Genomic DNA, 116,354 nt, shown 5'->3' with positions numbered 1-116,354 from the left:
TTATCTATTTTAGTATTTAATTATGGATTTCCGCAAAGTAACGCCTGATATTATAACTAATTATATGAAATGAAAGTACCTTATTGAAATAATAATTTTACTGTCTGATATTATTGTATCAATTTAAATATGTTTTTAAGATTAAACTATATTGAACCATGACGTAGTTGTGCCATAACATTTTATTTAATATAAGAAAATAATTTAAAATTTGATAACTCAAATTAGTTTAACATTCCGTACTGGACTACAAAACGCATTTATTTTGTGATATGAATGAAGCACATTCTTTTCAAGACTGACGTGATTAGAAAAAAAAATTAGTTTGATTGGCACATTTTTAAAATCACTTGATAAATAAAGATAATTAACGAAAAGTTCTATAACTAATAAAATAACTTTCTCCTTTTTAAATTTTTCGGACGGTAAATAATAGTACATACATTAAATTTAAGTTATGTAACATAAACACCAAGTGCGCCGCTAGATAATAATAAACACATACAGCATATTTCGGTTTATTTTGGAGTAATTCGATTGCAAATGAGAGAGTAACAGGCACAAAATAACAGGCCCCTTAATATTTCATATTTACTTATGTCGCGTTTTATTTTTATGTTATTGAAAAGTTTATATTTGCCGGAATCAATACTAACTAAAATTTATTAGTTTGTAACTTTGTACCTATGCATAAATGTTTACAAATACACAAATTATACATATGATTGTATTAAAAATAGGCTAAGATAGAAACGTAACCAAATGTGTGTTAGAAGTTGTAAGCTTATAATTCTATTCATTTATCAAAAAATATTATATATTTTTTTATAACAAGCAAGTTGGTGTCGAGCTTCCACAGTGCCACTATTTACTGGATCTAAATACGTTCATCAACAGTGATCCTTATAATGATATCAAAGAGTTACCTTCTTGTTCATTCACTTTCTACATAATCATTTCATATCTACGTGTTGAATGTTATTATTGATTGAAAATGTTATTGCCACTGTTAGCTTTATGATGATGTAATAATTTAGTAGTCTGATATCTTGTTGAATAGACTTACTGTAGGTAGGTAGTTACCAGTACATAAATTAATATTAAATTATTTATTACAAACATGTATTAATTTGGTTTCAAACTGGACTAAATTCTAACATACTAACATTATAGTGTAAACTCTATAACATATAACGACACTTAAGGAACTGAGAATTTTTCGACGTTATAGAGTATAGGGTGATAGTTAAATCTTGTAACCTTATAAAGATTTATTGTCAACTTTAAAGAAAGGAAAACGAATTTATTGAGTACCTATTCTTCCTCCGAGTCGCCAGTTGAGTATAAGTACTAGTACTAGGTACGTACATAATTACGTGTTCTACTAATTTAAAAAATATATGTATAGCTGTACCTACCTGTAATTCCTGTAAATAAATATCTCACACTTAAGGGGGTCCTGCACAGAATCCTTAAAATTGTCATATTTTTAAATCACGAGTGCTCTGCGATTAGTGACTTAAATACATCAAAGTAACTTGTGTAGGGTAGCCCAATCCTTGATCTAGGTCGCCGCCTTTTCGAAATTTTGAATAAATACGTAAAAAATTGATAAACAACATTTAAAATGCAGACATATGGAAAATTTATTTCTTCGAGAACTTTGTTAATTTAACGTATGAAGCAATAATTTTTATATGGAAATGTTTAAATTAATGTTTTGAAGGTCGCCCCCTTTTTCGTTTTTGGTATTAATGCATTAATATTGAGAATTTTTGATTTTCCCAAAAAAACTTTGCCGTGAAGAAATCATCAGGCGTTTTGCTTTATCGTAGCTGTCAAGTGTCAAATGTGTGTTTGTCAATCCTTTACAGAGTAGTGTAGAGCGCAGAGCATGCAAATAGTCTTTTGTTATGACTTCGATTGTTACGAAAAAATATTTTACTTATTTTATAGTTAATAATATGGCTAGAAAACCCTTGCAACCTTTCTTTGCCGTTCGTTCGTTTCAGCCGAAAGACGTTCACTGCTGGACAAAGGCCTCCCCCAAGGATTTCCACAAAGACCGGTACCACGCCGCTCGCATCCAGGTACCACCCGCGACCTTCACCAGATCGTCGGTCCACTTAGTAAGAGGCCTGCCCACGCTACGTCTTCCGGCTCGTGGTCGCCGCTCAAGAACATTCCTGCGCCAGCGGCCATCAGCTGTACGAGCTATGTGCCACGCCCGCTTTGGTTCTCCTACGGATCTCCTCATTTCTCCTCAAACGATCATAGCAAATGTTGTGATAGGGATAGAGACATGCGATTTTTGGTTTTACAAAGGTAATACGATAGAAAATAACATCCCAACTAATATCCCAATCCCAACTAATATTATAAATGCGAAAGTAACTCTGTCTGTCTGTCTGTCTGTTACGCTTTCCCGCTTAAACCTCGCAACCGATTTTGATGAAATTTGGCATAGAGATAGTTTGAGTCCCGGGAAAGAACATAGGATAGTTTTTATCCCGGTTTTTGAAACAGGGACGCGCGCGATAAAGTTTTTCTGTGACAGACAAAATTCCACGCGGGCGAAGCCGCGGGCGGAAAGCTAGTAAAGTAATAAAAACTACCTGTTATAGGGGCATTTTTTGGAGAAATTTATCAAATAACCAAAAGTACATGAATTTAAAAGCAGATTTTTTTCAAAAAGTATCATTTTTTTATTATTATTTTGTTGTCTTTTCCTGTAGGCCTAAGATGCGCGCCGCGATAAGCGGTTATCACGCCGTTTTATCGATTTTGCCCATACATTTTAACGACGATAAAAGTTATCACGGCGCGCATCTTAGGCCTGCCGAGTATTTTATGTATTTTTTTAGTATCGCCTGTTATTTAGCATTATTACTGTTTTTATTTTATCAGGATATACCTCTTAGTGTAAAAGTTATTACGTTTTCTTTACAATAAGTAATCGGAAGGAAAAAAATTCTATAAAAAAAAACCTTCTAAACATATTTGACCTCTTTTTTGTCGATAAAAATATGTTTAGTTTCACCTATTTTCATATGTGTACTTTATCGTGACTGACACACTGTATAAAGAAAGTATGCTAAATGAGTAACGCAAAACAATAAGCGAAGTGAGAAAAGAAAAGAGACTTTTGAACGAGGTTCTTAAGTAATAAAGTAATAAGTTAAAATTTTATTTATATTTTTCTTGTAATAAACTTTCATGTGTACTATCACTCCAGAGATGGGCGTTGTTTTACAAAACCACACCCTGTATACATGGGTAGAACGCAGCCGTAGGAAACTGCTCGTGTATATTTTGTAATACTCTTCGTAAATCTGCGACTACAGTACAAAGTAGACACGAATTTTGCGTACTGAATACAGTCGTGTTTAATTTTTATTGTGGATGCTCGCTTCTCCGTTTCAAACTATACCTACTACACCACTTACACTTGACAAGAGTGTGAAAAAGATAGTTTGATACTTATTCAGTAAAATATGGAATTAGATTTAAGAGTATTTTTATTTCTTATTACTTAAATATATTTTATCGAATCAATATAAAACTAGATTTTTAACACTCTTGCGGGTAAGTGGTTTTTCAAAATAAACTGATTAGGTAGGATTAAATAAATAAATCGATAACATTTTTATTTAGAGTAGTAGGTACGCAGTATTTGCGTAACTGCTCATATAGTTTGGAAGAGTTTAGTAAAAAAAGGTTATTTCCAAACTATACTCGATTAGTTTCACACCCTTGCATTCTGGCCATGTATAGAATGGAAAGACGCTACGTTAACAGCCTATTTGAATTGAACGTCTAGGAAAAATACTCTTTTACGAAACTTTTTTAACGCCTTTGTTCATCAGAAGAATCAATATTAGTTAGGATTTTTATTGTGTAAGAATTTTCGCAGCAATACCAACAAAAAATCAAATCCTTCCTTTTTCCTAATTAAAGTATTATAAACTCACGTTTTGTTTAGCAAAATTAGTGAAATACGTGTTTTTACTCTGTATTGAGTCTCTTTTGTCTCTACTCTGTAAAGTAGTTCGTGTGCGATCGTGTTAGTTCGTTGCGCCACCGCTATCTCGGCTAGCAAATCGTAATTTTTCGTCGGCGCTGCACCCCCTTAAGAATTTATACAAAATGTCCAATCATAAATTTCGTTCTCCTTTTATCTGTAAAGTTTGCTTTGAGTATTATGTAATACTCTTCTACTATAATCGGAAACGAAAGGTTACAAAACCTTTCGTTTCCTCCCAAACTAATAATGAATTTCTATTTACTGTCATGAATTAAAATATGCGTTCATATTAAAGGTAACGAAATTATTAGATGCTGGTGTGTCATCTAAAAAACAATTATGAAACACTCAAACTTGCTTGTTACTAGTGTAATTAGTCGTAAGTTTTATATTTTGGTACTCTTGTATTGTTTTGTTTCTAAAGTTTTCTTTTATGGAATGCTGTGTGTTGGTGTTTTCTGTAACCAAAGAGCTGTTCTCTGATTTGACTAAAAGACTGTATTCGTACTTATGTACTTACTAGTATCTACTACGTAATAATACTTACTAATACTCTGAGCTATTGTGAGGCTACATAGCTGGGTCGCGTTGCGCAGTGGTTATGTGATACCAAAACTATTTTTTTAGGTCTACAAGACACGCCCAAACAAACAAGAAACTCCCATAATTTATTTATCTTTGCTTTCATAATTCACGATTTTGGCACGGTACCGAATAGTACAATAGCTTAGTAGGTGTAATGAAATATGCCGCCGTTACACTGTTTATTTATTTGGAAAGACAGCTTGGTCGACAATTTACATGTTACAGTACTCTGTAATGTGTGTGTATAACATAACTCTAGCCATTTACAGAGTCTCACAGCTGAACAACTGAATAAAATCTTCTATTTTGTAATTTTAGGTTCGAAGAAACCATAGTAAAAAGAAATAGATTTAAATACCCACACTTGAACTTGACTGAATCAGTGTAAAGTTTACATTGTACAATTTTATTGCGTTTGTTCAATTTCGCGCATAGTGTTGTAGGTACGGTGGCATTAGAATAATGGTAAAAATCAAAGTGATGACTAAATATGTACCTACATACGTACTCTAATGATCTTGTATGGCAATTAGTAGTAAGTGTTGTATCCCGAAGCACAAGACCACGCGCAACTCGCGCCCTCGAGCCGCACTGCCACTGCCATACGCGTACAACATTAATAGGCTTTAATTTAAGACTGATTTAATTTACTCTTTATTTCTTGTTATTACATTCATAACTAACACGTAATTAATTTACGGTTCAGTACAAATATTTAAAGCTTAGTTTCTAAGTTTGTCAAAATTTACATTTTGGTGTAGTGTGTTATTTTTATACTTGATTGATGAAACTAAAAGGGTTGTTTCTAATGCTCGAATGCAAAAACGAAAACGAAAGTGCTATTCAATACTATTATTAGTATACATAGATTTTTAAAAATACCTTTCCATAAAAATTTACATCAGTACAGCAATTAGTCATATAATATGGGGTGTAAATTTTTTTGAGAATTTATTATTGATCATGTAGGGAAAGTTGTTGCATTTGAGCAGTAGAATCAACCCTTTTCATTTGATCAATTTATGTATGTATAAATATAACATCCTTTAATGTTGCATTGGTGTTTTCCTTAGGTTTCTTAGGTTTAGAAGTCTCGCGCCGGCCACACTGCAATTAGCTATGATGCATTTAATATGGTTAGGTATTTGCGGTAGAAACAAATAATATAAGATAAAAATAATGTTGCAATTTTAGCACGAACAAAATATTTATGTTTTGAATTTAATAAAATGGACTGTTGAGAGCGACAGTGAAAGAAGCTACAACGCTAAAACTCAAGGTACATTTACCACGAAAGAAGAGAGAGAAATAGTGGTAGAGCTGTTTAATAATTTTAGTATTTTACTTACGACAACTCCGGAATAGATTTTGTAATGGTGGCCGGCCGTAATCGTGTTGATGTGCTTTTAGTTGTAAGCTCACTAACGTTTGCATGGCAGCACCGCGGTTATCTTATATTGTGCATGAATATTCCTTTGTACATCGGACTAAATTATACGATGAGGTCAGTAAAGTAATAATTTCACTTTTATAAATCTTTACAGACTTCCAACGCGCTAACGTCAGCTATATCTACATACTTGGATTCTTTTCTGATTGTTGCTACAAGTGATTTGTATCTTTATTATTGCGGTCGTTTAGGTAATAATCAGTGGCGTAGCGTGCTATCTCGGCGCCTGGGGCGGGAGACCCACTTTGCCGCCCCCATAATTAAATTTCGCAGGCAATGAGGTATCTTTTATTTATTGAAGGTAAAATAGGATGAGCGGTTTTACAAGCGGATTCTACGGGCCTTATGAGCAGCGATGTCGGAAATAACTTTGTCAAAATCAATATTAGCAGCCAATTCTTGTTCAATCGATAATATAGCCAAGTTTGACAGTCTAGCGGAGCTTAGAGCTAGATCTGAGGTAATTTTTTATTAGCTTCAACTTCGAAAAACTTCTCTCACAACTTGCAACACTAATCGCCAAAGTCAATTAGATACGAATCAAGATGACTATATTTGGAACCGAAATTCCGAGATTTAGTTTTTGAATGAACTGGAGGAGCTCCAGTGGTCCTTTACCACTTGTATCTTCCTCTGATTCAGAACAGGCAACAAACTGCTGGAGACGCTTCCGCTCCATCTGAAACTCGTCCTTGTCGATGTCTTCTAATACATGGGAAAGATCACACTCGAACTTGCTGTCCAAAAGTTTCGCTGGCATCAAAAATCCGAACTTGTCCGATATTTCTTGAATTTGCTGGAATCGAGTCGTCATTTCTTGAATGATCTTGTCGAATGATGCGAACACCTCTCGACGGATTTCCTGCTCGTGAGACAAAGCTGCATCTTCAGAAGATTCATCGCCATGCATGCGTTTTTTTCTGCGAATTCTTCTCGTTTTGAGTTCGATTCCGAGTTTTTCGCAGAGAGTCTTAGCAAAGTCAATTGCTTCTTGCACGAAACGGTCTCTACTTTCCACTAAGAGGGTTTTCAAAGCGTAGAGTTTCTGAGCACACTTATCCACACTTAGTCCTCGTTGCTGCAGGTAAATCTGTGCGTCATCTACTTCAGGTAGCACTGCAGCCCAAAAGCCAAGAAAAGTTAGTTTGTTAAATGACTGCATGGCTGTCAGGAGAAGACTGGCTCCCGATCTTGTTTCGGAAGTTTGAGATGAATCTGTTAATTGTTCCAGTACCTCAAGAACTACCTCAAACTTATTTTTAAGCATCTTGACAGCTACATGTCTAGCGCTTCAGCGCGTTTCAGTGACTCGTTTCACTGCTTGGCCTGTCATGTGACGGCAATCAAAGCGTTCCATCGAACAGTTGATGCAGAAAAGAAGGCAAATAGCTTCCAAAAAACGTCACGGAATCCACTGATTCAGAAGCAGCGTGTACCCCAGCCAAGTTTAGCGAGTGTTTTGTGCATGCAACGAATAGAGCTTCCGGATTCAGTGCTTTAATCCTGGCTTGAACTCCATTGTGAATCCCTGACATTGTGGCAGCATTGTCATAAGCCTGTCCTCTCAGATTCTGTATGTCCAGTCCGTCTGATGTTATCTTCGCGATTATATCATTGCTGAGATCTTTTGCATTTTTTCCTTTTGGTTCGAAGAAGTCAATGAAAGATTCTACCACGGCGACTTTTTCTCCTTCGATATGTACGTATCGCAGAACTTGGCTCATTTGGTCATTGTGGGAGATGTCTGGTGTACTGTCGAAGATTACGCAATAATATTTAGCTTTTTAAATACGACGGATGATGGTGGATCGAACTTGCTGTCCCAGTAAGTTTATAAATTCATTCTGGGTTTCTGGAGATAGATACGAAACTGAGATATTTTGCCGCCCCCGCGGGCTGGCCGCCCGGGGCGGGCCGCCCCCTCCGCCCTACCCACGCTACGCCACTGGTAATAATGCCCGAAAATGATAATAATATGATGCATTAAATTGATTATTCATTTCAGTTTTATAAGATTGTGTTAAATGATTGTAATGGTATCTGATTGTTGTAGGTTACTTACTTAAGAAACTTAAAATAACCGCGGTGCGTGTCCGAGAATGCCCGAGAGGTGCCAGTGCCAAAGTGTAGGCACAATTTGTGGCTTAGGCACATGACATGAGTAAAGAAAGTCCTTTACTCGTGTAGCGGGCTCGTTATTGTCTGTCACAAATAATTATTTATCGTTTTCACACTAATAAATGTATTGTAATATTTTTGTTTTTTATTTATTTAAGTACTTATTTAAACTTTAAATTCTTCAAATCCGGAAGAAAACTGCCTCTACTACCTACAAATAGTCCAGTCAATGAATGCCTTAACGACGGTGTAGAGAGAAATCCGTGGAACACAATTTCTGACCTCGGGACTTTATTTAGCCTAGTTAGGAGGTGAACATAGCAAAAGTCCCCGCCCTTAGCCCTTGAGCCGGCGGGGAGAGGGGGGTTTAAAGGTACCACTTTTCGGTTTTTCGCTTAATCCTCGGAAACTATGCGTCCTAGTGACATGACTACTATGAACCAAAAAAAGCTTATTCAATTTGCTACAGGTGAAACTGTCAAGTTTTTCTATATCTTGTATAGTGTTTGCGGCATCTGCTCTAGAAGGTCTGTAAAATTGGAAATTTTATTGTTGTCTTACATGTTCCTTTCAGGAGAAAATCGACTAAATCAACATTGAGCAAACACTATAGACATGCGGGAGCATGTTAAGCCTAGTTCCATGGAGGGGACTGCACCGTGCGTATATTTAGACGAACCAATTAGAGCCACTTTTAACTCCTCATCATTCAAAAACTACTGTGCATTAACACTTCAAATTTGGCTCATGTATTGAGACTTGCAAGATGTACATCAGCTTCAAATTTCATAAATATACCTCAAACGGTTATTTAGGTATTGACGTTCAAAAATCGATATTTAGAGCACTACTATCTATCTATCACATGTGAAATGTTAAAATTTACTGGTTTTTTATTTGTTCCCTTGTATTTACATAACTACCTTTCTGGATGCCAAATTTGAACCTTCGAGGTCATCTGGAAGTGGTTAGAATTTGGTCTATAGGTCAGACATGTAGATTTTTGGACGTCAATATCTAAAGAACCGTTTGAGGTATATTTATGAAATTTGAAACTGATGTATATCTTGTAAGTCTCAACACATGAGCCAAATTTGAAGTGTTAATGCCCAGTAGTTTTTGAGTGATGAGGATTCAAAAGTGGCTCAAAGTGATTCGTCTAAATATACGCACAGTGTAGTCCCCTCGCTGGAACTAGGCTTAACATGCTCCCGCATGTCTAGAATGATTGCTCAATGTTGATTTAGTCGATTTTTTTCTGATGGGAACATGTAAGACAAAAATAAAATTTCCAATATTACAGACCTTCTAGAGCACATGCCGCGAAAACTATACAATTTATAGAAAAACTTGTCTATCTCTCTGTAGCAAATTGAATATGCTTTTTTTGGTTCAAAGTAGTCATGTCACTAGGACGCATAGTTTCCGAGGATTAAGCGAAAAACCGAAAAGTGGCACCTTTAAACCCCCCTCTCCCCGCCGGCTCAAGGGCTAAGGGCGGGGACTTTTGCTATGTTCACCTCCTAACTAGTCTAAATAAAGTCCTGAAGTCAGAAATTGTGTTCTACAGTTTTCCATCTATAATGCTTTATTGACTGGACTAAAACAGTTTTAATTCTATTTCAATTATTAATATTGTTCTCTAAGGATCAAGCACGACATTAATTGGAATATTCCACTTTGTTCACTGTCCTCATAAATCACCTCGGAGCTGTTTCACCCAGGTGATAATCACCAGGTGAATTGATTCGACTAATGCGGTGAAATGGTTCTGAGATGATATTATAAGCACACTAAACCTTCACCCAGGTGAATAAAGTGGAATAATACATGAAATTGACTCGTAGATTAAGTTAACTCAATCTAATTTCCAGTATTTGCAAAAAAAATATTTCTTAATTTTTACAATAATAACTACCTACTTAATATTAGGATTAGTTTCTAATGAGACATAGAAATGAAGTAAGAAGCCAGTCAGGAAGACTAGTTTTGGTAAATATATTTAAAAGGGGGCTCCCATTCCATATAACAAGGGTGATTCTTTTTATTCGCATTGCGCGAATTCGACTCGCCACGTGGCCGGTTTCTATAAGATATTACCTATTATATTATCAAAGACGACATCGACTTGGCTTTATTCGTCGTTGACATGGACTGGCTGGAGGTACACGTTCAGGCACAGCTTTCACAGTTAGAAATACTAATACCTATTACCTACTGTTGAGGTTGCAGTCTGTTGTAGTGTAGACGAGTAATATTGTATTTTGACTAGGTTATAGGACTAGGATCTGCGCTCAAAAATGCCCAAATTGAGTCCATACTGTTAACGTCAATTGTTCGAATGAGAGGACGTGGGTATTTAAAATACCGATGTTCGTCTCGAGTGGGTCACGCCAGTCGCCAGTAATTTACGTTTATTGGAACCTCGGAGTTGGCAATTGACTGACGACACCGCCGCGCCCGGCGCATCATCGATCTACAATCAGCAATAGAACATCGGCCGCCGAATTGAGGCAAGGCCGGCATCATCTAATAAAGGAATCCATAAGTAGACTAATTTGATTAGTATACTCACCTATAGACATTTATTGTTCTTCAAGGCATTCAGCTCAGGAGTAGGTATGTAGGTAGGTACCTACCTACCAGCGTGTGTGGCCTTTGGAGTCTAAAGTTAAAGGTATTATATTATCTGTGGTTAAAGTATTGTTTATCCCAACTCCCAACTAATATTATAAATGCGAAAGTAACTCTGTCTGTCTGTCTGTCTGTCTGTCTGTCTGTCTGTTACGCTTTCCCGCTTAAACCTCGCAACCGATTTTGATGAAATTTGGCATAGAGATAGTTTGAGTCCCGGGAAAGAACATAGGATAGTTTTTATCCCGGTTTTTGAAACAGGGACGCGCGCGATAAAGTTTTTCTGTGACAGACAAAATTCCACGCGGGCGAAGCCGCGGGCGGAAAGCTAGTAAGAAATAATAATGTTAAAAAGATACATAGACGACGACAAACTAGGTCGCGAATAGTTTACCAAGTTTGTATTACAGCTTAATCTACTAGTAGATATTTCACACATTTCCTAAGTAGGAGGTAGGCCTAGGTTGTATGTTCGGAATTTCCGGTAGCTTAACGTAAATGTCTACATTATTTGTACCTACTTACTCTTAAAAATCTTTGAAAAGAGGCTGACTAAGTACCTACCTAGTACCTACCTACCTACTTACGCAAAAAAGATAATTAAATTCAAATGTTTTTAAAAAAAATGATGCAGATTCTATCAGGTAGGTAGTTATGTATGGATCAACAGTACGAATAGCCGGCCTAGATATTAACCAATTTAACTTGCATGTTCGAGGTTCATTGTTAGTTCACACCCCCACCTTACTTAGGTGCCTAGATGTTTCTTTATTTAATATTCTTTTTCTTTCTATAACTAAGATAAAAAAAAAATGTTGTTAATCGCAAAACTCGAGCTTAACCAATTATTCTGGTATTTTTTTTTCGTAAGTTCCATAGAAGGACCACGGAAATAAGCATGTTCACAATTTAGTAATAATAGGTCCTAGTTAGTGATGTGTTGGTAGTAATAATACTTACCTACCTACTTATTTATTTGTTTGTTATGTTGTGTTAACGCGTACATTTATGTTGCGTTGCGTTGCGTCCTGGCTGAAGCGTAGAGCTTTGTTTGTTTGGGCTTTGGGCCAGCCAAGGGTCGGCGAGCTTAGGAGGGGGCGCGCAGGACGCGGGGCGCGTTACCGATCAGCCAGCCAGTGCCACTCGCTTGCTCTCGCTCACGCCAGTCAGTGCCACAGATTAGAGAGTATGTCTAAAGACAGATAGGAAACGGCCCTAGTATTGGTTAAACGATAAACAAACTGGTACCGAGCTAGATTGTCCAGTAGGTGGCGCTGAATACAATATGGCGTCTGCCGCCCACAGATTAAATATACCTGTCATACTTTTTTATGATCCGTTCCTTTTCATGTATTGCGGTTAAAAATAAAACTATTGAAGTATCAAATGAAACTTTATTGATGAAATATAACATGAAATATTTTGTTTACGAAAATCAATAAGCATTAAAACTATTGGATTTTAAAAGATTACAGTTACTGTTGTGATTACAGTAGGTACATTGTTTTAGTTTTTACATAATGTACTCACGGCTTGACATTTGTATGTAACTCATACAAAATAAGTTGCGTTATGACTTATAGTAAAATAGTTTTTAATGTTCTCCATAAATTCACACGTTCACTCTCACTTTGGTTCTGTCCAATCCAATAGCCACTGTAAGCAGGCCAGATCTACACGTTTCTCACCACCTGTAAAATATATGAAATATTTGTAAATTAAGAGCAAAAAGATGCGCGAGTTCTTTTTGGGCAGCGTTCGAGAGTGGACGTGCACAACACGTGCGCTCCAGACGGTCCGACCCGAAAAGACCCTTGCAACTTGCAAAGCCATATCGCGTATAATACAAACGGTCGTAAACTCAGAGTGCATTTTAAGCCGTGCAACGTAAACCAACAAACAAAGTGATCAAAAATAACATAACTACAAATCAAATTAATTAAGATAATTCGTACAGTGCTGCAATCGTGATAATCAAGCGAAAACTAACCAAAATTAAGTAATATGTAAAAATTAAATAATATAACATAAAACAAATTCAATACAGTGTTACAATAGTGAGAATCCCACGAAAACAAATCAAAATTCAATAATATAATAGGTAACAGTGTTACAAGAGTGATAACCCAAATTTAAAACTAAAATCGCAAATAATCTGATATACTTTTATCAGAACTAGCATCCAGTGTTAAATTTAGTATTAAAAAAAAATCGCAGCATATGTACTTATCATAATATAATTACATATTTTTACTGTATATTCAATCTTCTTCCAAAAAAAAAAAAAATTAAACTAAATTAAATAAATTAATACATGGTATAGGGAAAAAAAAATCCGCCAACACAGTGAGTGGGAAAAGCCTCCAGGTACCAGAGCAACACCTAAGTCAAAGGAGTACAAAATCAGCAAAATCGGCGAAGCCTGGTGAGATCTTTCCTTATTTTTCTATATTGACATAACCAATATCTACTGTTTACTCAAAAACTTAAAAAAAAAAAAAACAATATTTAGGTATATTACATTGTTTATACCAAAATTAACGCGCATACGAGCGCACAACTTATTGTCAATATAAATCCCAGTCGCAAAAAACAAAAGCAGTGTGTTTAAATCCTAGCTAAATCTGAGGCGCATCTCTTATAAATAGTACCTAGGTAGATTCAGTATTTACTTTGCTAACTAAAGATAACAACTAGTAGCCCTTATTTACTTCTCATTTTACATACCAATTTAATATCAAGGAAACGGACCTTTGTGCCGTAAAACAATAAATAGTCAGGGGAAAAAAATCACTGTATCCCTACAGATGTAAAGTCTTCAAATACATTCAAACAAAAAAAAAAAAAAAAAAGAGACCCCAAAAAAAACCCATTGCACCAACTTTCCAAAGGCATATCCAGGAAAGGTCAACCAAACAAACATCTTGTCACCATAAAAAGTTTCCAAAAAGCAATAACTAATTCTAATATTGCACTAACAACAGAAGATACACATTTAAAACAAATTTCTCACGAAACGCACACAAATTATCCCACAGAAACAAAAGCGAAACCTTGCGTAATATAAACAAAAGAAACCCAAGGGTCAGCAACATCTGCACACAGCTGTAATCCATTCAAAAGTATAATTACAAAAAAGAGGCGTCCTCACATAAAACTTTTGCCAAGGAAAAAAAAAAAACACAAAAGACACTGAATAGTTACTTTCACAATACAAAGTTAGTTGATTCACTTTAGTCTTAAGATACTAACTCTTTAGTTATAAGCCCTTTTCCACAGCTCAAAGAACCAAAGTTAAAAGAATGGAGGCTTCTATTTTCAAAATACCGGGCGACGGAAATTGCCTGTACCGGGCAATAGCTCACCAAATCAATGAGCTAATGTATCTCACACTTGATCACAAGGCAGTCAGGCAGGATCTCGCACGCTATGTCGAAGAAAACCAAGCAGATGAAACAATGAGGTTAGCGATTGCCAGCAATTTCTATGCGACGGATACTATTCCTACAGACTTACAATATCGCGATTATATAGCCAAGCAATACAACGTCGGAGAATGGGCCGGTACTGACATAATAATAGCAGCAGCTAATCTCTACCTAGTGAACGTCAATATCCATCAAGCTCTTACCAACTCCAAAATAGTTTTCAAGCCAAAAATCCCGGAGGATTCAGTAGGAAATATCAATCTTATATACGACGGCAGCCATTATGACAGTCTCATTGACTTAAATCCAGAATTATCAGTCTCATCACCAGCCACAGACCTTACTCAGACTGAAAATAGCCAAAAATCTGATAACCAATCAAGCAGCTCGATCTACACACCCGCGAGCATCGAAGAATGCCCAGACGACACAGGCTATCGCCTTATCAACGCATATACTAACCCAACAACTAATGAGACGATCATCGAACCGAAAAACCTAAGATTTGGTACCTGGAATGTCAGAGGCGCAGCGAACCCCAAAAAACGACACGACATAGATAATTTTCTATACAAGCATAACGTTCATATTGCTTGTCTACAAGAGACCAACATGCGCAACGGCAATTACAAGTCAAAAAATTACCATTGGATATTATCAGGGTCAAACAAAAACCGCGGCTTGGCAATTGCAATAAGGAGAAATACTCAGCTCAAAATAACAGACAGTATAAACCTCCCCAACATCATGGCCGCCACCATAACTAGTAACGAGAAAAAGTTATTTGTTGTAACAACTCACATTCCGAACAGAACATCAGCTGCGACGGGAACTGTTTCCAGTCTCCTACAAACAATTAAACGAAAGCCAAATGAGGCCACCCTTATAATTTTAGGAGACTTCAACGCACATATAGGTTCACTTGACGTACGCGACCTTCTACAAACTGGCCAAGTAGGAAATAACCTGTTGCACAAAGAGTCTAATGACACAGGAAATATCATCATAGATATCGTCAGAAGAGAGAGACTCTGCATAGAAACTTCATTCGGTAGACAAAGCTGCAAGAAAACATGGAAATCCGGAAATAAAATCTCACAAATTGACCATATAATAACGAAAGCCAATAAGAAAAAATTCAAATCGATTATAGGCACAACACATCCCAATAAGAAAATTTCAGATCACAAATTGATAGTGGGCGAACTTATGCATACAACACACAACCCTAAGGCTATCGCCGGACAGTTAGAGTCGAAAGGTAAGGGAAAATTGGAATCTGATAAGAATGCTACTACTCAATCTGAGCCAATCAAGACCAGCAACCGATCTTTTAACTACAGGCACCTGAACTATGAACTTCTACAGCAAGAACATACCTGTGACAAATACCAAAATGAAATCATTAACATTATGAAAACACAAACCCAATATAGTAACAACTGTCGCCTATTACCCTGGGATATCATAATGGATATCATGAAGACAGCCGCAAATAACATACTCAAAAATAAATTAAATATATCGAGGGAACACAGAATAGCTTTAGCCAAGCTGCTAAAAGCCAAATTTCGTCACAAACTGTCCCCAAACCCATCAACACAGGCAAATCTAAAAACATGTCGCAAAAACATTGAAGTTATTATGCGGAAAAACGAGGAACGCGAATTTGAAAATTTCTTCAAGGACCTTAATAAACAACACCCATCACAACGTATGAAAATAACGTACAGATATTACAAGAGGTTTAAAACGACAGAGAAGTTTAAAAAAAAGAACAGATATATACCTATATGCCATTGGGAAAACGAACTAACGAAATCAGAAGGAGCCCCCATAAAAACTTACGAAAACGAAAACCTCAATGACCTGTCTGATGGGCCAACGAACGACGAAGTCAGAGAAATCATTATAAAAATGCGAAATGGCACTGCGCCAGGAACGGACCAAGTAGTAACTGAGCTGTTCAAAGCAATACCTATTCAACTGCTTGAAGCCCTAACCGAACATCTATATAACGCCTGGAAATATAACATAGTCCCGGAAGCTTGGACTCGGACCGTACAAGTCCCAATACCGAAAAAACAGAATCCACAGTGCATCGGTGACTACAGACGTATCTCGGTATGTAATACCGGATACAGAATATACGCGAACTTCCTCCTTAATCGCTTAGATAAGGAGATGGAAAGCCTTGGTAACTACCAAGCTGCATTTCTTGAGCATAGATCCACAGACGACCACATCTTTACGCTTCGAAGAATTCTTGATGAAAAATGGAGAGAGGGCACAAAAACTTACGTCATGGCAATTGACATAGAAAAAGCCTTCGACAATGTAGACCTAAATGCCCTTAAAGATATCCTGGTGTCCAGAACCAATAAGACCCTGACCAATAGGATCATTAAAGCCTGCATGAATGAATCCACATGCATCAAATGGTACGGGCAGCAAACCAGGTTCGTCACCAAAGGAAAAGGAGTAAAGCAAGGCTGCCCACTGTCACCCCGTTTATTCACTATAGTAATAGATGACGTCCTTCAAACCCTTCAAGAAGAAATAGAAATACTCCGGCTAAATCAAGATTCGCATATTAAGCTTCCCATTTGCCTATCGTTCGCCGACGACCTAATTATATTAGGGACGAAACTAAGTCATCTGAAAACAATTTTTACGAGTCTCAAAGATCTTCTACTAACAGTGGGACTCAAAATCAACGACACAAAAACAAAAATCCTCATCCGGGACCCAATCAACCCACCAAACCTCACGCAGTTCATTAGAATAGCGGAGGGAACAAGTATACAACCCGTGAAAGAGATGAAATATCTGGGAATCTGGATAACATCAGGACACAGTAGGAAAGACACAATAAGGGCCCGCTGCAAGCAAGGGGTAAGAAACTCCAAAGCACTTATTCCCTTCATTAAAAAAACCAAAATGCAGTGGGAAACAACCAGGTTGCTATACAAAATGATCATCGAACCAACAATGACATATGGTATAAAGGCCGCATCCATCACCAAAGCAAACCGCTCAATGTTAAGGAAATATGAACGTGTCATTCTGAAAGAAATGTTGGGCTATAGTAAAAATCCACCTAAAAACAGAAAAGTGCGCCAACTTCTGCAAGGCAAGACAATAACCAAGAGAATTAAGTTCCTAAGGATTTGCTATTACGGCCACATTCTACGACGATCCGAACCACATGTGCTTCACAGCGCTATGCGATATAAAGCAGGAAGATTGAAGATCGGCAGACCCATATACACCTGGAAGGACACACTAAAGCAAGACTTAAAATACTACCGAAGAACGCGAAACGAGTGGATTCAATTAGCACTAGATAAAAAAGAAATAAGAAAAGCAGCTCAAGAAATATTCGATCTTGAAGAAACAGACAGCGAAGAAGACCCAAACCCAGAACCGCAGCCATCGACGGAACAATGAAGCTAGACAAGCAGCTGTACAAATTAAGAATAAGCAAGCAGTCACACCAAAGGCCGGACCGCCCAACTCATCGCACCAACGCTCAGTCCTATCAACGATAACCCGTCTTTACCTATTTTCCTAGACCAGGCTCAGGATGCATATCTACTTGGTTGTGGTCGACCGGTCGCGGTTTAAAAGACGCAGCGGCTAGTCGGCCGTCCTCTCCATCCCAGAGCGTGTCCTTCCTTAAAATCGTGCCCCCTGGTATACCGGTTTGACCGGGACAGGCCTCGTCCTGGCTGGGTCGGCACTATCGTATCGTATCGTATTAAGAGCAAAAAGATGCGCATGTCACCGTAAGACTGTAATCTCCTACATCATCTACATTCTACACTAATATTATAAAGAGTACAGCAGATGAACAAGTGATCTGTCTTATCTACCATACCTATCTTACTGTCTGTTTTGTTTCTAGATTTGCACTACTTTGTTAAATAAAATTAATTTACCTTGTCAAATGTGTACTTGTCAATCAATTACATGTACATTCACAGAATCTGGATTCCACCAATCTGTAATTAAATAATTAACTTTTATTTGATCCTAGTCGAAAAGCGTCAGAGGATAGTGTTAGAATCATTTTGAGGGTGTTTTAAATTTTAAAGGTACTTACCAAATGTTCTTATCAACAGAAGTTAATATTCATCTAATACAAATCTTCCTAATTTAATGCATTTATGTCATGGCATAACTTGCAAATGATATGAGTTCATCGTTTGTAATCAAGCATTCTTGGTCTGGTTTTATTACTTATATAGGTTTCTTCTAAACTTATTTGAATAGGAAGTAAAGGTTGGTTCATCTGGATTTTAAGTAACAGTTGACAATAATGATCAGCACCGGTGATTCCATAGCAAGCACTTTTATTGTAATTGCAGCTTAACACCTTATAAGTTTGATATTAACCTGAAACAAATAGGTACTTAGATTCACTGTATAAAACACGTATCATCATTCACTGTGTCCTGCAATCTATGCCTGCAATGTACCTACGTGTATTGTATTTTGGGTCCAAACTCCAAAGTATGTTGTTACTCCATGAAACGATCCATATTTAGTTTCCATTGATTTAAATGGAGTTATGAATGATATTGTAATGAAGATTTAATCCTTTGTGTGGTTCAATACTTGATAAAACATGATGTTGCTGCAAGCTGCAATAACCTTTCTCGAGTGGATATCTTACTTGAGAGAAATTTCTTCTTAAAACAAACATCAATCCAACTGGCAATCCATGCACATGTAGTTCTTATTAATATTGATTGAGAAATTATTGATTTTAGATAAAATTTGTTTAAAGAAAAACACGTTTTTTCGATGAAAATTTTTGACGTTTTTTTTTTTTAATAATGTCACAGTTGCAGACTTGAGACGGAACTAAATTGATTAAAGTGAAAATTACGACTTTGAATTAATATACTTTTAAATAAACATTTCATTTATAGAATGCAAATAGATTCAATAAAATAATTTATAAATAAAAGTTGAAGTTGTAATTCGAAAATGTTTACTAACTTGATTCCAGACACGCAAAAGACCATTGCCATTGTCGCATAAAGGACAACTATAAAAAAAGTCACTTCCTCTCGGAACTGTCAAAAAAATTCACTCTCTATAGAGCTGTCAAACTCTATGGCGTTTCCACCCCGTGGTCAGTGCCAGTGTCATAACAGTCCATACATTTTTTTTTTATATGGGACTTGAGTTTTTGTCACTTTGCAGTAGATGTCGCTAAAAATTAAGTCATGATAATTTTATTAATTTTATTTTGTACGTGTTTATATATTAATTGTTATATTTCTTTCTATAATCAATACGTTTTATATCAATAAATAAACCTATATAAATCTATCTGTGAACTTGAAAATAGCGTTCTGATTCTGTTAAACACAGAACAGCGGTGTAAGGGAATTAATAAATTGATAAGAATATAAAGAAACAGAAGAGCCGTTTTATTGTTAAAAATGATAATCTTTATTTATGTATGTATTTTTTCATCCATTTAAGTAAAGTTAAGTGTTACTTTTTCTTTGTTGAAGAAGCGTAAAAGTAAGATCAAAACGCAAAGCCGCCATGTTGTCAGTCAAAACTTTATCTGTCAAAAGTGTCACAAACAAAACAAATGTCATTCCGTTTCCGTTTGTGATCCGTGAATGTGCCTCGTTTGTATTTTTGTGTTTATTTCGACGACTTTGCTTTATCCCCGGACTTCGAAGACTTCGCCTATCACGTTGGACGTACGCATGAAACCCTGGACCCTGATTTGCCTCACGACTTGTATACTGTTGACCCGAATTATGGCTGCTTCAGAAAGAGGTTGTTGTGTACCAGGATGCGGTAAAACTCGTAAGTCAAACAAAATTACGTAATAAATAACTCTAGTCCACCTAATTTGACCGCGCCAGCAACGATAAGCGTTAAAGGTACCTTCTCATAGTCCTAGTTTAACTGGTACAGTACAGTACAAGTGGAATAGCCGGCCCGGTTGGCTTTTGTGACCTGCAAGGCTAGGTATACATTATGTTTTACAGATATGGCCAACCTAACAGATAGCCCTATCATCCCCAGCCACGCAGCCTTATAAGAATGTGTATTCTTATCTTACTATGTTCTATTCTGTTTTAGGCCAAGATGATACAATTCTGCATTCGTTTCCTAATCCTGATAAGGATATGGATCGATATCTCGAATGGACTCGTGCAGTTGGAAGCAATGTATCATCATTGGATCCCCAATATGTATACAAACATCGTAGAGTGTGCCATAGCCATTTTGATACAAAATATTTGACATGGACTAGAAGACTGAGCCCTAATGCAATTCCCACTATAAGGATAGCAGGCAAGTATAAGATTTATTTTCTAGTCTTTGTAAGTATGTTTATTTTTATTTATGTATGTTCAAGTATTAATACGAGGAATTTATTATGTCATAAATTAATGATATTTTTATGGTGGAAAAGTTGGACTTCTAATAGAAATAAACTTCTTTGAAAGCAGTTTCTGTTTCATCTAGAGCAGTATTGCATTTTGTGTTCAAGCAAGGTACATCTAGGCCATGGGGCAGTCCATCGATTTTTCGTCGGTGATAGTTTTTGTTAAGTTTAAGTAAAGTTAATTTAAAAATTTTAGGTTAAGTTGTTTTTTTACTAAAAACCATTTGTTCACTGAGATTTTTATTTTCCTACAGAAATACAAATGGCCCGAGTTCCACTTACTGACATATCAAACAGGAGTCATACAGCTCCATTGGATGATGCCTTGCCATCCACTTCTAGAGGATCTGCAATGGCTTTAGATCCACTAGTTGACATGTCAAACAGGAATGAAAATGCTATAATAGATGCTGAATTGCCATCCACTTCTGGAGGTAACTATCCTAGCTTAATTAATCTATACATATAATATTATACTAGCTTTTGCACGCGGCTTCACCCAGGTGAAGTTTAGGTTGTCACAGATCGTCATAACTTATAACCTATATGTTATTGTGGGTTACAAACAATAATACTGTAAAGTTTCATCAAAATCCGTTCAATAGTTTGTGCGTGAAACAGAAACAAACGATTATTATTGAGATAAAAGCGAAAGGTCTGACTCTGACTGACTCATCACGAAATCTCAGAAACTACAAGGGCTAGGAGTCTCAAATTTTGCATGGGGATTCCTTTTAGAACATCATTGCTGCTCACTAATTTAGCTTTTACGAAACTCCACCCCTAAGGGGGTAAAACAGAATCCACGCGTACGAAGTCGCGGGCGGTCGCTAGTAATATTATGAATGCAATAGAGAGATAGAGATTGTTTATTTTCTAGTGTATGAACTGTAGTATTGCATACTTACTATGTTTTGTATAATATTACAGGTAAACTTTTGCATCAACTGCGTAGGAAAACACCAATGTCAGACCAAAAGGCATTGATTAAGGCTGTCAATAAACTACAAATAAAAAAAGACAGTTATGCTAGAAGACTGAAAAAGGCTTTGAATTTGTCTGAAAACAAAACATTTCAAAACACTTTGAAAAAATTCACTGCCTTGGCTGCTTTGTTCACCATAATGCAGTTTCGTGAGTCAGGAAAAAACAAAATGGGGAGGAGATTCACAGAGCCTGAAAAAATAATGGCACTGAGCCTTTATAAAAGGAGCCCTAGGACTTATAGGTGGCTACAAAAAATTTTTGTCTTGCCGTCAGCCATGACGCTTAATAGATTAATAGGACGAGCGAATTTAAAACCAGGATATAATGAAAATATTTTTGCCCAGCTAAAAAAAAGAGTTGATAAAATGAAAGCAGATGAGAAACTTTGTATTCTGTTATTTGATGAGATGGCTATTGCACCACATTTTGATTATAATCAAAGAAAGGATAACATTTCTGGGTTTGTAAATAATGGCCAAACCCGACAAAACAAATTAGCTGACCATGCTCTAGTTTTTATGATAAGGGGTGTTCAAAAGAACTATAAACAACCAATATCATACACCTTTTGTTCTGGCAGCACAAACTCTGCTGAGCTTGCCAGACAGATCAAATATATAATAAGAAAACTACACGCTGTGGGACTACACGTTTTGGCAACAGTGTGTGACCAAGGAGCATCTAATGTGAGTGCTATAAATTTGTTAATACAAGACACAAAATCCATATATTTGAAAGAAAATAAAGAACTGCGAAGAGACATCTTTGAAGTAGATGGTAAGGAAGTCATCCCAATTTATGACCCACCTCACTTGATAAAGGGTATTAGAAACAATTTAATTACTAAAAATTTAAAATGCTCCATAAATGGATGTACAAAAATAGCAAAATGGGAGCATATTGTCAATTTATATCAGGAAGATCCCGCCTATAAAGGAATACGGTTAGTAAAAAAATTGAGTGAACAACACATCAATCCCGATAAATTTCAGAAAATGAAAGTAAAATATGCTACGCAAGTGTTAAGCCAAAAAGTTGCTGTCACCATGGGATTTTTAGCAGGTAATTTACTATCGTAAAATTATTTATACCATGTATACCAGTATTCGATTTTTTTTATGAATATTCACAGATTTAAGAGCTGTTTTGGATTTTTATTCCTGTTATTGCAATGATATCTATTTATTTTTCAGAAAGAAATATACTTCCAGCAGAATGTATGCAGACTGCTGACGTTATATTATTCTTTGATGAATTGTTCGACTCTGTGAATGGGAGCTACGACAACTCCAAGAAAAGGTCGGGGAAAAATTTACTTACGGCTGTAACTACAAAATCGGACCATCGCGCCATTTGGTCAAAAGCCAAAACAGTATTGAGTACAATGAAATTTATTAATAAAGATGAAAAAACACAAGGCAAGCAGACCACAGTTCCAACAATAAATAACTGGTTACGTACTATTAATAATGTGGAATATTTAATTGAAAAACTTTCTTCAGAATTTAACATAAAATCTGTGTATATGAGGCATTTTAACCAAGATCCCTTAGAAAATTTCTTTGGGTTGATTCGAAGCCATGGCTGCAGAAATACTAATCCTACTGCAGCTGGCTTCGAATCCTCCTTTGCAGCATTATTAATTAATAATTTAAGTGGCCAGCACTCACCTGGATCTAACTGTGAGGATGATGGTTGCCAAACAATTTTTAAATCAATGGAATGTTTGTTTGCAAACACAGAAAACCCCTCTATACCCACAGATGAAATAGATTTTAACTTTGAAGGGGATTATGTAAATTTTGAAGAAAAAAAGCAAAACCCCAGAATTTTAGCTGCTTTGCAGTACGTAACTGGTTATTTATTAAAAAAAACAAGAATAAATATATTTAAAAATTGTAAAAAATGTAAAGAATGTTATTACGACGAAAACAATGTCAGCGATTTTTTAAAAATACGGGAGTATAAAAAAGGAAAGACATATTTAACTTATCCAAAAACGGAATTAGTAATATTGTTTTCAAAAATGCAGGACTTGGTAACATATGTATTGAAAAAAAAACCTCTTAGTAACAATATAAAAACTTATTTAAAAACTTTATTGTATTCACAACTGGATTTTGAATTATTTGATTGTGATAAGCACAAAATGCAAACTATAGAATTTATGTTAGAACTGTCTTGCAAATTTTTTATTTGTAACTGGTGCAGAGATGTTAATAAAATAATTAATGGAACTAGAATTGATTTAGATCATGATGATGTAATAAAAATGTTCGCATATAATTATTATACTAAAAGAAAACATTGTAAAAAATAACTAACCATTATTAGGTTAGTTATTTTTTACAATGTTTTCTTAATCAATTCTAGTTCCATTAATTATTTTATTAACATCCCTGTTACAATCAAATAATTCAAAATCCAGTTTTTATATTAATTTACTAATAACCAAAATACCTATACAAATAAGAATAGTAACAGAGTTCATTACAGTCAATGGTTAGTTGTTTTTTACAATGTTTTATTTTGTGTGTGTGCCATGTGTCATGACTATTCTTTAATTGTTTTAAATAATCCTCCGTAGTGTAGTAAATATGTTTGTTTAAGTACCGCATTTGTCGCAATAAATACATGTGATTTAATTTTGTTGTTTTATTACATTTGCCTCCGTCTATTGTATTATATTACCCAAAGTAATTTCTTAAAGGTAAATCAATAATCTCATAATTCTCTGTGATTGTTGATTTAGCTATAAGAAATTACTATGGGTAATAAAAAAATAGTATTTCTAATTAGAACTGCTGGGCGGAGGGTTGGTTATGGCGTCACATACCACTAGATGGCGCTAGTGGCATCATTCTTAGTGTTGACTCTATGTCCTATATATAATATACTCTATGGTCAGTGCCTTACGAGGCGTGCCGCTCGACGCACGACATGCCGCCGCTCGCGCCCGTGCGTACCGTGACGACCGCGCGACTGTGATCAACTAGTGACTGACTGAAAAACACGATGGCCTGTTCCCGCGGGCTCTGTACGGCCGATAAGGTCTTCATCTTTATCAACATCGCCTTTGCCGTGAGTACCGACACAAAATTCAGATGCACGAGCAGACTTTTGACAACTTCACTGTATAAGAGCCACTGCGAGATACGTACATGGACTTTATCATTTCGTCTGTCGATCCTTTGTTATACCTAATTAATATTTGAATAATTAATCTGAATCGTTTATTTACATAAAGTTATGAAAGATAAGACTGAAGGAGTAATGATACAACAAGCATCATTAACTAAAGTTAATAGAGATATAGTAGGATCGTAGTTCGGTAAAAGCGTGCAAGTAAACAAACGAGTGCTGCTGTCTGCTATAGTCAAGCGCATTCCGACGGAACAACAATAGTAGCTCTGACTCTGAGTTTCTGTGGACGCATTGCGTTCCGAACGGGCGGCCGCGGCCGGGCTCCTGTCCGTCGAGCCTGGGACGCAAAAAACCGAGGGTGATGTCGATGGGCGCCACCTGCCTGCCGGGGCTACAGTGCCTACGGGGATGGTGATAATAATACATAAATAATCGTCTGAATAAATGTGTCTCCTTAGTCCTCCTTACGTTACTATAACAACAAAATTAAGAAATTGTTGCATATAGGTAGGTAGAATTTTAACACGTCATATTCAATAAAGCACTTAAACCTTATCACGGCGACTAAGCTGCGTTTCCAATAAATTGACAGGACCGGTTTCATTCTGAGCGTAAACAGAGGCTCAATGATGTCTGCTATCCGACCGGAATGTATTCCCCGAACCGAGTTCACAACTGAATACCTAACTCGTTTCTCCGCCCACTCCATACGATATTCTGGCGGTCTCCTACTGCAACCAACTATTAGGTAGGTATAATCATCAGTTAACAAACATTGTTTAGGATTACTTAATACCAACTCCTCTCAAGGTTAAAGTCTTTAGTTAGGTCGATTGAACCTTGTTCGTAATCAATCACGTGTGTGCCAGTTTGTGGTTTATCCTCAAAAAAAATCTAAGGGAGATTCATCTTAAAAATCTTATTAAAGATAATCATAATGTGAACAAACCAAAGGTAGGGCTTATTAATGTCATAATAAATTATAAGGTTGCAATATTATGATTTTATCGAAAAGAGCAAATCCTCCCAAGGATGCACAAACCGCGGCCTGCCTGCTACCTAATAAAAGTAGCGTAATTATAGTTAGCAACCTGAACATATTTTATTCAGTTGATATTATTTTCTGCGGCCCGCTTTTAGTCTTCCCCTGGTTACATTACAGTAAGGCATCCCTGCCCTAAAGCTTTCTCTATGGGTATAGGTCAGGTATGAATATTAACTTAGGCTGGGTTGCACCATCTTACATAACTATAACCAGTCAAAAGTCAGTCAAACTCCATACAAAAATACCGATTATATTTACGGTATTTTTAAAGTAATGTGCAACTCGGCTTGTAAAGCCTAAATTATTGATGAAGTGTCCGATTCGAATACCTAAATTACCTAATTCAAAAAATCTCGTAGGTAGGTACCTACCTACCTACTTACAACGTACAAATTCTGTATGTAGGTAGGTACCTACTAGATTTTTAACCCCCGACGGAAAAAGAGGAGTGTTATAAGTTTGGCGTGTCAGTTATCAGTTTGTCTAACAAAACAAATCAAATAGTTTATTCAGTAGGTACCTAGTACCTACATAGGCCCTTTGCAGCCTTTGCAGGGTACTAATACACGTCCCAACCAAATACATAAAGGCCCTAACACCACTTTGGTATAAAATGTGGGCTGGTGCTGAGAAAAAGTGAACTGTCTGTGGCATCATAGCTCCTGAACGACTGAAGTTATTTTGATTTGTTTTTGTATAAAAGGTTCTTACTCTTAGCTCGGCGACGGTCGTCGTCGCGTCCGTCGCCATAGCCTATGCCACCAGCACCATAGCCGTCGCTAGAAAGAAAAACTCGTAAAACTCATTATTTTTTGTAAGTAGGCTTTTAAAAAGCACTTTTATTACACGTCCCAGTAATTATATTAATCCTATCCTATCACTGCTTCGGGACAATAAATGGGCCAGCAGTGCTGAGAAGGAGGCAAAGAGGTTTCATTGATAATCGTATAGTGGGTAAAAAATACCCAAGTACCTACCTATAAAATCTGAGTTTCGAAAACTAATTGCACTTATACCTAGTTGCTGTACGTAGGCAACCAGATTAAAAAAAATATTTTGAAAATCACGTTATTATAATCCGGTCGTGACTCTGTTCTATGTAATTAACCTAATATTATTACCACAGAATATGTATGATATTACCTACTCAATATTATTATTAGGGCTAAGTAGTAAAGATAATATTCGGCATCAATAAAACGTCTAAGACATTACATTTCTCCAAACTAAGTAAGGTAAATCTTGTAGGCGTTATGGTTTCGCAGAGAAATTAAGGAACCTATGTTATCTACCAGGAATTTAGCAAAATCCTTAAGAAACGAAGACGTTTTTATTATTAAAATATGAAATCACTTCTTAGTGATAGGCACATGACACAACACTGTGTATAGTGTGGTATAGTGCGGAGGAGATCGAATTGCACCTGCGATCTGTACTTAGTCCGGTACGCGAATCACTTGTAATTATCAGAAGCAGCAGTCGTACTAATTAGGCAGCCCAGCGCGCTCCGTAAGCTGCACCTCATGGCCACTTAGAATTCAGTCGGGGACAATAGCACCGCGATACAAAGGCTAATGACTGATGAGATGTTACGAGATTAAATTGTAATCAAGTCGGTATTGTTGTGATTTCTTCTGAATTTCAGTGAATAGCCACAGTGATAATTCAATTTAGCACAATTTTGGTTACAAACCATGGTTTAATTGGCTGCACGCCCATACCGCCCATTAGACGTCGCGTCGCGTTTCATTTCGATTTTTTGTTCTCGGAATAAGACATGAAAACTGATTTGCATATTATGTATTGTATACTGTATAGTTAGCCTAGTAGTATGTGACCTGGGGTGCGATGGTGAACGACCTCCTCGTGGTGCACCCTGGGCAACGTCCGCGTGGTCTGTTCACGCGGGCGGCTAACTTCAGTTCTCACCTGCGCGGCAGGTCTCGTCAACTCGGGCGGGCCTGTCAGGCAACCCGTAACCACAGAATAAATAATATAACCCACAATGGACAAGTTTCCAATTTTTTTCTTTTAATAAAACTTGAAAATATAAGTAAAACTAATAATAATTGTGAAAGAATCAAGAAAATATCTCTACAAATACAAAAGTTACAGAGCCCTAAAGTTCGCATAACAAATATTTGCGCCATTTTGATCGGTGTAGTCACGACAGTCATTCGAAGTACAAACAGTAAATCATCCCTGGTCCAGTGCTGTTGACAGATCCATTTTTTTTTAAATCTAGTAGTTTTTGTTTTTTCAGCCAGGGTCACTCGACAATGCGTTAGGGTTAGTAGAGTCTCATCCCACATAACCCACTGGCCGTCCCCCATCCACCAGTGGGTATGCACAAAGCATTTCCCGACGTAAAAAGAAAAGTGGTAGGTTTGTGACCTGGTCAGGTTGACTCTGTCAAAGAGGCTTTTAAATGGCCCACGGGTTCCACATTGCACGAATATGTTATGGCGGATTTACACCGCGCGGAAATTAGCCGAGTCAAGTCAAAAAAACAGTGGGGTGGGGATGAAATTAATTCATTTTTCATCCCCACCCACCCCACTGTTTTTTTGACTTGACTAATTTCCGCGCAGTGTAAAAGTGCCTTTATGTTAAACGATTGCAAATGCGTCGCAAATCATTAGCTTATAATTGCATGAGTGACTTTAAGTGTTGCAGCCAGCCTCGGTGACGTCCTCGTTCTGTTCGAAACTCAGGCCACTCAGGCTTACAACACGGTCAACAACGAACAAACACTGAAGAAGCTTTATTTCATACACCATAGGTAACAATGTAGGTATGTAATCTTCTAGGTGTACCAAATTGTGTTATTTTGACATCACATGTATTATTTTAATGAGTCCCTTCCCAAAAGAGGAACGCTCCACAAACAATTACTGATTTATAATACTGAACCAGAACCTGTAACAAGCAAGTTATAAAACAATATGTTGGATATTGCGTATTAATACTTTACATATCACAGTTAATAATTTCCGTATTAGTGACATCATGAATGAATGACATGCCGATTGAGTGAAACACATACGAGTATAGCTCTGAACAAAAGAATTGCATTATTTCTTGCATTTTTAACGCTGTATTACACTGGTAATTTTATGTGGATACTATCTTCTTGACCTCAACTTTTTATTCTTTTGCGATACTTAGGTATTGATTTATGTATTTATTTAAGGACAACCTACAAAATATATTGTATACACCATACATTCACAGTTTACTTATAAATAAATTGAACCTAATCTAAGACAACACGTCTTAAAATAATAAAGGTTGCCACGACGTGCACAGAAAACATTTTACTAATATGTTGGATAACTATAAAGTTGCCAAAGTAACAGAATGCGAAACAGTTGCTTACAATCTACGAGTAGGTACCTACCTATCGGAAATACCGACAATTCAGATTGTTTTTTGAATTTACGTAGTGAAGATGACACATCAACGCTGATCCCGAAAGAAAGTGGCAGGTTGCTAAATAAATTGTGACTGAATCCTGTATCATTACTAATGAAACTAAGGTTCCTACCGTCATGATACTTATGTATTCTGTGATGGTACTAGTGAAATCATTCATCTTTTTGGTTCAATATCAGTAACCCGTGTCTTGACATTGACCTAAGAACTGAGGAGCTACATAAACTGAAGTAAAAATTAAATAAGTAAAAACTAAATCAATAAAGTAACTTGAAAAAAATCAATTGGTTTGGCAAGGTGATTTTTTGAGAGCCTAAATAAATGATGGATGGATGAATCCTAATAATGATAATGAGTTTTAGATTATTGTGTAATTTTAAATACGGAAGGAAGAGTGTGTGCTGTAGTTAATTAATTATAAATAAATCGTTACGATAACATTGTTTAAATCATAAGTAGTTAGGTAACCTTATCGTAGAGCGAGTGGACGCTACGCTACACAGTTTGTTTATGAGGTCATAATTGGTTGTTGACCATAAAAAATCCCTTTTAACCATTGGAGTAATTTTAACATGCATGACAGTTTGAGTCACTCAAGTGCCTGTTTTTTTAATGCATCTATACTTATAATAAACATGTAGAGAGGTCAATTCTGTACATGAAATGTATTTTCAAAATAACTATCAGGGGGTGATTAGTGATCGATACTGATGCCAAAAATGCAGTCAGTAAAATTTTTGTCTGTCTGTCTGTATGTTCCTTATAGAAACAAAAACTACTCGACGGATTTTAACGAAACTTGGTACAATTATTCTTCATACTCCTGGGCAGGTTATAGTATACTTAGGAATTCCCACGGGAACGGGAATTAGCGGAAAAAAACATTTGTATGAAAAAATCTAAACCGCGTAAGATGAATGAAGGGGGTAAAACAGGATCCACGCGTACGAAGTCGCGCATAATAAATGCATTTACAAACATCATAGAATGCGATTAATTATACGAATAGACTTAGATACACGCTCTACATTTACTAATATGAGAATAATACCAGCATCGGTAGGATACTTGCAAGTCACTGCAAGAATCTTGTGATATTTTATATTTTACCTTTTATGTTATTAATTATGAGCACTGCATGTTATAATTAAGGGGCGTTCGCCTTATACGCGTCTGATTTTATGCCTCATGCATCGTTGTTGGCATGTGTGCATGTAGGCTGATGTAGGCAAGGTGCGCGTGGTGTGCACGTGTGGAATGCCTGATGACTGACATTTACTACACTACCACTACCACTACCTAACGCAGTAGCACGTAGTCAAGTGCATTATTCAAAGCAAATCTAATTGCTTACGATTTTCTGATAAAAAGTCATCTGATTGATTGAGGACTTCTCAAAAGTCCCATAGTTACTTTATTTTTAATCAAATGTAATCCCAACTTCCCAACTAATATTATAAATGCGAAAGTAACTCTGTCTGTCTGTCTGTCTGTCTGTCTGTCTGTCTGTCTGTCTGTTACGCTTTCCCGCTTAAACCTCGCAACCGATTTTAATGAAATTTGGCATAGAGATAGTTTGAGTCCCGGGAAAGAACATAGGATAGTTTTTATCCCGGTTTTTGAAACAGGGACGCGCGCGATAAAGTTTTTCTGTGACAGACAAAATTCCACGCGGGCGAAGCCGCGGGCGGAAAGCTAGTAATAGCATATTATCCAAAATATAAACTTTTTGCACCGCCTTACTCTCTCTGCATGACCCGTGGTTGACTCGCAGAGAATGCCATCCGGCATTAAGTCCGCCACAGTGCATTGTATGTATGTGCAGAAGCTTAAATTAATAGTAACAATAGCACAGTATTTATATGAGATTTATCTACTGTGGCAATAGCTTCCGAAAAATCTGTTCCTATTTTTTGAACGCTCATAAAAAAGAAAGACGTAAGCGTCATCAAAAAAAAATAATGATGCACATCCGTTCAGGTTCGGTCATATAGCAGTACATTTAATCAGATTTAATCCAAATATGAACAAAATCCAAAAACTGACTTGATTTTCGCTGTCCGCTTTGCGTGTAATGCCCCACCCGTGTCTTTCTATTTGAGTCTTTTTCATTTTTTTTTTCACTTCAATAGACGCACCTTGTTTGGTTTAGCATTCTGGTTACGTTCGATTGACTCTCTTTCATACAAAAATTTGCTTTTTAGCGGTTTTTAGGTAGGTAGACAGGGGTCGACTTCTCCGAGTCGAGTTGTCCCGAGGTTGAGTTGCCGTAGTATCCATCAGACTATAATTAACATTTTTGTTGCAATATGGCACCCATTAATTACTTTTGATGCTAGTGACAGTAATGATTATAATACATATAATCGGTTTCGCGGGTGGCTTATTGTTATATGCGGTCGGCTTGCTGGCCGGGGTGGCTGGTGTGACCGAGCGATTATGTCGCACGACTGCACCGCGCCGCAGTCTCTTAGTTATAACTCTGTACGGTACGAGGCATACATAGGTAATAGTCATAACAGATAGACTTACAGCAGTAATTACCTACCTACCTCCTTTTATAAAACAAAAAACTGCTTTTTAGGTCATTGCACTACGCTTGGTTTACTAGCTTTCCGCCCGCGTGGAATTTTGTCTATCACAGAAAAACTTTATCGCGCGCGTCCCTGTTTCAAAAACCGGGATAAAACTATATGTGCTTTCCCGGGACTATCTCTGTGCCAACTTTCATCAAAATCGGTTCAGTGGTTTAGGCGTGAAAGCAAGACAGACAGACAGATAGAGTTACTTTCGCATTTATAATATTAGTATAGTTAGCTTCTGCCCGTGACTTCGTCCGCGTTAAGCTTACCACCAGGTGATCCTGTCCCATAAAAAAAAAAGTTCTCTTTCCTCACCAATGTTTAGCTCATATTGATACTGTAATGCTCGACTCGACAAGTTACATTACAGAGAAAAATGCTCCAGGTGAGGGTCGAGAACTCGTGAGGGAGCACCTTTACATAAAAAAATATTAATATTGTGTTTATTTATTTATTCCCTCACATTTACACTATCTTTACAGGTACTTAAGTCGCATAATGTGTTATTTATTTATTTTCTTTCTGTCATCTTGCGTGGCGTCACACACAACATAACAATTAGGTAGGTATGTAGTGCATTCACTATACATACATAATGTATAAGTACCTCTTTATTTTCCTAGTTGTGATATAATGAAAATGAAACTCAAGGCTCTCATTTTAAGGCCACAGTTGGTTTCATGTCGACAGTTATTGATTTAGCGTGTTGTTGTGGAATAAGCATTTGCATAAGCTGGGCCTTCGAGGATATGGCGCAATGTGACAACTAGAGATGAAACGGATAGTTATTTGGCCGGATACCGGATACCGGATATCCGGCCAGCTGCTAGGCCGGATAGCCGGATATCCGGCGGCCGGATAGTTGGCCCATTGTCTCGTTGCAAGTTGTGAAGAGTTTAGCGCCGCACAGGGATGCTTCGAACGCGATCAGTGGGTCTAGTAGACTAGACTAGTCACACTTCGAAAATCGAATAGGTTCGAATCTCAGATCATAGAAAGAGAATAGATATGAAGTCGCGCGTAACTACAACGAGAACCAGTGTCCCCACATTTCCCCCACCACAGCTCCCACACACACATTCAACTGTGTAAAAACAAAGCGACTGAGAGTCTACGACAACATGTGCAACCGGCTTAAAAGTGCTGTGATTGGCCAGAAGGCGTGCCTTATGGCCAATCAATGGCCGCGTGACGTGACGCACACTTTGAAAACGCTAGTGAGAGAACAAAGATAAAATGGAGTCGACAAGATATCGATACTTTAAATCGCTAGGGGTAAGGCTCGAAACTGGTTTCACAAAATGCTTATGTATGAAAACCTTCTTATTATTATACGTTATTATTAACTACTATCACGCATTTACTTTTTAATTATGGCGATCTGCGTACCGCATATGTTTATCAAAAATAATCCCTATATTAGGCTTTCAACTAGCTCTTATAGTAATTACATAGTTGACAGTTACTAATTACTTCTACTGTTATTTTTTTTTTGTAAAATCTTATAATCGCAAGTAACACATCATTTTTTTATTTAAAATTACAAAATAGAAAATTATAATTTACTTCTATTTATCGATAATAGGAAACCGCATTAGAACACGAGCACGGCACTATGTTACGACCGGCACATGCGGCCGTACTGTGTATTTTCACACGACAGTGGATATCGGAAGAAATTAAATACATTGCGCAGTAGTTGAACATGACATATTATGTATAGTGGTTGCTAACTAAATCGTCAATGTACAAGTGTGTTAGAATTTTTATCACCACTGATTTCGATATCGCAGTAACTGTTACGGCACTGAATTCGTTCGTAAAAATGTTAAGTTTTTTTTATTTATAACCAAAATACCAATGGATTTGCAATACTTACATGTAGTAAATGACTCCATTGTTCCTGTAGTTCTTCGTTTCACTTGTTTTATTGCACGTAACGACGCATTATCCAAAATATCGGAGAACATTTCTTTAGTACGACTGAATCGCGACTAACCTAGCTACGCGGCCGATGTTCGTTTCTGGGCATATCGCGGAGACACGCGCCACGCCCCCGTTTCTCACATCTATTCCCTTCTATGATCTGGGGTTCGAATAGAATGTCGATTTTGCCACTTGTCTAGGGGGAAGATCAATTCGGGCGATTTCGGTTGCCATCGTGAGTGCGTGATTGAATAGCGAAAATTAAATTAGTTTACTTGCTGCGTAATCTGACTGAACTGCATCATGTCATCAGACCATCAGTGAAAAAAAGGTCACCTGTTTTATTTGGCAATATTTCGACTTTAACAGATATTTACTATTTATGTATTCATCATTAGAGTGAATAGCTCAGAAAAAGAAATTAGTTTTTTGAAAGGCCTTAATTATGGCTTTTTTGTAACTTTTTGGACTTTAAATAAAAGCCGTCATTATTATAAGCCATTGTATTGATATTTACCTCAAGGATTAATGTATTTCATTTTATTAATAGGAAATTTTTATAGTTTTTTAATATCCGGTATCTGGCCGGATAGTGAGTTACTATCCGGTATCCGGCCGGATAGTAAATTTAGGCCGGATATCCGGCCTACCGGATAGTTACCGGATATCCGTTTCATCTCTAGTGACAACAATTGGTATGACAGTGACACTATACCAACAACTAATCTTTAAGTAATATAGTACCTACTATAAGTTTAGCACAAAATAGCCTTAGATCGTTAATATGTATATGTATAACTATTAACTATGTTGTAGGTACTACCATTATTATTCTGTGTTAACTATGCACACAGAATAAGTAATAGTACAGGTACAGAAGGATTACTCCGCAAGACGATTTAAATAAATGCAAGTCTTGCTACGACGCGATACAGTGGAATTCAGCTCGCACAGCACTACGTACCTACAATTTTATTCACCTACAAGTTTTGTCTCTTTCTATCGCGTGCCTCTGAACTCTTCTTACGCTGTTAGGGTTGCTGTCTAGTGAAAAAATAATTAATCTACTTATTTGTAATGAGGTACATATGTAGGTAAGTAAGTATTACTGTTATTTTACCTTTGTAAAAATAAAATAAATAAATAAATAAATAAATATCCTTGGACATTTTACACTGCGCCGCTAGCCCCAAACTAAGCAAAGCTTGTACTATGGGTCCTAGACAACGGATATAAACATTTCTAATATACCTAATTAGGATTAAAAAAACTGGTTTTATTACAATGTTTTCATTCATACCTATTTTAACATACGACAGATAAATTAAACATACTATTACAGAAAAAAGAAGAATCCTATACTATCCTAAGAATTTTATTATTGATTACCTACATGGCCAACATACCTTTCAGCATCTTTGGGAAGCGAAAAAAAAGATAAATCCGGTAGATTTCTTTTCGAATTTAAACACCCGAACGCCGCACAATATTTCTTTCTCTTTATGTCCATTTTTAAATAATACTTTGATCATAGAATTAGGTACTACAATTCACGCCAGCGTCCTGACGGGCGCGCGCGTGACACTCGACTGATATAATACCCGCCGGCGGGGCGCTTCGCTGTAGGTAATTATCGGATGTACCGCGCGGAGTGAGCCAGGCCTGCTATGCACTAGATTTCGCGATACGAACACTCGCTCTATTCAACTGAGCTGTACCTACTGCAATCCGTACAAGCGCGACTAGCTAGCGCTGCATTTTTGGACGACCAACAGAATGTTTTAACGCTGCAGCGAACTTTAGTATTAATTCTTCTAAAATGGAGCAAGAATTTTGCTTACGATAGCTTCTCTATTCTTCATAACTTAGCCTTAAATGATACATTTTGGATCCCGATAGTGTGTATTATAAATATTTCATTATATTGAAATTTTGTTGCCAACCAGAAGCGAGAAGGACAGTATCCGTACAGAGTGTGCAGACTCAACTGAGATTGCTGTTTGGTTAAATGACTACATAATATTACAAAATGTTTGTTCTTCCATTAGACCTTAGACCGCAAAATGTTTTTTAAAGTAGGTGAGTGTTAACCTTCATGCTGCATTGTCAATTTAATTATAATATGAATGTGTATTTATGAAGACCACACTAAATTTATGAACTTTTCATTTTAGGAATTTCATGGTCATTTGTTGCATAGGTACTCTACACGTCACGTATTCGTTACAATGCTGAAACAAAAGCTAACTAAAAAAAATAAATAATAATATCAACAAAATGCATTCCCACAATCCCACCCAATCCCAATATCTAAGATTGTTTTTTTATTGGGACCGTCGACCGCAACGTCCGCAACAAAGAGACAAACACTATTTGGCTGAGTTGCACCACAGGTTGCACTACGTTACTTTCAGTAACTATAAACATAACCGGTGTATGGAGTTTGACAGACTTTTGACGTAGTTTTACTATATATGGGCAACAAATAGCTTCAACATTCTTGATTTGATTTGAGCCGGCCGATAACTTGGGTACATGCTTGGGTATTATATTTTTGATACTATTCCCACATCACTCCCGATCATTGTTGGCAGTTGGCGCACAAGTAAAGTTTCTTCGGATGGTAGGCATCTGAGCACGTGCGCCAGCGCACTTCGGCCGCGCGTTTCGTGGTAAAACCCTACAGGTATAGCTACAACAATAACAATGACTGTTATGTTTTTCACTCTAATAATGATTCATAATTACGTGGTATTACTTGATCATGTTATTCTTATAAATAGCGTTAGAAGCTTAGATTAATAAAACCTAGATAGATAGTCAGTGCACGAAAGGTGAGGCAGTTTTTAGGGAGCCGGCACGGCTCACCCGTAAACGTTACATGAACTGTCAAAGTGAAAAATTGGTAAACACGTCCGACGAATTTTAATTAATTAAAACGGTTTGTGCTGTGAAAGGGTGTCTAAAATACATCAGAAAAACGAAATAAAGTAACCAGTGTTACATTTCATAAGTAAGTAGGTACTACAATTCGACACGTATTTTGCTTGAATTTGGCTTTCAAAAATTAAATACGGGAATGATACCAGTAACAAGAATTACCCAATTGTTCGCCGTACAAATACACTTCCTTTTTTATGAAATGGAGACTTTTAAGTCGATTTATCTTATTGTTATTAGGTAGGTACTTTGAATTCAATAAATAAGTAAGTACATGATGCGTTTTGTTTTTGTTAATTATAAAATAATAAAAACGTATTAAAAATTTCCCTACTTTCGGGAAAATCGCCTTCACTGTCTACACTCCCCAACAAAATTGACACTAATGACATAAGATTTTTGCCTCACTCTTGACGAAGCGTTTGTATGAAGACTATCCATCTAGGTTTTATTAATCTAAGGTTAGAAGAACATAAGTAAGTAGGTACCTATGTAGGTATGTATTATTTATTAATATGTAGGTATGTTGTTTCAACCGAATGACGTCTACTGCTGGACAAAGGCCTCCTCCAAGGTTTTCCACAATTCCTGAAACGATGTATGTTGTACGTACATAATAATCCCCGTATAAAATATTTACATAGTTAGCCACACTACTAACCCATATGGATGTAATTTATCCGTAATAAATATTTTTAGTTATTTTATAGTGTTATCGGCACTCCTCACCCAAACAACTAACAAGCCAGTAACCAGTGATAATCGGGTGTGAGTAATTACTGCGTGGGTCGAGTCACGCTCTCGCTCACGTCATGAGTCCTTCGTCCGAATAACTTTCGCGTAACGATTTTGGGTCTAAAACGTAATGGCTGTCATCCCGTGGCCGCCGCGTGCCGACCCATCAGTATAAATAATGCAAGACAAGTAAGTCCTTTTATCCGAGCAGTAGAGAGATAGTACCTACGACTCGTTTCCTCTCGATCTAAAATCTCTAAAAATCAACTTCAATTTGTATCAAAGAGAACACCTAATAAACGTTTTCAGGTGTCATCAACCCATCATCATCATCTCAGCCATAGGACGTCCACTGCTGAACATAGGCCTCCCCCAATGCTTTCCATGTTACCCGGTTGGTAGTGGCCTGCGTCCAGCCCACCAACACCAATTCAACAGGGGTGTCAAAGATTAACATTAAAGGCATTTAAAGGCCGAGATAGCTGTGTGACATGATGTGCGAGTTATACTCGAGTCCATAGGGTTTCGTACATGTTCATTAATATCAATTACCAATAAAAATGTTTAATTAAGCCGTACTCTACCTTAATTATTTAATTAATTTATGACTATGACTACTAATTAAAACAGTTTTACTATACTCAACATCAAATAAACCGCACCTTCCGCGACGCGAACTTTAACGATTTTCTTCTGACACAATCATGGTGCCCCAACAATATTGGTGTAATTTGAAAGCCCAATAAATATCCTTAAAGAAAAACACATTTAATTTCTTAATAAATGATTAACATATACCATAAATGTGACTGGAAAAAATACCTCACTTTGGGCCCACCTATGGAATCAATTAGACCAATTTTTATGGTTATAAAACCAAATAATGATTTCACGTGTCCTCTTTAACAGATGGATAGCAATTAAACCCAACTTAACAGTTTTATAGCCATAAAAGTTGGCTCTAGCGTAACTACCTATTTCTTGAAGAAGTGACTCTGGATCCTTCTAAAGACACATTTTTGGGGTAAAAACCTTTCCTTTAATGAAATGAAGGTTAGAACTAGGCTTTTAAATGGTACCAATATTGGTGGGAAGTGGGGATACATACGTTTGAAAATGCTTGTCACGGGAGGTGCGATTTATTTGACGTCGAGTGTATAATTAGGATCTCAAATGAGCTCCTGCCTCTTGCAGTAAAAATGCGAGACGCGACACAAGGCAGTCGTGTCGTGTCATTGTCGCGTCGCGGGACTCGCGGGTGACACGGTCGTGACACAAAAAAGGAGTCGTGAGGTGCGAGCGCGAGGTGAACGCCCGCTGCGCCTGGACCGGCGACTCGCGAGATGACTGCCGACTTGCTGTGTAGGGCAACAAGCCGTGACGGCGGTGTCGGAAGATCTATCAATCAATATTATTCAATATGTTGCAATCAAAACTCATAATCGGTCAAAACCACTTTTGACTGCAAAAATCTGTCAAAAGTGGATTTGACCGATGCCCTTGATCAAGATCACTTTTGTCTGATTTTTCCAGTCGAATAAAGAGGTTTTGTAATAAACCACTTTTAAGTTAAAAGTGGTTTTGTCTGATGCCCTTGGTCAATTTGACCGATTATGAGTTTTGACTGCAACAATCCCTAAATTTCATACATTTGAAGTAAAACATACACACAACCCCATAATTTATACAATGCATATCATAATTTATTCTCTGAAGGATATTGTCCTCGATAGGGAAACAACGTGGTCACCGGGACAGTAGTAATCGCAGCTCTAAATGCTTCTTCGCTTTATTGATCGTCCCCGCTGGACCGGGCCGGCTGACTCACGCTGTGACTGTGCGTCGGTGTCCCTGGACGCAACTCCATATCATCTTAGCAAGATTCTTAACTATGGAATACTGTACTTTGCAACTGCAATGCAATGCAAGTGATAAGCAATAAGTCCAATTAGAATATTTGATTGTTACTTGTTTGAATAGTGTAAATTGTACTAGCGTTCTATTCATAAATTAAATTAATAAATAGGAGTTCTTAAAATTTTCAATAAATAGAACCAGTAAGTAACTCTACTAAGTAGCCCGATGGATTAGCAAGCTGAACGGCCGATGGGGCAGCAAAGTTCTGGAGTGGAGGCCACGTCCCGGAAAGCGCTGCGTTCCTAAGCACCACCCACAAGGTGGACCGACGACCTCATAAAGGTAGCAGGAAAGCGCTGGATGCAGGCCGCCACCAACCGGCCATTGTGAAAATTATTGGGAAGGCCTAGTTCAGCAGTGGACCTGTAATTGAAATTTTATTTCATGGACTTCGTACAACTCTACATTATTAAAATATGTTGGTCTTTTATAACTAACAAATAAATTAGTCATGTTACTTGAATAAATAAATTATATTATTATTTTTATAATAATCAAGGTTAAATAACTTTGAAACGTCCCGGATTGTTATAATCTTGACTGATTTTTACGGAGTTCAGGAATAAAAAATAAAACTCGTATACCAGTTACAATCAGAACGTGTGTACCTATTGAAATGTCAGACTAATAAATGTGGAACATAGTAACATACGTACGAGTATAGGTGCGACAATAGAAAACGTTGCTATGAAAATTTAGGTAGGCGTTAGTAGCTACTAAAATACATCGTTCGTTCGTTCGTTTCACCCAAATGACGTCCACTGCTGGACAAAGGCCTCTTCCAAGGTTTTCCACAATGCACGGTCCTGCGCTGCCCGCATCCTCTTCCCGCGACCTTTACCAGATCGTCGGTCCACTTAGTAGGAGGCCTGCCCAGTCTGCCCACGCTACGTCTTCCAGCCCGTGGTCGCCACTCGAGAACTTTTCTGCCCCAATGGCCATCGCCTCTACGAGCTATGTGTCCCGCCCATTGCCACTTGATTTTAGCAATTCTGCTACTGCACTAAAATACACATAAATGAATCTAACTTAAAACTAAATAAATAGGTATTAGGTATCCAACACGAATTTTCATGGTCAATTGGTCACCACTGCTATAAATAGTGTATGTTTAAATGACCATTTGGTTGAATTGTTGCAGCCGATAACTGGAATAAATATTAAACGCTATAAAATGAATGTTATTAAATCATCTCATGTTAGTAGTTGACATTTGACTACCTAATTTTATTAAAAGCTGATAAGCAGGTAGGTAACCTAATGCCTAATTTTATCTGTGCACTAGTAATACTAATATTACTATTTATGCTGAGTGGGGTCCCGTTGCAGTGGGCATCTTGTTGGTGAATGGGTGGCATATTACTTATTCTGTGGCACTGCTCAGTTTACTCTTGTTTTTTTCTTCTTTCATTATTTGTGTGTGATGTCCATTGTAATAAATGTATCTTTCTTTCTAATTAAGAACGCAGTTAATTGTATTTTATTTATTTCTTTTGCATAATAAATAATTATACTATATGAAAAATAATATTATATTCCTACTATAAGAAGAAGTAAGCCTTGGCCCTTGACGTCGCGACCTCCACTCAAGACGAGAAGTTCAATTTGTTTGAATTAAGTCGACTTTTATATTCATTCCAATAACCGGATAGAGTCAATAACTTTTGAAGTAAGAAATAAAGAATACAAAGCAGGCGCTATGCACGCATAGGGTATTATGTGATACCTACTGGGTGGCTTGACCGCCTGGCGATCTGTATGAGGGGGTTATGTCACAATGACATGAAATAGTTGCGTCGCGTGACCGCGGGCCGGTCAAGTTTGCGACCGCATTGTTCCATTTCCGCGCGTGAACTTGAGATCGCGAATGTGGGTCGTGTATTGTGCTGTCTATGATGACTCGTGATAAATGGGTCAATTGAATTTGTTGTTTTTGCGTAGCTGACTAGCTGTAGTTACAACACTTTTTGAATCGGGGCAGGCAGGAGGTATTCGAGACCACGTGACGTCCTTTATAAGAGAGGGTAGGTTATGTACAATTTATTAATTTGTTTAATTTTTATCATGTTAAAAAACACACTCAAGAACATTCTCACAGCTCACAGCACCGGACCATTCTGAGGTGGGCACGCCCACTCTCAAGCACCCACCAGCTCCCTCAAATTTTGCACCCCGTATGTACCTACTTTGCGTGCCAGAGGGCACTCGATAGGCGCCGACCGCGACACGGGCGGCAAAAGGCGCGGAGTGGCCGGCCGGATAAGCTTGCTGAAGTGGCGGAGTGAGGATAATAAGAACAATAATAATTATTGTATAACAATGAAATTTGCGTTGCATACGATCATTTTCAACAAATCTGGCTGGTATGTCACTCACGTCCAGTTGGTCACGGGCTAAAACAACGCGTTTACGCTGCGCCTGGCATCTGCAGCGTCAGCGACAGATCGTTGATGATGATTAAACTGATTAAACAAAAGACAAATGCATATAAAAGTTATGAATGATAGTTTGTTATCGGATTGTATGTAGGTGTACGTCATATCAATTGTGTATTCTGTGGTCATACTTAATTAGCCTCATTTGCATTTAACCGTTTAACAAAATTAGATAACGTAGCTCTGTTCTCGAGCAAAGACAATCTCGTCGTTTACGTAGCCGATGAATAAATTAATTATTCTCAGAGCTAACAGTGACTTCATCTCAATAATGTGACTGCAATAAAATAAATTACCTTTAATGGAGTCCGCATAGTTGGTATGTGCTCTGTATGACTTATTGATAAAGTTAATAATAGCGTTCCTCAGTTTCAGTGGGTTATTTCCCGCGACTGTCACCTCAGGTCGAGGGGCTTGAGGGCCTCGTTATATCGTCGCAACAAAGCCTTCGTAGAGTAGAGCGACTAGCTCATTTATCTCACTCGGAGCCCAATCCACGGCCTGCTGATCAAATCAGTTTTTAAAATGCTCGTTCTTGTTTCACATTTAAAAGGCGCGACCTAAATTACTTCAAATCTGGGGCTTGGCATGGAGCTTGGCAAAAAATTACAGGCATTTAAGTTTTTTACTTTTAGTATTCCCCGCTTCCTTCAAACACAAGCTACAGCATGGGCACAAGGTGCCCCTAATCATACGATAGCTAAAGTAGAAGTAGAAAACAGACACAAGCCTTATACCTACATTGCCTGATGTCTTATTGTTCGAATTGAGATCTTCATTCAATCACTGGTTGATTTATAAATACTGTAACTGCTTCAAAGTTAGACGTTTATAAAAGTGTCTGCTTTTTTGAATATTGACGGTTGTAAATAATTACGTAGTAGGTAGGTAATTATCATTTTTGGTTATGATGGTGCTCTATGTCTTCTTTTATGTAGACAGACAACCGATTCGTACGAATGATTATTATGCGGTCTGTGGTGTCTAGAATCTAGAAAGTAGATAATCTAAATGCTATAAACGTCTGCCACTGTTGCCAGTTTACTGTTTTCGATCTGCACCATTTCATGCGAAATACAAAACAATTGCTTTTAGTGGCTTCTCGAGCGACTATAGTAGGGAATTTAGTGCAAGAACCCCTCCACTTTGGTATAGAAGGCTCATTTTTGCAACAGTGGTTCTTTGGGTGCTCCTAAGTGGATTTCCGTCGGTAGACATCGGGAGCCCCCCCTGTGGTAGCAGGGGGAGGGGGGGCAAGTTTCCTTCCGCCGCGCTTCACTTTAACCCATTAACGCCCGCCGTACAATAAATAGTACACAACTTTAAGTTACGATAAATCTGATTTAGTGGGTATTTTTACTCTGGAAATAATTCCAATCAGTAAACAAAGGTCTATGCATTATATCCTGAGATGAAACAGACCATAATTATACGATCTTAAGGGGGTATTTTGCGATTTCGTTTCAGTGATTTTTTCGTATCCTCTAGTGGGTACTTGATAATTTTTTATGCAAGGTTTAAGTTACACAAAATACCAAATATGTTGTTTGTGTATTAGATAACAACATATTCTAATAAAAAATACCTAGAAAAGTTCATTTCATGGATTTTTTTTCATGCTATAACTCCCAAAGTGATGCTGTACTAAGTTTAGTACAATGGGCGCTTGACATGTTACGTAAAATAGTACAATAACGGCATTATTATTAGAGTGTTTACTTGTTTCTTCATAGTTTTTATGTGTAATCATTGTTTTCTTTTTTTGATAACATGGCTCTTTATTTATGGGGTTACAGACAACAAAAAGAAACATATTGTTTTCCCAATTACGAGCTGTTTGTCGACCTAAAGAGACTTAGTTACATAGTTTTTGGAACCACACGTGAAAAGAGAACCAAACGGTATCCTTTGATTACTTATAAAGATTTTCACAAAAAGCCTAGAGACAGATTCGACAAGGCAAAAATAATTTTATTAGTATTGATTGAAAGATAATAATGTGGGTACTATTGGAACAAATTTTGATGCTTTAGAACCATTGGGAAAGGTCATTATATGGGGTGTCTTGAGAAAAAAAAGTTGAGTTAGGCACCACAGGGTGTCCAGCTCCAGTATAATAAGAAGATCAGTGGGGTAGATCAGATGGCTAGTCTATAGAACTTTACCAAACTGAGATAAAAGGAAAAAAAGCGGTGGATGGGTCTTGTTCGCTTATATGGTGGACATGACAATTTCAAATGCATGCAGTCTGCACTGCATAGTAAGCCCATATAGTCGCTTAGATCAGCTAGCATTTCGTAAATATATAGTACGCATATATTTGACCTATAAAAGATAAATAAAAGTAGGTAGTCTTGCTCTAGTTGGTGGAGAAAAAATATGAAATAATGGTTATAATCAAAATAAACCAGCAAACAAGCTGATTTGACAGCTTAAAATTACTGTGTGTTTCAATAGAGTCAAAACAGCTTATTGAAAGTGCCTGAAAACACTGTGACAGGATGGAGAAGACTTTGCTCAATATGACTCATAAGCGCCCATTGTACTAAACTTAGTACACCCCTGAAAACCTAACTTCTGATTTTGTTTTTGAATTTCTTCCTGTTTAGTATTATTTCTAAAGTATTTTTATAAAGAAAATAAACATTGGCTATGTGAAATTGACAGTAGTTTTGATTTGGGCGTTAATGGGTTAAGGCCCATATCTTCAAAAGTATGGGTATTAGGGCAAGTGTGGTACCATTTTCAGATAATTAAAAGATGGCGAATTCATTTCTAGAACAAACTTTTTGCCTTTTCATACAAAAAAATTGAAATATTGAGCAAAATTCACAAAAACCAAAAAGTATTTTTTTAAATAAACGTCGTTTACTTTTAAACCACTGGAGATAATCTAATGAAAAAAATATGACCTGAAAGCTACATTTATCAGGATTATAAATATATACCATTGTATGGTACTTTTTTCGCAAAAAGTAGGTGAAAAAAATTTTTTCTTCAGGACACAGCGGGCGAATTTTATTGCGCATCGGAAAAAAATATTTATTTTATCCATGAATTCATACTATTTGGTTCATAAGCAAGCAAGGATTATTATTTCAGAATTTATTTAGAGTTGCTGGCACATCAATCTACCATGATTTGTATTTTTTCTTCAATTGATTTTGAACTCTATGTGTGAGACATAAGGTTGAAAATAGCTTAAATACATTTTAATATAATAATTTGGGGGAGGCCTATGTTCAGCAGTGGACGTCCTGTGGCTGAAATGATGATGATGATGACATTTTAATATTGAAATATCATAAGAAGAAAGCACTAAATAAAGAACTTGAATTTGTCTAAACGTCTTAATGATTAATTATTATTATTTTAATTAACACTTATTTCTACATACTATAGTACCAGTGATTTAACGGAAAGGTAAGTGGGAGGAAAATGAGGATTCACAATCATAGTACGGGAGATATTTTTAGCACAAAGTCTACGGCTGTGAGTTGTGACCGTTTTAGTTGTTTTTTTTTTCAGACAGTACCAGCTTCTGCACTACCTACTTCTTGCACTTACATCTCACTATTTCCAGGCAAGCTACGGGCAAACCGGTTCATGTAGGCTCCATGTTGCTATCGACTCTGGTCCACCCCCAACCAGTCCTATACGTTTGCAACTAATCCTATACGCGAACCCCTTGGATTGATCTAATAAGTGGATAGATCTTGAACAAGGGACGACTAGAAAAGAGGACCAATATCCCAACAGAACAGCCTAATCTGGATTACTGACAGCTAAAAGATGGCCTTGGGAACGGGAACGGGCGTCTACTGTAAACACTTCGAACATAGTGAGAACGCTTAAGGAGGTTTGCTACAGTGTTTCCAGCTGAATTCTACGCTATAATTATGTGTTCACTAAAGAACAGGGGTGTAAAAAATGCAATATTTACATCCTGATCCACAGCCAGGCAGCACTCAAACAAAGCCATCGCCTCAGTGAAGGTTGAGTCTAGAATTATTCTAGATGCAATCTTAAAGACGAACAACTCGGAAGGCATGAAAAAGTGTCCCTGATGTGGGATACTTGGACATACACGGATCGAATGCAATGGGAGAGCCGACAGTCTAGCGAAACTAGGGTCAGAGCCGATACCTATTGGGTCAGAACTGATACTTACCTTTATCTAACAGCATACCTCATGGCCATAATATGGCCATATCCAAGAAGCACAGTGCTGAATGGGAAAGCTCCAACGATATAAGCCTCTCCAAATCATTCCTAAAGGGAATTACAGGGCCATGGAGAAAACTCATTAAGCGGAAATAAAAGGTAAGCCCAAGCAATTACTGGTACGCAAACTGGGCATTATGGAACGAACCACATGTCCCACAAAATGGGCCTAACAACAGAAGACAGCTCTCGAGCATGACGTGGAATACATGAATCAATACTGTAAGGATGGGTCTGCTTGGGTCAGCTTATCCGGCATCAGAAGACTTATGCTGGATTTCTATATTCAATCCTAATCCAAATTATACGGATTTGGATTGTCAACTGTCAAATTTTAATATGTTTTTGGCCAAAATAACTGCGGTTTTTGATGTTTTTACATTTTTATATTGTTTATAAGACTATTTAAACAATATTAAAGTGTAAATGCATCGAAAATTTTGGAAATATAATCTAAAACTGAATTCAATTTGACAGTTGTAATCTGGATTTGGACAAGGATTGAATATGGGAATCGGGCTTTCACTCAGACGCTTAATTCACCTAATGGATAGGATTTTTTTGGATGATAGGGAATAAAAAAAGGGAGCATAAAGATCCTAATGGGTCGCTGTGGACTACGCTTAGACCTACCTTAGCTTAGCTTAGGCCCTACATAAGATAACCCAGACAGCTTTGTATCAGCATTGGCTACTGGTAGTATATCAAGGGATTAAGGTATAGGATCAGGTGCAAGCAACCGACTCAATCTTCCCTTTACCCGACTGGTTGGGGGTGAACCAGAGTCGATAGCAACATGGAGCCTACTTACATGGACCGGTTTGCCCGTAGCTGCCGAGGCTTGCCTGGAAATGGTGAGATGTAAGTGCAAGAAGTAGTGCAGAAGCTGGTGCTGTCTGAAAAAAAAGAACTAAAACGGTCACAGCCGTAACCTTTTTGTGCTAAAAATATCTCCCATACTATGATTGTGAAACCTCATTTTCCTAACACTATTACCATTCCGGTAAATCACTGGTACAATAGTATTAGTTGCAAACGTATAGGACTGGTTGGGGGTGGACCAGAGTCGATAGCAACATGGAGCCTACATGAACCGGTTTGCCCGTAGCTTGCCTGGAAATAGTGAGATGTAAGTGCAAGAAGTAGTGCAGAAGCTGGTAGTCTGAAAAAAAAAACAACTAAAACGGTCACAACTCACAGCCGTAGACTTTGTGCTAAAAATATCTCCCGTACTATGATTGTGAATCCTCATTTTCCTCCCACTTACCTTTCCGTTAAATCACTGGTACTATAGTATCCCAACTAATATTATAAATGCGAAAGTAACTCTGTCTGTCAGTCTGTCTGTCTGTCTGTCTGTCTGTTACGCTTTCCCGCTTAAACCTCGCAACCGATTTTGATGAAATTTGGCATAGAGATAGTTTGAGTCCCGGGAAAGAACATAGGATAGTTTTTATCCCGGTTTTTGAAACAGGGACGCGCGCGATAAAGTTTTTCTGTGACAGACAAAATTCCACGCGGGCGAAGCCGCGGGCGGAAAGCTAGTGTAGAAATAAGTGTTAATTAAAATAATAATAATTAATCATTAAGACGTTTAGCCAAATTCAAGTTCTTTATTTAGTGCTTTCTTTAAAAACTAAAAAACTCTCATTAAAACTCATTTATTTCTGTAAATAGGCTTAAAAAAAGCACTTTTACACGTCCCAGTATTAACCCTACCACTGCTTCAGGACAATAAATGGGCCAGTGCTGAGAAGAAGCAGCGCAAGAAACTCAGTCACTATTGTCAGCCTCTTTTTCAAAGGTTTACATGCTTTAAAATGTACAAAGTTATAAATATTTATGCGAGCTAGGCAGTAACGTATCCCAAACATTTTTATCTTTTAAATAATCATCGACTTTATAGTAGCCCTTTTTCATTAAGGTACTTTTAATATGTGCTTTGAATTTATGAATGGGTAGTTCTACAACAGTTTGTGGTAATTTATTAAAGAATTTAATACATTTTCCCATAAATGAATTACCAATCTTATGCAATCTGAAATTTGGAACGGCAAGTTTATTTTTGTTTCTTGTATTAAAGTTATGCAAATCGCTCTTTTTCGTGAATTGCTCTATATTTTTGCGGACATATAAAATGATTTATGATATTTTCAATATTAAAATGTATTTAAGCTATTTTCAACCTTATGTCTCACACATAGAGTTCAAAATCAATTGAAGAAAAAATACAAATCATGGTAGATTGATGTGCCAGCAACTCTAAATAAATTCTGAAATAATAATCCTTGCTTGCTTATGAACCAAATAGTATGAATTCATGGATAAAATAAATATTTTTTTCCGATGCGCAATAAAATTCGCCCGCTGTGTCCTGAAGAAAAAATTTTTTTCACCTACTTTTTGCGAAAAAAGTACCATACAATGGTATATATTTATAATCCTGATAAATGTAGCTTTCAGGTCATATTTTTTTCATTAGATTATCTCCAGTGGTTTAAAAGTAAACGACGTTTATTTAAAAAAATACTTTTTGGTTTTTGTGAATTTTGCTCAATATTTCAATTTTTTTGTATTAAAAGGCAAAAAGTTTGTTCTAGAAATGAATTCGCCATCCTTTAATTATCTGAAAATGGTACCACACTTGCCCTAATACCCATACTTTTGAAGATATGGGCCTTAAAGTGAAGCGCGGCGGAAGGAAACTTGCCCCCCCTCCCCCTGCTACCACAGGGGGGGCTCCCGATGTCTACCGACGGAAATCCACTCAGGAGCACCCAAAGAACCACTGTTGCAAAAATGAGCCTTCTATACCAAAGTGGAGGGGTCTCCATACAAATCATTGCACTAAATTCCCTACTACTACGAGTATTGTGTTTAATATTCATCAATGACAATCGACGGAGAGCTATTTGACCGCCTGTCGCCGCTCTGACTGCAGCTCTTACGCAACCCACGCCGATAATTGTCTTCGTACTTCAACTGTTTAAGTGGGAGCTCATCCGAAGTTTGGAACTACTAACCGGGGTCCGGTCATTTCAATTACGATCTATTAGAAATGACGAGATGCAATTGACATGAAGCTTTGACGACAGTAATGATGAGAAAAGTTGGATTGTAGTGAGAGCCCCACATAACCCACTAGCTGCGCCGATGAGCATGCAACTTTATGTATTTTCCTGACGAGAATGATAAAAGAATTTACAATACTTCGTGTCGATCGATCAACTGAAACTAAAACCTCTAGAGCATAATAATATTATTAATCTGTATCGGGAAGTAAGGTTCGGTTTTTGTTACCCTTAATCATAGTGTCTCGCAGCAGTACGGTAGTCTCTAAAAATGCTCACCACGTTGTGACAGGTAATTTACCCACAGTATTTGATGATGTTACTCAGCTCAGGGTTTCAAACCCTATCTGTATTTTAACGGCAAGAAGATGATCGGTTAAATCGTAGAATAGGAAGTTATTGTGCTGTGGCGAAATACAATACTGCATGATGGTTAGTATGGCATGCGGTAATAATGTGTATCGTTGCACTTGCAGATGTACAGCGGAGCCATGCTGGCGACGGCGGCGCGGCTGGCGTGGGACCCCAGCACCTACACGTGGTTCCGCTTCCTGTGCGCGGCGCAGTACCGCGTGTCGTGCGCCTACGTGCTGGCGTGCGGCCTGTGGCTGGCCGCGCTCGTGTACCTCGCCGCCGCCACGCGCTGCCTGCGCCTGGTGCGTCCGCTCTCCGCACCCGCACCCCTCACCCCGCTCTCCGCTCCGTCTGAGCTTCGCGTTCCAACTGCAACATGTCATGCAGATTGTACCGTGGAAGAAATCCTGACCAAAAAAATACTAGTTTATAAAAATAGTTAACTTATACATAGGTAGGGGAGAGGGGGGCAGCTTTGAACAATTTTCATACTTTATTAAATATCTTCCAAACTTGAACGATTTCATAAATTATTTCTTCCTAGATAGAGGTCATGGTTATCACACAACAAAATAATGATGTTCTTCTTAATTATTCATGAACGCTTATTAAGATATTTAGATTTTTGCACAGACCTGTAAACGTTCAAAACTGCCCCGTAGTCGGGGCAGCCTTGAACACGCCTGGGGCAGTTTTGAATTAGTATTTTTTTCCATGAAATTAAACTGAATATTTATGAATGTGTATTTTTAAAATAATTAATAAACAAAATTTTAAATGATCAGTGTCATTTGGGATCAATGTAACATGTTTATTGTATTTTACATCACTCTGTACAAAGTAACACAAAACTTAGGGATATTATTTAAAAAAAGTAAATATAAGATATATCAATTAACTAAATTCTAATAAACTTTCTGTTTAATGACACATCAAAGACAAAACTGCATAATTTTAAAAATATCAATCTACTACTAAAACTAACTTTTGCCCGGACTTCACCCAGCTTGAAATTTTATCTGTCACAGTAAAGCAATCTGCTTATTTTTTATGTAAAAACCTTCTACGAAGTATTAGAAAACTTAAGGTTTCATAATACCACTTAAAAAAGAAAATTTATAAAGTTCAAAGGTGCCCCAACCATTTCGTTCAAAGCTGCCCCATGGGTCTATTTCCAGAAAAAAACATAAATTTAATAACGGAACATACTTTTATATCGCAATTTCTTATCAAATCTTCATTGAAACTATTTAAACTTCCATATAGTAAACAAACCACTCACTATTTTATAAAACTACGTCCACAAAATCCTTAGAACCAAAATAAAAAAGTGCGAAATTGGCAGTCAAAAACAAAAAAACACTTTTGCCGGTTAACCTACAGTTAGATATTAAAAATGAGATGTGACGGCTATGCGCATCAGTGCTGGCAATATAAATTATGATTTATACCATTGTAGCCTAAACCAGTGATTTTTAAATTCATTTGTTCTAAGCTGCCCCTGTCCAAAGCTGCCCCCCTCTCCCCTACAATGGTTTACCCTTGGGATTTACCGGCATAATTACCCACCATGACCATGATTCAGGAAATCGTGCGAAACTAACCTTTTAAACATTCGTAATTTCTTTCTCAATAACAATGACGCAAATAATTTTGAGGAAAATATTATGTAGGTATCACCATAGATATCACTAGCAACAAATTATTGTTTTGTTATTTTGTTGTCTCAAAACTGTTTGCTCGATGTTCGGTGATGGCCTGAGAGTTTCTTTAGGCTAATTTTGAAAAAATCGATAGCGAATTTGCGTCCTTTCGCTTAACGGGCGAACGAGTCTTTTTCGACGGCGAATTTTTCATGATTTAAAAGGATTAAGATAAATAAAAGCAAGTATCTATGTTTCCTTGGTACACCTCAGTCAGTCAGTTACTTATTAATTAGTGATCGAAACGCATGTAGCAGGCGCATCACTGGCATCACGCTTGAGAGGTGGTCGCAGTAAGGCGGTGTCTGCTTGCAGTACGCGGCGGGCGTGGCGTGCCTGGCGGCCAGCGAGGTGGCGTACGGCGCGTGGATGGCGGCGTCGCTGGCGGCGTGGTGGCGCACGGCGCCGCAGGCCGCGCTGGCGCGCCACGGCATGGACCTCATGCACGACCTCAAGCCCGCGCTGCTGGCCGTCGACCGCTACCGCGACGTGGCGCGCCCGCTCTACGACATGCTCGAGGTGCGTCCGCAACTCCGCACTGCCCGGCTGCCCGCTCACCACCACAATTTGGTGATGAGGCTTCATATTATTTTGATTACCTGCATGATTCACATAATAGAATACCCATGTTCTAACAATAGCAGATTCCAACAATTCACTATCAGTACTTATCTTCGTGTTTTACGTTGTAATCGTCGATAGATAGTGAACTGCGTAATCTAACAAAATATTTAAGATATCGATGACAAATCAATGTAGGTAGTTGAGTAAATATTACTAATTGTTATCTAACTACCTACATTGATTTGTCACGCTGCGCGCTGGGATCAAACGTCATTATTAATCGTCATTAGTAGTGTTTTGCTTCGTTGAAAGTTTTAACTTAAAACAGCCTGGTCAAGGCTTGACTTTGACGAAGCGAGCAAACAGACAAAGCTGAGCTGAGCGGGCCGTTGTTGCAGGAGGTGGAGCGCGAGGCGCCCAACAACGCCTTCGTCATCGTCGTGTTCGGCATCGTCGGCGCCGTGCTGCAGGTCAGGCTTCCGTCTTACTTACTCAACCGGCTATTTTCATTTTTTTTTGTTCAGAGTGGTTTTGATTCAATCAATGATTCAGTATTGGAAATAACTTTAAAAAAGGTGTTCTCAACACACGCAGCGACTTTCGCTTGCGGCAGCGCGCTTGCTAACCGCGGCGGCTGCGTAACCATCGCATGGAACAGCCGGTCTCGTGGTTTTGGAAACAAAACCGCAGCGCGGCGGGTGCGTGCGGGTAAAACAGCTTCGCTAGTTCTTAGAAGCCTGCCACTGGATCAACTTGGTTCTTCCGTCGTTCGTAGGTTGTAGCGTTCATAATGGCAGTGCGGATGGCGCGGCGGGGCGGCGGCGGCGGCGGCGGCGGCAGCAGCGCCGGCTCGCTGCCCGAGAAGGCGTGCGCCGACGAGGACAGCGACTGCGGCGCGCCCGCGGCGCCGCCCGGCTGGCGCAAACGCGCCAACCTCGGCATGTACACCATTCTCGACAAGATTTTCTAGCAGGTAATATCAATGTGAAGCTCATTTAACCTTACCTACTATTTATACATGAATTTTTAGTTGATTCAAATATGTACTTTGACAAAATGTGTTTTATCTATGGTTCCTTTCAAAGTTAGTGCCTACATAAATTAATCATGGCTGCCAGTCTCTCGATAAAGTAGATGAAAATAAACCAACACGCCAGTACATTCGATATCAGAGAATGCTCACTCACAGGCGTGTGAGGTGTTATAATATAGGTGATTAATTGAATTTTTAATTACGTATTTTTAGGACGCAGAGGCCGCGGCGGAGGCGCGCTCGCCATCGCCGCGGTCGCGCGCGCCCCGCCCCCGGCCGCCGCGGCGCCGCGCCGGCAAGCACGGCCGCCGCCGGCCGCCCGCGCGCGCCCCGCCGCCGCCCGCCGCCGCCGCCGCCGCCGCCGCCGCCGCCGCCGCCGCCGCCGCCCGCGACGCGCGCTGGGACGCGGTGCAGGCGCAGCTGCGCGCGCGAGCGGCCCGGCCGCGCCCGCCCACGCCGTCGGCGCCGCCCGCGCCCGCCGCCGCGCTGCTCATCCTCCACGCCGACATATAGCCGAGAGGAAATATTAACGACGTTTGAGAGATTCGTTAATTTTATCCGAGACGGACATATCGCTTCGGCGTTATACAATTTTCGAATTTTAGATTAGGTACCATGATTGTATCGTAAGGACGAATGAATCCAGGTGACTGAGCAATAGAATATAGATAAAAGACAGTAGAAAAAAATCGGAAAAGAGTAACAATACTGACTGATGTCAGTCATAAAACATTTACTATTCGGTAATAACGAATTTAAAATGTAGCCGTCACTGCCAACAAGTGTATGTGTTAGCGTCACTACTCCACTACTCCTGTCCACGGTGGCGTAGCGTACTAGACGCGTGCGGACGTACGTAGACATTATAGGCTTGGTCCACGCCTGACGCTGGCAGCTAAGCAGCTTACATACAAATTACTTAAACAAAACAACGTAACTCTGTCGACGGATCTATGCAGGCGAATTGCCGAATACGCGTCTAGCCACGCCGCCCATGGACAGTAACGCTAATTCATTCATGCTTATAACTATGAATATTATTTAGTATGTACCTATTTCACATACATTCCTGTTTTCCTATGCATTTACATATTATAATTTTAATGAGTATTGTACGTGACGTATTGTCAATTGATACATCTAACAAAAAAAGCACAAAAATAAGTATTGCAAAAAATAAACTTCCAAAACCTGTAATTTTTTTTATGTTATAGATAATCATTATGGTATCAGTGTACATAAATATAATATTTCGCACATCACTATTTGTATACCTATACAATCCTCGAATCTATTTTTGTACTTTTATGTTTGTTTTTCTAAATTGTGAAACATTTTTAATTCGGTACGAAATGTTACCGCCTATGGATTTTTACATTATTATATTTGTCATGTTTGTAACGAAAACAGACTGCCATATTAGTAAGTAGTACAGATTTGTAGATGATAAGCAATAATCGTTTAATGTTGGGAGTAGTGGTTACTGTAGCTCCTAGCTAGATAAGGTTCGCTCATATCGCCGTCGCTCGTGGGAGGTGTCTTCAATCGTAGTACCTTTATACTTAACATGATACGTTTACTCATATTATTCATGTTACGATTTGAATTGAGAGATAATGTTTATAAGATGTTTGTAACCGTTCAGTATCCTTCGACCTCTTGCCTTTACCGGAACTGAGAGAGGCTATGGTGCTATACTTGGACAACCACTTAGTGCTGCGTCGACTGATGTGATTACAGTTTGCTGTGATTTGCTTTAAATACTCGCCGCCCGCGCCTCGGGGGCCAGCCGGCGGCACTTCCAGTAGGTGTTTCATGCGTTGGTGCCAAATAGTGTAAGAGTAAGTAAACTACAGCGCCGCGTGCCCCAGCAGTCTGTAGGTAGATATCTCAGGGAACGCGAGGATGCCTCCAATGTTATTATTGAAATAAAAATCGATTGAATTAAAAAAAACGCACACAAGTTATTAAAACACGAATCCCTCGCGCCTTTGCGATATCTATAAATTATATGTAGCTTAATAACCCTAGTTTACAGTTCACACTGAGCTAGCAATTGGGATAGTCCTACATGCTTGCTGGCTTAGTGTGTATGAAACTTAATACATAAAATATACGTAAACTTTAGAATACATCAGCGAGGTTGTTAATTCAGAAACTAGACAATAAGACATACGCACAACACGCGTGGTGACGCGCCGTGTCGCGTCGCATCGGCTCGCAACCAGACGCGTTCATGAGTATAGTTTACATAGACAATATCTATAATAGTTTTTAATGATCAAGCAATAAAAATATATTTTTTATAACATGACGTTTCCTTGTTCTCTACCCTGTGCCCATTAAAAAACTCCCAAGCTCGATAATAATGTGTACCAACAATACATGAGTCACACTATCCTTAATACTTATTTATAATTTTTTCACCTGCAGCTGCTGTTGGTTGGTGAACGATTAGTGTGATAGTGTTGATAAGATACTATTATCATCGCACTAAATTCACATTGTCGAGCGCGCTACGGCGGTCGCGCGCGTACCCTGTGACAAAATAAAATGATAAATATTGACGGTAACTTTAACATAGCGTGAATAATTTTGACAATCATAGCATTTGGGGAGCAAGATTTGACTAAAATAGATTTGAGTACCTACTTTTTTCTCCAATTCAGCGGCTCGATCCTTGGGTGTTAAGTGAAAATGTGCAGTGTTTGAAATCATCAGTGGCGAGCACTGCACAGTGCGACAGTGACGACAGACAGACGGGCGCCCCTGCGCGGCGATGCTGTGCGGCGCGCGCGGGCGCGGCGGCTGCGGGTGCGGGCGCGGGCGCGGGGTCGCGTGCGCCGCGCGGCTGCTGCTGCACGTCAACCTGCTGCTGATGGTGAGCGCCACTTTGTCTACATAAACATTCCGGACTGAGGCCCACGTTCCACCAAAGCGGAGAGGAGAGATGTGGTCGAATAGCCAGTCAGATTTCGTTATTTCCACGTTCTCCGCACAACTTCGGTTTGGAAATCTGATTGGTTATTCAAACACATCCCCCCTCTCTCCTCTCCGCTTTGGTGGAAACCGGGCCTGATACTCGGGGAGGTCTTTGTGGGCTTTGTGGAAGTAGTGGACGTCTTTCGTACGGTAAACAACGAAAGTTTGGAATTTCTATCGGAACATGTTCAAGTTAGGTAAAAATACCTACTTTGATCGTCGGTCCATTTAGTAGGAGGCCTGCCCACGCTACATCTTCCAGCCCGTGGTCGCCACTCGAGAACTTTCCTGCCCCAACGGCCATCGTCTCTACGAGCTATGTGCCCCGCCCACTGCCACTTGATTTTAGCAATTCTGCGAGCTATGTCGGTTACTTTGGTTCTCCTGCTGGTGGACCGACGATCTGGTAAAGGTCGCGGGAAGAGCCTGGATGCGAACAGCGCAGGACCGTTCATTATGGAAAACCTTGGGGGAGGCCTTTGTCCAGCAGTGGACGTCATTTGGCTGAAACGACGACGACGACCTACTTTGATGTGATGCTATTTCAAATAAATCGTGTACTTATTCTGTGCCAGTTTGACCTTGCGATCGTCAGACGATATGCAAGTTATCATTACCGTACAAAATGAGCCCAATTGACGGCGACTCAAGCCTAATCCCCTCCTATCACGAATAATCAAATTGTTAAATTGCTGGTAGGTACTTAAATGCCATATCTATTAACAGTTTCTGATACCCGCGCGCTAAGTTTGCCGGTCCGTGGAATGGGCGTCCCCTCCCCCAACCGCGATTAAACGCAATTAGCAATTAATGTGTATTATTTTACGCAAATACAAAATTTTTATCAATAGTAATAAATGAAACACATTTTAAATATAGTTTGATAAAGTTATAGACGTTTCCCTTCGAGTGATGTCATATCGCCAGCGGCAAACTTAAAGCGAACGGATAGTAGTTAAGTATTTGAAAATTTTATAAGGAAGGTTAGTCTTAATCCACTTAATCCATCCATACAATCCATTCACAGGTTCGTGTCATTTAATAAAAATTCAACGTACACATTACTAGACTTGATTATTACTGAAGTTTAAAAAATTGTAACATTCATTTTGCTTTGATAGATAACCTTTGATAAGAAGAGGCGAAATAAATAGGTTAGGTATACAAGGTAGAGCATCACTAGGGTTATCCAAATGAACCACACATGTAATACAATAAATGATTTGATTTGATTTGAAATCACCCCCATGTATGTTCCGCGATTTTTGATAGTTTTCGAGTTATGATTGTTTTAAATTTCTGTGATGGTCACTGTGGCGCGAATAGTCAAGTTACATGCCCGATTTTATTATTATTATTAGATGAAAATTAGGCCTAGCTGATTCAGAAGTATTTACAGCTATAATACGAATGTGCACTTTTTTTTTATGCATAACAAGGCAGGTATTTGACCACAATCGCACTTAGAGCGGCAATACACGGACCGCTTGAAGCAGTCAGGGTCGACAGCTAACTGCAGAGTTCTATGGACACATACACGAACCGCTCGAGCAGTTGCAACTGATTCGGGCGGTCGACAGCTTCGTATGTTGTAAAAAAAAAACATCATTCATCGGTATCCTGTATGTTGTAAAAAAAATCATAACTCGAAAACTATTAAGTCACGGTGATTTGGGTAGCACTAGTGATGCTCTACCTCTGGGCTTCGGCTTGACACTACTTTTTGGGACAACCTGTATTATAATGAGGCATTATGGATGATGATAATTATGATAATGAAGCATCAACATTATTATTGATTTAGGAAGTAATTTTATATCAAAATAAAAAATCTGAAAAACGAATTAAATATGAAATTCAATTGTATAACATCAAACTACCTACCTAACTAAATATACTGTCTTTATTTAATACGAAGTCGAGTATACAGGGTGTTAGGTAAATGGGTATATGAGCCGACACTAGCCTATGTTAACATATGCATATAAATGGTATGGTGAAGTCAGAAATTTGATATCATCATTTTAATTTTTTAAATGTTCATACAAAATAAAATTTATAAAATCAGATTTGTATGAAAATTAAAATAATTAAAATGATGATGATGCTAGTGTCGGCTCATATACCTACCCATTACCTAACACCCTGTATATGTAATTTTTTTCTTTAAAAAAATATTAATTGATATTTATTTATCAGTTCCAGTAACTTCCACCCGTCCAGCCTAGTAAATTATTAGCTTCATTATGTAGTTATTTACTATTTTACTGTCCATGCATAGTAGGCCATCGATCGTTTTCAAAAGTGACGGATGAATTTCCATCGTTTACTTAAGTGAATATTAATCCTCGTCACTCATTTCTTGTAGTGTCTGGGTAATCTGGGTTGATGTTAGGAAAAACCACAAATCTTATGATAGACGGATATTGTTATCGCATTTGTTCTATGAACGAATACACATAATATTAATATCGTTAACTGTCGTATTCTGTAACTCGAAGCTATTCAGCGGCGCCGGGCTGGTGATGGCGGCGCGCCTGAAGTGGGACCCGAGCCTGTACGTGCCGCTGCGCGCCGCCGCGCCCGCCGAGTACCGCGCCGCCGCCGCGCTGCTGCCCGCCGCCGCGCTGGCGCTGGCGCTGCTGGCGCACGCCGCCGCGCTCGCCCTCGCCGGCGTGGCGCGCCGCCCGCTGCTGCTCGCGGTACGCGCCCCGTATAACACACTAAAGCCTGGTCCGTGAGCACGTAGAATCCCGTCCAATGACCCCAAGCTGCCCATCCTTGTCGCTCGCAAGTAATTATGTTGCTGTCGCGCTCGCACACTCACTGCGGGCGCGCGTCGCACAGTCGCGACAGCAATATAATTACGCGCGAGCGATAAGGATGGGTAGCTTGGGGTCATTGGACGGGATTCTACGTGCTCACGGACCAGGCTTTACATGCCACGTACGGTAGTGCGTATTAGGAATCAATCATCATCATCATCATTATTTCAGCCATAGAACGTCCACTGATGACCATAGGCCTCCCCCAATGCTTTCCATGTTGATCGATTGGTAGCGGCCTGCGTCCAGCGCTTCCCTGCTACCTTTATGATGTTGTCGGTTCACATTGTGGGACGTCCTACGCTGCGTTTTCCGGTACGCGGCCTCCATTCCAGAACCTTACTGCCCCATCGGCCGTCAGTTCTGCGTACTATGTCATGCCTATTGCCACTTAGCTTGCTAATCCGTCGGGCTATATCAGCGACTTTAGTTCGTTTACGGATCTTCTAATTTCTGATTCGATCTCGTAAAGAAAGACCGAGCAAAGCCGTCTCCATAGCACGCTGTGCAACTTTGAGCTTCTGTGTAAGGCCTATACAGGGTGGAAACGATAAGTGATCTCACTCGATTATTTCTAAACTATACAAGATATCAATAAACTAGTTATTGATCCTGAAAGTGCTTCATGAGCTCTATCCAATGGTATCAATAATAGGTTACAGAATAAACTGGATCTAACCAAAAATTCAATGTTTCCTTCTTCCATTTACATTTAGTACTACCACAGTCATGACACTCATCTCTTGACAATATTATAGCAAGTAAAGCCTAAAACCAATGTTTTTCATTAATAATCTAAAATAAGAATACAATTTACGAGTTTATTTTAAGTATTTATTATTAAATTAAAAAAAATACACTTCTAATATTGTGTGTCTGGCATACATTTAGTATGGAAGCTGGAAACATTGAATTTTCAGATAGATCCAGTTTATTCTGTAACTTATTATTGGTACCGTTTGAAAGAGCTCATTAAGCACTTTCAGGATCAGTAACCAGTTTTTTAATATCTTGTATAGTTAAGAAATAATCGAGTGAGATAACTTAACGTTTCCACCCTGTATAGTCAGAGGCCACGTTTCCGAGCCATAAGTCATCACTGCAGTGTTACCAGTGCACTGGTAACACACATTGGTTGTAGACTTTCGTCTTCAGGCACTGAGGTATTTTGGACGATACAATACTTACACGTAAAAATACATAAACGGGTATTCACGAGTGGTACCTTTAAGATGACGACTTCCAATCCAACTCGTCGAAATTATGTGGGTCGAAGCCATGCGTCGTCAGGCAACGAAGTTAGCCTCGTAACTCAGCAGCCACTGCAACATCACCATGTTGCAGTACGCAGCGCTGATGTCGCTACTGACGCTGGCGGAGGCGGGCGCGGTCGCGTGGCTGGCGTGGCGCGCGCTGGCGTGGCTGCGCTCGGAGCGCGCGCGCGAGCTGCGGGAGCTGCTGGAGGCGCGCGACCACCTCAGCGCCGCGCTGCACATCCTCGGCAAGTGGCTACCGCTGCCCGAGCAGATCAACGAGCTGATCCTTGTGAGTTCAACCTGCGCCCGAGCCATCTCTGCGCTCTAGGTGTACGTGCGGCGTGCACGTACAACTTTACACGCGAGTGTACGTGGTTAGTTAGTTAGTTATGCAGGGCAATCGAATACCGCACTTAGTCTCATGATTGGCATGATTGGGCCATTGTGCGCGATTTGTGGTTTATCTTCCTACTCCCCACCCCAGATCCCCCCAGAAGGCGAGCAGCCCGTCTAGGCTGCTACAGGCCTCCTGTAGCGACGATGGTGATCGAAGAAATTGAGCCCGTTGTTCTTCCACGCTACTGCACTCCATGAGCACACGCTGCGGTGTTTCCTCTGCCTCCATGCACCCCCTGCACAGTGGGCTGTCTGTAACACCTATTTAGGTTAGAGTGTACGTGGTTAACCTCGTACAAAAGTAATTTTTAGACCAGCGTTTGACCGCAAAATAAAAAAGCGTCGTCGCTAACGTTGCAGGAGGCCGAATCGGACCTCCCTTGCAACGGGTATGCGGCAGCGGGCGCTGTCGTGGCGCTGCTGGTGCTGCAGCCCGCGGCGGCGGCGCTGGCGCTGCTGGCGGCGCGCGCGCCCGCCCCCGCCCCCGCCGCCCGCGCGCCCCGCGCCCGCCCGGGCCCGCTCGCCAGCACGCCCAGCGCCGGCGCCGACTCGAGGATCGACCACCGCCGCACTCGCCAGAAGCGTAACAGGTTTTTATCCCACTGCAGATGGTTGAATGACAGTCTTTTCCACAATGCATAAAATTTGGAAAAATATTAGGGAGTGCCTCCGCTGCCGGTCACTGATTCGGCAGCCGGCGCCGGTCGCTCGTTTGGTAACCGGCGCCGGACACTGGTTACACACTGTTACATTAGGTATTTTTCGACAAGTCAATATATTATGTAAGTAAAAGCAGGCCTGTTCCTCTCCGCGAGTTTACATCGAAAACAAAACACGCACGATGGCCCACCTACAGGATACTATTCGACAAGGCCTCACATACGAGCGAACATTGACTCACGCACACGTATTCTTGTGTATGATGGAAGAAAATAAAGAAAATGGTGTACTAAATACTGTGCAGTATTTAACTGTCGAAATAATAATAAAAACACAGAATGTACTTTTTTAAGTTGCCTCAAGACACTAAGAGGTAAATAAGTAGTTAATATTATTCATGATAATTCATGCTAAATCCTAAATCATGTATTTCCTCCGCCATTTTCCGCAGTTTGGCACCTCACGTCACATCACTTTACCGGAGTCAGCCTTATAGCTTCGGCGCAGTGCCGATCACTGACGTTTGTCAACAAAATGGTGCTTGACTCTTGAGACAGGATAAATTACACCATATTGATAATGACATTGAGCATACATTTTTTTAAATACCTTCGCGAAGTAAAACTTCTGTACGTAGTACTTATTATTATTCTGTGGTAAAAGTCTTATTATTGCGATATATAAAGAGCAAGGATGTTTTTTTTTGTTTTCTGCTTAATTAAAAACGTTAATATCATATTAATAGTAATATTTTGTTTCCAGTGAGGCGAGCACAGACAGCGAGAAGGCTCCCTTGAGGACTGAGTATAGGAACGGCAGGCTTGTAGTTGTTTGATGTGCAGTATTAAAAGAGAATTAAGTGAACAAATTGTTGACTAATTGAGGTATAGTGCTCGTTTATTATAAGTTTGTTTAACCGCCTCTGTGGTCTAGTGGTAAGACCACCTGCTTCAGACGCAGACGTCCCGGGTTCCGATTCCCAGTGGGAGCAGATTTTTCTGTTCGGTCTGGTTGGTGGTAGGGCTTGTTCTAAGTCCGCCTGGCTAGCTGCCACCATCTTACCTAAGTCTGTCGCCATAACAACAATGTTAACAGCATTGTTGTTTTCCGGCAGTTAGAGGTAAGATAGCCAGTTCCTCCGTGGTTGAGGATTCCGGGTGAAGCTCGCTTCCACTTTCGGCTTGATCATCATCACTTACCATCAGGTGAGATACAGACCAAGAGCTTCCTCGTTGTGGATAAAAAAACAGACTTTTTTTTATAAAAACACCAACCGAAAACCGAATTGAGAATAAGAGTAGGCGCACACCGTTGATTTTTCGTCGGCCGATAGTTTAGTCGGGCAGTTGATCAGTATGGGCATGTATGGGAGTGCGCACACTACGCCGATTCGATTTGGCCGATTCTTCATACAATTTAGAGTAGGCGCACACCGTTGATTTTTCGTCGGCCGATAGTTTAGTCGGGCAGTTGATCAGTATGGGCATGTATGGGAGTGCGCACACTACGCCGATTCGATTTGGCCGATTTTTCATACAATTTATAATCGGGCACAACTATCGGCCATCTAAAAATCAACGGTGTGCGCCTACTCTAAGCCTTTTATTGAAATCGGTAGAATGTTATTTAGGTAATAATAATAGAAGGTACATGTGATTTTCTAGATAAAGTAGGTATAGGAATATGTTACAGTCAAAACTCATAATCAGTCAAAAGTGATTTTGACCAATGACCAAGGGCGTTAGTCAAAATCACTTTTGAGCGCAAATATTTTATTTATAAAAAATAGTATACATTAAAATAATAGTGCTCGATTATTTAATTGACATGATAATGAGTTTATTAATTGTTAACTGTTTTATGTGTTGTAATTTTAATTTCCTACTTTAAAAAAACAGCTGGGATGAAATATGAATGATTTTCATCCCCACTCCACTGTTTTTTTGACTTGACTCGGCTAATTTCCGCGTGCCTAGTGTAAATCCGCCAGAAAACTGTATGGTTGTTTCCTGTTTTTCTAACATGTTACTCATACAGATCGTAATTTTCACAATCGCTCTAGAGTCTATAGTTGTAGACTATTATTAATAAAATATTTTTATGAAAAAAGAAATTAATTAAAAAAAAAACAAAATAATAAGTATGTATTTTCATTCTAAAAACCCGAAAACGATTTCTGTCATGGCGTCGCTACTGTCGATGTGTGACGTCACGATAACGACGCGAGCGCGGCTATGGCCAGTCACTCCAGTCAGTGCATACTTACTGCATTGCTCGTGTGTGTTATCAGTTATCTGTGGTTTGCTCCCCGTATCGTGCATGCTCCCGTCTTGGTTGATGCGATGCGCGCGGTGTCTTGTGTTGTTATTTGTGGATTTATAATGAAACGGCTTGTGCATTGTATATTGGTGATGATAGATTTTGGTAGGCGTTCCCGGGAAGTGCCGGGTCATTTTCTACCAGGTTAGTGGATTTTCGTTATTAAGTATGATTTGATTTGAATTTAGGTAGGTACCCTCACAATTTTCATTGTAAATTGGTTTTGAAAGAAAGAAAGAAAGAAAGAAAGTATTTATTTGATGCGAGTATTAAAAGCGTTACAAATAAATAACAACTTAAACACTAAAAACAGAGTACCCGCACCAAAATGGCATCTGCTTAGTATGGTAGGTAAGTACCTATTTAAACGATCGACTGTAATTTGAAATTTAGGGTATCTAAAATACTGATTATGGCGCACTGAAATGCTTAGGTATTATCTAAAATACTAAATGAGCCAAAGACGAATAGAAATGGGGGCGAATAGAAATATTGAAAACGGCAACTTGAAAATATGAATTTGGTACAAGTTAATCAGAACGAGCTTTTGAACGACAATACCTAAATAACCATTTGAGGTATATTTATGAAATTTGAAGCTGATGTTATCTTGCAAGTCTCAATACATGAGCCAAATTTGAAGTGTTAATGCACAGTAGTTTTTGAATGATGAGGAGTCAAAAGTGGCTACAATTGGTTCGTCTAAATATACGCACGGTGCAGTCCCCTCCCTGGAACTAGGCTTAACATGCTCCCGCATGTCTATAGTGTTTGCTCAATGTTGATTTAGTCGATTTTCTCCTGATAGGAACATATAAGACAAAAATAAAATTTCCAATTTTACAGACCTTCTAGAGCAGATGCCGCAAAAACTATACCTACAAGATATAGAAAAACTTGACGGTCTCGCCTGTAGCAAATTGAATAAGCTTTATTTGGTTCATAGTAGGTAGTCATGTCACTAGGACGCATAGTTTCCGAGGATTAAGCGAAATACTGAAAAGTGGTACGTTTAAACCCCCCTCTCCCCGCCGGCTCAAGGGCTAAGGGCGGGGACTTTTGCTATGTTCACCTCCTAACTAGGCTAAATAAAGTTCCGAGGTCAGAAATTGTTTGTCGGCCGTTTGGTGTAGTGGTTCAGAACGGACTACTATGCCGAGAGGTCCCGGGTTCGATTCCCGGCCGGGCAGAAATTGAAATGACGAATTTTAATTTCTGTGACGGGTCTGGGTGTTACTATGTATAATATGTATGTATTTAAAAAAAAAAAAGTATATAAGTAGTATATCCGTTAAGCTAGCACCCATAACACAAGCATATTAATTGCTTACTTTGGGGCTAGATGGCGCTGTGTGAGATTGTCCAAAGATATTTATTTATTTATTTATTGTGTTCCACGGATTTCTCTCTACACCGTCGTTAAGGCATTCATTGACTGGACTCTCAGACTGGACTATAAGTTGTGATCCTATCGAGTACACGTAGTTACATTAATATAACTCAATGTCGAGTCGAGTACGTTGTTCTATCGAAATGAAACGTGAATACAGATTTAGGACTGCTGCTTTTCAATAGGATGACTTCTAAACGGTTCTACCTTTTTTCGCAGAACTTTTTTAATCATAATTTTACTATGCATAACAACGGATGGCATAATCTTCTTTACGCAGAAATTCGTTAGGCATACACTCATTTGGTATACATTCAAAACTAATAATTTTGTAAGGCAGAATCATCTTTAGAGGCATAATTTTAGTATCCCGAATAATTAAAAAGCAGAACCATCACATCGCAGAAAGTTTTTAGTCAGAATAGTCTTTTGGCATACTATTAAAGGTAAAATGTTTATTCCCCTATCGCATGATTAAGGGTTGTAGGGATGAGGGAGGGTTGGAGGGAGAGAGGGGGGTAGGGGAACTCCCCCTGTGAATGGGGGAGATCAGAAACTTAGTTTCTGAAAAAACTGAAAATGAAATTTTGAGGTTAAGTTGCTTTTTTTGGGTAGTTTTTATTGGAAATCAACTATTTAATTATGCGATTCTAGACTTAACGAGATTCTGCCAGATAGAGGAGAGCCCTTCTAAACGTCAACGATATTTTGACTGTTTCAAAATACGTGAATTAGGTCACTGGCTGGTTCGTCTTGGCGGGGGCTTTCCCGCCAATTGAGGACGTAACACTTCATTATCAAGTTCGACAATGTGGGTTTCAGCAAGGTAGTACAAATGAAAACTAAATCAATAGTTCAACATTTATTTATACATTTGAAGTTTAAAGTGTGGAGCCACCAGAGTGAGGGACCGAGCGGAGCCGCGGGGGAGCAGGGGTAGGGGAGGGCGGGGTGGGTGGCTCAATCTACTCGATACAGACTGTGCAAAAATATATAACTGGTGCCGCGACCGCGTCCGACGGCCCGCCTCCAACGCAAATATGAATATCTATATAACAAACATTATGTATATGTATAGCTATAGAATATCTAATATATCCAACAAAATATAGAGGTACATACCGAGCTCTCCTTCGCCCTACGCGTCGGGCGGGCGGGGGAGCGTCCTGCCCTCAGATCATAGAACTGTTGCGGGCTCGCTCACCCGACCGTCAAGCCTTGCTATAACTTGAACACATGTAACGTGTTTTACCAGACAACGAACCTTCTAGTCAGAGTTCGGACAATACATATTGGTAAGCTGACTCTTCCATGTTGCCGCTTTTGGCCGCAATTTGGAATATTTCATATTTCCGTTCCGTTCAGTGTTCAAGCTTTAGCAAAAGTGTGATGTCACTGGAAAATATCAAGAACCGCAATTTGTCGAGGAAATTTATAAACTTTCGTAGGATTCTAAACGAGAGATAAATTGTAGTACCTGCTTATTAATTTACGCTCTCATTTTCGCACTTGCGGATCTTGTTATCTTCCGGTGACATGTACAGGGTGGCCCAGAAAGAGATGCACTTTTGAAAATTCAAGGAAAAAAGATCTGTGTAATTTTGTAGAACTTTATTTAGGTATAATATTACAATTTAAAGAAAATTTAATGCAATTTATTTTTAAATTTACCTTTATTAAATTACATCGTCCATTAGATTTCCTTGACGCTTACAACATTCGATCAACATACTTACATCAAAATCTTGAAAAGCGTTCGTTAGAATTAAGTACCTCGAAACCTATTTTCCATTTTTTGCTGAATGTTCAGTTTCAGTTGCTTAAACACCACAAAAATGAGTTTTCTGGAGTGAGATCAGGGCTTCCTGGTGGCCAGGAGATGTCACCCCTGCCTAAAATTATTTTTTTGTGGGAACATGTCTCTTACCACCTAAATGCTCTCATTTGAAGTGTGACACGTAGCCCCATCTTGATGAAACCATGTGCTCCTGTCATAGCCTTGCGGATGATGTTACCTACCTTATGAGCAGAGTATAGGTACTCTAATAATCCAAAAACTCTGCGGCATTCATCCATCCTGAATCCATTTCGAGGTACCTAAGTCTAACGAAAGATTTCCAGAATTTTAATGTAAGTAGGTATATTGATCGAATGTTGTAAAAGTCAAGGGAAAATCACATGTACGATAAAATCTAAAAACACGCTTTTAATTACTGCACTAAAAGGCCAAAAATCCTCTCGACTTCAGGACCCTGGACATCATCTAACACTAAAGTGCTCGAAAAGACAGAACAAATGAACCCAAACTCGATGCGATTCCGCGGTTTCAAAAATTTCGTTTAGGTGTTCCTATGGCCACCTTCCAGTCCCATCATCAGACCAGCTCGATGCGGATGGTACCATAATATTGTATTGTCATACAAGAATTTAGAAGTGCATGTAATTCAGATTCTTAGATTCCATTACATAGTTAGGTAGGTAACTAAGGAACACTAACACGATCAATTAAAAGCGGGTTAAAAAGAAAGTAAATTTAAAAATAAATTGCATAAAATTTTCTTTAAATTACAATAGTTTAAGTTCTACAAAATTGTACAGTTTTAGTTTCCTTGAATTTTCAAACGTGCATTTGTTTCTGGGCCACCCTAATAAAATTAGGTACATTTAGTAGTATAATATTTGTTAGTATATAATTTTACTAAATAATTAGTTAAGGCCGCGACATGAATGTGACTACGATTTAGGTTTTTATTGAGTATTGCATTGCAACTCATAATCTAGTTAATTTTTTTCAGACAAATTTTAACCGCGTTAAACATATCGCGGCCTTAGTGTCGACACCTATACATAAAATACATTTAATTTTACATACACGCTACGTGATCACACCATGATATGACATCGCAATTTCATAAATTCACATTACATTTCTTTACACTCTCACTTTATAAATAACATTTTACGTAGCAACAGTGAATACTTATTTAATAGTTGAATAGAGCCTAGATAGACGTTCGCGCAAGACGTTAAGCACCCACAAATAATATTCAATAAGTACTTGTATATTTATAGTATTTACAACATTAACCTCAGGACCTCAGCGAATGCTGCGCTCATTTTTGAAGAGTTTGAGCTACCAACGTGATTCCGATGAGAATACACTGGTACCACTGGTACTATTACTTATTATGTGAATACACGTCCGTCCTACCTTAATAAACACCTCAAAACATAGAATACAACTGCGAATCAAACAACTGAATTGATGGAAACCGTAGCAGAGTAAAAATATTTTCCGAGCAGATTCCGCCACAGCGAGAACTCCCCGTAGTGGAGCCTCGTCGCGGCGTAGTCGGCCAGCCAGTAACAAGTACATAGTAACAGTTGGCTCGTGGTCGCTTATCTGTAGGAGGGCTGCTGCTGCTGCTGCTCCGCCACGAAGGGGTTGGAGGGCCGCACCGGCGCCTGCCCCGGCACGCCCAAGCTCTCCACGCCGCTGTAGCTCTGTATCAAACGTTAAACCTTTAAATCCGTCTCACTCAATACAATACAGATCTAACTGTGCGTTGACAATGTTCCAACACATCCGAGGCTGAGCGAGACTCACTTGTGTAGCGCCGTAGGAGTCGTGGTGCGCGAGGTCGGCGAGGCGCGTGGAGGAGAGCGCGCGCGGCAGCGGGTTGGAGGGCACGCCGTGCGGCGCCAGCACGCCGGCCTCGGCCACGGCGCGCGCCTCCTCGTCGGCCGCCGCGCCCTCCGCGCCCGCCAGCTGCACGCCGCCGTCGCGGAAGTTCACGAACGCGAACGCCGCCAGCGCCACCGCGCACAGCACCCCGTAGCCGGCGAACGTGCGCGTCGTGCCCCACTTGGCCACGGCGATGCCGCCCAGCACGGCGCCGCAGCCGCGCCCCAGCCCGTGGTGGAGGCCTGCCATCATCGCATGTTACTTGACGTCTATCCTGTTCTCGTTAGTTATCACAAAAGTAAGGAATCATGTAAACACGAGCCATCTCAAAATCTAGGTCTTGATGTTACAGAACAATAGTGTCTGGACAAAAATTAAGAGGATTTAAGACACTACTTATTTAATCAAAGATAAAACGGTTAAAATGTAATAAATAAATACTTATTAACTTACACTGTCTGCTGAACACACGGCGGATCTACTGTATTTCGAGTACAGTCGGCATTCAGTATGAGTTCGTTAAATAGATTCCTGTCCATATAAATTGGATAAGCCAACCTTGTAAAACTCCTTGTGCCGAGGATCTAAGACGCGGAGGGGTCCCGTGGGCGATGTAGGAGCAGCAGGCGGCCCACACCGCCGCGTGCGTCACGCCCTGCACGAACTCGAACGGGAGCACCCACCAGGGGTTTGTCAGCAGCGAGATGTACAAGAAACGCAACACGTTGCCAGCCAGACCCAAGCAAAGTACCTACAAAGATACGTTACATTTATGATACAGATGCTATCATCTATTGCAGGTATGGCAAAATCGACAATTTGACAACCCAACTACCGTCTTACCTTGACGTGACCTAGTTGTGTGATGAGTTTAAAGCTGAAAAAGTAAGCGAAGATTTCCGAGATGTGGTTGATCACGGAAGCCACACCAAATAGAGTAGGAGAGCCGTCGATGTCCTGAAAGTATTTATGTAACTATTAAGGGTCGGCCAAACCAACGCGTGCAGCCTGCGTGCGCGAATGGCCGCGATGGCGATCAATAGAAATCAGTAGTATCGCAATCGCGCACCTTTACGATATTGTGAAATAATGAAATTTAAACATAGAGTTTTGGATTGAAGAATTTTGATTTTGTGCATTGCTCGAAAAACTCAAATACTTAGTCCCAACCACCCCGATGAATCTGTCCCGTCAACGGGGTTATAGGGTGGATGAGAAAAAGTGTTTCATCGACCCCGGTAGTCATAGAAAATCATCGACTTTGGAAAAGGAACACCCATAAAATACAGATAATAATTTATTATAGTAATTGTAGGTAAATATACCGAATCCAAAGCAAATAATATAGGGAGATAAAGAGAGTCGGATTCTTGGGCTATCGTTCTTTCGGAGTAGGTACCTACATACAGTGAAATCGGCGTTTCGATTTTCGGAATTAAGAATCAAAATTAACTAACCTGCAAATGCCAGAAGAGGAAAGTAAAAATGAGGCCGATGCCAAAGCCCATGAACCAGGCCACCAGCAGGAACGAGGCGGCCTTCACGTTCTGGAACTGCTTCAGCACTGTCACCCACTCCGGCATCTCTCGCGTCGTTTGCGCGAACACCTGCATCAATTTAATGGCAAAGTTTCAAATTTTGAACGTCTACTTAATTATCTTTTGAATCATCGCCCTTATTGTGACTTAATGCCCCCTTGGGAGTTTTGAGAATAATGATCGCTGTGATCAGCAGGACCTTCGCATGCTGCAGCGCGGGCTGCGGGCGATGCGGCGCGCTGGTGTCGAGCCCGGGCAGCTGCAGCTGCTCGGCCAGCTGCTGCTGCAGCTTCTCCTCGTGCGTGGGCTCCGCCGCCGCCGGCGCCGCCGCCAGCTCCGGCTCAGGGCTCACGAATTCGTACTTGAATTTTATCTGCAACAGTAATTTACAATTTTTATTTTTAATGAACGTTTGACAATTATTGTGTTTTGGTGTAGATGAACAAACACACCACCCACCAGAATAAAGAGAATCAGGCAAGATACAGCTTGCGCACACTGGGCGACACGCGACAGCGAGAGCTCGGCGACTTGACGCCTATTTTGGGTGTTAGAGCAATAAAGTGCACATCCGAAATTATGTAGTGTACCTTCTTTAACTCGTTGTATCTAGGTATTCATGGTACGGTCATCCCCCACATTGAAAAACTGAGAGAAAATGAAGTTGATTGCAATCGCTGAATTGATTTGCGGAAAACCTTTGTAGATCAGATCCGCATCAACTTCGCAAAGGTTTTCCGCAGATATTAACTGAAACAAAAAGAAGTAATCTACAAGTTTATGAGTCTTGTCGTAACCTGTGAAGCGGTGAGTAGCGCCGCACCCATGAGCACGGAGAACGTAGCGAAGCAAATGGTGTAATTCTTCTCGTAGCGCTGCGGGCCGCCGCAGGGGTGGGCGCTGAAGGCCGTGCTGTGGTCCAGCGCGATGCCCACGAAGAACATGGCCAGCCCCCAGCCCAGCGACCCGAACATCCGCTGGTGGCCGTACCTAAAGTAATCCAATCGTTGAATTTCTAGTTTCATCAAAAGTGTAACTTAACGCTTGTGTTAAATATTTACCTATCAGCGTCTTCTCCCAAAAGTGTTATCACAGCGGAATCGGCCAGTGTTATAGCAGGCGCACTGAAAAACTCCCCGATCACCACCAAAAGAAGCAGCAAGAAGAACGTTTTCTGTACATCGGGCGTGCGGTAGATGATGTACGAGTGGAGAGGTGTCACCCAGTCGCTTTCAGTTTCAGGATTGTAATTCAAAGCGTCATCAACGGGCAGTGGGGAACCTTTACGCCCGGCCCCAGAGGGCCCTCGGAAAGTGCGCGTCGCGGCCGGCCACTCTGCGTCATAGTTGGGAGTAGTGATTTCGTACGCAGTGGAATTGACAGGCTGCACGCACCCGACGGCCGTGGGCTGGACCCAGCTCAGGGGTAGAGTGAACACCACCCACGCGCCCAGGGATGCTAGCAAAAGTGTGCGCCCTTTTTGCCAGCGGTCCGCGAGACTGCCCCAAAAGGGCGCTGACAGGAACTCCACGAACGGACGCGTCCCGATAAGGAGACCGCACTGTCCGGCATTCATGCCCATCTGCTTGAAGTAGACACCCATGAGCGGGAAGAGGGAGCCGAAGGCGGAGTAGAAGAAGAAGTAGAAGGTCTTGACGGTGAGCAGCTCGGGGTCCACGGCGCCGGCGCCGCACATCAGCTCCAGCACGTCGCTGCGCCCGCGCACCTTGTGCGTCGCTTCTTTGGGCGCTGGATATCTGTGAGGGATAGAAAACACAATTTAAATCATACGGAGCACGTTGTTAAACTTTAAATCTTAAAAAATACTTAAATTTAGTTAACTTCGCGAATTTATTACTGTTTTGATTCTAAATAAGCACTGTGTCAGAACAGTAATTAATTCGCTATTAAGTAGTTGTACTAGGCAAAAACAGAAAAAGGTTATCTACTTATTTATACTAATATTTAAAGGGTGTTTGGCGGAAGGTTAGAAATACTTCGTGGGTGTTTAAGTAAAGTCATTTTAAGAATACAAGTTCACCCATTTTTGACCCTAAGTGAGCTACTTTTTTTTAGTTGATATTTTTGTTTTTATTTAATTTTTTCCGAAATTTGAACGGAAATCTGTATAAATTTTTTTCCTCGTATGTTTTCAACCGTTTTTTTTATTTGATATTAATATCGAAGATGTCTTTAGCCAAATAAAATAAAGGACAATGTTCGTTCTCCATACATTGTTCGCCTAAGAACCAACAATTTTGACATATTACTACCCGAAAGCGAAATAATACGATTCTGGGTGTAATAACAATGATTCCTGATGGACACTTGCCATAAAATTAATGATTAAGAATATTAAATCACAGCGATTTTATAATGTCGTTTATGACAACATGGCGTCTAATGTATTGTGTGAATGTATGAACACCGATTCGCGAAAAATGTTTTGTATTGTCGTCACGCCGAGTCGCAGCCAAATAGTATAAAATAATAGAACAAGTTTTAGAAATACAACTCAGCATTCCACTTTTATAATATGCCCACATATTGCACGTAAATAAACAACATGAATCGTAGGTTGTTTCCACCCTTGTCATCTGACACATGAAATAAACTCCTATTGTATTATAGATATCGAAGCCGAATCGTATACAGTGTGAGTCACGTTAAAGTGTACATATGAAAATAGATGAAACTAGACCTATTTTTATCGACAAAAAATAGGTCAAAAAATTTTTGAGATTTTTTTTATATTTTTTATAGAATTTTTTTTCTTCCAATTACTTATTGTAAAGAAAACATAATAACTTTTAAACTAAGCGGTATATCTTGATAAAATAAAAACAGTAATAATGCTAAATAACAGGCGATACTAAAAAAATACATAAAATACACAAAAAAGACCAACAAATAATAAAAAAATGATAATTTTTGAAAAAAATCCGCTTAAAAATTCGTGTTTTTTTGGTTATTTGATAAATTTCTACAAAAAATGCCCCTATAACCGGTAGTTTTTATTACTTTGTATTATTCTCTATCGTATTACCTTCGTAAAACCAAAAATCACATGTCTCTATCCCTATCACAACGTTTGCAATGATCGTTTGAACTAAGCCTCTCCGGGCGCGCCATTCAACGCTTCGTTAACAACAAAACTGAAAATGGCTCTAGATTTGTAATTTTGATAAAGACAAGTTAGATTTCAAATAAAAACAAAAGATTTCGAAGTAAAATAAGCATTTTAGTTGAAATTAAAATTGTCTCTACCTGTAGCGGAGAATAATGTTGTGGCAGGCCTTTGTTCAAACGATCATAGCAAATGTTGTGATAGGGATAGAGACATGCGATTTTTGGTTTTACAAAGATAATACGATAGAGAATAATACAAAGTAATAAAAACCACCGGTTATAGGGGCATTTTTTGGAGAAATTTATCAAATAACCAAAAAAACACGAATTTTTAAGCAGATTTTTTTCAAAAAGTATCTCTTTTTATTATTTGTTGGCATTTTTTGTGTATTTTATGTATTTTTTTGGTATTGCCTGTTATTTAGCATTATTCCTGTTTTTATTTTATCAGGATATACCGCTTAGTTTAAAAGTTATTACGTTTTCTTTACAATAAGTAATTGGAAGAAAAAAAATTATATAAAAAATTAAAAAAAAATCTCAAAAAAATTTTGACCTCTTTTTTGTCGATAAAAATAGGTCTAGTTTCATCTATTTTCATATGTACACTTTAACGTGACTCACACTGTATAATAATAGAATGGGTTTTGGAGATCACTCGGGGTTCCACTTTTATAAAAAACCTACATATTGCATAAAAATAACACGAATCATGAGTTTTCTTTTCACCATTTACATCTGACACGAGATAACAAACTCCTATCTCCATGACTACCGTCGTAGTCTATGCCAAAGACTACAATATTTTAAGCAAGAAGTTTCAAACCTTAGCGGCTACAGTAACCCCTGGGCCACATACATCATGATAACATTCGGTCGACACCGGAACGAAGTCTTGCGATTATGCAAAAAAGCATCGTATTCTAGTGCGGCTATATCACGTTCAACCGGGGTTTTAATTCGACTAAAGTCCTGACTAAAGACTGGAAGAAAATACGCCGCATTGTATGAGCACTTCGTGTTCGTTAAAGCGGCTTCAGATCTAGAGCCCACATAGTTTTCTTTCCAATAATATCCGCAAGTAGCGCTGCATGATCTTTACAACAAAAACGGCAATAGTTATTAAGGTGCCAAAATTATATGATTACTTTGGCACGGTATTATACACGTTCGAAGTTTTGTCATTTTCATTCATTTCATCATCATCATCATCATTTCAGCCACAGGACGTCCACTACTGAACATAGGCCTCCCCCAATGACTTCCACATCGCACGGTTCGTAGCGGCCTGCATCCAGCGCCTTCCCGCTACCTTTATCAGGTCGTCGGTCCACCTTGTGGTGGGTTGACATTGCAGAATATGACTTTTGGTAGGTTCATCATAGAATTCGGCGGGGATATCCTCACGGAGGAAGTTCGAAAAAGGGCGGAACAAGATCTTATAATAATGCAAGGCCGAAGCTGTAACGCGCGTGCTCCTACGTGTAATCCGGCGAGTATGCAATAAATAGTAATGTCTGGTAAATAGTGGTAATACGTATCGTTCGTTCGTTCGTTTCAGCCGAAAAGACGTCCACTGCTGGACAAAGGCCTCCCCCAAGGATTTCCACGAAGACCGATCCTGCACTGCTCGCATACAGGCACCTCCCGCGACCTTCACCAGATCGTCGGTCCACCTAGTGGGAGGCCTGCCCACGCTACGTCTTTCGGCTCGTGGTCGCCACTCAAGAACTTTCCTGCCCCAGCGGCCATCAGCTATACGAGCTATGTGCCCCGCCCCGTCTATGTCTATATGCGCTACGATTACAAGGTATCATTTTGCATAGTCGCAAGACTTCACTCCGCTGCTGTCAAATCAATGTCGCATAATGTTATCGCAATGTGTGTGGCCCTTGGCCAAATCACAGAAGCCTATGCGAAGAAAGAGCACTTGAATGACAATGAAAATCAGGGTTACCATTTTATAAGATCTCCTCACTATTGAGGGTAACAAAGTAACATTAATAATCTAGCCATTAATTACATTTATTACCTATACGAGAAAGTAAAGCAACATGCAGTTTTATTTTAATTTGTAAAATATTTGTAACAGTTTGTTCTAAGTTTAGTTTTACAACAGTATTGCTGTTTCAGCTGTCACTGTGAAGCTTTGGGAAAATAAATAAATAGAAAAAATATTAACATAAATATTTATTTAAGTTTTTATGTTCATTATCATAATATGCCAATTTAAGTTACACTGTGTGACAGTCTTTGACACTAAACAAACTCTTCAGCTTAATAATACCTACCTACAGGGCGTTTTTATAGTTACTCTTGCTGATGAAACAAGAAGGGTTGATTCTATTACTGAAATACAACTACTTTTCTTACAGGACCAATATCAAATTCTCAAAAAAATTCACATCCTCGTGATGGTGATAATTTCTATGGAGAGGTTTTTTTTTATATTCGGTCTCTTGGGATAAGTTATTCCATTTGAGCAGTAGAATTAATCCTTTTTATTTGATCACATATAAAAATAACACAAGTGTTTAGGAAAACTTCTTCTTTGGTATGGTATCACTACGGAGTTATAATGGCGGCAACTCTGTATCACTGACTTGTAACTTTCAAACAGTATGAATAATAAGGGCACCACATTGGTTTTCTTTCTGAAAAAAGGCTTTCACTTTTAGTACTAACCCTTTAGCACTATTTCATTGAAATAAAAATACAATTTTTTTTTTTTTTTTTTTTTTTGGACTATCCCGCGGATTTATTGCCGCGGTGATTCTGCCAATGTCAAGTGTTTAAGGAGACACATACTTTAGTCCGCTTCAGTAATATTTTAGATAGGTAATGCAGCAGTTTTTTCCCCTTTCTTTTTTTTTTTTTGTAAACCTTAAAACCACCACCTAAAACAACAACAAACATCACAGTCAAACGACACAACAATTATGTTAATAGGGAAAGAGGAGTTAGAATAATTATAGTTTGATGTCAAAGACAGCACAATATTTACTTAGATATTTAATACAAAAGTGTTGGGTTAATATATATTGGAAGTTGAAAGGACGAGGAGTTTTAAGGGGTAGGATATCATATAAAGAAACAGAATAATTTTTACAATTAAAGAAAATATGCTCAGGGGAACCTTCGTCTTCTCCACAATCACATAATATAAAAATACAATAAACGCACAGAAGACTGAAATTGAGTCAACTGACGTGACATTTATAATTTGTTGACATTATGACAGTTTGACAAGACTAGGGATTGAAAAAGTTTTAATTGAAAAAGTAAAATGACAATTTATTAAAACGATTCAAAAGGATATAATCGATTAAAAATATTTATAAAATGTTCTGATACTTGCCTGTAGCGATTATCCAATCCTGGTTTCTACTGAAAAACTACCTCGTGGCAAGATTTTAATAAAATAATAAAATCATTATCTTCTCTTTCACAATCTATAAAAGTTCATTTGGTCTATTATTATACATGTGCTATGAATGAGGGTTTTCGCGATTGAAAAATCCGCGAGATGGCAATACGTAGACGCGAGGTCCAAATGCTGCATGATTGGTGGATTTTGACATTATCTGTCAATGTCATGTTAAAAATAACCAATCATGCAGCATTTGGACCTCACGTCTACGTATTGCCATCTGGCGGATTTTTCAATCGCGAAAACCCTCATTGGCATAGATTATGAGAGACTGGCAACTATACTAGGTTGATATATGTTTCTCTCACTTCAACTGGCATTGGATTCAACATCGGATTCTGACACTTTTACAGTTATGATACCATGAATATCAGTTTATGGTCCTAATTATTTTTATTTTATTTACGACCTTCGACCAGTTGGACACTTTAGATAGCTTCTTGTAATAGTGTCAATATCTTTTTAGCTTTTAACGCAAATCTAGTCTTCAAAGCAGTTTAATCGATTTATTTTATTTTCAAAATCGATATTTTATTGTCTATGATGGCCGCAGGAACATCACTATACATGGACTCCCAGCAATAAAGTACGGTAATGCCTCGTACAGATTTTATCGGCAAAAATTATGGAACTTGATAGGTTTTAGACCATGCCACGCACCAAAACGTCCGGAAGTTGTAATAGTATTATAGAATAAACGTTAAAAGACTTATTTATTTAATTTTTCAATGCTTAAGTGTCCATTAGAATGAAAGGGTGCTTAATGTATTAAAAAAAATAGAAAATAATTATGATGGGTTAATGTTTTTGGGCGGTTTTTAGGCGGTTTCTGACAATGTCCTTTCAGATCCAGATAATGATTTGATAGCTAATTACGAGCTGCCAAAGTTTAACAAAAGTACAAACCACAATAAAAAGTTAAACTTGGAATTCGATTAAAAAAACTAAAGGTGATAATGGATTGCCAATGATCTTAAAAACATCTCTAGCTTCTCTTCTTTCCAATGATTTATCACATGTTGTAATTAGATATTGAAATTCGTCAAAAATTCAAAGTCCAATAATGGAAGAAAATTGAATAATAATACAAAAATTATCCATACAAAGTAGATTTTGAATTTTTCAAAACTTTTCTTCATAATGTGGTTATTATTTTTAATTTGATTTTGAAATAAAATACACAAAAATAGTTATGAAAAGGAGTACCTATAGCAGAAAATAATAACGATGTTTGAAGAAGCTTTGTTGTAGGGATAATTTTTGTATTATTATTCCATTTTTAGGGTTCCGTACCTCAAAAGGAAAAAACGGAACCCTTATAGGATCACTTTGTTGTCCGTCTGTCCGTCCGTCCGTCCGTCTGTCAAGACCCTTTTTCTCAGGAACGCGTGGAGGTATGAAGCTGAAATTTATATCAATTACTCAGGTCTACTGTCCCTTGAAGCTGTGAAAAAATCAAACTTCTAAGCCAACGCAATCAAAAGATACAGCCGTTTATGCCGCAAATTTTCGACACTTGCAAGGGAATCAAAACCTACAGGGTGCTTCCCGTGAACTCAGAATCTTGAAATTTGGTACGAAGCAACGTCTTATAGCATAGATAAAGGAAAAATTACGAAAACCATAAATGTTTAGTTACATCACATAATATATATTTTTTTAATAATTTTAAACTTACTACCCATTTCCTCATAAACGCGTAGAGGTATTAAATTGAAGTTCATACCAAATACTCAGGTCTATAATACCTTTAAGCTGTAACAAAATCAAACTTCTATGTCAACGCAATCAAAAGAAACATCAATTTAGCTGCATATTTTGAAACTCGCAAGTACTCGCAAGGGAATCAAAACCTAAAGGGTACTTCCAGTCGACCTAGAATCTTGAAATTTGGCATGAAGCAACGTTTTATAGCACACATAAAGGGAAAATTCCGAAAACCTTAAATTTTTAGTTACATTACAAAATATATATTTTTTAATAAATATAAACTTATTACTTTTTTCCTCATGAACGCGTAGAGCTATCAAGTTGAAATTCATATCAAATACTTAGATCTAATTGCCTTTAACCCGTAAAAAAAAAAGTTCTAAGTCAACGCAAAAACGCAAAAGTACAACCATTGATACCGCATATTTTGAAACTCGCAACTGGGTCAATTTCCCAAACACATTTTTTGAGCGGCGTAGCTGAAAATCATATGTTTTTTATGACATAGAACTTTGATTTTTTTTTACACGAAAATATACAGAGGTTCCATTTTGAGGACAACATTATTAATGAGTATTTTCTTTTACAAATTCGACAAAAAATAATTGAACTAAGCGTTTCTAATTTTGGTGCAGTGTCCACATCCTTAATTTCTTACAATATGTATTTTTTTAGCTGAAGATCAAAACAGAACTTAGGGAAAAAGTATATTTTTGGATTATACAATCTATCTATTATCTAAGATTACCAAATTAAGCAAGTTTCCCAAATAACTGTGATTAAGTCACGTCCTTAAGTTTTGTCCGCGAAAAATTTATGATTTTGGTGTCAATAATGAAATAGCTCGTCAGTTTCTTTAAAGATCAAACAGGATTTAAACTCTCCCATCATTCGTTAGGTTTAGTACCGCCCCCGCGAGCAGTGACGGCAGACGGGTGCAAGACCTCTGCGTCTTCCCGCCAAAAACGTAAATGTGTTGTTTTTTTTTAAACGGACAACAATTCTGCAATTTTGGTGTCTTTTTGTATAAGATTTCTAAGCTATTCTTTTTAGTTGAATTCCTCGTATAATGTAAAGGAACTGTTTTCATACCATGTGTTAAAATGTTATTGTTATATTTAAAACAGATTTCATATAATTTAGCTTTTTCAACGAGAATCTAATTTTGGTGAGTCAATTTTGGTGTTTTTGGTGGTGCACCAAAGCATTTTTAACCGACTTAACTCCGTCAATTGTGAACCGATTTTCAAAATTCTTTTTTTGTTCTATAGGGTACACTTATGTGGTGGTCCCATTGTCACCAAGTCAGGATCTGATGATGGGATCCTAGGGAAATCGAGAGTAAACCTCAAATTTTGTAGGAATGCAATACGTTTTCTAAAGTTATTCAAGTAGTCATCATCTAATGTTGATGAGGTGATGATGGAAGGTAAAACTCCTTAACGCTTAGGAGTTGGAGGATAATTCTTTAAATTTTAGGTAGGTATGTACATACAGTTGTATTATTTCAGGTATTTAAGATGAGCTGATGATGAAAGGTCAAACAACATAAGTTAGGAGTTAGATGATACTCAATACTCATTTGTTGATACATACATTGACACATGATACATTGATACTTTTTAGTTGCCGATATTTAAAGTAGGGAGCCTGTATTTTGCTAGGAAGATTATTTACACTTGGATTGTAATTAAGACTATAATTTTCCATTACAAAATGGAAAATTATAGTCTTAATCACATTAAACATAGGTACTGTCCCTCTTCAGTGACAATAACAAGGACTAATCAACTAAAAAGCATAAAAACAATAATTTTAACAAAAAAATTAAAACCGACGCCAAAAATCACTTAAAAGTAGAAAATAAGTACGTCGTTATTTATTTATTAGGACAATATACCATGATTAATATTTTTGGAGTCGGTGCTGGTAAATTTAAAACCATTTCTTGAGCTTGGCACTAAGATATGACCGACTGACAGCATATTTTCTAATTTTGGTGCTTTAATATAAATTTTGGTGTTCTCTTAATTTTGGTGTAAGGAAAATCTAAAAAACTACTGGACAAAATTTAATGTCTTAATCATTTTAGAAACAGTATAAGTTTCCAATAAATTTGATCTATAATTAAAGAATAAAAATACACAAATAACAATTTCCACCAAAATTAGGCAAAAATATGCACTTGTTGAAATTCACCCAACTAAGTACACGCAAGGGAATTAAAATCTAAAGACCACTTCCCGTTGACATAGAATCTCGAAATTTGGTAAGAAGCAATAGCTTACAGCACAGGTAACAGAAAAATTCCGAAAAGCTTAAAATTTTAAGTAGTTATACCACCAAAAAAATTGTGATTGTAAACATAATTTTAGTTACAGCAATGACAAACGATAAAGAGATCTTTGTCTTAAATTTATGCTCCTCCATCTTTCCCCATTGTAATGTTATGAATTTCATTTTGCAATAAAAATACCATAGTTATGACTCGATTGTCGTAATGAACGAACTTTGTAAACCTTGCAGGTTTGTACGGAACCCTCGGTGCGCGAGTCCGACTCGCACTTGGCCGGTTTTTTTCCCTAAAGTTTGATTTTTTTACCAATTTTAATATCTAATAACTACATGTGATACATCACTGGAAAGAAGAAAAGCTAGAGATGTTTTTAAAATCATTGGCAAGTTCTAAGTTGAAATGTTTATCGTGGTTTTTACTTTTGATTTTTGTTAGCACATGGCGGATCGATGGGGATTTTTCACATTTCATTCATAATGGTGCTCCGAACATTCGTACCAATTTTCAGCTGTATGCGAATTATTGCAGGGTTCATGTCTAATTTGACCGGACTATCTAGGAATTTTGATATTAGGTAGGTATCTACGCGGGTGGGCAACTGGGCGTGGTAGGTACGTGATCCAATTTAATTCTGACACAAAATATTTGACCAATACGATAATAATCTTTAAGACAAAACGTCATTATACGTTCTTTAGATTCTTTACGAACATACTACTGTTTTCAAAAATATAATTTCAAATAAGGTTTCATTCGTATCTAACATGGGAAAATGTGAATTGAGGTTGCGGGCGGAAGAGAAATCATTAAACGGCACAACTGATTTTTAATTCCGCGCGGACGACAGCCCCATCAGCGCCAGCTACACTTCAAATAACTTACTTCAATACTTCAACGATCGCTGCATCTATCTACTCTACCTTACCAAGTGTGGTTTGTATTAGAACAAAACAAAATGTGTAAATTCAATTCATATCATCGACTACATCCTTATAAAATTTTTATAAGGGTTAATTAGGTAAGTATGTTGTTATAGTGTTGCGTTGAATAAAAAGGCAGTGCGACCAAAAACTATTTCACATTGCCATGAAGATAGTTTCATACTCATACATTAAGTTTTATAAAATTAACTGACTTTATCTTGATCACAATCTCACTATTCTCAACCAAAGGGTGCAACATTTCATTATATGACCATCTTAGATAACAAAATTAGTAAGTATGATAAAGGTGTGTGACTTCACTTTTATCTTTTACCTACATTAATTTTACACAAATTTACTTTTATTGGAGAAGCTAAAGTGATCTGCCTAGAAAAGGCATTTGATCGATTCACGTGATTCGCCGCGACTAGGTAGGTACTTATTTATCAACAGCCCGGAAGCGACGTCGCCTTCGCCTCTAGAGTCGGGTTATTGGTTTTAACTTCCGAGGTGTGGACGGAGGCAAGAATAGGGCGACGTCGTCGCGGGGGTCGTGACGCGCACCTGGAGGTGTCCACCTCGCCGAACTCGTCGGGGTTGACGAGCGGGCGCGAGGCCGGCGGCGCCGGCGGGCCTCCCTGCGGCTCCATGGTGCGGCGCGGACTGCCGCGGCCGGGCCGGGCGGCGCCGCCGCGCGTCGATAGCGCCGCGCCTGCGCCCGCCGCCCGCCGCCTCCATCGACGCGGTCGGACGCTTCGGCGCGATCGCGCTCCACGACTCCACGAGCACGACGTCAATACTAAGTGTAAATATCAACACGCTGCTAAAACGATAATTCATGGGATTGGTATAGATGATGACGTGCTGCTGAAAAAATATTCTGCCTTGGAAGCGAGGAGAGGAAAAATAAAACGATAATAATTATTATAAATATGTATTTATTTAATATTTTCTTAATTTTGATGATTTTTTTTATCCACAACGAGGAAGCTCTTGGTTTATTGACTACACCTTACTATACTATAACTTAACTTACTTAAGTAGGTACATTTTGAAACTAAATTAAAACGTACCTAAGACTACGCTTTCTTAATATTGGTCAAAACCCCCCACGAACGCCCACAATTTATCTCGTTGATTGACTTAATTTTATTTTATTTATTTACTAGCTGACCCGGCGACCTTTGTTCCGCCTTAATGGCAATAAATAAGCAGACTTTTTTTTAATTTCGAACGGGATAAAAAGTATCCTATGTCCTTCTCCTGGCTCTAAACTACCTCCCTGACAATTTTCAGCTAAATCGGTTCAGCCGTTCTTGAGTTATAAGTGGAGTAACTAACACGACTTTCTTTTATATATGTTACGGTCAAAGTGATAAATGTGAAAATTATGAATAATCGCCGGTTATTATGAATAATTACCGCATGATTTGGTTAATGTGATTAATATGAGGTCATTTATGTGTGTATAAAACTAAATAGGCGGCTTAGGGGTGGCCCAAGGGCCACCCCCGCCGCACCTTAACCTATTTTTCACTTTAAATCAAAACATTATGTTATAGGCATCATGGAAAAGTAATATTATGCAAGAAACATTCCAAACTCATTATGCCAAATTATATTAATATATGATATCAAAACGTTCAAAAGTTTGGCTGTACACGAGCACGTACACAACATGTTGTTCTCTTTTAAGAAATTTGTTAGTACTAAGGTTGAATTATTAAATAATCACTGTTAAATGTGATTAATTTATCACTTTTACCGCCACTGTCGGTAATTATTCATAATAACCGGTTATTATTAATAATTTTCAATTTATCACATTAACCGTAACATATATATAGATTAGGTACACCAACAAAGTCACATACCTACATAGTTAATATAGTTCATACATTTTAACATGGTTTAACACATGATACGTCAATTACAGGTATACACAGCATTTCTTTTTGCACTGTTAGGGTAATTATACACTAGTAAAAACAAAAATCAATTGAATAGAGTTTAGAGTGTAAAACAATAATAATTTTGGCTTTAAGTTATTTTTTTCACTTATAATATTTGAAAATATTTTAATCTAAGTAGGTAAGTATGTCTATCGTCGTACCTAAAACATAGTCAATCGTTTTTTGAAGAAAGAAATAAGCATAAACGTATTGTGCCCCGAGAAAAATCCCGAGATTTTTCCGGCAGTGGCTAAGAGTCATGCTTGACAGGCGTCGAGTCGCGGCGCGTGGCGTGGCGCGCGAGGCGCACGCTGGCGGCGTGCATGGAGGAGCGGCGGCGCGCGCGCGGCTGCTGCGACGCGGCGCGCGGCGGCTCCGGCGTCGCCTCCTCCTCCGGCTCCGGCTCCGGCTCCGCCGAGCCCGTGTGCGCCGACGACGGCAGTGACTCGATCAACGGACCCTGAAATGAGGTTCAGTATTAAGAATCTTTCTTTGTAGCTTTTAGAGTTCTAGACGCGCAAACCGCATAATCATAATGCTTAGATGTAGAAATGAAGAAATCATCATCATAAAAGTGCATTTTGTTAAAATACAAACCTGCACTGGTTTCTCGCTCTGCTCAAAGCGGAAGACGAAGCGCAGCTCCTGCCAGAAGCGCGCGAAGTAGGGCGCGGCGGGGTCGCGCGGGTGGCGCGCCGCCGCCCACGCCAGGTCGCAGCACGACAGCAGCACGCCCAGCACGCAGCCCACGATCAGCACCAGGAACAGCCCGAAGAAGTTCTGGATCCGCAGCTCGGAACTCTCGCGGTCTTCCACCGTCTGATACAAGATAAACATGATTAGATCAGCGCGCGTCCATTTTTGTAAGCTTAGTGGTAGGTACGTGTTTGAATTCCGATCCTCATGAATGCGCCCCTGGTGTTTGCCCATTGAATGATGCACTGCACATGAATGGAACATTGGCGATGTGTTACATTGCACGCGCCGCCGCCGTGCATCTCCTTCCACCACTTGTGCTTCATCTCGCGCAGCACGCCCGCCTCCTGCAGGTTCAGCAACGCCAAGTTCATTGAGTTGCGGTACGCCGAGTCTGCAAACCAGGTTCGGGTTAGGTTCGTGGCTACTAACTATATTATTAAGTATTCTCATTAAAACCAGGTCTTTTATACGAGTACCTAACATACAAGATGTGGAATGTTAACTAGAGTACCTATGTATTGAGTCCACTTAACTTACCGTTACTTATCTAAGTAAGAGGTAGGTACACACTTACTTTTTTTCATTGCAATTCCGTAACCTTTGCTATCAAGCAAGTCGCCGATCTACAAAACACACAATAAAGTAAAATCTATTAGCGTGACTGTTAAATTTAATAACAATGATTATAATGATTGACAGGCGTTAGAAAAAAAAATCAAGTTTTGGCAATACCTTAGTCGTCTCGCAGTTACGCTCGATTGTGTACTCAATGCTTGTGGACTCCATTAAAAACGCGTAGTTTCCTTCTACGACTCTACAAAATGTTTACATTATTGTTAATTAGTATTACTTCAATTTTATAATTAATATAGTTTTAGAACATTATTTCTTGTTAATTACAGATTCGTACTTTTGGATACCTATATCATTCTTTTCTGGCATCTTCTGCGAACGCATTTGCTGGAACATCTTTTGATAAAGCGGGTTTTGAGATTGCTGAAATTTTCAATTGATTCATAAATAAAATAATAATAATATCAAATAAAAATACAATTTAACTAGCTGTGCCAGCGACTTCTGCATCATTTTTCCTTACTGCACCACCCCTATTAGATGTAGGGTGATGTTATATCTATAGCCTAACACAAACACCTTCAACACAATTTTTTTTTTAAATCGGACCAGTAATTATTGACATTAGCGCGTTCAAACAAACAAACTCTTCAACTTTATATTATCATGTAAAATAACTGTTTATTCAAAGTTGTTTTTTCAAAATTCGATTTGCGTAGTAAAAATATGTAAGAAAAACTAACTTCAAAGAAGGTGTAGGTGGAGCCGCCCAATTTGGCGCCGTAGGTGATGCCGTGCTCGTTCTCGGCCAGCTCCTGCACGTTGTGGATGAGCTCGGTGGAGGTGGTCTTGGCCAGCAGCGTGGCCAGGTTCGCCGTGTACGAGCTCGTGATCACGAGCGCGAACAGCCACCACATGCTCGCCACTGCGCGCGTCCCGTACGCACTGCGCAGTTACGAACAAACCAATAACATTAACGACACCTGGATATGGATCTTCAGACTTCCTCTGATCCTCTCGTACGATGTACGAATGTATGCATTATAGATGCATCAAGAGTGAGTTCATGATATTTTCTTTTATGAACTTACACTGGAGCTATCTCGGACCCCTGCAGCAGCACGGCGCCCAGGTTGAACCAGAGCGCGTTGGCGAGCGTGAACTGGTTCTCGAGGGCGGGCGGGTCCTCCACGCACGGGTAAGGGTTCTGCCACTCCTCGGGGCACAGCCGCCCCACCACGTACAGCACCAACGACGAGCCCAAGTATGCGAATCCCAGGCACAGCCACACCTGACATGGAACTGGGTTAGGTTTCTGCTTAGTGTACTAACCTACCCGCATAAGTTGATTTTTATACATGTATTTATCTACTAACCTAGTCCTAGGCATGGACTACTCTAACTCTAGAAAATCTTTGAAAGAAGTTAGATACTTATAAGTACTCTAGGAATAATCACGTTTTTTATTTTATGCTGTGTTTCGTGTTTATACGTACTCCGTTAGAGAAAGGCAAGAGGAACGCAAACAGCTCGGGCTCGGGCGGCAGCGGCGTGTGGAACAGGATGCTGATGCCGAGGTTCATGAAGGGCGTGGTGAAGTCCACCCCGCGCTCGCGCTCCGCCGTGATCGTCAGGTCCGTGATCGCGAAGTCTATGTCCTGCATAATCGGAATCATAATAATAATTATTATCATGCACGGTCCTCCAAAATTTCACGCCTAAACCACTGAACCGATTTTGATGAAAGGCATAGAGATAATTTGAGTCCCCGGAAAGGACATTATCCCGGTTTTTGAAACAGGGACGCGCGCGATAAAGTTTTTCTGTGACAGATAAAATTTCACGCGGGCGAAGCCGCGGGTGGAAAGCTAGTAATTAATAATTTATCTTTTCTATAACGTAACTAGCTATTCCCGCGACTTCTTACGCGTGAATATAGTTAGTTTCAATAATATTTCCCGGGTGCGATTCTGAGGGACCTCGTGGTGCACTCTGGGCAACGTCCGCACTCCGCGTGGTCTGTTCACGCGGGCGGCTAACTTCTCACCTGCGCGGCAGGTCTCGTCAACTCGGCGGGCCTGTCGGGCAACCCGTAACCCAATTGGAGGAGGGTATTGGGGGTTCCCTTGAAGCTGCAGAGGCTCGCTCGTGAGCGATCCTCTAGCCTGAAGCGGAGCTGCGGACGAATGTCCGAGCTAGGACAATAACTCGCGGCTCCGTTTCTTTGGGCTCCGGTGGACACCGTCGGGTTTTAGTGGGTAGGCCCTACCTTTAGTGAACAGGCGGGGAGAGTCCCAATGTTTGCGCAAAGCATATCCCGACATTAAAAAAATGGTGTGGACGTCCAGTTGCTGAAATGATGAATAATTTTGTCGATCTGATGTGTCGATTGCAAGTAATAAGTAGGCTTACGTATTTAAATAAGCCTAAATGAATTAGCAATAGGTAATGTGTAATTACAGGGTCGTCTCTGAGGCGCCGCATCATGCCAGTCCACTGGCGCGTGATGTTGTTGTATTTGCCATAATCGCCGTCCTCCTGCTCCACGAAAGTATAGTTGAACTGCAGCAGCTTCGCCAGCTGGTCGATCAGCTCGATGCAGAAACCTAATAATGAATTACATAAGATTACTTACATGTAATTACATGATATCCACGCCAAATGTAGCTCTGGCACGGTTTACAGGTGGAATCTCGTTTTCTGTTGTTGGCTCTGTACAGGGTTGAATTTTGTAATGCCACCTGGAGGGAAAGTAATCTACTCTATCTACAGTAGAAAATTTTGCTCAAAAGAAAACATTCCTTTATTTTTAAAAGAGAGAGAACTGCGTTAATTGTATGATAAATAACCCAAAAACAAGTGCTACTCGTACCTTCGTATCGGTCGTTTCCAGATAGACGTTCCGTAGATTTCTTTTCCATTACGTATGGATCGTTCTGAAATAAATTAAAATAAAACGAGTTTAGACAATTTTATGTGGCTTTTCTTAACTATAAATTTAAGAAAAGCCACATAATATAATTTAAAAGTTGACTAGAAAAAAACATACGATGGCGATGAGCACAGTGAAGGTTCTGTTGGTCATGGAGTCCTGAGGGGGAGGCGCGGTGTGCACGACGGGGCGCTGCCAGACGACGGCGCTGCGCGGCGCCCACAGCGCCACGTGCGTCAGCGCGCCGCCGCGCGCCAGCTCCACCACGCGCAGCCGCACGTCGCGCCGCGCGCCGTCCGCCTCCCACGCCGCGCCGCCCGCCCACTCCTCCGAGCGCACGTAGTTCAGCACCGTGTCCGCGTGGAACGCGCCCGTGCCCGCGGCGCAGTCGCCGGCGCCCGCCGCCGGCAGCTGCAGCCTCTGCCAAGTTTCGGCCACGAGGCGCGACGCGTCGTAGGCCAGCAGCAGCGCCACCGGCGGAGCTTCCGATGCACTCGACGCATCTTCCTCGTCACCGAGACGCCGCGCGTAGGCGGCGCTCCACGCTTCAATCGTCGACGTCACTTCCGTTGAATTGAGATCGTACAGTTGGAACGCTGGAAAGGATACAACGAGACGTTATGATTAGAGAGTAGGTACGTGCTGATTCGTTCAAGTGCTCTAGTTCACAGGTTCAACAAACGCGTGGAGACGCACTGGTGATGTTGGCGCCGCCGTGGCTGAAGTCGGCCGTGGGCTGCGTGTGCAGGTCGAGCGTGAGCACGACGTAGGAGTGGCGCGCCGCCAGCAGCCCCACGCGCTGCGCCGCGTCCAGCACGCGCACCGCGCACTCCGCCGAGCACCAGATGATGAAGTTCGTCGCACCGGACTTCTTCAGTATCAGGAGAAGGTTCCTGGAACAAGGAGAGTAGACCTTTAACTATTCATAAACTGAAAGCATAGCGCTGCTACTTTTGCTTTCGGATAGGCTAAAAGAGTTGCGCCGGTCGCGCCCGACAACAAACTGAATGTACCTGAGCAGCGCCTCCTCGTGCGGCGGCGGCAGCTGGCGCGGCAGCAGCGTGAGGCGCGCGGCGTCGGGCGCCACGCCGGCCGCGCCCGCGGCGCTGCCCTCGTGCAGCAGCACCGCGCTGCTCCAGCCCTTGGCCTCGCACAAGTCCGCGCATGCCTGTCAATTGTTGCGGTGACATTGAAGACCTACGAATCATGACATGACTTACGCATGACGCCTGCCCGATGCATATCAATTTCGCCGGAAACGGAAATTGGATGTAAGCATGTATTTCTGGGGCCTATCAGGCTTTATCCTCCGAGTATATCTTAATTCTAGATCTATCATAGAGTAAGTACTCCGACTAGAATCGTATCAAAGTGGGACTTATTATCACAACTGGGATTTATTTCAAAAACAGAGTGCATGAGTGACCATAGCGAGAACGTCGGGGTGCGGGTACATAGCGAGCGCCTCCCAGGACGCGTCGGCCGGCGCGGGCGCCACCAGCAGCAGCGGCAGGCCCGCGCGCGCCGCCGCCGCCGCGCCCAGCGCCGCCGCGCGCGCCGAGCCGCCGCTCACCACGCCCGCCACCTCCTCCCCGGCCTGCGAAGGGACGACACACTCGATATCTTATTGCAAATCGAAGAATCTGAAGCCTGGGAGGTGGAGAGCGGACCTGCGCGCACACGTGCGCCGGCACGGCCAGCGGCTCGTCGGGCTCCACGGGCGCCACCAGCGCCGCGCCCTCCTGCAGCGCCGCCTCCACCGCCGCCGCCAGCCGCTGCGCCGCCACCGGCTCCTGCTCCACCACGCCTGCCGCCAAACACACGATCAGGCCGTCGTCCGCTGATATGCCACCTTTCGTACTTATTGGTCAATTTAATTTTCCTTCTATTATTTTGAAATCTGTGTCACAGGCAGGGGTTTTAGCGATGGTGATTGGTGTATGCATATTGCATAGGCAGTTTTGTGCATTCGCAATTCGCATTACATGAGTAGTTTTTTAGGTACCTATCCAATTTTCCGATAATATTATGTATCATCATAATATTGACTCTTAGTTCCGAAAATAGAATTTTATAAACACACAACACAGATCACTTCTCATAATTTTGCTTTACAGATACCTAAGATAGATTAGATACTTTTCAGATATCAAATTCTTCATTGACCTTTCTTATTTTCGAATTAAACTGAAATTTGATTTCAGAAAAATACCAACCTATCCGTAAATCTTGTGCGCACACGTGCGCGCACATCAGAAGCAGCGCAAGCGCACGCGGAGACATCGCGCCGCGCACTGGAGCGACCCTCGCTCGCGGCTATTCTGGAACCGCCGCGTCACCGTGCCGGCACGAAATGGGTACATTTTTTCAGCGTCTGCGTCTACGTCACGAATACGACATCAAACGCAAAAGATTAGAGTAGGGTTTTCGAACGTTTGACCATGAGACTAATACTTATAAGTAGAGATAATTTTATTTTATTGTGCACTTTAATATTTAGGTTTTCAGAATACTTAAGGTACATTTAAGTATTCACTAAAATAATTTATCACTAAAATATGTTTTCACTATTCATCTCCGCGTCGATTGTGCACGAAATGCACAAGCTACATTTTTAAAATCCTATTCTTTTAATATATTTTCGAGTGAAGTCCTCTACGGTAGGCTGTGGTCCGAGATCGCTGGAGGCACGGCATGGTGATGATGCAGCAGCACGATGAGCACGTCGGCGTCGCCGCCGCCGTCGCCGCCGTCGTCGAGGGGCGCGCGCGTCACGCGGGCGCACGCGCCGGCCGCCGCGCACCAGCCGCCCGGCCCCGCGCCCGCACCCTCTTCCGCACCCTCGCCTGCGCCTCGGGCCTCGGTTTGGCAGCTGGTATCACGATGTGCTGCGACGACGTTTAGATAAAAGTTTATAAAAAGTGGTGGTAATGGTGGTGTTAAACTGTTAACTACCCAAATCCTATGCTAATTTCGAGAAATAAATTAGGTAGGTACGAGTAATTAACGTAACATCGCAAGTGGTGCAACTCAGCCTTCAGGAATCAAGTAACATACTTTTTTGAGCTAGCCAAACGCAACTCCCATAGATTTTGTATGGTAAAACGTTCACGAACTCAATTGTCTGTTTAATGATTTCAGTTATTAAAAATCTTATAATACAGCAAGTTGATAAATTACTCACTTTTCAGGACTAGATTTAAGTGTTTTATAAAAAGAAGTGTGTTGAAGGAGAATTATAGGTTAAAGATGTTAACTAATAAAGTACCAACGATCGCCCGAGGCGAGTCTGCAGCGGATGGCGGCTCCGCGCCGGGGCGGTACTTGCCCAGGTGGCAGCGGATGGAGGTGGCCGTGAGGAAGTGCGCGCGCGTGTTGCGGCGCGGCCGGCACAGGCACACCCACACGCGCGGGCCCAGCGCCAGCAGCACGCACGCGCCCGCCGACAGCGACACGCACGCGCACAGCGCCGCCGTGCGCGCCGCCGTCGCCGCGTACAGCGGGAAGAACGCCACCCACGTCACGCACGTCGCGTACGCCGCCGCGCCCACGAACCTGACCGGGTGGGGTGATCATGTTTATGTTTATTTATTTATATGTGACGCACAGGATGCGTATTTTACCTCAACTACAGGCATACACAGCATTTCTTTTTGCAAAGTTAGGGTACCTACTTATACACTAGAAAAAAACAGAAATCAAAGCACCGAACAATATAAAGGATTTAATTATAATTGTTCATTTTGTTCGGTGCTCAAGTCGTTCCGAATACAGGCTTAATTTTTGACTTCCGGTCGACCGGAAAAGGCGACGGGTTTAGAGATCGTTAAGTGTTTTCACCGACGCATACTTGGTCTCGTTAAAATTGTGCGGCAGACGGCGCGTGCGCACGGCCAGCACGACGCAGGAGGCGAGCAGCGCCAGCGCGGGCGCCAGCGGCAGCAGCTGCGCGGGCGCGCGCTCGCCGCCGCACGCCAGCACGGAGCGCGCGCGGCCCGGGTGCAGCAGGCGCGGCGCCGGCGCCCACGCCGCCGCGCTCCACGCCGCCGCCGCCGCGCCCGGCGCCGTCAGGCACACCCATGTCCACACCTTACATTAGTCGAATTCAAAATTCCTTTATTTGTATAGAATATGAAAAATATATTTTAAAAAATACTTATGCAAAAGTTTTGCGGAGCCTTCACATATCTCATAATCTTTTTGCCCTAGTGGCAGGCACAGTGGGATTTTCAACTTCTTTCAATTTCATGTTGGGTGACACAAAGTGCGTGATCTTCTGAGTATGTGTTTAGATAGACATGTCAAAAGTGTGTGTATTTTATTTAATCCATTCTTGCAATGAAAGCTTACCTGTGCTCGTGACGATAACAGTCTAGGTCGGGCAGCCGGTCGCCGCTCTGCAGCAGCGACCAGGCGAGCCACCCGCACTGTCCTCGCCAGCACTGCTGCATACACGCCGGCCAAAGATGGTGCCGCTAGGCGCACCTTCAATTATTATTTATTAGCAATAAAGGAAGCCAATATAACAGACCTAATACGAAAGAACTATAAAGAATCCACAAAAATTTAATAAGTACTGGAAATTGATAATATACTTAAAAATGCAATTAGAATAGAAATTTGTATCTCTTCATAAGTCACAGTAAGTTTACGAGAACACACCGCAATGCAAGGTATGACCGCAGGCCGGAGCGCCGACGCCAGCGCCGCGGCGTGGCACGCGGCGGCCGAGAGCAGCAGCAGCGCGCACAGCTCGCGCGACGCCGACTTGACGACCGGCGTGGCGCGGTGCCGCCAGAACGTCGCCGCGCACGCCAGCACCGCCGCCAGCCCCGCGCCGCCCGCGCCCAGCGCCACCGACCGCGCCCACTGCTCCGACCCTCCCCACTCCACGGGAGATGGTAGGCAACCTACGTTCAAGTTGAAATAACTATTAAGAATTTAGTTTTTTACAGGTAAAAAATTAGCCTAAATTTTTTTTAAGTAGAAAAATAATAACGTTATTTAATTAGGACAATTTGTATGACCATGATTAGTATTCCCGGAGTCGGTGCTAGTCTGCAAAAGGCTCAAGAAACGCCTATAAATGCTCAAGTAAACCCGGTAAGTAGTAAGTTCGGTACCGGAGCACCCACTCCAAAAATATCAATCATGGTCATAATAATAATATTGTTCGTAGAATGACCCTAATATAATATTGTCCTTAAAATAAATAAGTAACGTAATTATTTTTCTACTTTTAGTGTACTTTTTTGGAGTCAGATTAATTTTAAGGTGGTTTTTAATGCAGTTTATTTTAATATACTTTTTAGTGCATGTACTGAATCTTAACTAAACTTTGAAGTAACCTGAACTGAACTACACTAGCCAACTGGAGAAACTCGTAACCTATTTATAGGGCCAGGCTATTTCCCTTTTCTTTTCCCCGCCATCTCGACTTTTGAATTTTTTTCCAAGTGGCAATTAGTTTTACAATGTTTTAATAAATGACACAAATGCGTAATATTATCCTCTAGTTTCATCAAGAATCTCCAAAATTGCCAAAGTTATCGCTAAAAACTAAACAAAGTATCGTTAAAAAGCGCATCGTGAAAGTTTTTAACAAAATTGCTCATAAAGTAAAAAAAAAACTGCCCAACCAAATTACTTAAATTAAATGTTTATGGGACCAAATCCCAAAATCAGAGATTTTTAGTGTCCTCACTTCACCTCGGACCCATTTCACTCAGGTGATATCACCCAGTCGCCTAAAGCAGTCGCCTTTGTTCACCTAGGAATTAATTCATCCAGGTGAACATATTATGCGACTTTATTCATTGACCAAGTGGACTTATATCATCCGCATCGCATAAAGCGTGGATTAAAAACTGTTATGAATTGTTTGTGTGTAAGTATATATTATAATTTATATATGTATATATATATATTAATATATTTTGTGTATTATTTGTATGTATTATTTTGGTTTAAATTGTATGCCTTTTATTATAATTTATTTCTTTAGTGTCGACACCGCCTTCCCCTTCATATTTGTTTCAAGTAACTGTCCTCACCATAGGTTGTCTGGAAGAGATCGCTTCATAGCGATAAGACCGCCTAATTGTACCTTGTGTGTTCCTTTTCTTCTGTTATGTTATTTGTTTGGTGTGCAATAAAGTGTATTTATTATTATTATTATTGTGTCATTTATGAATATTTCAATTAAAAATACGAAACTCTTGATCACTTTTCATCTTTTCGTTTTAAATGCATATTAATTTTTATTTCATAAAGTCTTACTAGTGCGATGGACGTCAGGACGATGTCCGGGCGGACAGAGCAGGCAGCCGGTGGCCGGCGGCGGGCCGGTGACGGCGAGCGGCGGGCACGGCACGCAGGCCCAGCAGCAGCGCGCCCGGCCCTCGCCCGCGCGCGCCCACTGGCCCGCGCCGCACGGCGCCGAGCACGCCGCCTGCACGCCCGCCGCACGCCTGGCCAGGGCGCTTATAATAATATGGGCCTCAACTGTCTAACACTACCGTATGATCTGTGCAAGTTAACTTTTGGATTTAGAGTGGTAGACCTGAAAGTCATAGTACGAAGACCATTATTTTTTTTTCACTTTTTGGAAAACTCAGCGAGTCCAGCACCTGGCGGCGGCAGCGTCTCCTCCTCGCAGCTGCAAGGCTCCGCGCCGCCACCGCCCCACGCGCTCGTACCGCCAGCCTCCGCTACCGTCACTCATCAAGTTCATCACATCGTATTCGCTCAATCTGCCAACAAGACACGCTTTAATATTAAGTCTGCAGTTAATACACAAGCCCTACTCTTCCTCCGAAACTTACTCCGGTAAGGGGTCTCCGTTGTCATCGAAAGCGACTAAGCCGCCGTCGGGCGCGCGGAAGCGGACGCGCGCCAGGTGCCGGCGGTACAGGGACACGTTGAAGGGCCGCAGCGCCGCGCACAGCCCCGGCCCGCGCGCGCCGCACGCCGCCGCGCGCATGTCGTGCAGAGCGTGCGCCAGCGCGTACACGCCTCTCACTACCAATGCCAGTTTTGGCTCTTGTGTGTAGTCTGTTCCGAGGGATTCAAGCCCTGACAGAAACGTTGTTCTTAAGTTAGTTTTATGAGTGTATGTAAATAAATATGTATACCTACATAGGTATATCGGAGTATCTACCTGTACATCGACGTATTCCGACTTCAGATTTGTCAGACATGGAACAGTTGAACTTTTGTTCCCAAAATTCCTAAACGAACAGAAAAATTAATAGGAATCTTATGTGATATTTGGAATAAGACATTTTTTAAAGGTTTATTTATTACCGTGAACCATGGGTTTCTTAAATTAGTATGCGGTTTTAGAGAATGGTAGTAGGAATCAAAGTCGCGCAGGTACGGCGAGCGGATGCGCAGGGTGAGCGCGTCGTTGGCCGCTCGCTCGAGGCCCGCCACCACGTCGCGCCGGTCGGCCCAGCCGTCGCTGGCCACCAGCCGCAGCGCCGGGCCGCCCGCGCGCGCCAGCCCCGCCAGCAACGCGCGCGCCGTGCGGCCCTCGCACCAGCACACCACCACCTGCGGCCCGCTGGCCAGCCGCCGCAGCGTGCGGTCCACCTCCACGGCGCCCGGCGCTGCCCGCAGTGCTTCCTCGCGCGCCACACACACTCCACCACGTGCGGCCTCTTCACGGAATGCTGCCATTCCGCTTTGCCCGTAGCTCTCTGTCACATTTATGGGCTCTGCTGAGTTATCGAGCAAGATAATACCATTCGATTACTGAGTATTGTTGTCATTTCTTACGAACCATCAGTGTGTACTGCATGCACGTAGGTCCAGTTGTGCGCGCGCAACAACGCCACCATGGTGCGAGCCTGATGCAGGTCAGACGGCACCACGCGGAAGAACGTGGAGAAGCGCGCGCGGTCCGACAGCTCGCGCGACGTCGCCGAGTACGACACCTGGTACGATGCAGAGTTCAGTATGAACCTAAATTAACCTTTTAAGAAGTTCACGGTAAAATCTATTGTGGTCTTGTGGTGACACTCTGGGTAGTTATAGGGTAGAAAATTTTTAATTAACTAGTTTAGCCGCAGATACGTATATATCGCACACCTAGATCTAAACTGAGACAACTCAAAAATTGTCAATTTTGACTTATGCTTATATTCAAATACTCGGTTATCATACGCATCTTTCCAAGATAACAGGTTTAATAAAGCCTTGATCCATTTGCCGCTAGATGGCGTTAACTTACTTTTGTTGAATCAACGCTTGTCAACCCCTTCCACCTAAACAAGCGTTTTGTCAGTTGACCTTCGTTAGTATCAAAGAGTGCACGTATTAAAATAAACGAAAATGCGGATATTTAGATTTGTTACAGTTAAGCAGAAAATATATAATGAGTTAATTTGAGTAGTAACAGTATTGATGAGTTGTTCTGCAATAGTCAACCAGAACATTTTGACTTGTTCCAGTTTTTTTTGATAAAATAACTTATATTTTGTTACTATTTTGAGTTGAGTGTGTTTTGATGAATCAACTTGTGAATTTCTAGTTGGCGTAGTTTTGTTGGAACTAATTTCATTTCAATGTTATTCTATACAAAACGTGTAGTTTTGCACGTTTCACCTAAAATCAGGTACAGTATGAGAATCCCTGTTTCTAAATAGTATTGTTTTAATTTAAACTATCTCCTATTTTGTTTGAGAAAAGTGTTTTGAGTTAACTTACTTTTGTTTGATAAGTAAAATTTACAGTGGATATTATTTTTATTTTCCGAAAAAAATGATGCTGGGTCGTTTTCTTGTAAATATTTTAAGAGAACAATGTAAAGATAATTAAAAAGGCAATGTACAGACGACGGAACTTCAAGTTAAACACTGTAGTAACTTATTTAGTTGTAATACAAGTGTATAGTCTGATATGCTGTTGTCTGCACAAGAGATAAAACCTTCTTTATAATGTAGAAATATAAAATAATGTAGAAAAAAGGTCTATAATAAGTAAATAAATAATAAATAACCATATCGATCGGCTGATGCTAAGAAAAAGTGGCTGAAAAAACTCAAACACCTATCATGTCCACCATGTCATGAAATCTTCATTTATATCTCTTTGCTGATCCAGATCGTGTTCAAAAAGAACTGCTTTCACAAACAATTCCTAAATTGATGATTTAGGATATCGAAACAATCAAAGAAAACCACTTTAATAGTGCAGGAAGAGGACTCAGCCATATCTTCAAATTTTGAAATACAGAGGACCAAAGAACGTGGAAGAGATGACATTTGAAAAGTTTTATGACACTAAAATCTTGCAAAAAATGTGGGGAACTAATTTGGTTTTAGACGAAAATCAGAACCAAGTTAAATGATACGATATAAAAATTTTAAGAGTGGAAAAGGAGAACTCAAATCTCAAAATGTCCAAACAAAACTGATTCAAGTCTAAATATAGTTTATTATTTGTACAAAGTCATTCTCCTAAAATGTAACAACTAAAAAAACTGCGATTAAAGGTAAAAAGGATAGATTTTTTGACCCACTTTATATACAGGGTCATTTCACAGCCTATCAATAATCTAAAATAAAACTGAGTTTCATAACTTCCCTAACAAAAAATGTAGTAATACGTTTTTTTCGCCTCCTGAAAAATGCCCTTTTTTGAGTTGTCTCAGTTTAGATCTAGGTGTGCGATATTAAAATTATCACTTCACGGGATTTATTGCAACAATCTTTTTAACGGTAAATAAGATTATGACGACAGACGTGCAAATCTGCGATAGCTGCACATCTGTTAACTTCGGACGTTAATCACTGGATGGAACTTCATGACCTAAAAATCCTCTCAACTGATAGGCATTACCATGTTAGGTTGATACGTGAAGCCATTGAAATTAAAAAGCATAAGAATTTCAATCGAGGACATGGATTTAACCTATCATCAGCGTGGAATCCGGTGATAACGAAGTACAAATCGCGTTCTAGGCCGTCTCAGAGAAACCCGGACACTGTTAGTGTAGTTTGTCGGACTGACTGTACCACTGACGAAAATATTGTGCAAATGCGGGTGGGTGAAGAAAACTCATCGCGCCGGAGCCAGGAGCAGACGACGCCGCATCTCTTTAGTCTGCCCGCGACCATGACTCGTGCAACCTCGTGCAACCGAGCCGAAACGTCGGGAGGGTAAATATCTTATTTACCGTTAAAAAGATATTGTTGTAATAAATCCTGTGAAGTGATAATTTTATAGTAAAAATGCAACATAATAGTTTAAAATATTATACATATCGTATATTAAGGCGGATGTTTACTCTTTTCTACCTGTGGTATGGAAAATAGTTGTAGCAAGTTCTGGACTTGTACCGAAGCTGAACTAGCGCCAGGCCCTAGCACGCCCAGCAACGGAGCCCGATGTCCGGTATTGCGCGCTCCACCAGCTTCCTGAGGTTTATTAACAGTAAGTTATTTATTTAAAATAAGTCATATATACAAAACCAAAATCTTTATTTCGTAACACATCTACGGAATACACATTCAGTATATCGTCAGCTAAAAACATTAATGCGATGGTGAGGGTCCTCCACGTGGCGCACCTTGGGCAATGCACGCGTATTTTAATCACGGAGATGTCTGAATCTTCACTTGCGCAGCGGCATGGAGCTGACCGAAACCCGGGCCGGGACTCCCGTTTCACCAGGACCGCGAGGAGAAAATCTCCATAAAAACAACCGAAGGGGGATTGGTTGAACTGGACCCCCCGAAGTCGGGGAGGCTTGCTCGGGAACAAGCCACAGCTTGAGACGGAGCTATTACGTATGAATGCCTAAATTATGACAATGACCCGCGGCTTCGTTTCCTTTGGTCTCCGGTGGAAGGACACCATCAGCGCCCCGATTGCGTTAAATATTTTCAGTTGCAACGCGACTGGACGACGAACAAAAATCAGCTGTATGCATAAATTCGTATCGCGGTGTCGCTTTGACAGCTAGTTAAAAGGAAGCTGTAACCTAAGGAAGAAAAAGAAAAGCGGGGAGAGTCCCATCTGTCGTCCCCATTGGCCAGTGAGGACGAACTAAGTATTTCCCGATTTAAAAAAAAGTACCGATTCTGTATTTAAAAGTTCTGTGAAAAACTTCAAAACTTATTATTTGCGAATTAACAAGTAACTGTGGTTCCTAAAGTTAAAGTGATTTAGCATTATTTAAAAAATGAAAATCTCTGCTTTAACGTAAATACGAGTTACGACGAGTACCAGTGTGTAGGTTTTTTATTAAACAGTACTACTGTTGGAATAAGACTTGCAATTAGCGTCGGGAGCGTGGTTGGGAGGGTCGTCGGAGTGCTCTCGCGCTGACAATGATGCGCCCAAGTATGTACTCCGCGTGGCGTCCCGTCTGACAGAGTGACAGAGCATGTCATAGTAGGTATGAGAGCGTGATGCACTGCTTTTACTAATTAGTCTAGGTCGTAATGCATGCATAGCGAGATTATTTTTAATAATTTTCGACATACATAAAAATATAGCCTTGTCCATCAAAAAGATTGAAATGTAAAGAAAAACTAACAATGTGTTTATTTTATTTGGTTTGATTTATAAATAACTTAGTAGACTGCGGAAGACCAGCTTCTTGACATGCCCTCACGAGCATGTCAGGATAAATGCTGAGCGGGAGCCTATTGACACAGTGGCCCACTATTTTTTATATATTCGTTTTGTGTTGTTATTGTTTATATTTGTGCTTACTGTGTTCAATAAATTCTATTTCTTTCTTTCTTTCTAGTATGTTTTATGAATGTTGTTGTATATTTCCTTAATAAATAAATAAATAATAAAAAATAGCTCATTCAAACTCATTAATCTATGTGTACTTATTATGTAATTCGTCTCATAAAACAACTTTCGTCAGTGCGCCTATCGAACCGACTTTTGATTTTTTAATTCGCTTAGGATATTTAGTAGTAATATACTCGTAGTAAACAGTCGTATCCTTCAGGACTGATCATTGAACTCGGCACCCATTTAGATCTTATTTCTTCTGTTGTTGAAGTCAAGGTATAAATAATCATAATATTGAGATTGGCTCTCATTTCACATTTTTATGTTTTTGTTGGGATAAATTAAACTTGATCTATTATTTATTTGTAATTATTTAGTCCACGTAGGTAGTTTATTTCTATATATAATATTTTAACATTATTTAATTTTATTAAATTAAATTACCTAGTTATTGAATTAAATAGATTAGCGCGACCATCAGGAGAAAGAGTAGGTATGGTTCTGTGTTCGTTACTCACAGCACAAAGCTCTTCCAGAGCGCGAGCTGTGCTGTGAGTAATGTCATAGAAAATTTACTCTGGTAATGTGGATGAGAATACAAATATTTGCCTTTTATAATATTAGTATTAGTATACTTACCTGACTGCACGTAGACGACAGTTTGGAAGCACGGGCGTCGGAGTCGGCGGGATCGGGCGGCGAGAGCGCATCCCGCACCAGGTCGATGGTCTGCCGCAGCGCCGTGGGTGGCGCCCAGCACGAGTCGCGCAGTTCCGCGCCCAGCCGCAGCCCCGGCAGAAGCGCGGCGTCCGCGTTGATGGCGTCCAGCGCGCGCAGCGTCGCCTCCACGCGCTGGATGCCGTAGTGCTCGCGCACGGCGCCGCAGCGAGAGCCCGCGCGCGCTTCCACGGGCGCGCCGTGCACGGCAAACAGCGCGCCGAACCGCACCTCGCCGGCCACCACGGCGCGCCGGTCGCCGCCGCCGCCGCCGTCACCGCCGCCCGCCTGTGCGCCCAGCACCTGCAGCAGCGCGCACGCCAGCCATGCCGCGCCCGCTGCCATCCCGCGCGCCACCGTCCGTCGCCGTGAGTCATTCACGTATGCCGCGCGGCGAATCACGGACTTCTGTGCCGGTGACACACTGCCGCAGAAAACCGGACAGTATTTTCTATAGGTATTATGAATTTAAGAAAAATTAAATGCTTATCATTCAAGTCAAGTCAAGTAAGTCAATCATTAATTAATTATCAGAATGTATGCAGGTTCATTGGTAATATAATCTATACTTACAATCAGTGAAGCACCCTAGTTTTTTGAGGGTATAACCATACATGTTTTTAACAGCACATCTTTATTTAAGTAGGGTTACCAGACGAAAAAATCAAAAGTCCGGAGAAAAGGCTTGATTTTTATCGAAAAATCCTGAGATATTGTTGCAGCGCATTACATTCGGCGCAAAACCCCGCTAATCCAATCCAAATCAATAATTGAATTGGCAAATATGACTTAAATGTACTTCAAACTAAACTCAGATATCTTCAAATAATTCCTCAATCACTATTTGACCCAAATAAACTAAAAACCGGAAAAATATTTTTTGACCAAAACAAAAAAGTCTACCTGCCTAGAGACAAATGGGTGGGTGGGAGGGCCAATTTTTTAAAATTTTGTCGTCGGATCCCTATAAATGAGGTGTCTATGGATAGGGCTCGCCGAGACGAATCCGAAAAGCCGATAAACGTCGGGGGTGGCCCTAGAAAATTTTGAAAAAGACGCGTAAAAACAATTTGAAAAAATTCCGAAAATGTTTCATTAAGTATGGTTCTGGAACGAACCTAACCGGTTTCCAGAATGTCTTCAGGAACCTAACCGTAATTTTTCAGGAATTTTCAGTTACCGATTTTTTGTAACCTAACCGGTTTTTGATAGGTTTCATTAAGTTAGGTTCTGAAACGAAGCTAACCGGTTTCCAGAATGTTTTCAGTAACCTAACCGTAATTTTTCAGGAATTTTCAGTTACCGGTTTTTTGTAACCAAACCGGTTTTTCACCGGTTTCATTAAGTTAGGTTCTGGAACGAACCTAACCGGTTTCCAGAATGTCTTCAGGAACCTAACCGTAATTTTTCAGGAATTTTCAGTTACCGATTTTTTGTAACCTAACCGGTTTTTGATAGGTTTCATTAAGTTAGGTTCTGAAACGAAGCTAACCGGTTTCCAGAATGTTTTCAGTAACCTAACCGTAATTTTTCAGGAATTTTCAGTTACCGGTTTTTTGTAACCTAACCGGTTTTTGATAGGTTTCATTAAGTTAGGTTCTGAAACGAACCTAACCGGTTTCCAGAATGATTTCAGTAACCTAACCGTAATTTTTCAGGAATTTTCAGTTACCGGTTTTTTGTAACCAAACCGGTTTTTCACCGGTTTCATTAAGTTAGGTTCTGGAACGAACCTAACCGGTTTCCAGAATGTCTTCAGGAACCTAACCGTAATTTTTCAGGAATTTTCAGTTACCGATTTTTTGTAACCTAACCGGTTTTTGATAGGTTTCATTAAGTTAGGTTCTGAAACGAAGCTAACCGGTTTCCAGAATGTTTTCAGTAACCTAACCGTAATTTTTCAGGAATTTTCAGTTACCGGTTTTTTGTAACCAAACCGGTTTTTCACCGGTTTCATTAAGTTAGGTTAGGTTAGGTTAGGTTAGGTTAGGTTAGGTTAGGTTTTTTTTTTTTTTTTTTTTTTTTTTTTTTTTTTTTTTTTTTTTTTTTTCTTTGTACCTCTGACGTTTGCTTATCAGAGCCTTTTGTATTATGTTTGGTTCATTTGTTTACTGTGTTGTTTAGGGTTTTAAAGTTAGTTGTGTGAGTTTTTGCGTTTCTTAATTTTCTTTTTGATTTATGTTTTCTTTTGTAAAGATTCTCCAATGTGCTGTTTTAATTTAGATGTTTTAAATTTTCGAAATAATACTGTTTTCTTGTTTCTAAATTTTGTGTTTGCTATTTATTTTTCTGCTATTTTATATATATTCCTTGTTACCTGTTTTATTATGTTCAATGTATATTTTTAATTTGCTAAAATGTTTTATTTCCAAATTTGTTTGCTATCGGATTTTGTGCTAAAATGTTGATTTTCTATATTATCATAATATTGAGTCAACATTTTCTTTGCTATCCAATTTTGTCATTAAAACGGTTCAGTTTGATCATCAAATTGACTCCGGTTTGTGCTATGACTTGAGGTGGTAATTTTGAATTTTGAATAATACTATGTGGGGGTTTATCTGCCGAAAGAGTTTTATTGGAGTGTTTAATTTTGAATTTTAATAGTGACCAACTAATACCTAACCACCTAACGTATTTTAAAAGGAATTTTGTTGATCGATAGATCGTGAGCTGGTTGGTGATCCCCGGGACAACTTTAGCAATATGCCACTGTGGACCTGGCCAGCGCATCCCACCGCCTGCGCACTGGGCAGTCGCTGCTAAATGCATTGTGTGCGACATGCTCCGCTTTGGCTCGCTGGCAGTTCTTGCACGATGGTGCCCCACCAGCGAGCTTCTCGGCGCAGTCGGCGCTGAAGTGCGGCCCCCCACAGTGGCTGCAAACGTCGGCGGGCTCCGTGCAAAATCGTCTACTGTGGCCGTATCCCAAACACTTTGTGCACTGCACCAGCGGTGATTGGTCGGCCACTCTGATGTGCTGTAGATCGATATGCACGGATCCCGCCTCGTTTGCTCTCTTCCAAACCATCGGGGAAACGCTCACTACAATATGGTTTGTGTGCGGGTTCCTTGCCTTTTTCTTATACCGGATTGTGACACGGTCCTCCCCCTCGCGGAGGTCACGGAAAATACTCCCGTTCTGCATCCTTAGTGCCTTCAGAACGTCCGCATCGCTATTCAGCAACAGGACGTCCTTGAGCACCAGGAGCGGGTCTTTATTTTTCATGTCCTCCGCGATAAGGAGGCCACCCGTGCCCGCAATCCTTTCCTTAACTTTCTGTCTCTCTTCCTCGCTTCCACAGCCCATGATTATCTTGGCATTTTTAGCCTTGCGTATTTTTTCTACTCGGACCCATCCTTCCTTAGCGTTGACGGCTTCCCTGACCTTCCGCAGCACCTCCTCCCCCGTCTCCATCACATCCTTTGATGAGACGACGACGGAGTGGAGGGCCGATCTGACTGGACGCTGCTGGTTGGGCACGGAAGCCGCCACGCTAGCATATGACGTCTTTTCTAAGGAACTCCGCTGCTTTTCGATCTCTTCCTTCATCGCTTCTATTTTAATGTTACTTTCCAACAAAAGTCTCCTGTTTTCCCGTATTTCTGCCACTATCCGATCCTCGTCCACTCTCTTTTCCTCTTCCCTATCCTTTTCCTTTTCCTTTTCAGGTTCAGGCTCAACCATGCTCTTGCTGGGAGCCTTCCCCTTCCTGTCCGTTTCCGACTCCTTAACGAGCTGGTACAGCCGATCCAGAGCCTCTACGACGGTGGTCTTGATGTCGCCCCTCAGGTTGCGAGCGGTGCCAAGGCTCACCTTGGCCTTCTGAAGGGAGGCTCTGGCTTCGGCTGTCCTGTCTCTGGTGACAGTGGCAGTGGGGGTTTTAGGTGAGTTCACCGAAGCCTCCACAGAAGCTCGGCGCAACGGCGCGGGCTTCTTTGGAGCCTTCGGTGGATCAGCTCGCGGCGGGGTTGAGTCGGATGCGGAAGAAAGCCCAGCTTTCCCCGCCTCCCACTCCCCGACGCTGCGTCTCACCTTACCCGGTCTTCTGATTGGCGGGGAATCAGGAGACTTCTGTTGGTTGGTGTCACTGACCCTCTTGGCTGGTGTTCTGAATCCAAACATAATGTCGCTAGAGGTACGCGTCAGTGAGTAAAATAAAACAATTCAGGTCTTTATGACCGCGTGAAGTAAAAATACTAGTTAAAATAAAGGTTTGTAAAAGTTGTATATAAAATAAATAATGTATAAAATTTGTTAAAAAGTACTTTTCCCGTTTCAGATCCCGAGCACAGTATGCAGCCGTCGCAGCACCCGGTAAGTTACTAAGTTTTGTCTTCTTAATATATATTATAATGCGTTAATTTACTTTTCAGATACCGGGAGCCACAACGTCGCAGTCAGGAGCGGTCACAATAAAATTATAAAATGTATAAATTAAATTATTTGTCAAATAAGACCTAAATTGAACCTTAAACTAAACTCAAACTTCGTCAAAATATCCCTCAGTGACAACCCTGGCCTATTTAACCCAAAACAAAAATATTAATTTTTGGTCAAATCCAAAAAGTCTACCTAGTAAATGACCAAAGTTGTAAATTTTTGTGGTTAGGTTAGGTTAGGTTAGGTTAGGTTAGGTTGGGGTGCGGTGGTGAGGGACCTCCCCGTGGTGCACCCCGGGCAACGGCCGCGTGTTCTGTCACGCGGGCGGCTGACTTCTCACCGGCGCGGCAGGTTGCGTCAACTCGGCGGGCCTGTCGGGCAACCCGTAACCCCCCAATGGAGGGGGGCCGGGGGCCCCGGCTACGGAAGTCGGGGTCAAGACAAGGAAAAGTCTATAAAACCCTCAAATGCCAAGGTCTGGGGGGGGCCGAGGAGCAGTGTCGGGTGTTAACAGCTCGACACGGTCGGTGGAGTATCATCGGCCGTTACCCCTCCCGGGAGTGAGGTGGGGCAGCTGCGCCCGCAAGCAGTGGAAAAAATGAATAGTGGTAAAACGGTTAAAACTACCCGGGCGGGTCCCAGCCATGCTGGGGAATCCCGTGGCCGCTCGCAAGGCGGTCGGCCCTGTGTATACGGGGGGGCCAACACTATTCCGCGGTCTCGGCCGCATCACGACGACTCAAGCAATGATAATACGGACTCGAACTCGCACAACGGATCGGATACTGATGAAAGGGAGGTGGAGGCCTGTGCCCCGTTGGCACACGCCGAAACCAACGACCACGGCAAACCCCAGACGGACTCCGAGAAGGAGAAAGTGGTGGGCAAGGAGAAATCGGCGCGGAAGCGCCGTCGTCGGCAGGGGAGTGCCCGAACTAGCACCGACAACTCTTCCCTGTCAGAAGAGGAGACGGCCCCGGCCCCCAAATTCAGCACTGCACGCCGTGGCAAGAAGGCCGGCAGTGCCCAGCGGGCCCAAGACTACTACCGGAGGGTGGAAGAGCTGGAGGAGCTCGACTTCAATGTCGACCTGGACAAGAGGGCCAAGGCCAGCCTGATCCGCCACGAAGGAAGCCGGGCGGGTGGCTCAACCTCGCCGGACCTCGGAGACCCCAAGTCCAGGGTCGACTACGAGAGGCTGGATCTGGAACAGCTGAGGGCCCGCGGGGGACTGTTTGTCTCCGAGATCGCCCGCGTCTCCCAGATCTCTGGACGGCTACAAGGCCCCCTGAAAGGAGCCCTCAACAGGTCGGCGGACAACTTAGCGGGCATTCTCGACCAGCTCGCAGCCCGCTCAGAGACCGAGGAAAACCGCCGGCTGAGAGTCGATAACGCCAACCTGAGGCGAGAGGTCGAGGGCCTCCATGGGGAGATCCGCGCCCTTAGGCGTGATATGGCGGAGCTCACTGCCAACGTCGGCAAGAACGCCAACAAACGGGCGACACCCCCGCCGGCGGCCCCGTCAGCTGGCGAGGAGGAGATGGAGCCGCAGGCTCCAGTGAGGGACCCCCTTCCACAGGGCGCACTATGCGCCCAATCAATTGAGGAGCTGCTGCAAATGGCATGCCAGAGGGCCGTCGACTCGGCGGCTAAACTCATCGACGCCAGATTGGGGGACCTGGAGAGCCGTCTGCCGCCCCAGAAGACCCTCCGCCCCCCGCTCGCGGCCGATAGAAGGACTCCTCCGGCCTCTACGGAGGGCCCAACCCCAGCGCCAAGGTCAGCCCCCGGGCCAAAGAAGGCACGCCCGACAAGGCCGCAACCCCCATCCCAGCCGGAACCAGTAGCTTCCAGCCAAGAGGTCCAGACGGCGCCCTCATCGGCTCCTCCAGCCGAAACATGGGCCACCGTGACACGGAAGGGGAAGAAGAGGAAACCCAAGACTGCCACCGCTTCCCAACCGGTCCCTGCGCCCAGGACGGCTCCAACGGCGCCGAAACCGAAGCCCAAGCGGGTAAAACTGACCCCTCCCCGCAGCGCGGCCATCGTGGTGACGCTGCAGCCAGAGGCGGCAAAGAGAGGGTCTACCTACAAAGAGGTGCTCACCAAGGCCAAGGCTGCAGTGGACCTGTCCGAGCTGGGAATCCCCAGCATAAAGGTCACTGACTCGGCGACCGGGGCTCGACTTATCGAGGTTCCGGGAACCGAGTCCAGAGAAAAGGCCGACAAGCTGGCGGACAAGCTAAAGGCGGTTCTCGGTGGCGATGTGTCTGTCACCAGACCCGAGAAGCGCGCGGGCGTGCGCATCTCCGGCCTGGATGAGTCCGTCACCAGGGAGGAGGTTGCCGAAGCGGTGGCTATCAAGACGGGTTGCTCTACGGGAGCAGTTAGAGTGGGGGAAATCCGGCGCAGCTCCCGTGGAGAGGGAGTAGCCACAATCAGCTGCCCGGTTGTATCGGCCAAAGCACTGTCGGAGGCCGGTCGCTTCCTGATAGGGTGGTCCTCGGCCCGTGTCCAAATCTTGGAGACTCGCCCGATGCGCTGTTTTAAGTGCATGGGGCTTGGACACACCCGACAGCTGTGCCCTTCTTCGGCTGACCGCAGTGGCCTGTGCTTCCGGTGTGGAAATCCGGGGCACAAGGCCGCCGAATGTTCGGCAAAGGACGCGCGCTGCGCTGTTTGCGCTGAGGCCGGCCGCGATGCCAGCCATCACATGGGGGGTAGGAATTGCAACCCCCCGCAAACAAGAGGGAAGACAGCCGCAGGGGCTCTGGTCCCCCTGGTAGAGGAGCACCATGAGCAGTGCGAGGAGGCAGACATGCTCGATGGGTAGTCGCCAAATCTGCTTCCTCCAGGGGAACCTTAACCACGCTGCTGGGGCGCAGGATCTCTTTCTGCAATCCCTAGCAGCGTGGAACATTGACGTTGCGGTTGCCGCAGAACCCTACTGGGTTTCCCCTCAACCCCACTGGGCAGGAGATTCCGGGGGTCACGTGGCCATCGTCTGCCGCACAGGACCCGCTGCCAAACCCCTCATACCGCGGGAGCGTGGCCCCGGGTTTGTCTCGGCTGTTTGGGGGGAGTACGGAATCGTCGGTGTGTACTTCTCGCCCAACCGACCTCTGTCGGACTTTGAGGCATTCCTGCACACCCTGGGGCCGGTAGTCCAAAGGCTTGCGCCGCATCAGGTTGTCCTTATGGGCGACCTGAACGCCAAATCGCAGGCTTGGGGCGGGAACACCACCGACGTCCGAGGCAGGGCCCTCGAGGACTGGGCAACGGAGGTCGGGCTGTCGGTCCTTAATACCGGGACAGATTACACGTGCGTGCGGCCGCAGGGCAACTCAAGGGTGGACGTTTCTTTCGCTACCCCTGCGACGGCACGCCGTGTAGTCAATTGGCGGGTAATGGAGGAGGAGACTCTCTCGGACCACTTATATATCCGATTTGAAATCTCCCCCTCCTCGAGCCCCAACGCTCCCCGTCGATCCGATAGCTCGGCCTATCCTAGGTGGGCCATCACCAGGCTGGATAGAGAAAAAGCCGAGGAAGCCGCTATTGTCCAGGCCTGGTGCTCGAAAAGCAGAGCCCCCCCCCCGGATGCAGACACCGGTGCCGCCCAACTTCGCGCAGCGCTGGTGGCAGTCTGCGACGCGGCTATGCCGAGAGTCCGCTGTGTACCGAACCGACAGCAAGTATACTGGTGGACTCAAGAGATAGCGGATCTCCGGACCACCAGCAATACAGCGAGGAGGGCGTACACTCGCCACCGCCGCCGCGCAACCCGCAACCCGGAGGAAGAAGGCCGACTCTACGATGCCTTCAAGGAGTCCAGAAGAGTCCTCCGGATCGCCATCTTGGAGGCCAAGGCGGAGGCTCATAACTCCATGCTGGAGGAGCTTGACGCGGATCCGTGGGGGCGCCCATACCGTGCTGCGCGCAACAAACTTCGCAGCCAAACAGCGCCCGTCACGGAAACCATGGAGCCGGCCCTTCTCCGACAGGTGATTGCGAACCTGTTCCCCGAGCAAGGGAACTCATCTGCCCCAGACCTCCCGGGGCACAGGGTTAGTCGACTGGAGCCCCCGGTGCAACCTGTGTCAGAGGTGGAAGTGGGTGCCGCGCTGGACCGGCTCCATGGTAAAAGGAGGGCCCCGGGCCCCGACGGGATCCCGGGCAAAGTTCTTCGCCTGGCCATGCGGGTGGAGGAGAATGAGGGTCAGCTTCGGGAACTGTTCGACATAAGCCTTAGAACCGGACAGTTCCCGAAGCCTTGGAAAGAGGGCCGCCTGTGCCTGCTGCACAAGGAGGGTCGCCCAGCCGACTCCCCGTCCGCCTACAGACCCATCGTGTTGCTTGATGAGGCGGGGAAGGTACTCGAAAGGGTCCTGGTTTCCCGCCTCACCAGGCACCTCGAAGACGTTGGCCCAAACCTCTCGGACCGACAGTTTGGCTTCAGGGCGGGACGCTCTACTCTCGATGCCTTGTCCGCCTTGAAGTCAACAACGGAGGAGGCCGTGTCCCGCGGAGAGAGGGCAGTGGCGGTGTCTTTGGACATCGCCAACGCCTTTAATAGCCTGCCATTTGATGTGATAGTGTCGGCGCTCCACCACCACGGAGTGCCGGCCTATCTCATCAGGCTGCTGGCGGACTATCTGCGGGACCGGGAGGTTTCTTACGTGGACGGGAACGGCGAACTGGCTCGGCATGCGATCTCCTGCGGAGTCCCCCAGGGATCGGCCCTCGGGCCGACTCTCTGGAATATCGGCTACGACAGTGTGCTGCGGTGCAGGCTCCTCAGAGGGACGAGCCTGCTCTGCTATGCGGACGATACACTGGTCGTAGCCACAGGAAGGGCTCTGCCGGAGCTGTACTTGCGGGTGGAGGCGGCCACCGAGATGGTTGTGGCTCGCATCAGGGGCTTAGGTCTTAAAGTAGCCCCTCAGAAAACCGAGGCCCTAATGTTCCATGGGCCACGGCGCGGGCCACCCCCAGGTGCCCACCTTACAATCGAGGGCGTCCGGGTGACGATCGGTGCCCGGATGAAATATCTGGGCATCGTGTTGGATGGGCGGTGGACATTCCACTCCCACTTTGAGGGACTGGCCCCAAAGCTGGTGGGAGCGGCAGCGGCCCTGGGTAGGCTGCTGCCTAACGTAAGAGGCCCCAGCGTGAGTTGTCGCAAACTTTACGCTGGGGTTATACGAAGCATGGCCCTATACGGAGCCCCAATCTGGGTCGGCTCCCTCGATCGGGAGAACCGTGCCGCCCTGCGGCGCCCGCAACGAACCATAGCGTTGCGGGCTATTAGAGGTTACCGCACCGTTTCACACGGTGCGGCTTGTGTGCTGGCCGGACTCCCCCCCTGGGAGCTTGAGGCCGAGGTTCTTGACGCGGTCTATAAGTACCGAACGTCAAGGCGGCAAGCGGGGGAGCGTCCGGCCTTTGAAGAGGTGGAGCGCGTCCGTGATCTTGCTCGGGAGGAGCTTCTGCGGCGCTGGGAGCTGGAGCTGGTGGGTCCCCGCTATGGCGTAAGAACCATAGAGGCGATCCGCCCAGTCCTGGATCAGTGGGTTCATCGGAGGCACGGCTCCCTTACTTATCGCCTGGTGCAGGTGCTGACCGGACACGGATGTTTCGGTTGGTACCTGCATCTGATAGGTAGGGAGCCCAGCCCCGTATGTCACGAGTGCGGCGCTGCGGAGGACACGGCCCAGCACACCCTTGAGGCGTGCCCGGCTTGGGTCCCGCAGCGCCGCATTCTGACTGCGATGATCGGTCCGGACCTCGCGCTCCCCAGCGTCGTAGTTGCGATGCTCCTGGGCGAGAGCGCGTGGGAGGCCATGATCTCCTTCTGCGAAGAGGTGATGACGCAGAAGGAGACTGCGGAACGGGCTAGGGAAGAGGATCCCGAAGCCCACGCGCTCCGGCGCAGACGGCCGGGAGGAAGAAGGAGGAGATTCGCTCGCCTCCTTCCGCCTCCCTAGGTGAGACCAGTGGGTGTTAGGCCGGGGGGCCCATCACCCACATTGCACGGTCTCACCCTGTCTGGGGGGGTCTACCAGTGTACCGGTAGACCCCCTCTTTAGCGCGGGATGCCCGGCAAGGCTGGGCAATGCGTTGGCACGGCGTGGTGGAATCGATAAGCGCCCCATGTCGTGCCAATAAAACGCAGAGGGTGCACCGCAGGTTTTTAGTGGGTATACTTGTCGGGTGGCAGCCGCTATTGCTGCCATCCGACAAGGGAGTCCCACATAACCCGTCGCTTCCCCCGAGGCGGCGGGTATACGCAAAGTATTTTCCTGCGCAAAAAAAAAAAAAAAAAAAAAAAAAAAAAAAAAAAAAAAAAAAAAAGGTTAGGTTAGGTTAGGTTAGGTTAGGTTAGGTTAGGTTAGGTTAGGTTAGGTTAGGTTAGGTTAGGTTTTTTTTTTTTTTTTTTTTTTTTTTTTTTTTTTTTTTTTTTTTTTTTCGGCTCATTTCCCCTGATATTTTTTCAAGGATTTGCTTTCAAGGGGGTATTCTTTTTTATCTTTTCCATTCTTTTTTCCATGCAATTTCTTAGGCCTTCTGGCTGAATAATGATTGAACGCCGATTTTTTCTTTTATTACTGATTACAAATAAACTTAATTTCTATTTTACATTTTCTCTTATGTTTAGTGCTTTTATATAATTCTTAAATTTGTTTCTTACTGTCTATTTATCTTATATAGTACTATTTTACACACAAACGTATATAATAAACCTATTATATATAGCAGTATGTATGGGAGTCTTATGTACTATTTCTTTTATTGACAGTTTTACATATTTCCAAACAATAATTTATAAACCTCTCTCTACTATTTTTACTAACCAGTAATGTGTGCAAATTTTCTTCATTAACTGTTAAATCAAATCTATTTTCTAGATCAAAGCGCTCGCGACTGTGGATTGGGCACTCCGTAAGGAGGTGAACAACCGTTTCTTCGCGCGCTGGATCGCAGGCGCATGATGGGTTGTCCCTGCACTTGAAACGGTTCAAGTACTGAGAGAACCCACCATGCCCCGTCAATATTTGAGTGAGCATTCCCGTCGGCCCTATCTTTCGGACGAACTTATATGCCTGGATGGCATCTGGTAAGAAGACCTTCGTTATGGAAGCCGTGTCACCGTCTAGATATCTGCTGTTCCATCGATCTAGAGTTGTATCACGTAAAAGTTTCCTGACGTGTGATACAGGACACTTATCATAGTCCGGTTTTCTTTTTAATGAGAGAGCCGCCTCCTTCGCCAGTTCGTCCGCGCGTTCGTTGCCTGGAAGACCTGCGTGGGCTTTCACCCAGAACAAAGACACAGCTTTGCCCTGGGCCAAGGCCGTCCGCAGGTTCTTCCTAGTCTCCACTGCAAGGGGATGAAGAGAGCCATGGTTGGCGATCGTCTCCAGCGCTGCCCTCGAATCGCTATATACGCCATAACTATCCTCCCCCCTTCTCAGGATCATGCCCGAAGCTTTGCATATAGCCAAGAGTTCCGCCTGGTAAACTGAGCAGTACGCAGACAGTGCAAGCTTGAGGCTACTGGTCTCGGCCTCATTATTCCATACGGATAATGCGGCTCCGACTTTCCCCTCAATCTTACTTCCGTGGTTAGGTTAGGTTTTTTTTTTTTTTTTTTTTTTTTTTTTTTTTTTAATGTTTTCTCTGCACCTCTGACGATTTCATATCAGAGACTTTGATATTTTTAATTTGTTAATTATTTGACTGGTTTGTTTTGAAGATGTTTTTAGTTTGAATTGGTTTTACTTTAATTGTATTTCTTTAAATAATTTATGGTGTGTTTTTATGTTTTCTATTAATGCGAAATTTTTGTTGTTCTACTATTATTTTTCGTATGTTGTTTCTTATATAATTATTTTTCAGTTTTCAGGACTCTTTGCTCTTGTTTTGCTTAAAGGTTATTTATGTTTGTTATAGTTTTTTAGATTTTATTTCTGATTGCTTGTTCTAAATGTTTGCTTACTCATTTTAACACTGTTCTTGGTAATGTTTGTCTATGATATTCTCATAATATCTAGATAACATTGGTCTTTTAGTCTTTTCTTGCGGTGTGTGCCTTTGTGCAATATTGTGCTGTAATGAGTATTGAACCTCTTTTTGCTGATTTGATTGTATCTTCAAATAGCTTAATTTGGCCATCAAATTAATTTCTATTTGCTTAGTTTTCTGCAATTTTGAATTTTGTTCTATTGTTTCTAATATGTTTGCCAAAAACAAGATAATAATAAATTTAGAGTAAAAATTTTGAGGACTTTTCAAAAATCTATTAACCATTTCCTTTGTTTCAGATCTGCAGCGACGATCGAGGCAGTTGGCGACCAGGTAAGTTGCGAGCTGGATGGAGTTATCGCCCGGGGCAACCTTAGCAGTACGCCACTGTGGATCTGGCCAACGCATCCCACCGCCTGCGCACTGGGCAGTCGTTGCTGAATGCGTTGTGTTGGACGTGCTCCGCTTTGGCTCGCTGACAGTTCCGGCACGACGGTGCCCCGCCAGCGAGCTTCTCGGCGCAGTCGGTGCTCAGGTGTGGCCCTCCACAGTGGCTGCAGACATCCGCGGGCTCCGTGCAGAATCGCTTGCTGTGGCCGTAACCCAGACACTTTGTGCACTGCACCAGCGGTGACTGGTCGGCCACTCGGATGTGCTGCAAGTCGATGTGCACGGTTCCCGCCTCAGTCGCTCTCTGCCAGATTGCCGGCGATACGCTCACAACTATATGGTGAGTATGGGGGTTTCTGGCCTTCTTTTTATATCGTATCTGGACGCGGTCCTCCCCTTCGCGGAGTTCATGAAAAATGCCCCTGTTCTGATTTCTCAGAGCCTTCAGGACGTCCTCGTCGCTGTTAAGCAACAAGACGTCCTTCAGGACTAGGAGCGGGTCCTTATTTTTCATGTCCTCCGCGACTAGGAGGCCCCCGTCTTCGATTCTTGCCTTCACCTTCCTTCTTTCCTCCTCCGAGCTACACCCCATAATTATCTTCTGGTCCTTTGCCTTCCTTATACGATCAACCTTCACCCATCCCTCCTTGGCGTTGACGGCGTCCCTGACCTTCCGCAGCACCTCCTCCCCTGTCTCCATCGCGTCCTTAGACGTGACCACGATGGAGTGCAGGGCCGACCTAACAGGCAGGCGCTGCTGTCCGGGCACGGACGCCGCGACGCTGGCATAGGTAGGTTGCCCACTATTCGTCCTATGTTTCTCTGCCTCTTCCTTAATATCGTCAAGTTTCTTGCTATTTTCCAGCAGAAGTCTTCGATTCTCCCTTATTTCAGCCAGTATTCTATCCTCCTCCTCTCTACTATCCCTTTCCCTATCCGCTTCCTTCTCTTTTGCAGGTTCGGGCTCGGCGACCTTCTTCGCCGGAGCCTTCCCCTTCCTTTCAATCTCTGCCTCTTTTACCAGCTGATACAGCCGATCCAGAGCCTGCGTGACGTCGGTCTTGATGTCACCGCGCAGGTTTCTTGCTGTGCCAAGAGACATCTTGGCCTTCTGCAGGCAGGCTCTGGCTTCGGCTGTTCTTTCCTTAATTGCAGTGGCGGGCAGCTTGGGTGAGCTCGCCGACGCTGCCTCCACGGAAGCCCGGCGCACTGGCGCGGGTTTCTTGGGGGCCTTCGGGGGCTCGGCCTGCGGCGGGGTTGAGTCGGAGCCAGAGGAAAGCCCAGCTTTCCCTGTCTCCCACTCGCCGACGCTGCGTCTCACTCTCCCTGCCCTCCTAATAGGTGGGGATTCCGGAGACTTCTGCTGGACCTCGTCGCTGGGCTTCTTTGCTGGAGTCCTGAAGCCGAACATATTATCGCCAGAGGTGCGCGTCGCCTAAAGTGTGTGATATAAATAATCAGCTGTCCGTATGACCGCTTAGTGATATTTGAGAATAATAATAAAATAAAATGTGTCAATAAAAGGTTTGTAAAAGTTGTATAAATAAGGTAAAAACACAAGATATATAAAACAATACAAAAACAATAAAAATATCAGTCTTATTTCCCTATCAAGGTACTTGTCAGTCGGAGCAGCGGCCGCTGCGGCACCCGGTAAGTAAGTCAAATTCTTGCTTGTCTACTATATTTATGTGCGTCTTTTTTGTTTACAGGTGCCGGTTGCAGCAGCGAAGCAGCTAGAAGCGGTCAAATATAAAATATTTGTCACGGTAAAATTAGTTTACCGGTCCCTACTGGTCCAAAAAGACGTCTAAAAATATGCTAAGTCAACTTAAAACTAAGGTAACTCAATCTAGAGTCCGAATCACGCCTAAACTCAAAAAGTAATTTTTTGGCCCAACCGAAAATCTCTACCTGCCTAGAGACAAAAGGGTGGGTGAGCTGCAAATTTTTAAACTTCCTGTCGTCGGATCCCTACAAACGGGGTGTCTATGGATAGGGCTCGCCGAGACGAACACGATAAGACGATAAACGTCGGGGGTGGCCCTAGAAAATTTTGAAAATGACGCCCAAAAACCGTCTCAGATGTTACCCAAAACACTAAAGACCGCCAAAAAAGCAGAATTTAGTATGGAGCGGTGTCAATCGGACGTCAGGGGGATGCTAAACCGAAAGGGGTGAGTCTATTAAAGCGAAAAAATTTTGAAATCGGACCAAAAATGACAAAGTTATAAAATTTAGTATGGAAATTTTCTAAGTCTAAATTAAAAATACAAAAAATTTAATAAATTCGCGAAATGAAATCGTAGGGGTCTCAAAATGGTACTGGCGTGTCGGCAAAAATTTGGCGCTCAAAATGATGTACAATACCTATAGGTGCGCTATTATTTTCTAGAAATTAGAGTTGATTTTAGGTTTTGTCGAGCTCCACCAAGTAACCTCGGTTCGGTCAAATTTGGAGTAGGTTTTTCCAAATTTCCAAACTTCCTGTCGTCGGATCCCTACAAACGGGGTGTCTATGGATAGGGCTCGCCGAGACGAACACGATAAGACGATAAACGTCGGGGGTGGCCCTAGAAAATTTTGAAAATGACGCCCAAAAACCGTCTCAGATGTTACCCAAAACACTAAAGACCGCCAAAAAAGCAGAATTTAGTATGGAGCGGTGTCAATCGGACGTCAGGGGGATGCTAAACCGAAAGGGGTGAGTCTATTAAAGCGAAAAAATTTTGAAATCGGACCAAAAATGACAAAGTTATAAAATTTAGTATGGAAATTTTCTAAGTCTAAATTAAAAATACAAAAAATTTAATAAATTCGCGAAATGAAATCGTAGGGGTCTCAAAATGGTACTGGCGTGTCGGCAAAAATTTGGCGCTCAAAATGATGTACAATACCTATAGGTGCGCTATTATTTTCTAGAAATTAGAGTTGATTTTAGGTTTTGTCGAGCTCCACCAAGTAACCTCGGTTCGGTCAAATTTGGAGTAGGTTTTTCCAAATTTCCAAACTTCCTGTCGTCGGATCCCTACAAACGGGGTGTCTATGGATAGGGCTCGCCGAGACGAACACGATAAGACGATAAACGTCGGGGGTGGCCCTAGAAAATTTTGAAAATGACGCCCAAAAACCGTCTCAGATGTTACCCAAAACACTAAAGACCGCCAAAAAAGCAGAATTTAGTATGGAGCGGTGTCAATCGGACGTCAGGGGGATGCTAAACCGAAAGGGGTGAGTCTATTAAAGCGAAAAAATTTTGAAATCGGACCAAAAATGACAAAGTTATAAAATTTAGTATGGAAATTTTCTAAGTCTAAATTAAAAATACAAAAAATTTAATAAATTCGCGAAATGAAATCGTAGGGGTCTCAAAATGGTACTGGCGTGTCGGCAAAAATTTGGCGCTCAAAATGATGTACAACACCTATAGGTGCGCTATTATTTTCTAGAAATTAGAGTTGATTTTAGGTTTTGTCGAGCTCCACCAAGTAACCTCGGTTCGGTCAAATTTGGAGTAGGTTTTTCCAAATTTCCAAACTTCCTGTCGTCGGATCCCTACAAACGGGGTGTCTATGGATAGGGCTCGCCGAGACGAACACGATAAGACGATAAACGTCGGGGGTGG

General features: G+C 41.4%; 5 protein-coding genes and 3 long non-coding RNA genes across 9 annotated transcripts; 4 read left to right on the top strand and 4 right to left on the bottom strand.

Annotated features, from left to right (window-relative positions):
- Nucleotides 1-18,020: 18,020 nt before the first annotated feature.
- Nucleotides 18,021-19,370, bottom strand: LOC135075811 (uncharacterized). Its single transcript, XR_010258114.1, has 3 exons — nucleotides 18,725-19,370; nucleotides 18,345-18,637; nucleotides 18,021-18,243 (listed from the first exon to the last, which is right to left on the bottom strand). It is a non-coding gene; the product is annotated as an uncharacterized LOC135075811 (long non-coding RNA).
- Nucleotides 19,371-19,782: 412 nt separating this feature from the next.
- LOC135075810 (uncharacterized) lies at nucleotides 19,783-24,298 on the top strand. The gene is made up of 5 exons (XR_010258113.1): nucleotides 19,783-20,077; nucleotides 20,357-20,572; nucleotides 20,921-21,100; nucleotides 21,597-22,715; nucleotides 22,847-24,298. It is a non-coding gene; the product is annotated as an uncharacterized LOC135075810 (long non-coding RNA).
- Nucleotides 24,299-24,562: 264 nt separating this feature from the next.
- Nucleotides 24,563-53,040, top strand: LOC135075809 (uncharacterized). 2 transcript variants are annotated; one of them, XM_063970272.1, is made up of 6 exons: nucleotides 24,563-24,734; nucleotides 49,584-49,763; nucleotides 51,480-51,683; nucleotides 52,127-52,198; nucleotides 52,504-52,701; nucleotides 52,975-53,040. In XM_063970272.1, exons 1-5 carry the CDS (start codon nucleotides 24,669-24,671, stop codon nucleotides 52,696-52,698), a joined length of 717 nt encoding a protein of 238 aa, XP_063826342.1. In that variant the 5' UTR covers nucleotides 24,563-24,668; the 3' UTR covers nucleotides 52,699-52,701; nucleotides 52,975-53,040. The 2 variants fall into 2 exon arrangements, with proteins under 2 accessions (XP_063826342.1, XP_063826341.1); XM_063970271.1 differs by lacking the exon at nucleotides 52,975-53,040 and having other exon boundaries at nucleotides 52,504-52,929.
- Nucleotides 53,041-60,708: 7,668 nt separating this feature from the next.
- On the top strand, nucleotides 60,709-63,020 carry LOC135076014 (uncharacterized). Its single transcript, XR_010258163.1, has 2 exons — nucleotides 60,709-60,810; nucleotides 61,643-63,020. It is a non-coding gene; the product is annotated as an uncharacterized LOC135076014 (long non-coding RNA).
- Nucleotides 63,021-65,242: 2,222 nt separating this feature from the next.
- On the bottom strand, nucleotides 65,243-81,950 carry LOC135075951 (major facilitator superfamily domain-containing protein 6). The gene is made up of 9 exons (XM_063970398.1): nucleotides 81,865-81,950; nucleotides 70,874-71,569; nucleotides 70,610-70,802; nucleotides 70,012-70,185; nucleotides 69,732-69,881; nucleotides 69,118-69,231; nucleotides 68,833-69,025; nucleotides 68,197-68,516; nucleotides 65,243-68,093 (listed from the first exon to the last, which is right to left on the bottom strand). The coding sequence occupies exons 1-9, from the start codon at nucleotides 81,948-81,950 to the stop codon at nucleotides 67,989-67,991; spliced, it is 2,031 nt and encodes a 676-aa protein (XP_063826468.1). The 3' UTR covers nucleotides 65,243-67,988.
- Nucleotides 81,951-82,230: 280 nt separating this feature from the next.
- Nucleotides 82,231-89,909, bottom strand: LOC135076013 (glutamate receptor ionotropic, kainate 2-like). Its single transcript, XM_063970459.1, has 17 exons — nucleotides 89,673-89,909; nucleotides 89,127-89,263; nucleotides 88,883-89,053; nucleotides 88,470-88,624; nucleotides 88,153-88,349; nucleotides 87,574-88,052; nucleotides 87,397-87,460; nucleotides 86,985-87,130; nucleotides 86,021-86,182; nucleotides 85,616-85,815; nucleotides 85,268-85,469; nucleotides 84,862-84,947; nucleotides 84,684-84,765; nucleotides 84,526-84,574; nucleotides 84,227-84,342; nucleotides 83,850-84,071; nucleotides 82,231-83,712 (listed from the first exon to the last, which is right to left on the bottom strand). Exons 1-17 carry the CDS (start codon nucleotides 89,737-89,739, stop codon nucleotides 83,503-83,505), a joined length of 2,745 nt encoding a protein of 914 aa, XP_063826529.1. The 5' UTR covers nucleotides 89,740-89,909; the 3' UTR covers nucleotides 82,231-83,502.
- A 202-nt stretch (nucleotides 89,910-90,111) lies between these two features.
- Nucleotides 90,112-100,275, bottom strand: LOC135075950 (metabotropic glutamate receptor 1-like). Its single transcript, XM_063970397.1, has 13 exons — nucleotides 99,853-100,275; nucleotides 97,758-97,877; nucleotides 95,240-95,393; nucleotides 94,762-95,156; nucleotides 94,616-94,685; nucleotides 94,281-94,530; nucleotides 94,086-94,208; nucleotides 93,736-93,926; nucleotides 92,119-92,366; nucleotides 91,807-91,941; nucleotides 91,307-91,545; nucleotides 90,725-91,011; nucleotides 90,112-90,344 (listed from the first exon to the last, which is right to left on the bottom strand). Exons 1-13 carry the CDS (start codon nucleotides 100,273-100,275, stop codon nucleotides 90,112-90,114), a joined length of 2,868 nt encoding a protein of 955 aa, XP_063826467.1.
- Nucleotides 100,276-104,912: 4,637 nt separating this feature from the next.
- LOC135075949 (uncharacterized) lies at nucleotides 104,913-107,147 on the top strand. Its single transcript, XM_063970396.1, has one exon. The coding sequence runs from the start codon at nucleotides 104,913-104,915 to the stop codon at nucleotides 107,145-107,147; it is 2,235 nt and encodes a 744-aa protein (XP_063826466.1).
- The last annotated feature ends 9,207 nt before the right edge of the window (nucleotides 107,148-116,354 follow it).

Source organism: Ostrinia nubilalis, chromosome 11, assembly GCF_963855985.1.
Source record: "Ostrinia nubilalis chromosome 11, ilOstNubi1.1, whole genome shotgun sequence".
Lineage (NCBI taxonomy): Eukaryota > Metazoa > Arthropoda > Insecta > Lepidoptera > Crambidae > Ostrinia > Ostrinia nubilalis.
This window is presented reverse-complemented; position numbering and strand designations above follow the sequence as displayed.

Excerpts from the sequence above, each read along its gene's own strand:
- LOC135075809 (XM_063970272.1), top strand. The coding sequence starts at position 24,669 with ATGGCCTGTTCCCGCGGGCTCTGTACGGCCGATAAGGTCTTCATCTTT. Across the intron at positions 49,764-51,479 it reads CCACGCGCTGCCTGCGCCTG|TACGCGGCGGGCGTGGCGTG; the intron begins GTGCGTCCGCTC and ends GTCTGCTTGCAG. Across the intron at positions 51,684-52,126 it reads CGCTCTACGACATGCTCGAG|GAGGTGGAGCGCGAGGCGCC; the intron begins GTGCGTCCGCAA and ends CCGTTGTTGCAG.
- LOC135075951 (XM_063970398.1), bottom strand. The coding sequence starts at position 81,950 with ATGGAGCCGCAGGGAGGCCCGCCGGCGCCGCCGGCCTCGCGCCCGCTC. Across the intron at positions 70,803-70,873 it reads TTGGGAGAAGACGCTGATAG|GTACGGCCACCAGCGGATGT; the intron begins GTAAATATTTAA and ends GGATTACTTTAG. Across the intron at positions 69,882-70,011 it reads CCGCGCTGCAGCATGCGAAG|GTGTTCGCGCAAACGACGCG; the intron begins GTCCTGCTGATC and ends AAATTGATGCAG.
- LOC135076013 (XM_063970459.1), bottom strand. The coding sequence starts at position 89,739 with ATGTCTCCGCGTGCGCTTGCGCTGCTTCTGATGTGCGCGCACGTGTGC. Across the intron at positions 89,054-89,126 it reads CGGCGCACGTGTGCGCGCAG|GCCGGGGAGGAGGTGGCGGG; the intron begins GTCCGCTCTCCA and ends GTCCCTTCGCAG. Across the intron at positions 88,350-88,469 it reads CACGAGGAGGCGCTGCTCAG|GAACCTTCTCCTGATACTGA; the intron begins GTACATTCAGTT and ends TCCTTGTTCCAG.
- LOC135075950 (XM_063970397.1), bottom strand. The coding sequence starts at position 100,275 with ATGGCAGCGGGCGCGGCATGGCTGGCGTGCGCGCTGCTGCAGGTGCTG. Across the intron at positions 92,367-93,735 it reads TCCTGACGTCCATCGCACTA|GTTGCCTACCATCTCCCGTG; the intron begins GTAAGACTTTAT and ends ACTTGAACGTAG. Across the intron at positions 91,942-92,118 it reads CGGTCATACCTTGCATTGCG|GTGCGCCTAGCGGCACCATC; the intron begins GTGTGTTCTCGT and ends TAATAATTGAAG.
- LOC135075949 (XM_063970396.1), top strand. The coding sequence starts at position 104,913 with ATGAATAGTGGTAAAACGGTTAAAACTACCCGGGCGGGTCCCAGCCAT.